At 43.6% G+C, this 141,210-nt stretch overlaps 5 protein-coding genes and 2 long non-coding RNA genes across 12 annotated transcripts; 2 read left to right on the top strand and 5 right to left on the bottom strand.

Moving 5' to 3' along the window:
* Positions 1-3,423: 3,423 nt before the first annotated feature.
* Positions 3,424-6,455, bottom strand: LOC118360616 (growth arrest-specific protein 1-like). Its single transcript, XM_035739871.2, has one exon. It carries the CDS (start codon positions 5,611-5,613, stop codon positions 4,864-4,866), a length of 750 nt encoding a protein of 249 aa, XP_035595764.2. The 5' UTR covers positions 5,614-6,455; the 3' UTR covers positions 3,424-4,863.
* A 1,065-nt stretch (positions 6,456-7,520) lies between these two features.
* Positions 7,521-14,680, bottom strand: LOC118362623 (complexin-3-like). The gene is made up of 3 exons (XM_052484287.1): positions 14,118-14,680; positions 10,005-10,092; positions 7,521-9,731 (listed from the first exon to the last, which is right to left on the bottom strand). Exons 1-3 carry the CDS (start codon positions 14,273-14,275, stop codon positions 9,507-9,509), a joined length of 471 nt encoding a protein of 156 aa, XP_052340247.1. The 5' UTR covers positions 14,276-14,680; the 3' UTR covers positions 7,521-9,506.
* A 20,930-nt stretch (positions 14,681-35,610) lies between these two features.
* On the bottom strand, positions 35,611-74,492 carry LOC118360599 (tyrosine-protein kinase CSK). Of its 3 annotated transcripts, XM_035739857.2 has the most exons (14): positions 74,290-74,492; positions 72,991-73,075; positions 47,296-47,372; positions 44,685-44,798; positions 44,359-44,471; positions 41,762-41,981; positions 39,946-40,039; positions 39,657-39,722; positions 39,452-39,551; positions 38,774-38,864; positions 38,565-38,638; positions 38,142-38,337; positions 37,928-38,014; positions 35,611-37,690 (listed from the first exon to the last, which is right to left on the bottom strand). In XM_035739857.2, exons 3-14 carry the CDS (start codon positions 47,308-47,310, stop codon positions 37,508-37,510), a joined length of 1,353 nt encoding a protein of 450 aa, XP_035595750.1. In that variant the 5' UTR covers positions 47,311-47,372; positions 72,991-73,075; positions 74,290-74,492; the 3' UTR covers positions 35,611-37,507. The 3 variants fall into 3 exon arrangements, with proteins under 3 accessions (XP_035595750.1, XP_035595734.1, XP_035595742.1); XM_035739841.2 differs by lacking the exon at positions 72,991-73,075; XM_035739849.2 differs by lacking the exons at positions 72,991-73,075; positions 74,290-74,492 and adding an exon at positions 73,895-74,087.
* A 510-nt stretch (positions 74,493-75,002) lies between these two features.
* Positions 75,003-95,362, bottom strand: LOC118362619 (enhancer of mRNA-decapping protein 3-like). Its single transcript, XM_035743107.1, has 5 exons — positions 95,215-95,362; positions 94,456-94,630; positions 93,856-94,208; positions 79,654-79,920; positions 75,003-78,435 (listed from the first exon to the last, which is right to left on the bottom strand). The coding sequence occupies exons 2-5, from the start codon at positions 94,617-94,619 to the stop codon at positions 78,101-78,103; spliced, it is 1,119 nt and encodes a 372-aa protein (XP_035599000.1). The 5' UTR covers positions 94,620-94,630; positions 95,215-95,362; the 3' UTR covers positions 75,003-78,100.
* On the top strand, positions 88,529-90,719 carry LOC127913034 (uncharacterized). The gene is made up of 2 exons (XR_008084374.1): positions 88,529-89,625; positions 89,777-90,719. It is a non-coding gene; the product is annotated as an uncharacterized LOC127913034 (long non-coding RNA).
* A 384-nt stretch (positions 95,363-95,746) lies between the features above and the next one.
* LOC118360593 (cytochrome P450 1A1-like) lies at positions 95,747-99,797 on the bottom strand. Its single transcript, XM_035739827.2, has 7 exons — positions 99,663-99,797; positions 98,283-99,153; positions 98,065-98,191; positions 97,860-97,949; positions 97,541-97,664; positions 97,252-97,338; positions 95,747-97,105 (listed from the first exon to the last, which is right to left on the bottom strand). The coding sequence occupies exons 2-7, from the start codon at positions 99,120-99,122 to the stop codon at positions 96,805-96,807; spliced, it is 1,569 nt and encodes a 522-aa protein (XP_035595720.1). The 5' UTR covers positions 99,123-99,153; positions 99,663-99,797; the 3' UTR covers positions 95,747-96,804.
* A 123-nt stretch (positions 99,798-99,920) lies between these two features.
* LOC118360578 (uncharacterized) lies at positions 99,921-112,088 on the top strand. Of its 4 annotated transcripts, none has more exons than XR_008084414.1 (7): positions 99,921-100,001; positions 100,276-100,334; positions 103,769-103,891; positions 107,237-107,294; positions 107,504-107,583; positions 108,823-108,941; positions 109,549-112,088. It is a non-coding gene; the product is annotated as an uncharacterized LOC118360578 (long non-coding RNA). The 4 variants fall into 4 exon arrangements; XR_008084403.1 differs by having other exon boundaries at positions 108,623-108,941; XR_004820891.2 differs by having other exon boundaries at positions 107,504-108,941.
* The last annotated feature ends 29,122 nt before the right edge of the window (positions 112,089-141,210 follow it).

The following is a 141,210-nucleotide window of genomic DNA, read 5'->3' as shown; positions in this document are numbered from 1 at the left end:
GCTCCGAGACAAGATTGTGTCAAGGCACAGATCTGGGGAAGTGTACCGAAAAAAATCTGCAGCTTTGATGATCCCCAAGAACACAGTGGCCTCCATTCTAAAATGGAAGAAGTTTCGAACCACCAAGACTCCTTCCTAGAGCTAGCCACCCTGCCAAACTGAGCAATCGGAGGAGAAGGGCCTTGGTCAGGGAGGTGACCAAGAACCTGATGGTCACTCTGACAGAGCTCTAGAGTTCCTCTGTATAGATGGGAGAACTTTTCAGAAGGACAACCATCTCTGCAGCACTCCACCAATCAGGCCTGAATGGTAGAGTAGCCAGATGGAAGCCACTCCTCAGTAAAAGGCGCATGACAGCCCGCTTGGAGTTTGTCAAAAGGCACCTAAAGACTCTCAGACAATGATAAACAAGATTCTCTGGTCTGATTAAACCAAGATTGAACTCTTTGGCCTGAATGCCAAGTGTCACGTCTGGAGGAAACCTGTCACCATTCCTACAGTGAAGCATGGTGGTGGCAGAATCGTGCTGTGGGCATGTTTTTCAGAGGCAGCGACTGGGAGTCTAGTCAGGATCGAGACAAATATGAACAGAGCAAAGTACAGAGAGATCCTTGATGAAATCCTGCTCCAGAATGAGCGCTTAGGACCTCAGACTGGGGTGAAGGTTCCTTCCAACAGGACAACGTCTCGAAGCACACAGCCAAAACAATGCAGGAGTGGCTTCGGGACAAGTCTCTGAATGTCCTTGTGTGGTCCAGCCAGAGCCCGGACTTGAACCTGATCGAACATTTCTGGAGAGACCTGAAAATAGCTGTGCAGCAACACTCCCCATACAACCTGACAGAGCTTGAGAGGATCTGCAGAGAACAATGGGAGAAACTCCCCAAACACAGAGGTGCCAAGCTTGTAGCGTCAAACCCAAGACTCAAGGCTGTAATCACTGCCGTAAGTGCATCAACAAAGTACTGAATAAATTATCTTAAAACTTATGTAAATGTGATTTTTCCGTTTTCTATTTTTAATAAATTACCAACAATTTAAAAAAAAATGCTTTGTCAATATGAGATATTGTGTGTAGATTGATGAGGAAAAAACTATTTAATCAATTTTAGAATAAGGCTGTAACGTAACAAAATGTGGAAAAAGTAATGTGGTCTGAATACTTTTTCCGAAGGCACTGTACTTGTAGTTCGGGTTGAAATGTAAAACTTGGTCAAATAACATTGTGGTCTGAGTGTAAGGTTTCATGGATGTCTTAGTGAGTCTGTCACTGCCTGTTGGAGGCCTACTGCTGTCTCCTGGCCATATAGTCACCATTTGGTTCCCTCTCCTGAGGACACAGCTGGCCCATTTCCATAACGTAAGGCGAGGAAGCCCTAATGTAGTCCAGAGTAGCTGGGCGTGTAGAGGACTGGCAGGAGCACCAGTAGAGATGGAGGTATACTCTATAAGAGAATGTTGAATATTCAACCACTATGCCTTTTACCCATCTGACCCCCTTACCAACCAACCACAGCCCTGTGGCATTGTGGGTTTAATTGGCCTCCATTTCAGTTCAGCTCCATCATGAGCACTTGTACCCTTTCCCCCTCTCCTGGGTCTCTATCAGCCTCTGTTGGTACTCCTAATGGGACGACGGTGGAGCTGTATTGACATCAGCTGAAGTTATAAAGGGGGGTGTTAATCCGTAAGGAACTAAAGACCCCTCAACTTACCAACCCCCAAACACACACACATCAACCATTCACTGTGGGTAGACTGATATCATGAATAGAACATTGTACAGATGAGAGACAAAACTCTCCCCTAAATCCCTGTGTCACCCCCTCTCCTAGACCTGGGGGCAGGCAGGGGTTTGTTTCAGAGAAACGTTGAATAAAGATAATTTAGAAAATGGGCTCCAGCACACTGCAGCCTCTGTAAATCCTCCCTCTGCCGTCCCCCACTCACCCCAAGGCTCCCCTGCTTCTGTTTGTTTTGATTTTGTTCCCAGAAGCTGAGTGGGGGATTTGAAGGAGGGTGAGTTAGAGTTGGACAACTTTGAGATGCATGGCGATGGTTAGACAGATTGGCTGAGCCAAGTTAGGAGGGTCTCAACTATACAGAATCCCTTTCCCTCCCTTCCGCTTCTAAATGCACTTTTTAACAATCTAAAGTCTGTTGAGAATTACATTCTTTTCTAAACAAAATACTTGCTCGTAAGTAAGCATTTCCCTGTGAAGTCTACACGTTGTATTCTGTGCATGTGACCAATCAAATTTGATTTAGGTGAAGATGGGAAGGGGACGACTTGGTCAGTCTATTGTCAAAGGAACTATGAATTGAACAGATTTCCTGTCATGACTTCAAATTACACATCTTGACTCGTTCAAACTTAGATTACATAACACTTCCATACAGTTTGTTAAGGACCTGTAAATAAATCATTATTACTATGAGCTATTTGTGCCAAAGATTTATATTTACCTACTAACCTACCTAAAATGTTATTAGCAGGATTTAGGAGATTAGTAGACACAGAAACACCCATTGCATTCTCACTGTGTTATAAAAATGATACATTCATTGATGTGCTATATTTCCATAGTTATTTCTCTGAAAAGGTCATTGAAGACCAAGAGAACTGAGAAGCACTGTAAGGCAAAACGACCAAATGCACAATCCTGCATTCTCAAGAGTCTTGACTGACCTTTCAACACTGACGCAGAAAGTGCCATTTACACACAAGTAATTAGGTACAATTTACCTGGTAGTTTCCAAGACAGTGTCAAAGGAAGCAGTAACTTAAACCTGAAATGTCTCAAAGAGCACAGAGTCCTGGCCTTATCTTCCAAATAAGATGTATTGTGCAGCCAGACACTTAACATTCCTGCTTGGGTTTCAGTTACACTGGGCCTGATCCCTAAAGTATTACACAATGCTGGTATTATGAAGGGTACACAGCAGTCACACAGTTACTTTTCAGAAGCCACCGGAGGTATTCAATTAGATGCAATCACCCTGTTCTAAATACGTGTCTAAAATGTTTTTAGAAATTCCAGAGAAGATGGATGATATGAGAAGACAGTAGTGAGAGGTCCTGTTTTGTCTTGTCATGTAAAAGTTGCTATTGCCAGGACTACCAGAAATGCAAGTGTATCATTTCAAAGATCAACGCAGTAGATATTCAAACTGATTCAATGTCTGCTGGTCCTTTAGCTTTGCTTGGCAATGGCACATTTTCAGGCGACACGTGACTTTGGAGCCTGATCCAAAATGACATTTTTCCCTTATTGAACATTCCAGTCTTCTTCTCTAGTTCCAGCAGTTACATTTGCCTATACTTTAGGTCCGATAGTTTTGGTGTGATGTTTTATTTAGTTGGGGGTTGGGAAACATTCCTACTTTTGAATAACATACAGGATGTCAAATAAACAGTTGGACTTTTTGACTCACACTTAATCATTTTATTACATAAATTATTTTCCATATATAACAAGTATACATTATTTCTTTCCACACTGGTTGAGATGACAAATCTACCTGCAGAATTGTTTCAAAAACATTGTTTTTGTACATGTAAACTACTGCCATATTATTCATGAGGTGGTGTATTGACTGCAAAGTCACAATGGACAAATTGGACACTAATTTACAGCATTAATATATGACATATAAATGTAAAAGATAGATTCCTTATTTTTTATATATATATATATAATTTAACATCAACATGACAGTTACATTTCCCTATGGACCAGCATCTACCCAACAAGGTGAAATAAAAAATAAATGACATTGACGATCATGACAAAAACAAAGATTAGTCTAGAAAAACTTCAAGTGACATCTTGTAAAGATAATGACAAGACACGGGAAGGATTAGCTTCATTAAAAAAATAATACAATAACTTCTTAGCTTTTTCCCTTCTTACTAAATATATAGGCTAACTGTCAAGCATGTTTCTGTCCTGGAAAGGAACCCATTACACTTTATATGAAATTAATAATAAATTAAACTAGGCCAATTAACAAGTAGCTTATGTACTGCTGTTCATAGTAATAAACTGGTATTTAATTTTTTTTTCTGAGAAAAAACACTAGTGCCTCTTCTTTTGTCCATATAAGTCTATCATAAGCCCACATTCATCTTGTAGAGGCCAGTCTATAAGGAGAAGGGTGACTTCTTGCTTTCAATAAAGAAAGGGGGTCCCTAAAGGGGGAGAGTGGGGGGACATTTTAAATAAAACTATCAAGAGTGGGGGATGTGTCATGGGGGTAGGGGGCTGCTGGAGAGGCACTTCAGTTAATTTAACTAGGCCTACTTGATTCTAAACCCTTGTCTGTTCACTGGCAGTTCCCCACAAATATTTGAAGTGTGATGGCTGCAACAATGCAGAGGCCCCTAAAATAGAGAGGAAAGCAAACAGAAACTGGACTGGTCCCATGTTTATCTTAAGTCTTAATAAAGCCACACTCCAAGGACCATTGAAACGAAACTAAACAAATAGGCACAAGAGTTTAAAAGGTAGCCCAGAAGTAATGGATGCAATGCCCAATGAGGAGTATTGTTACAATGAAGTCAAGTTTGGTTAATTTCTCCTTAAACAATCACTTTATGGATCTTTACACTACAGAACAGTTTCGACCTAGGATAGGTAGCCTAGGCCTAGTTTGCTAGGCCTATTGAATTGGTGGTCTGAATGTCCTGTCCATCATTGTGTCCCAGATTAAGGCATAACATCAAAATATGAAAAATCCATTAGGCCCATAGGAGAGTACTAGGAGCACATAGTATTCCACTACACCAAACCCACGTGCTCATTAGATTGGACCCATCCCTGTCACCACAACAGGTCACTTTCAAAAGACCACATTCATTTCTCAATAGAATATCCGTGCAAGAGTGATGCATAATAAGGCCATATAGCTCGACAGCTGCGGGGAACTAGATTTTGAGTCAGGAGGACATATCTCCTCTGTTTTTGATTCATAGTCTTCATCCTCATACATATCGTCCATATCTGCCTGGTCTGAAATAACACTGTGGTCTCCAATCTGGCAAAGTTTGCTCATGTTCTCCTTGACTACCTCACAGAACGGCCTTTCCACCCCGTCGCACACACACTGGTTTAGTAGCATGCCATTTGGGATGAATAGCATCTGTTGTATTGTGGACTTGCACCTGGACGAGCATTTCCTGCCATTGAAGAGTTGCCCACAGTAAGACAAGTAGGCTGTCAGGGAGGAGTGGCAGCCGGTGTCCTCCTCACAGCGTTGACGGGCCTCTGTGCATCCTATCCCCCCCGCGTCTCCAGGATACCTCCGGGGGAGGCATGGCTCAATCGCCCGCTTTGCATCCCTACACTCCATGTCCTGACCACAGTCACACCTCTCGAGATAAGGGCCATTGCGGGTGTGATTCAGTCTTATCAACGCGTTGATACAGTGGCTGGGGCATTGCCTCCTGGTGCCTCTGATGTTTCCTTCACAGGCGGCTAGATACTGGCTGTATGCAAGCTCACAGTCTGCCTCCTCATGGCATCGGAGCAGGGCTTGCCAACATATTAACTGGGCATCTAGCGCCAACAGCACCGATGAGAAGAGCGCCAGAGCGCTGCACCAACTGTTCATGCTGGAGAGAGCTCTAGTTCGACGATGCGCACATTTTCCTCCAGTTAGTGCGGGACAGCCAAGTCTTTGATGAATTTAAAACGTAATGTAACTAATAAACCCATTTAGTATGAGGCGTTTATGGTCCAAACATAAATGTGTTTAGTAGGCCTAGCTACAAACCTAAAGATGTCCCTCTGTCTCTCCAATACACGCTTGACAGTTGTGGAATAACAGTCTGTTTTATGAGTGTGAATGAATCCAGTCTGGAACGGATGAGTAAAAATGTTGAAATCCTTTGCATTGATTCAGCTACCCCACAAAGCAACAATATCCTCCGCAAAACTGTCACAGTCGTGTCAGTAAAAAAGGAACAAAAAGTGACCATATGCGCTGTCCAAAGTTCGGACACCTACTATCCACATTTCATGCCCTAGTTTGAAAGCATAACTCTTTTAACTCCTGTTTTCAAAATACGTCCAACTTTCTTGGCTTTAAAAAACGTTCATATTTTCCGTGTTCTGTATTCCATACTATGTTGGTTGAATTCATTAGGACTGCCTCTTCTCACTGTCGCATTTTCTCCCGCTATGTGTCTTTGTCCCCCTCTTGCAGTTACGCTTCACGCTTCGTTAATCTTTTCCCCGCAACACCCCTCCTTTTCCAGAAAAAGAAAGGATAGTTTTCCTTCCCCCTCTCCCATTTACAATCCTGGTCAACGATTGGTCGTCATTGGGGAGTTCGTGGGACTCATTTCTATAGCAACGTAGTTTTTGGCAATCTGCTCGTCATACAGGATAAATAAAATGTTTATAAATTTGATGAAACTCACGACCTGTGTGGTCCCCTTTACAAAACACGTCAACGTTTGGGGAGGTAGTGAGTGTGGGGGAACACAAGCCCCCTAGCAGTCGACAGAAAGCATTCCATTGCTAGAAGCTCACATCTGCACCCACTGCTCCACTTTTAAGTGCAGAAATAACAAATCTGTTCCTTTTTAACGATAACTCGAGGAGGGAAACCTCTATGAAAACCGTCGCACAGTGAGGGTTTCACTTAAAGTTCTACTAATTTTCGCCCTGTTCACTCTCCCTCTCGCTCTTCTTTCTAGTGAGTTTTTAAGCCCTGATTGATAGAACAGAATGGAAGAGAATAGTATTTTCTGGCCCGTTTCACCCCAATTGTGTCAGATTGGCCATGCAGTGGCACAGTGTCTTTCTAGGCTGAAGATTGTTCACGCCCTGCGCCTATCAATAGAGGTGGGTTTCAGCATCAATATATTTTACACCTCTCTCCTTTCACACCGCACTTGAAAACTACCAATAGCTCAGGCTTCTCTGCTATTCAAATGCTAACTAACGTGTTTTGAAAAAAGCGATTGGAAAAACCCGTAGCGACACCCGGGCTGTCTAGAAATGTCACAAAGCAGTTGCTGGCTGGCTTCTCTCTGAAAAACACTGTACACTTTTGCAAAGAGCCTTTGATTCTGCCAGATGGCTGAGCTTATTATCAGACTTCACTGGAAGGTAAAGTTGCCAGTAATAATGGTTATAATAAAAAATAATAACATCATTATAAAGGTTAACTTAAGAACGTGGTTATAACAATGGTTATAAAAACTGTGACATAATCATTAGGCCTATCAGTATTGTAATAATAATAATTTCATGATAATAAACCTTGATCTGATATGGGGCTAATATGGATTTTGGATTCAATTCTGTTTTGTCATTAATTCAACATGAATCAACAAACATTCCTATGAGGTTGTATTTTTGTCTCCACCTAGTGTTCAGGACATTAGGTTTTGGTTTTATAGCCTCAAACGATGGCTACTGTAAATTATATGTTAGAAATCTTCCGTCCTTGAGTTTCTGACCAGATGGTCAGACTGGCTGGATAACAAATGGAGAAACATGAAGCATACATCATAAAAATCTGTTTATTATGGTTTCAACGGTCAGTCAAAAATCAATACGTTTCATACAGCACTGAACAACAAAGATGATGTAAAAGAAGCAAAGAATGGACAGGAAACAGAAACATCATGAACAACACGTCTCTTCCTGAAATATCATCATGAGATCAACCTGAATCACCCCATAGGGTGACTGGAAATGAAAGAAGCTCTTGTTGTTGGCTTTAAAGTACCACTGCAGGTCATACGTCAATACAGAGAGATATGTATAGGTGATCAGGCTCTGTAAGACTTGAGGAAGGATTCATTATATTCACACTTGTTTGTTTTGCTTCATGGAACTGACAAGAAAGCACAAAGTAGCTATCACATAAAACAAGCGACTAAGGCATGTTCACCATCCTTTCTTCTTAATGCTATTACTGTAATGTCACGAAAGGACTGTTCAACTATTACAAGACATGAACCACTGTATTAAATAAATATATATTGTATATTACTAAATAAGGTTGACAAACCCCTCTCCCGCTCTCACCTGCATCTTTACTTAGTGATACAACAACAATTCAGACAAATAACAAGTACTCTATGTTAATTTATGTTCATAGTATTGTGTACTTATTAAACACTATGACCAGCACTCATCCAAAAGATGACATTTTCGAAGACAGCACTTGACATATCATAGCAGCTAAACGACACCAAACCACCGGCACAAAACAGCACTGAGATGGAGAGGTCAGGGGTCAAAATGAGGACAGGTTAAAGGCCAGATTTGAAAGGTTAGATGGGTTGGCATTACATAGGACGAGCTGTCTCTTAACAAGGCCCCAACTAGTTAATGACCATAGACTAGATGGACTACAGAACAGGCTAACTGCAAATACACTTACACTTGCAATAGATATAACAGACACTTGGTTTGTAATATACTGAATGTGGTCCCAAGACAAGAAAGTGTGATTTCGTCTCACACTTAATATGACTAGTTGATATACTTTGTGCCATTGTCTAAATGGTTTTCTGCGAAGGGTCTTTGGCATAAGACTATTACTCTGATTCCTCCACAGTTTAAGACAGTGTTTACAATGATTCCCCCACAGTTTAGACAGTGTTTACTCTGTTTCCCCCACAGCGTAGACAGTGTTTACTCTGATTCCCCCACAGCTTAGACAGTGTTTACAATGATTCCCCCACAGTTTAGACTTTGTTTACTCTGTTTCCCCCACAGCGTGGACAGTGTTTACTCTGTTTCCCCCACAGCTTAGACAGTGTTTACTCTGATTCCCCCACAGCTTAGACAGTGTTTACTCTGATTCCCCACAGTTTAGACAGTGTTTACTCTGTTTCCCCCACAGCGTAGACAGTGTTTACTCTGATTCCCCCACAGCTTAGACAGTGTTTACAATGATTCCCCCACAGTTTAGACTTTGTTTACTCTGTTTCCCCCACAGCGTGGACAGTGTTTACTCTGTTTCCCCCACAGCTTAGACAGTGTTTACTCTGATTCCCCCACAGCTTAGACAGTGTTTACTCTGATTCCCCCACAGCTTAGACAGTGTTTACTCTGTTTCCCCCACAGCGTAGACAGTGTTTACTCTGATTCCCCCACAGCTTAGACAGTGTTTACAATGATTCCCCCACAGTTTAGACTTTGTTTACTCTGTTTCCCCCACAGCGTGGACAGTGTTTACTCTGTTTCCCCCACAGCTTAGACAGTGTTTACTCTGATTCCCCCACAGCTTAGACAGTGTTTACTCTGATTCCCCCACAGCTTAGACAGTGTTTACTCCGATTCCTTGGCCAGAAGCTGCTGCAGTATGTTTGTGTGTGTGAGGCAGTGTTGACTGTATGTGTGTGTATTCAAAGCAACATGACTATCAACGTTTGTACATGATCATAGATCACATGATATCTTACATAGATCCTTTGTTGTACAGATAAAGAGAGTAAGGGAGGGAGAGAGAGAGAGCAGGAATTCAGTCAGCCAGCCAGATCACATGAGATTACACTTCTCAGCAGACTGTTTGAGGTCTTCCAGCGTGGCCTGGGCCTTGTCCTTCAGCTGGTCCATGTCCACATTCTGGATGTTGGTCAGCTGGCCCAGGACAGACGTCTTGGACGCCTCCTCCTTGTTGTCATCAGCGATCATCTTGGCTAGCTCTGTGGGCAGCTCCACGTCATCCCCCGCCTGCTGGATCTGAGTGTCATCCAGCTCATTCTGGGTCGCACACAGTGGAGACACACACACACACACACACACACACACACACACACACACAAGTGGGAGAGGGTGTAGGGAGCGAGGGCAAAGGAAAGGGAGAGGAATTAGATGATTGAGACATAGGGAGAAAATAAAGAGAGTACAAACAGAGCACATTTGGATGGTGTTTTTGCTTCAAGGACACAACCTAGATCTGACCCTGTAATAACTGCAATAACATGTAGTAAGAAAATGCTTGAATTAAATATGCAGAATCAGTAATGGTTGTACCTTTGGCAGTCTGTATTTGTCCCGGAAGTGACTTCTAACTGTTGCCCGCTCAGCTTTCTTCTGGGCAAAACTAGAATCTCGTTCCTGCCTGGGGAAAACCAGAGAGAAAATGGTTAACAGCGGATGAAATAGTGTCGCTGCATGTTATCACACAAACACACATACACACACACAACGTCTGCAAAGGTGGTATAATCTCGAGTCCTTACTCAAGTTGATGCTTCATAACAAATGCCTCCTTCATTCCACCTCCATAATTCGACTGAAGGATTAAGGATTTAACGGCATTAGTGGCGATGTGAGGACAGATGCTATAATGATAATTTAATTCATCCATAAGGCTTTTTGTAATATAAACAAGTCATGGTATTTAGTATGGAACGTTGTTAGATTTGTTTGTAATGCGATGTATCACAAATGCACAAATTCATTGGTTACTATTAACCACATACCTCAGCCATCGCAGTTAGAGTGTTGGGCCAGTAATGAAAAGGTCGCTGCTTCGAATACCTGAGCCGATAAGGTGAAAAATCTGCCGATGTGCCCTTGAGCAAAGCACTTAACCCTAATTTGCTCCAGGACGCCATAGTACTATGGCGACCCTGTAAACAACACATTTCACTGCTTCTATCTGGTGTATGTGACAATATTCAATTTTTATACCACTGTGGATCTCATAGTGAGGGCTAAAACAAAAGAACACAGGGAGCCCTCTGCTGAGCTGCACTCTGACTCAAGAGTCTAGGCCATCAGAAGGTGGACAAGCAGCAGTAACACCTGGGGGTAGAGAAGGAGGGAGGGAGGCAGAGAGAGGGAGAACGACAGAGAGAGAGGCTGTGCTCTTGCAGTGAGACCCAGATGCAGTCTACTGCCGGTCCACTGCTCTACTGGGGAATTATATTCAGACTTCTGGGATATAGAGCGGCATTGACTCACTGACTGACTAGCACTCATCTACTTCTACAACTTAGTGAACCCACAGAAACCTAGGATCACACCCCTCTACAGAACTCTACACCCTCTCAACTCAGAGTCTAGGACAACACCACTCTACAGAACTCTACATCCTTCCAACACAGAGCGTAGAACGACACCACTCTACAGAACTCTACACCCTCCCAACCCAGAACCTAGGACAACACCACTCTACAGAACTATACACCCTCCCAACCCAGAGCCTAGGACGACACCACTCTACACCCTGCCAACCCAGAGCCTAGGACGACACCACTCTCCAGAACTCTAAACCCTCTGAACTCAGAACCTAGGATTACTCCACTCCAGAACACTGACTGACTAGCACACCTCATTTTATAGCTGCCAAACCAGTGAATATACACAACCTTGGATCACCTCACTCTACAGCACACCCAGACACCACAACACCCCATCACCATGTCCTCTGCCCTACACCACCATACAAATATCATCATACTGCAAGTCTTATGTTGAAGTAAATCAGATATTTATACTTCACCACCACGTACAGCAATACTGCAATACTACCCATTTGGTAACTCCAGCAGAGGGCAGACAAGAGACAGTTTGTGTTATCCATGGTAGCCCTCTTAGTATTACTCAAATAATCTTGGTCCCTAATTTTCCAATAATCAGATTAAAACAATCACTGAAAATGTGATATAAACACCTGAATAGGATTTAACTCTTTCAAAAGACAAGACTAGACCTACACCTCGCACCAAACATTCCGAAGTAGACTCCATGAACCAAGGTGATGTCATGTGAACTATGTGATGATGCCAACAGTGTGGTCTGAATTACAGCATGACATCATAATGCATACATACAATACTGTAAACAATGGCATAATACATGTGGATAGCCAATGACAAGGCCATATCCCTATCATTCAGGGGATACAGGGCCAGCCCTGGGCATAAGCAACATAGGTGGTCACCTCTTGTTATGTCAGTCACTGACAGTCACTCAATTAGCCCATGTCAGCTAATATGTTTTTGATTGGTAAATTAGTCAACCTAGCTATCTAAACTTGTAGTAATCATGGCCGAATTACCAACCTGGCACGAAGGGCCTGACCTCCAGGAGGCCCCAATTAATTTTGTTAGACACTCTCATTCAGATATCATATAAATAATTAATGGAAAATGGGGGGACAATTCATGGCAAAATTCATGCCCCCCCCCCAACCAAATCTCGCCTTGGTCCCCCAAAAGGCTAGGGCTAGCCCTGAGGGGATATAAACTGAGTGTACAAAACATCAAGAACACCTTCCTAATATTGAGTTGCACCCTCTTTTGCCCTCAGAACAGCCTCAATGTGTCGGGGCATGGACTCTACAAGGTATCGAAAGCGTTCCACAGGGATGCTTCCCACAGTTGGCTGGGTGTCCTTTTGGTGGTGGACCATTGTTGATACACACGGGAAACTGTTGAATGTGAAAAACCCAGCAGCGTTGCAGTTGACACAAACTGGTGCGCCTGGCACCTACTACCATACCCCGTTCAAAGGCACTTAAATATTTTGTTATTCCCTTTCACCCTCTGAATGGCACACATACACAGTCCATATCTCAGTTGTCTCAATACTTAAACATCCTTCTTTAACCTGTCTCCTCCCCTTCATCTACACTGATTGAAGTAGATTTAACAAGTCACATCAATAAGGGATCATAGCTTTCAGTCTATGTCATGGAAAGAACAGGTGTTCTTAATGTTCTGTTCACTTAGTGTATATTCACAGTGGCATTACTGTTATATTGCCCACTATGAATGAACATGAGCATGTAAACCACCACACAGCAGCACATAAACCAGCGCTTTGTGAGAGCCAATGGTAGAGCACCTGATGGCACTGAGATGACGAGTCTTGTGTGTTCTCCTCTCAAGGGCATCATATAACCAGGGGATGTCATTGTGACTCCTGTGCCTGATAACATGATTATATATGACATGCCACTGCAAACAACCTCATTCCAACAACCCTATTCTCCTTGGATTATACAGAGCACTGACACCAGACTTTGTGCTATGATCTAGTGTATGGCGGTAGCCACATTATAATAGCTCACCTCCCCTGAAACCCAGTGTAATGTATGATGGTATGGGATTGAGGTCAAAGTGGGCTGTGGATTGAGGGGAGTCAGTGGATGCTCCACCATGTCTGACATGTCAACAGTAAACAGGCTGTTTTTCCTGGAGCCTGGAGCCATGTGACCGTAAGCCAGGGTAGTGCTCTGTAGTAAAACACATTTATTTTTAATGAAGTATACTTTTCATATAGATGCAGGTGTGTGTGGAGGCACTGCACATGATCAGACACTTTTTTTTTATTATTATTATTATTTTTTTCCAGATCTATGAGCTTTTGTAGTCATCTGTTTCAAACCTTGAGGACATCTTCTCCTCTCACATAGGGGAGTTTGGAGTAAAGTCAATTAAATGACCAGATATTGTATGATATGGACAGAGGACAGTCTATGGCTATGGGTTTCTTTGTTATACCCAGATAAAAATAAATTTCACGATCAGAGATACTCACATCTGACTCATTTATTCTGTTGAGGTGTCTACTCTTTGTGAACAAAATGAAGATGGAGGCCGAAATCACAGGGACATGCAAGAAATGTGGAACACTATTTGGAGAGCTCATTGAGGATGATATTCAATACATTTTGAGATAATTTGGACATAAAAGTAACTGAATGTATGTTCTAGAATGAATCTAAGGACACGTATCAACCTGAAGCATTAGTATATGCCTATTGGGAAACGACCCGTTTTACAGTATAATTGGGCATTAAACTCACTGTGATTACTGACACATTTTTGTTTCTGGATTAGGCTATTGCAAGAATTCCAATGGAAAACCGTCCTATATAGTCTAATTATTGAAACCTGAAAGAAAACTAATGTATCGAGTGTAGCAGCTGTATGGTGGGCTCGAGAGCACGCCGTGGATCCCACTGATGCGTAAAATAGTGCATGGCGCACTGGACTGGGTCTTGTAAAGGAACGCGCTCGGCAGCGTCATTACATTGGACATTACACAGAATAAACACTGCTTTATAGTACGCAACCCTTTCAAAATATATAGGCTATTCAAATGGATCGATAAACTTGGGTTTGTTCTTACTTTTCCTCCTCTAACTGTTGTTGATATTGTTCAAATTCCTCCTGGGTCATTCCTGCCGCTGCGGCTTCCGATTTCTCTCCTTCGGGCTTTTCCTCAGTCAAACCCCCGGTCAGGTTCTTCACATGCCCTCCCACCATTTGTTTCACCATAAAAGCCATATTTCTCCCTCTTAAGAGTCAGTTAACCGACCGAGTCAGAACGTGGACCTTTGATGCGCTCTTGATGAAAGCTGAGTAAATCAATGGATATCCACCGAAGTGTCTCAAAAATATATGGAAAAAGCAAATACAGTCATCCAAATGTTTTACTCTCGACACTCCGTCGTGCACCGCAGTGAGCGATTGAGAATAGACGCGTTTCAGCACAAGTGCCAATTGACCTCCGTGGTGAGGTTAGCGAGAGAGGACGTGGCTGCACAAATATCTGAGCCAACAAGTTTTACTTTCAACTCTACCAATCGTGTTTTTTTCCTAACCCAACCTCCACTCCCTTTGCCCAATCCCACGGATCGCTGGATTACGAATGCGCTTTCATGATGCAACCTAGCACCACACGTGGGTTCCGGTGATTCGCCTTCTTATTATAACTCACTATTGAGTATGACAGGCACTCCTCACGTTCACAACGGACTCCGGCAGAGACAGACACACGTGACGAGTCAACTACGGTGTCTACTAGTTGTTTTGTATGGTTTTGATGCCAGTGCGTCTTTGGGGTCATTTTGTGCGCTTTTTTGTTGTTGTGAAAATCCAAGTGTTTCCGAATGCACTTTTGTCATAAACTCAGCAAAACTGTGTTTATTTTCAGCAAACTTAACATGTGTACATATTTGTATGAACATAAGAAGATTCAACAATTGAGACATAAACTGAACAAGTTCCACAGACATGTGACTAACAGAAATTGAATAATGTGTCCCTGAACAAAGGGGGGGTTCAAAATCAAAAGTAACAGTCAGTATCTGGTGTGGCCACCAGCTGCATTAAGTATTGCAGTGCATCTCCTCCTCATGGACTACACCATGTTTGCCAGTTCTTGCTGTGAGATGTTACCCCACTCTTCCACTAAGGCACCTGCAGGTTCCCTGACATTTTGGGGGGGAATGGCCCTAGCCCTTACCCTCCGATCCAACAGGTCCCAGACTTGCTCAACGGGATTGAGGTCTGAGCTCTTCACTGGCCATAGCAGAACACTGACATTCCTGTCTTGGAGGAAATCACGCACAGAACAAGCAGTATGGCTGGTGGCATTGTCATGCTGGAGGGTCATGTCAGGATGAGCCTGCAAGAAGGGTACCACATGAGGGAGGAGGATGTCTTCGCTGTAATGCACAGCATTGAGATTGCCTGCAATGACAACAAGCTCAGTCTGATGATGCTGTGACACACCGCCCCAGACCATGACGGACCCTCCACCTCCAAATCTATCCCCCTCCAGAGTACAGGCCTCGGTGTAACGCTCATTCCTTCGGCGATAAACACAAATCCGACCATCACCCCTGGTGAGACAAAATCGTACTTTGTCAGTGAAGTGCACTTTTTTCCATTCCTGTCTGGTCCAGCGACAGTGGGTTTCTGCCTGGTGTAACTCGGGCAGTTGTTGTTGCCATCCTGTACCTGTCCCGCAGGTGTGACATTCGGATGTACCAATCCTGTGCAGGTGTTGTTACACGTGGTGTCACGTTCTGACCTTAGTTCCTTTGTTTTGTCTTTTGGTTTAGTATGGTCAAGGAGTGAGTTGGGTGGGTTGTCTATGTTAGTTTGTCTATGATTTTCTATTTCTGTGTTTGGCCTGGTATGGTTCTCAATTGGCGCGGTAGGGTAGCCTAGTGGTTAGAGTGTTGGACTAGTAACAGAAATGTTGCAAGTTCAAATCCCTGAGCTGACAAGGTACAAATCTGTTGTTCTGCCCCTGAACAGGCAGTTAACCCACTGTTCCTAGGCTGTCATTGAAAATAAGAATTTGTTCTTAACTGACTTGCCTAGTTAAATAAAGGTAAAATAAAAAATCAGAGGCAGCTGTCAATTGTTGTCCCTGATTGAGAACCATATTTAGGTAGCCTGTTTTCCATTGTGTTTTGTGGGTGGTTATTTTCTGTTTAGTGTTGTGTTGCACCTCACAGGACTGTTCATTGGTTGTTTATTGTTTTGTTTTCAGTGTTCATTAAAATATTTAAAATATGGACACTTACCACGCTGCACCTTGGTCCTCCTCTCTATCTCCAGACGACAACCGTTACACGTGGTCTGCCACTGCGAGGACAATCAGCTGTCCGTCCTGTCTCCCTGTAGCGCTGTCTTATGTGTCTCACAGTATGGACATTGCAGTTTATTGCCCTGGCCACATTTGCAGTCCTCATGCCTCTTTGCAGCCTGCCTAAGGCACGTTCACGCAGATGAGCAGGGATCCTGGGCATCTTTCTTTTGGTGTTTTTCAGAGTCAGTAGAAAGGCCACTTTATAGTGTCCTAATTTTTCATAACTGTGACCTTAATTGCCTACCATCTTTCAGCTGTTAGTGTCTTAACAACCATTCCATGGGTGCATGTTCATTAATTGTTTATGGTTCATTGAACAAGCATGGGAAACGGTGTTTAAATCCTTTACAATGAAGATCTGTGAAGTTATTTGGATTTTTACGAATTATCTTTGAAAGACAGGGTCCTGAAAAAGGGACGTTTCTTTTTTTGCTGAGTTTATGAAATAAGGCAATCCTATGTCGAGTTATACATCATTATTTTGTGTCATTTGTCCTGTGTATTTTTATTAAAATATTTATGTGGATGAAGGAATATTATCTGTTTTCCACTGAGCGCACATAAACATGTGTCTCATATGAAGAGGGCACGACAAAATCTATTCCCGCTCAGGAGACTGAAAAGATTTGGCATGGGTCCTCAGATCCTCAAAAGGTTCTACAGCTGCACCATACAGAGCATCCTGACTGGTTGCATCACTGCCTGGTATGGAAACTACAGGCACTACAGAGGGTGGTGCGAACGGCCCAGTACATCACTGGGGCCAAGCTTCCTGCTATCCAGCACCTCTATACAAGGAGGTGTCAGAGGAAGGCCCTCAAAATTGTCAAAGACTCCAGCCACCCTAGTCATAGACTGTTCTCTCTGCTACCGCACGGCAAGCTGTACTGGAGCGCAAAGTCTAGGTCCAAGCCATAAGCTAAACAGCTTCTACCCCCAAGCCATAAGACTACTGAACATCTAATCAAATGGCTACACAGACTATTTGCATTGCCCCCCTACGCCCCCCGACTCTGTCCCGTAACCCCCTGTATATAGCCTCGCTATTGTTATTTTACTGCTGCTTAATTACTTGTTACTTTTATCTCTTATTCTTATCCACATTTTTTTTAAACTGCATTGTTGGTTAGGGGCTCGTAAGTAAGCATTTCACTGTAAGGTCTTCACCACTGTAAGGTCTTCACCACTGTAAGGTCTTCACCACTGTAAGGTCTACACCACTGTAAGGTCTACACCACTGTAAGGTCTTCACCACTGTAAGGTCTTCACCACTGTAAGGTCTACACCACTGTAAGGTCTTCACCACTGTAAGGTCTTCACCACTGTAAGGTCTACACCACTGTAAGGTCTTCACCACTGTAAGGTCTTCACCACTGTAAGGTCTTCACCACTGTAAGGTCTACACCTAAAACGTGATTTGATTTGATATGCAGTGGGGGTGGGCAGTTGTCTGCTGCTCGGGGAAAGAGAGAGCAAAAGAGAGAGAAAGAGAGCGAGAGAGAGAGAGAGAGAGAGAGAGCAGCTCCTGCAGGCATACTGGTGTGTAATTGAATTTGAAAGGAATTTGCACAAACCTCAATAAACAGTTGTCCATGCCCCCCGCCAGGTCATTAACCTATCTCCATACACCACAGTACAGGAAAAGAGAATGGTGTTACAAATTCATGAGGCCAATTAGAGATCAGAATGGGTCCTTTTTCTAGACCTAAATGTGTTTGTAGGCCTCTACTGTAGGGGTCGTCATTAAGACAATATTATTTAAAAATTTGGATACAGATCCTGTCTTTCTCTTTCTCTCGCTTCTTGTCACACCCTGACCTTAGTTATCTTTGTTTTCTTTATTATTTGGTTAGGTCAGGGTGTGACAAGGGTGGTTTGTGTTGTTTTTGTATTGTCTATGGGGTTTTGTATGTTTATGGGGTTTTGTATGTTTATGGGGTTTTTCTAGTCTAGGGGTTTATATGTCTATGGTTGCCTAGATTGGTTCTCAATCAGAGGCAGCTGTTTATCGTTGTCTCTGATTGGTAGCCATATTCCTTGGTTATTTTGTGGGTTGTTATTCTATGTTTAGTTTTGTTTAGTTCTGTTCAGTTCTGTTCAATGTACTCTCTTTAATTAAAGAGTTATGTTAGTTTACCACGCTGCGCCTTGGTCTCCTCTTTATGACAACCGTGACAGAGCAACCCACCATAAACGGACCAAGCAGCATGAAAAGGAGGAGCAGCGTTTGATGGAGCAGACAGCATGGACATGGGACGAAATACTGGATGGTAAAGGATCCTGGACGTGGGAGGAAATACTGGCAGGAAAGGATCGCCTACCATGGAGGCAGGTGGAGATAGCACGGGAGGAACGGCGACGATATGAGGAGCTGGCCAACTCCTCGTGCTTACTGTGGGGAGCATGTTACTGGTCAGGCACAGTGTTATGAGTTGGAGCGCACAGTGTCTCCAGTGCGCTATTCTAGCCCGGTGCGCTCTATTCCAGCTCCTCGCATTGGCTGGGCTAGAATGGGCATCCAGCCAGGAAGGAGTGTGCCGGCTCCTGGTCTCCAGTGTACCTCCTTGGACCAGGATATCCTGCGCCGGCGTACTGTGTCTCCGGTGAGTCTACACAGCCCAGTACGTCCTGAGCCAGCGCCCTGCATTTGCAGGGCAAAAATAAGTATCCAGCCAGGACGGGTTGTAATAGCTCTACACTCCAGACCTCCAGTATGCCTCCACAGTCCAGTATCTTCCTCCTCCCCGCACTCGCCCTGTGTGTGTGTGTGTCACCAGCCGAGGTGTGTCACCAGCCGAGTACCACCAGTGCCGACACCACGCACCTGGCTTCCAGTGCGCCTCCAGGGTCCAGTACGCCCTGTTCCTCCTCCCCGCACCCGCTCTTAGGTGCGTGTCTCCAGCCCGATACCACCAGTTCCGGCACCACGCACCAAGCCTCCAGTGCGCCTCGGCAGTCCAGAACGTCCGGCGACAGTACCCAGTCCAGAGCGTCCGGCGACAGTACCCAGTCCAGAGCGTCCGGCGACAGTTCACAGACCGGAACCTCCAACGACGGGCCACATACCTGAACCTCCAACGATGGGCCACAGTCCGGAACCTCCAACGACGGGCCCCGGTCCGGAACCTCCAACGACGGTCCCTGGTCCGGCGTCTCCAGCGACGGTCCGGGGTCTCCAGCGACGGTCCCCAGTCCGGGGTCTCCAGAGACGGTCCCCAGTCCAGAACATCCGGCGATGATCCACGCAGCGACTGTCCCCAGCCCGGGGCCTACGGCGTGGATCCGCAGTCCAGAGCCTCAGACGATGATCCACGGGTCAGTGATACAAAAGCGGACTCAGAGTAAAGAAGGGGGCGGCGTCCAGAACCTAAGCCGCCATCAAGGTTAGATGCCCACCCAGACCCTCCCATATAGGTTTAGGTTTGCGGCCGGGTGTCTGCACCTTTGGGAGGGGGTACTGTCACGCCATGATCTTAGTTATCTTTGTTTTCTTTATTATTTGGTTATGTCAGGGTGTGACAAGGGTGGTTTGTGTCGTTTTTGTATTGTGTAGGGGTTTATATGTCTATGGTTGCTTAGATTGGTTCTCAATCAGAGGCAGCTGTTTATCGTTGTCTCTGATTGGGAACCATATTTAGGTAGCCATATTCCTTGATTATTTTGTGGGTTGTTATTCTATGTTTAGTTGCCTGTTCTGCACTAGCCATATTGCTTCACGGTTCGTTTTGTTTAGTTCTGTTCAGTGCTCTCTCTTTAAAAGTGATGTTCGCTTACGACGCTGTGCCTTGGTCTCCTCTTTATGACGACCGTGACACTTCTCTCTCTGTCTCTCTGACCCTCCTCTCTCCCTCCTTTCTCTCTTTCTCCACCCTCTCATTGTCTTAAATCCCCAAAATGTGAAATGTATACTCTCCATTGATACAGTATGAGGTGCATCTTCAATCAACAACTGTTGCATCATGATGTGCGCAGCACGCCTGACACCAAGAAGCATGCCCTACTTTTCAATGGATTAGGAGAGACCGATCATGTCTCAATGCACTCTGTCACTGGCTTAACAGACCCACCTGGGTAGTTTCAAATCCCCTGGCTGCCAAACTTCAAAGCCTCCTCTACATAAAGTAAATTGAATTATAACTTTCCAAATAAGTATGATCGAATTGTAATCTGTGTAAAATGTAAGAAGAATTGACACCGTGAGGAGATGTTTCTTATTTAAGCACAAGTGTTCTCCTAGGACCTGTTCTCTGTTCACAGCTCAGGTCTCGTCTTGTCTCACACACTGCTCGTCATGAGTCACCATTCAGCCCTGGATAAGGAGGTTCAATACAGACCCATATTAATATACATTATGTCAATTATACAGACGCACAATATATAGACTGGAGATACCAGTGGGACCAGGGTGTTTGAGGGTCTCCAGGGGCATCCATTCTACTGCAGGCCATGTCACATGAGCGTGCGTGGAGGAGGATACTGATATTGATACAGCATGGTGCTTCAGCTTTTCTACATTCTATATACTCACATAGATTCTACATGTGTCTGGAACTCTATTGGAGGGATGTGACACCATACTTCCACAAGAAATTCCATCGTTGGGTGTTTTGTTGATGGTGGTGAAAAACGCTGTCTCAGGCACCGCTCCAGAATCTCCCATAAGTGTTCAATTTGGTTTAGATCTGGTGACTGAGATGGACATGGCGCATGGTTTGAATCATTTTCATGCTCATCAAATTATTCAGTGACCACTCATGCCATGTGGATGGAGGGATTGTCATTATATTGGGGCATAGCCATGGTACCCAAAATAATGGCCTGCCCAACATTTTTATACATGACTCTAAGCATGACGAGATGTTAATTGCTTAATTAACTCAGGAACCACATCTGCTTTCAATATACTTTGTATCCCTCATTTACTCAAGTGTTTCCATTAGATTGAATGTTCTGTGAAAATGACCAATGGAGCTATATGCAAAGTATAGATGTGACGCATGAGTGCGTTAATGAAAATGTCTCACACAAACCCTTATATAATGAGCACGCATGGACAAGCACTTTATACACAAACCCCAACAGAACTGCGTGGGCCTGTCTGGGTGAGGGCACAGCTGGCCCTGCCTCAGCCTCAGCCTGCCTGGATCAGCCTATTTCTGTGTTTGTGTGTCACAGTGTAGCGTATGGAGCTGTAGCTGAGGGGCTTGGTTGCTGTGACCTCTGAGACATAACCACAGTTCAGTGTGAAGGGGGTAGATGTACTATCCAAGGAACCATCTCCCCTCTGACTTCCCATATTCTGATTAACTGGTACGGTTTAGTTCAGTGAAAATACACACACAGAGTATCCTTATCCTCCAGGTAGGAAATCACCTGCAAACGTGTTGCTCACTAAATGTGACTTGAGCATTTCCAGTGATTAGTGTGAGTGAACATGACAGAGAGCACCATGCTATCCATCTCTCCGGGTTAGTCAGGTGGTGGTGGTGTTTAGGATTACCAAACGATGGGATAGAGACTCCTGTATGTCAGCCATCCCTTCTGATCCTCAACAGATGTCACACCTTTGTTTCCTCAGACGAGGGCTTAAAATCCTCATGTAACTACTGACTGCAGCAGCAGACAATATAATGGTTCAGGGAGCTTTGCTTGCTTGGAGCTCTACATAAATGAGTATATGCAGTCATCAGCTAGTACAGGGCTGTCACTTACTTTGCCTAATGGACCATTTCTATGAAGGCAATTGTCCAGAGGGTCACTCACTTTTCACCTGCGGTGCTTGAACGAAACAATCTGATGCTAGGAATGACCTAATTCCATTGTGTGGAGTGTTGTTTCTCCAACATTAAATCTGAAATAATCCAAGAGGTAAGTTTTGCTTGGTGTTAGTGTTACATCATGGCAGGCTGCACACAGCCCATGGACAGCATGTTTGACACGCCTTAGGTTCATTTTTTAGGTGCTAAACTACATTCTGGGTCACGATGCTAAAACTGGGCCTTCCACTTACATCACTGTCTACCATATAAGCAACACATTATGTTTGGGCTTGGCATGAGTTTGAAGACATTTTAAATGGTAGTGGAGGTCAGGAGGCTTTAACATGAATAGAAAACCATGGGCATCATAATGTAGATTGGATATGAATCTTTATTTGATTTATTTAACCTTCATTTTATCAAGGAGTCATACTGAGACCAATGTCTCATTTACAGATGAGCCCTGAATGACATAAAGTACAGAAAATACACACATCAATATAAATACATAATGCAAGCAGAAAGAAAAACTAGGTCATATATTTTATTTCTTAGAATGCACCTTATATCCTGATGAGCATAAGGTAAGTTATATCATGCAACAAAGACTGGTCCATACCAGTTTCCCATTCACATAAACCTTATACCTTTCACCCTCAACCTCTCTCTGTCCCCTTCTCTCCCATTACCTCACATTCCCACCCTTCCCATCTCTTCAATTCTCTCTCTACCTCTCCATATCTCTCCCTCCCTCCATCCTGTATTTTCCTGATGTAGTCCAGTTGCCTGAAAGGGATAGCAGAGTGCAATAGGGTAGTGCTGACTGTGGTGAAATGGGATGCAATAGCCGGAAGATTCTCTTTCATCTGAATTGCTGTAAACAATCGGCAATGAGAGGGTGAAAAGAGAGAGGAATGGTGAGAGAGGGAGAAGGGAGGAGTGGTGAAATGAGGATGGGGAGGAGAAGAAGTGTAAGAAATAGGGTTAGAGGATAAGGGAAAGGTCAGAGGTGACTGGGGGGCAGGAGCAGGAGTGATGAATGGTGATGGTAATGTATGTATTGGGTTCTGCATGTAGACTATGCATGGTGGTGGAACACACATAATCTTCAAGAGAGGTCATTCACTATGCTGCAATTCTAACTAGAAATATAGTGACATCCTTTGGGCACTTAGGATATGTAAAAAATGAAATAAACAATAAGGTAGTGCTGCAGGCTAGACACTCCTGTTTCCTGTGTGGAGTTGCAGAGTTACTCCTCACCCACCCCTTCCCTCCCCTACCCACCCCTCATCACCCCTTCCCCCTTCCCTCCCCCCTCATCCCTCCTCCTTACCTCCCCATGCCAACATCCCCTTCTGTCTTACGTAAGCGGTAGCCAACATATAGCCCTATCCTCATACTACCCCCGCCCCTCATACACATGCAGGCAGGCCAGATTAAGACTGTCACGAAGACCTTGACAAAGATCCCTGTATGAAGTGACGTATGTTTGAGTCATGGCAGAGCCGTGTGCACTTCTCTCCACATTCAAATCAACAGTGTCCCTGCCTGTTTATATGATGTGAACTGACTTCCTCCCAGCTAAAGTGTCCTTGCATGCCCGTGTTAGGGCCCCTCCACTACACTACACTACCCTACACTACACTACACTGACTGGCCCAATGAGTTCAATAGGAATTTCTAGGATTAAAAGAAAACAAACCTCGGAATCCAAAGGAGGGTGAGATAGAGTCTTTGCCTTGGAGAGCGTTCAGTTCCCAGGCTTGGGAGAACTAGGATTATGTAAGAGGTCGGGCGTTGTCCATCTGGGGGGAGTGGTCCGACTCAGTCTCCATTCTGTTCTCACCATGAGGCTCCACTCTGCTCTGCCACACTGACCCAAGCAGCTTGCCCCAAGCCCTGGCTCCAACCTAATATTAAATGGTATGTGTGGTTGTGTTTTTATTAATGTGTGTGTGTTTGTTTGTCTGCACAATGGTCCGCTGAAGGATTATCTCTCCATTCACTGTTTAAGTCACTCAGAGAGAGATAGAGAGAGAGAGAGAGAGAGAGAGAGAGAGCTCTGAGTGGGCCCTCATGCTTACCCAATACTAGTGGACACATAGAAACAGAGTGCAGTAAAATAGAGCAAGTGTAAATATGGGGCCCTGTGGAGTCTGCCATATAACGAAGTGAGGAGTGAGACAGTAATATGGACAGTGCAGAGGTAGTCACGCCCACAGACATTCACCAGGAGAGTGTTTGAAACACTGTCAGGGAACATTACCAAACACACATGGGTCAACCTCCTCCTAAACACACAAATGAATGCACTTATACACAAACACACACTATGACAAGATGGCACCAAGGCATGGATGCCCTGTTCCAGGCTCCTAAGCAACTTTGCAGTATTTCACAAGCATTTCCCTACACCCGCAATAACATCTGCTAAATATGTGTATGTGACCAAGTAAATGTGATTTGACTTCTGTACAGCTGACTCAAAGTACAGCTGTGGCTATGAGGATAGCCATGGTACAGTAGCATTTCATCCTTGATGACCTGATCTGACTTTCTTTCCCCACACTGTATATACATCATAGTAGTCCTCATAAACCTCACAGAATAAAGTTGTCCTCAGATACCTTATCACACTATACAGTGCATTTAGAAAGTATTCAGACCCCTTCCCCTTTTCCACATTTTGTTACGTTACAGCCTTATTCTAAAATGAATCAAATAAAATACAGAGTTTCTCTGTGGAGATGGGAGAACCTTCCAGAATCTCTGCAGCATTCCACCAATCAGGCCTTTATGGTAGAGTGGGCAGACGGAAGCCACTCCTCAGTAACAGGCACATGACCACTTGGAGTTTGCCAAAAGGCACCTAAAGGACTCTCAAACCATGAGAAACAAGATTCTCTGGTCTGATGAAACCAATACTGAACTCTTTGGCCTGAATGCCAAGCATCACGTCTGGAGGAAACCTGGCACCATCAGTAAGGTGAAGCATGGTGGGAGACTTGTCAGGATCAAGGGAAAGATAAATGGATCAAAGTACAGAGAGATCCTTGATGAAAACTGAGGGGTTCCTGTCCTGAGCTCTGTGTTGTATTGACTTCCTGTGACAGGAGGAAGGATGAGCAACTGCGTTGATCTTAGCCTCGAAGCCTCTCATTCCTATCCTGTCACATCCAGCCTTTCTCTGCCTCCTCAGGTTCCTGGCCCATTGCCCAAAGCCTCCGGTCCCAAATGGAGTAATGGGTCTTCCTACAACACAGGACCAAAGACAGTCACATGCATGCACACACACACACACACACACACACACAATGGAATCACATGGACACACACACACACACACACACACACACCACCTTTCCAGACACACACACACACACACACACACACACACACACCTCCACACACACACACACACACACACACACACACACACAACAACACCCAGTGATAGGCCTTCAAACACTTCTAAACGTCACACTACCCAGTCCACCATCACACGGCTAGGGTCGAGAGACCCAGTCACCAGGTGTCCGGTGTAGCACCCCCGACTATACAGCCTGTCACACACCCAACGGCTCGCTGGGCGGACAAGTCATACACACATCATTGGAGAAAATAGAGCGGTTACACAAGCCATCGCATAGAACATCAGCTTTGGCTTATCCTGACCTGAAACACCACCACTCACTGTATGGGTTGTTATCAGTCAAGTCCAACTTAAAATGGATTTAGGACATGGGACTCAGCTAACCCCAGACCTCCAGAAACCTCCAAGTCAAATGAGAGAATATACACTCCTCGAGCCAGTAGGATTTGTGTGAGGAAGTCAACAGATGAGGGTCTTTTCAACTTTTCAACAAACTTTTTTACTTATTGTGAAACACTCTCCTCTAAGAGATCCAAGAATTCCCCCAGAATTGTCAGCATCCCCGCCTTTCCTGCTGTTCCCGCTCCAACATATAAACACCCACACACCCACACACACCCACACACACCCACACACCCACACACACCCACACACACCCACACACCCACACACACACCCACACACGGCCGTGGAGCTATCAGGGCGGAATTGATTGATGGCCTTCAGAACCAATCTCATCACAGGTCGGTGGAGATGACACCACCTCTCTCTGCTGTAGTTTCTTATGAATGCCACAGGTCTCAGTTTTCAGTCTCCCCAGGGTAGGAAACCAATGCTCCATTCAGTCACAACACCCAGCCCACCCACACACACAACATGCATCACATCAAGGGATGGATCCATCACTGGCTTTCTTCCATCAACAACCCTGAGGCAAGGCTTACTTTATCAACCAATGTCCTTCACCGGGACATTTCTTTGTAAATAAACATCAGCGCTTGGCTGCTTGCTTGTATGCTCTCCTGTCTGGGTATAGGCTTGAGTATTAAGGGTTAAAGCAAACATTATCTGGGGAGCGAGAGAGAGAGTGAGCCACGTGAGTCAAGCACGTCAGCGGCCGCCCGTGTCTGCCTTGGGTCCAGTAAGGTGGTGAGTAATCTGGCCCAGGGTCCCTGCCTCGTCTTGCAGTGAGGTCATTACTGCCAGCTGACCCAGAGAGGTCAGACAAACAGGCAGAGCAAGCCCTGGTAAAAACACAACACTTCCACATCCCTCATCATACACAGCATCTCCAATCACAAACACACCTTTTATTGTCAGCGTTACATGTGGAGAAACACAGTGATGATCATTCACATGATCTCACTTCCATTTGCTGTAATAATCTAATTATGGTTAAAAGGGGAAACCATCTCTCCATAGACTCAGACCCAACATGACAGAAAAAGACAGATAATGGCACCAAACCATTTCACAAAGACCCTGACCATTACAAGCCATTGAGTTGCTTAACTCAAATAGGAGAAGAGGGTGAGGAGGATCCCTGGCAAACCCTCCATAGGGTCTGCTACAGATGCTAGATCTTAATTTGACCAGATCCTTACAGCAGGAAAATAATCCCGCAGCAACAGGAAATGTTCATTATTATGTGGATAATAATTAATGGACATGTGTCATACTGACACATAATGCACGGCGATTGGAACTTCTCTCCTGTTCTCATGGTGTTCATGCAGAACCTGTCTGCTCTGTTCCTCATTAGCTTGTTGTTCTAAGGCTATGTGATTACATGTCTCTTCACATGTGAGTTGCCACAACACATTATCTTCATCAATGTGAATGTACTGGAGGAGCCACGAGTCATTCCTGCCCATGGACAGTAAAGAGGCTGTTACTCACATACGGCCCAGCCTGAGATACACACAGGAGCTGTATTTATGCATTGTGTGTTTGTGTGTATGTGTAGACGCCTCTCTAGACTGGAGGAATGCAGACTGGACCATGCAGTCCACAGCCACAATGTGTCAGAGAGGGTCTGATCCCAGTCTGCCTGGCTTTCACTCCTCATCTCTGTCAGCAGGGTCCAGGGTCTGGACTGCTCTCTCCCCCTGCCTGCCCTGCCACCCAGGATACAGACAGCTCAGCCTTGTGTGGTCCTCCAGGACAGTAAAGGGACAGTAGGGGATGGAGGACAGAAGAACCAGGTTGAGGGAGGGGATCATCAGGCAGAGTCCATGTGTGTGGAACTAGAGGGACATTCAGGTCCTTTGGGTGGTGGATCATTCTTGATACACATGAGAAACTGTTGAGCGTGAAAAACCCAGCAGCGTTGCAGTTCTTGACACACTCAAACTGTTGCGCCTGGCACCTACTACCATACCCCATTCAAAGGCACTTAAGTATTGTCTTGCCCATTCACCCTCTGAATGGCACACATACCCAATCCATGATTCAATTGTCTCATGGCTTAAAAATCGGTATTTAACCTGTCTCCTCCCCTTTTGACACATGTTTATACAGTACACAGTGTTTGGATGGTTGTCTACCACCTGTGGTTACTTTAAATGACTTACAAGCATAAAATGAACCACAGACATTATTCATGATGCCGGTACTGTTTATATTTATGTGCAGGAGCTACACTATACTTTGAGCTAATATTCTTTAAGAGGAACATGAGCTTAATCAGCAGAACATTTTGAGCTCCTGCCCAAGTCAAGAGCTGTGTGTGTACCCTGTGTGTGTGTGTACGCTGTGTGTGTGTACCCTGTGTGTGTACCCTGTGTGCGTGTCAGCTATGGAGTTGAAGTGGTCTGTAGATGTGTGGCAGCACAACATGGAATGTGAGAAAAGCTTGCCTTACAGAAAGAAGCTGCTTGTTCAGGGAGACTGTCAGCAGGCTGATAGCATGGACCCACTAGTCGATGACAGCGGGCTGCATGGGCAACATGATCTAGTCCTCAGTGTTGAGTCAAGCACTGACCCATCTAGATTCACTAGAGCATCAGTTAATTTGCACAGCCTCAGCTACACCTTGTATTCATGTATTAAATCTAGCTCTTGTCTTCTTTATGCCTGTCATGCCATGGAATCTAATGTACTGGTGTTTCAGGTGGCTAACTCGGCGATGATGGAGGATAAAGTGATCCAGGAGAGGGGGTTGGGTAGAGGAGGGGGGTCTATGGTGGTTCCAGGGGCCCCTCACCCTGCTCTGAGAGAGATGTGTGTTGGCACCGTACGCCCCTCCAGCAGGCAGTGGGCGCGGGGCTTGGGGCAGAAGGGTGAAATGTCACAGACAGAATGCAAATCCAGCCTGACAACTGGTGCAGAAAACATGTTCTCTCTGACTCTGAGAACCTTGCAATTTCACAAAGCCGAACGAACGTATCAGCTATGCGGTGCCCCGGGCTCCAATTGGGTTATTTTTAAAAGAGTCCCCAAAAAACTGCCCAGCTAGCATTACATCATCACAGCCCTTTGTTGCTGCTGTTATCCATCTTCTCCAGCTCAGAGCTCCACCTCCCTCTCTACACACCTGTTTCCCAGGAGGAGCTCTACACACATGGGTTAGGGTTAGCTGTAAGTCAGCCATCTGGAGTCTCGTTGTGGTAGAGATGATAAAACAACTACACACTGACTCCTGTTAGTCATCTCCAATACTGTATGCTCAGATCAGATCCAACATATTGAGCATCATAACATGCTGTTTGGTTCAACCTAGTTAAGATGATTCCTTCCTATCCATGATCTGCAATGTCACGAGTCAGTAAGCTATTTCGTTCAGATGTTCATGTGATCCATGATTTGTGGTTCCACATATGAACGAACGGTGAGCCTTGCTCTGCCATGCATATTTGATTCATAGCTCATGGGTTTCTCTCTCAGTACATGATGTCCACTGATGATCGACCTGGCCAGGCCCAGCTCAGTGACGTCACACGGTCACAGGGGCCGAGACATGGTCCTCAGTCCTCTCTGTCATGTACTGCCTGGGGAGTCAGGGATACTGAGAAATGGCTCTGCCCGCCTGCCAGGTCTAGTGGGTCGATGACTAGCTGTCACGGCAAGGTCATGCCTTCTGCAGTGAGACCCGAAAAATATATGGAACACAGTTGTCGGCACAACTGGTCCAAGCACACAAAGACAGTCGTGAAGAGGGCACAACAAAACCTATTCCCCCTCAGGAAACTGATTTTTTTTTGGCATGGGTCCTCAGATCCTCAAAAGGTTCTACAGCTGCACCATCGAGAGCATGGTTGCATCACTGCCTGGTATGGCAACTGCTCGGCCTCAAACCACAAAGCACTACAGAGGGTAGTGCGTACGGCCCAGTACATCACTGGGCCAAGCTTCCTGCCATCCAGGACCTCTATACCAGGCAGTGTCAGAGGAAGGCCCTAAAAATTGTCAAAGACTCCAGCCACCCTAGTCATAGACTGTTCTCTCTGCTACCGCACGGCAAGCGGTACTGGAGCGCAAAGTCTAGGTCCAAGAGGCTTCTAAACAGCTTCTACCCCCAAGCCATAAGACTACTGAACATCTAATCAAATGGCTGCGCCTTCATTGTTTCTTATTTTTCTTTAGGTATTTTTCTTGAAACTATTGTTGGTTAAGTGCTTGTAAGTAAGCATTTCACTGTATGATCTACACCTGTTGTATTCACACGTGACAAATAAAATTAGTTTTGAACTAAGAATCTAACTTTTTTTTATTTAACTAGGCAAGTCAGTTAAAAACAAATTCCCATACTGAAAAGCACAATTACAACAATAACAAAACAACTGAATAGCATTACAGAATATTACTCAGCCCATTAGTCCATAGGCTGTCGTACTACTACCACCACGACCAACTAATAATAACCAAGGCTGTCGTACTACTACCACGACCAACTAATAATAACCAAGGCTGTCGTACTACTACCACCACGACCAACTAATAATAACCAAGGCTGTCGTACTACTACCACGACCAACTAATAATAACCAAGGCTGTCGTACTACTACCACCACGACCAACTAATAATAACCAAGGCTGTCGTACTACCACCACGACCAACTAATAATAACCAAGGCTGTCGTACTACTACCACCACGACCAACTAATAATAACCAAGGCTGTCGTACTACTACTACCACGACCAACTAATAATAACCAAGGCTGTCGTACTACTACCACGACCAACTAATAATAACCAAGGCTGTCGTACTACTACCACGACCAACTAATAATAACCAAGGCTGTCGTACTACTACCACGACCAACTAATAATAACCAAGGCTGTCGTACTACTACCACCACGACCAACTAATAATAACCAAGGCTGTCGTACTACTACCACCACGACCAACTAATAATAACCAAGGCTGTCGTACTACTACCACGACCAACTAATAATAACCAAGGCTGTCGTACTACTACCACGACCAACTAATAATAACCAAGGCTGTCGTACTACTACCACCACGACCAACTAATAATAACCAAGGCTGTCGTACTACTACCACCACGACCAACTAATAATAACCAAGGCTGTCGTACTACTACCACGACCAACTAATAATAACCAAGGCTGTCGTACTACTACCACGACCAACTAATAATAACCAAGGCTGTCGTACTACTACCACGACCAACTAATAATAACCAAGGCTGTCGTACTACCACCACCACGACCAACTAATAATAACCAAGGCTGTCGTACTACCACCACCACGACCAACTAATAATAACCAAGGCTGTCGTACTACTACCACCACGACCAACTAATAATAACCAAGGCTGTCGTACTACTACCACCACGACCAACTAATAATAACCAAGGCTGTCGTACTACTACCACCACGACCAACTAATAATAACCAAGGCTGTCGTACTACTACCACCACGACCAACTAATAATAACCAAGGCTGTCGTACTACTACCACCACGACCAACTAATAATAACCAAGGCTGTCGTACTACTACCACCACGACCAACTAATAATAACCAAGGCTGTCGTACTACTACCACCACGACCAACTAATAATAACCAAGGCTGTCGTACTACTACCACCACGACCAACTAATAATAACCAAGGCTGTCGTACTACTACCACGACCAACTAATAATAACCAAGGCTGTCGTACTACTACCACCACGACCAACTAATAATAACCAAGGCTGTCGTACTACTACCATGACCAACTAATAATAACCAAGGCTGTCGTACTACTACCACCACGACCAACTAATAATAACCAAGGCTGTCGTACTACTACCACCACGACCAACTAATAATAACCAAGGCTGTCGTACTACTACCACCACGACCAACTAATAATAACCAAGGCTGTCGTACTACTACCACGACCAACTAATAATAACCAAGGCTGTCGTACTACTACCACGACCAACTAATAATAACCAAGGCTGTCGTACTACTACCACCACGACCAACTAATAATAACCAAGGCTGTCGTACTACTACCACCACGACCAACTAATAATAACCAAGGCTGTCGTACTACTACCACGACCAACTAATAATAACCAAGGCTGTCGTACTACTACCACCACGACCAACTAATAATAACCAAGGCTGTCGTACTACTACCACCACCAACTAATAATAACCAAGGCTGTCGTACTACTACCACCACGACCAACTAATAATAACCAAGGCTGTCGTACTACTACCACCACGACCAACTAATAATAACCAAGGCTGTCGTACTACTACCACCACGACCAACTAATAATAACCAAGGCTGTCGTACTACTACCACCACGACCAACTAATAATAACCAAGGCTGTCGTACTACTACCACCACGACCAACTAATAATAACCAAGGCTGTCGTACTACTACCACCACGACCAACTAATAATAACCAAGGCTGTCGTACTACTACCACCACGACCAACTAATAATAACCAAGGCTGTCGTACTACTACCACCACGACCAACTAATAATAACCAAGGCTGTCGTACTACTACCACCACGACCAACTAATAATAACCAAGGCTGTCGTACTACTACCACCACGACCAATTAATAATAACCAAGGCTGTCGTACTACTACCACCACGACCAACTAATAATAACCAAGGCTGTCGTACTACTACCACGACCAACTAATAATAACTAAGGCTGTCGTACTACTACCACAACCAACTAATAATAACCAAGGCTGTCGTACTACTACCACGACCAACTAATAATAACTAAGGCTGTCGTACTACTACCACGACCAACTAATAATAACCAAGGCTGCCAAAAGACACCAAGAACTGAGTTATTAAGCCGTTCTATAACAAAGCCAAAAGCTGCCGAGCCAATAGACCACTGGGCATAAACCTCCCAGTCCGCAGACACAAAACAATGCCCCGGCCAGACAGTCAGGACCACAGTGACACCCGTAGCTATCTGAGATGTCTGCACGCATGGCCACAAATAGAAGCTAATTGCTGCTGAGACATCAGCTGAAGCAACAGATTATTTTTAGGGTCTGTTCAGTGGAGTGAGAGATCTGATCCCAGACCAGACGAAGGAAGGGAATTGATGGAGCTTTGTGGAAGGGGATTTGTCAGGGAGCAACAGAGTGGGGAGCACAGTGGGCCCATGTGGACAGCTGAGACAGCCACACATCACAGCGAAATCAGCCTGACATCGGCCTGACTACTCCCTTCAGCACCAATCACCTCACTAAGTTCCTGTTGTCACCGAATTGGGCTGGAATCGGAAAACTCCCCCACATGTCCTGCTGCTGTGCCAGTACAAATTAACCCATTTTGGCATCAGTGTCTTTGTTCTCTGCATATTTCTCCCAGTAAAATAACCTCCTCTTTGCTGTATAAAGCATAGCATTATTATATATCTTATCTAAGGTTCTATTTCTATGTTCTAGAACATGTTCAGTGTCTCCAGTCTTGAGAGTTATGGCAACCATATCAGGTGAAATAATTACGCATTAAAGCCAGAGGTGTGGTATACGGCGAATATACCACGGCTAAGAGCTGTTCTTTTGCACGATGCAACGCAGATTAACTGGACAAAACTCTTAGCCGCGGAGTGTCTGGATACAGCCCTTAGCCGTGGTTTATTGGTGATATACCACAACTCCCTGAGTTGCCTTATTCAATTTATAAACTGGTTACCAATGTAATTAGTCTTTTTTCGTCATGCCGTGGTATACTTAAGTGATAATGCCCGAGAAGCCGGTGTTTGGAGGATATACTGCCACGAGTGTTGTCAGGCCCAAGACAAAGTCGAGTGCCGGCAAACCGTGCCAATATATAATCCAAATAACGGCTTCTCGGGCATTATCACTTAAGTATACCACGGGTGTGTTATTTTGATGAATTTATTCATTCTGAATCTATGGACGCTACCCAGTCGTTCGTTCTAAATGCCATATTGTCTGGCAACGTTCTTATCCCTTGCTAGCTAGCCAACTACGGCTAATTTACAACCACGTCAAACGGTGCAGCCAGAATAACAACAAAGTAGCTGCATTTGCATAAACTATTCTCTAAACTATTCTCTATAAACATTTATTTGGATACATCCATAACAATGAGCTAATGAGGCACGACTTCACCTGGCATAGAACATGTGCTCTCTGTGTCAGGACACTGTTGTTCAGGAGCTAGTCAACAACAGAGCTAAATCAAATCACTCAGGCTGGAAAGACCGCAAACTAGCTGCACTTTGTTTCGTTTGACTTGTTTTCTATTGATATATCCATAAAAATGATACCGATTCATGATTTCGAATGGCTGAGTCGGTCTCATCCCGAGACGTGCATTATTATGCGACAGTTGGAAATCGAATATTGGAACAATGTTGCAAATGTCAGAGACAGACAGCAAGGTTAATACAACTCTCCGCTGTTGAAAACGACATGTTAGTCTAAAAGAAATGGGAGAAAATGTCTAGATGTTTTTGATAGTGGAGATCAAGTTTATAAATTACCTGGCTGGGCTGATAAAACAGTGGATTGCACAGTCATATGGAACAGAGTGAATAGGCATTTTAAAGTCAGATTTAGCCGGTGGTACTTCAAATGGCCCAGAGGCTCAGGCACTTACAATCCACACTAGCCTCTAGCCTGCAAACATCAGAATCCTCCTGGATTTAATAAAAATTGTTGGTGTAATCAGATTAATTCATGGTGGGTTTTTAATTTGTTGCTGTCAAGAAATATCAGGCTTAGGAGATAAATTATGGATATCAGCTGACAACGTAACAAAAGCTGAATAAAACAGGATGCATCCTCTTCCACTCATCTGTGATAGTGAAGAACAGGCACTGAACTGTGTGTGTGTGTGTGTGTGTGTGTGTAGTTGACAGGATTAGGGCATTTAATTGTGAATTTGTGTGACAGTGAGATGAGAATCATACACAAAAGTCCTGGCATGAACTATGACCCTTCCAAGGTAGGATGACATCTCTATAACTCACAAGTAGCCTACATTTGAACACGCAAGAGGGGTGAATACTGTACTCGATACCATCTACTGCATCTTGCCTATGCCGCTCTGTACTCATTCATATATCTTCATGTACATATTCTTTATCCCTTTACACATGTGTATAAGGTAGTAGTTTTGGAATGGTTAGCTAGATTACTCGTTGTTTGCTACTGCATTGTCGGAACTAGAAGCACAAGCATTTCGCTACACTCGCATTAACATCTGCTAACCATGTGTATGTAACAAATACAATTTGATTTGACTAACTATGGGGTTCCCACTATAACAGTAGCAGTATATCACATACAGGCTTTTTAATCAATGTATTGTATTTTACCAGGCAGTTTGATTAAAAACGAAATTCTTATTTACAATGAAGGCCTGACGTAACATATTTATCTCCATCCATCCATGAGTTCTACTGGAGTAGACTACACAGTGCCAGCTGGTGGTGATCCATGGTAGTGGACTGTCAGCGCCATTAAGATTCATAGGAATCTAAAACGAGCCAGCCAGCCCAGACCATGGACAATTGTCCAAGCAACAGGGCTGGCGAGACAGGATGAGGGATGGAAACAGAAAAACACATGTGCGAAGGAGGAAGGCTTTGAGCCACAAAGAAAGAGACAAAAGCTGAAGATATTGAATCATGTTTCTTTCTTTACCAAACAAAAAAAAATACACAGTCACACAGACAAGGCCCTTAAAGCTGTTCCATTTGAGCTCTGCTCAGTTCAGGCTCAGAGTCATTCTGTGTGTGTGCCCTGTTTGCAGCAGAATATCACTGGAGGCGAGTGAAGGAACAGCCACCCCAGGGGAAAGAATGGAGACGAGAATGATATGATGAGAGGAGCTTTAGTCTGTTTGACTGACCATTGGAAATGGAAACAGATCAGCTGACACAGAACACTGCAGCTTCACACCTTGAAGACTCTTTTGGCACGTCAGCTATATCCGTTTTCACACCCTCAAAACACTTCTACATTCTAAAACAGAGCTGTGTGAGAGAATTATTTTCGGCTCAATCTGTGAAGTCACAGGTTCTGACAAGCATTTCGCTACACTCGCAATAACATCTGCTAACCATGTGTATGTGACCAATAAAATGTGATTTGAAGACCACAGGAACAAGCCATAGTTAGAATACCTTATTCACAGTTCAGTCAAATAAGATTCATTGGCCCAAGTGTATGTATGAACCCAGGGGGTATGTAAAGTGTGTGGAATGGCTGTATTTCCTCTGTGTAAATGAATATTTACCACATTGGAATGTGTGTAATAGCATAATGACTAAAGGTTCACTTCATATGGAACAAACACCCAGGGCATCCCCAGTGGCCCACTGCCCTGCTGTTACCTCTATCATCCAGGACATTCACATGACTGAATAGTACCCAGGTGCTTTCAGAGGGGAGCCCCCTCTCCCTGTGATGTCAGTGTGGACTGTTGACATTCTTTCCACACTGTTCAGATGGAATGATTTATTCATAATCATGGTAGCATAATAAACATTGAAAGCACTGACAGTTAAACCCAAGGCCTCTGGCACGGCATGCACACACCCAACCCCAGCACTCTCTACACGAAAACGTTCTTATATCCTTCAGTCTGTCTTTTCTTGGCTTCTTTTGGTTCTTTATCCTTCAATTATATTTTAATATAAAACAAGCCCACATATGATGAATCGACTATGTTGAGAAGTGCCCCTCCCTCCCCTGTCCTGTGTAGAGTAAGAGATAGGCGCTTCCCAGCGGAGGCTCTTTATGTACTGGCCTCTTTTCCTCTGCAATGTTCTCTTTAACAGACATAGAAGAACCTGTTCTGGAGCCAGAGGGAGAGAACTGCACAACCAACCTCCCCCAGAAAAATTATTTAAAAATATTTATTTAAAAAATGAATAAAAACTGAATAGTCCGAGTGGAGGAGTAGGTTCTGGAAGCTGAGGGGGTCTGGAGCTCTGTATACTGAAAGCACTTTGGCACATAGCCAAAGCCCCAAGTAAGGCCCCATACAGGAGAGTGAGACAGACAGCATGCAGCGCCACACTACCAACCAACACAGATACAGGAATGATCAAGGCACAGAGAGACAGACCGAGTGAGATTGAGAGCACCTGACAAACATGTGGAGGAAAAGGCCAGCCTCCCCATTATCACATTTTTTGAGAAGAAAATAAGAAGAGTTTGAGGAGGTGACAACGTCACAGTAAAGAGACTGGGAGAACAGTAGGAGGAAGGGGGTAGAGGGAGGCTGATGGACTGGACAGAGGAGGAAAACAACCAGCTGACAGAAAGCTATATAACACATACAGGACTTCTGTTCCTTTCTTTCAGAAGAGTAGAGGGGGAATGTAACACAGGGGAGGGTTTACTACAGTCCCAGAGGAAAACAGGTACAGCTCAGTTATCAGGTAGGGTGTGGTGTGGTCTACAGGTGAAGCAGGCAGATGAGTTCCGGTCCTGCTTCAGTTAGTTTTCCCCAGCCCGGAAGCTCGCTCCCTCCCTCCGCTCTAGTCTGCTGTGTCTTCCCCCTCTGCCCCTCACATGTAGAGCTCCTTGGCTCTGATATGTGACAGCTTGTCTCTCAGCATGCGGAAGGAGGGCCGCAGCCCCACGTCCAGGGTCCAGCACTGCTTCATGACGTCGTAAACCACCACCGGGCAGCCGTCGGGGGCGTCCATCTTGTAACCCTTCTCCACCCTCGGCACCACCTCCTTCAGGGGCTGAGGAGCAGAGAGGAGGGCGTTATCAACCCAACCACATACTCTACTAGTACGTTCTAACATCCACTGCCTGAACAGTGGCTTCAACCTATCTGCCTGTGCACAAGCTTCACAGCTATTAAATGATACGAAATACATAACTCATATAGATATATCCATTTTTGCCTTGCATTGGAGAAAGCAATACAGATAAGACTGCTGCCCCTTGCTGGAGTCACCTTACAATGTCATACTTACAATTCTGGGGTAAGGCACACGCCCAAAGGAGTAGATCTCCCATAGCAGGATACCATAACTCCACACGTCTGACTTAGTGGAGAACCTCTGTGGAAGGGGCAGAAAGAGAGGCTGAGGTCTACACAAGACACCACAGACAAAGACGGAGCTTAGACGACACTATTTAAACATGCTACCTCCCTCCATCCAATCCTCGCTCTTTTTCCACCTTTACCTTCTCTCGCAGGGCTTCAGGGGAGGTCCATTTGACAGGCAGTTTGGCAGTGTCCTGTGTGGACGAGGCCTCCTTGGTCAGACCAAAGTCGCTGACCTTGGCGATGTTGTCGTCAGACACCAGCACGTTCCGGGCTGCCAGGTCTCTGTGCACAAAGTTATTGGCCTCCAGGTACTCCATGGCTTCACATACGTCACTGCACAGCAGGGGATAACGAGGAGAGGAGGAGTCACCAAATGGAGATGTGAGACACAGAGAGAGAAACAATGGGATCACTCAGCCAAGACAAAACTAATTTCACTGTAGATAAGTGATACCAATAGCTATTTAAAATACTTTGTTTTCTGGCATCCTCTCCAGGGAAATCACATTATAATTGAATAAAGAAATCCAATAATGCAGAACTTCCTGAGGATGACTTACAGTGAGAATTTGAGTAAACAGTCTCCTCCCAGCACGGTCCGTCCTCGAGAACGGAGGTAGTCCACTAGACTGCCCTGTGGTGGGGGGGAAGAGGGGGACGGCTGTCAAGCTGGGAAGCAGGAACAGACCCTATCATAAAGACAGTGGACTCCAGCCCACAGCCTAGATAAGAGTAGTCCCTGGACAAGCAATAGACTAGACTGAAGTACCTTGGCCATGTACTCTGTGACGATGTAGAGACTGCCCCTCTCCTCTACGATCACCCCCAGCAGCTGAACCAGGTTGTTGTGCCTCAGTTGCCTGCAGGGAAGAGGGTTTTAGTGACATAGCTACGCACTAAGGTGTACAGACACAGTCAGAAGGTTTTAGAGAAAGTGGGTAAGACCATAAAACAGAATGGGTTTTTTTGCGAATTTTTTTTACCCCCTTTTTCTCCCCAATTTTGTTGTATCCAATTGTTAGTAGCTACTATCTTGTCTCATTGCTACAACACCCATATGGGCTCGGGAGAGACGAAGGTTGAAAGTCATGCTTCCTCCGATACACAACCCAACCAAGCCACGCTGCTTTTTAACACAGCGGTCATCCAACCCGGAAGCCAGCCGCACCAATGTGTTGGAGGAAACACTGCACCTGGCAACCTTGGTTAGCGCGCACTGTGCCCAGCCCGCCACAGGAGTCGCTGGTGAGACAAGATATCCCTACCGGCCAATCCCTCCCTAACCCGGACGACGCTATGCCAATTGTGCGTCGCCCCACGGACCTCCCGGTCGCGGCTGGTTACGACAGAGCCTGGGCGCGAACCCAGAGTCTCTGGTGGCACAGCTGGCGCTGCAATACAGCGCCCGTAAGCACCCGGGAGGCAAAACAGAATGGTTGAGACTTACGTCATGACGGAGGCCTCGGCGATGAACGCCTGGGCAGTGGCGTCGTGTTTGATGCACTTCACTGCCACCTTGGTCCCTCTGTAGTCCCCCACCATCACATCTGAACAGATACGTAGAGATGTAACATTGGACAACGACACACAGATCTCACACGGGGATGGAAAGAGACATCTTTATCAGCGCTGGTCTCAGTTAGGATCTTTACCTCCAAACTCCCCTTTCCCAATGGTCTGGATGAGCTTGAGTTCCTTTCTGTTCAAGGCCCAGCCACCTGTGGAGCAGCAACAGAGAGAAAGTCAGACTCCGGTTCCAGCAGATCTAATGCAACATCATCCTTCCCCAGACAGAGCAAAGCACAAGGTTAAAGACTTACTGCTGATTAAGCCTAGGTTTCCTGTACTACAGAAGATGAAGACAGACTGAGTCACTGTGTATTCTTACAGACCAAGAGTGACTCAGAGAATGGAAACACAAGGTTAGTAAAGTGTTCTTACTCCTGGAGAATTCATCCTGGGCGGCCACCGTTCCCTCCATCAGCTTTGGCTTGATGAGTCTGGTACAGAGGCCGTCGGCATCTTTAGTGTAGTGCTGAATGGAGATCGGCGAGAGAGAACATGGTGAGTTGGATAGTGTGTGTATTAACAGTAGCTGCATAGCCACACTGAGGAGGTAGAACTGCATTGTCAACCGTATGTCAAAGACCAGACAACAAAGAGCGGGAGTCAAGAAGGCTCTCAGCAGTCTGGGGTGAAAAGGATGCTGGGATTGTAGGGCTAGTGGGGACTCTGCTAGTCAACAGGAGAAGCATGGAAATTGTGTGTTTGGTGGCGAGGTCACTAACCACAACTTCACTTTTGATACACTCACATAATCCTGTCGACACCAACTGGTCTCCATGTGATCATATTAACCAGTCAAACACACCGGCCATCCTTTTTACCTGTGATTAGTTTGTTAAATCAATGGAGAAGCACCCAGTCATAGAGTGTAATCTGACTGCCACTGTCTGTTTTACATGTGAGTAGCATTCACAACCACCAGATGGCAGCATGGTATAGGAACTATTGCCTCTGTACAAGCTACTAAACAAATATATTCATGTCAACACTGTATTTGAGCTTTAAAGACTCATCAAATTAACACATTTCTGAATTGTTGCAGTTATGAAACCAAGGTTATATAACTGATATTTGGACAATACAATACTCAATGTGCCTGAATACACACTTGAATCTCCACACATAAGTACCCACCATCCATAATAACCCAAGTACTTAACATGTGATTGACTAATCCCTTAAATGCAACAGTGTTTGATTTCCATTATGTGGTTAACACCACAAATGTGGGTCTTTTGACAGGGAAGGACAACGTGTGTGTACCAATGTGGAGCCTGTTGTGACAGGCTAGTGAGAGCAAGGGGGAAAAGAACAAGCTAAAAATCACAAGAATGTGAGAGCGGGGGGAGGCGAGAGAGAGCGGGGAGACGAGAGCGAGAAAGCGCAGAAGGAATAAGCAGAGGATTGTGGTGGAGTGATAATAAGATTGAGTGTGCCAGTTAGACAGATGGTCCTCGATGCCAGTGTGCAGATTCCTGCCTAAATCCCAGCAGCGCCTCTGGGAAAGAGATGAGCGTTAATTAAAGTGCGATTGCAAACAATCTCGCTAGAAGCCATCTAGCTAGAAGCCTGATGGAGCGTCTTATCTCTGGGGAAGAGAGACCTTTCCCACCATGACCCCCTTCCTCCCTTAACACACTAACTCAGCCCTACTGCTGTAGTAGAAGCTGTCTAATAGACCACACAGTAGACGGAGGTCTCCCTCCACTAGGACTGGGAAATTACAGGGACCGAACGATATTATGGTACTTCGGTGCCGATTATATTTGTATTGCCATTTGATGTTCCAAACATATTGCTCACTATAGGTCTGCTGCAGAGAGACGAGAGCGCACAAGAAAATGAGTTTTGATCAGTCATGGAAATAAGTGCTGAAAACATGTTGGCTCCCTATTTAAAAAGACAGAACAAGCTATAGGATGAAAAAAATACCAGGTACGGCCGACTAGCGCTTGCTAACGTTAACTTAAATCCATATGTGGAGTCAAAGTATCAATATAATACATTTCCCAAAATAATATTGATCGCTCTCCCATCAATAACCTCCACCCCCTTTGCCTTCTCTAACTATGTGACTAAGCATCCTTGACAAGTACTTGACCACCATACAGGATAGGCAGTGCGAGAGCTGAGGGAGTAGCCTAAACAGTAAGAAATAGGGAGCGTGTGGGACAGGCTGACACCGCCTTACCTCCACCAGCTGCATGAGGTTCTGGAAGAACTCCTCCTCGTCGATGCTGAGCTTGCCGTTGTGGTAGATGATGCGGTAGTGCTCCACCTTGCCGTCACAGCTGACACACAAGGTGTAGTCCCCAGGGTAGTTGGTGCTCTCCCTCGCCAGGAACAGACCCGTCTCTGGGGGGTAGAGGAGGAGCTCTGCCTGCTCCCTCGTTATCTTACCATGGAACCATCTGGAGATGGACACGAGAAGGAGAGGAGAGGGACAGGACACAGAGATAGGGCCTTAGTGGACTACAGAAAATTACCATACCAAGGTCATTAAAAGGGCAAAAAGACCATTTATAAGTAGATGGGAGATCTACTCATTATTATTATTATTATTATTATTGCAAACATGCAATGTTGGCCATGTAACACACATACAAAGCCCTGTATTAAAGAGTTGATAAACAGTCAGTTATAGACAAGTTAAAGGGGACAACAGCAGTAGATCAGCACAATGTAAGGCAGTGGCATTTCTAGGCAGTTGTACTTAGAGCAGTGGAGTGAGTCTGTCTGTCTCTCAAGGAGCCAGTGAGAAAGTGCCTTGATGTAAACAGGAAACGGCCACAAAAACACACAGGCAGGTAGAGTCTGAAACTGACACAGGCTCTGCAATAACAGGAAAATGCAAAGCAGCACAGGGCAGGCTAGACTCAGAGCAGGGCCTACCAGACCCCTCTATCACAGAGGTGAGACCTCACTGAGGAGGCTTTTAGAGAGAGCAGCATAGAGTCTCATCCCCTCAGAACACAGTCTATGAAAACTGCCCCCGGCTGACCACAAGGCAAGCTGCAGGGCACAGGACTTAAAAAGCTCTCTTAGGGAAAACACACACGGTTCCCTTCTTTGTTTTAGCTCAAGCTATTAAACACAGCCTCCATCTCACCTCATGTAGAAGATCTACTGGCTTCTAAAAGCCCTTTCTTGGCTTTTACGTTAGGGTCTACTACAGATAAGAGATTAATGATCCTAACACAGAATCCCCCAGCAGTATGGAAACAGGAGCAGCAGGAGGTCCACAGGGGTCTCTCTGGGGGCTGGTGAGTTAAGGGTAATCAAAGTGTGTAATTGATTTACACACGTCCCTCCCTCTGTTGCCCAGCACCAAGACAGAGACAGAGCAGGGCCTGTGCAAAGCGGCTTAATGCGGAGAGAGGATTGAGTTGATTAGATCAGCGAAGCTGCTTCTCCATGGACAGCAGCCTCCTTAACTCCCATTAATCTGAGAACAGGCGCCAGTAAGCCAGCAGTCAGCCAGACACTGAGTAACCAACAGCCAAAACACAGGAGGAGCACACAGGAGCTACCAGCCAAACATATGACCAACCAGTCAAACACAAGCGGAGCACACAGAAGCAATCAGTCAGACCATTTAATGAGGAAGCAGGGCATGTAATATGTCATTTTTGTTGCAGTTTGTGCTATTCATTAGTCGTACGATGGGAGAAAGGGAAAACAGGCTGCTAGAAGTAAGGGGAAAATAGAGAAAGGAAGGACAGTGCGGAAGGAGGTAGGAGAGACTGCAGTGAGGAGGGAACTGAGGCCTTTTGCCAGTCTTCTTTAGGGTGGTGCCGTATTTCCCTCATTACCAACAGTGTAGAAGATTACCAGCAGGTGGAAGCAGTGAGCTATGAGGTCAAAGAGCAGCATCTCTCAGGGTGTGTAGACCAACATAACCAAGAACACAGCTGACACTGTTGGTTATATAAGCCAACAGGGAGCGTTTTCCCCAAGACATCTGTTACCAATTCGTAAAAACATAATAACCCCCCTCGGACTCTCGCCACTAACCACCGCTCTCTGAGGGGATCCACAGGGCTGATGCATCATTAGCTGTACTTACAGAGAGTTGACTCTCTTACAGCTGAAGGAGAGTATGAGTGCAGTGGACACCACTCAGTCCCTGAACTGGTGCCCTCTACTTCATAAGGACAGTAAACCCACCGACTCCCTCTAGCCAGCTCCCTGTACAGTGGAGTAGCTTTGCCTTTGTCCTTCCTTGTAACACTTGACTGGTCACCCTTCCCCACACTACTTGAGCTTTCCTCTGCTCAGCTGGGCAGTTAAGCTCAGAAGATGGGGATGGTGGGGGAGAGAGTCGTGAGTGAGTGAGTGAGAGAGAGAGAGAGAGAGAGAGAGAGATCCCCATCAGTGTGTTTTGGTCCAACATATTTGAGTGCAGCAACCTCAGCCTTGTCCTGTGTGTGTGTGTGTGTGTGTGTGTGTGTGTGTGAGAACTCAGATTTCCTCCTGGCCTCCAGTTTTATTCCATTTGCATAAGTCTCATTTTTTTTCCTCCCTCTTTTGAAATAGCTGTCCCTTCAAATCGCAGTGCCAGTTCACCCCACCCGCAGTGGCAGGCAGCCACCCAGAGACCAGAGGGGACAGAGAAGCGGCAAAATAATAACAAATCAATTACCAACGTCTCCTATCAGGCCTTTGTAACACTCAAACTCTAATGAACTAAGCCCCATATTCATACCTTTATTATACAGTGAAACATGGGAACTTCACAGGTAAGGGCATATCCTATGTGACAGATCAGCAAGGTACTCGTGTACTTACGGCATAAGACTGAGTTTCCCCCCCGACTTGACCCCTTCCCTTTTCTGGACGTAGTTAGCTGGGATGGTTCCCTCTCTGCCCACTGTGTTCTTCGCTTTGTACCAGTTGGGATCCTGAAATAGCAGCAGAAACACCCTTTAAAACCGAATATGCATCTCTTTGCTTCAGGTCCTGAGCTACAGGCAGTTACCCAAGTCTACATAATTTTAGGTGAAAATTAGAAGAAGAAAAAAAGGTCCAATCCTTAAGGTTAACACCGCTGTAGAACTACACAAGTCCAGCACAACAACGGTTTCACACAGTATAGACAGGTGAGCCGTGCTTACCCTGGTGACTCCGATTATGGTCAACACATCTCCTTTACAGAAAGGCAGGTCCTGTTCATTCGTCGACTGGAAGTTGTACTTGGCTACACACTCTGTGCCAGGCAACCATGGCACCTAGGTCACGAGTGAAGAGGAGAGGCGCTGTTATAAACACTGAGATTGACTACAGTGAAAGGTTACAGATAGTCATAGCTTGGACAAGTGAATTGCATTTACGCCATTGACACTCCAGGGAGAAATATATTGCCATCGCGGGTTACAGTAACACATTACAAGAATATAAAAAGGTCTACTATTCAAAAAGGTAGCTATGCTGGTTTGTCCTATACGCTGTTCAGACCATATAGCATGTGGGCCTATTCTATAGGCATTAACAGGCTCCCACGTCTAACCGGTGGTGTTGTGGCATCAGTGTTTTGAATAACATACAACCATGACCCCTGTGAAGACGTTATCAGTTAGAGGCAATGACAGTACAAAGCAGCAGGTGTGTGCGAGTGTGTGTGTGTGTGTGTGTGTGTGTGTGTGTGTGTGTGTGTGTGTGAGTGAGTGAGTGAGTGAGTCAAGGTGCATCCAAAATGGCACCCTATTCCCTCGAGGCTCTGATCATAAGTAGTGCATTATATAGGGAATAGGGTGGGACGCAGCCACTATCCTCATATAACCTGGTGTATTCCTGAAGCAATGCACTACACACAGCTGTGTGTGTCTGATATCGTTATCAGGACACACATCCCTCGATCATTTTCCGATAGGAGTCAAAGAGAGATGAGTGTCACAGGGGGAGCGATGTGAGAGTTATGTACTGTTGTGTGCCAAAGATAAAAATCATTTGGGTTGATAAGCAAATGTGAAGACTGGGGATGTCAGTCATGCTATGCTGCTGCTGGCAGATGAAAAGCAGAGGCACTAATGTCGGTCAGGAAATATGACATTTCTGAAAGAGGCACGGCACATTAGAATGCGTGTGTAAGTAGGATGCATGCGTTCTTTAGTGATGCATGGGTTGACTCAAACTGCAGCCCCCGTTGTTATATCTGCAGGGCAGGCGCGTTTAGGGTCATGACATTGTGTGGCTGAAGGGTGGGTGGCGGGTTGAATAAAGAGAAAATACCTTTAAAAAAAAAATTGAAAATGTAAAGGTATAATTGTGCAATTTATATCAATAGGCTACATTGAGGTTCTTTAATTATTTTAGGCTATATGTCATTAGCATGTCAGCCTGAGCTTTAGGGCCCAGCTGTACACGTGTCAAATAGCCTACATGCCAATCACAAAATACTTTCGAGAACGGGCAGAGAAACTGAGTTTAATTCAATAAGAATAAATAATATATAATAATAATATATGCCATTTAGCAGACGCTTTTATCCAAAGCGACTTACAGTCATGTGTGCATACATTCTACGTATGGGTGGTCCCGGGAATCGAACCCACTACCCTGGCGTTACAAGCGCCATGCTCTACCAACTGAGCTACAGAAGGACCGCATAAAGCTGTGGAATGGAGAGTAGAAAATAAAGAGAAGGGAAGGCCAGAAAGGTAATGTTTGGGAAAGATTTGGTGAAGTGGTAAGAGGATGATAGCAGTGTTGTGCGATGGATCTGTACAAATTCGACAGTCACAAGATGGGGACATCAAATAGGCCTATGGTACGTCAAGGGAACTGTAGCCTACTGTTCAGGTGGGTTAAATGGACACTGAAATCTGGACACTACTACCTCTCATAGCCTTAATATTAACTCCTGCAGAAGCATTTCTTGCAATAAAACTTATGCAAATGTTGGCAACATTTTTACTCAGGAACAGGAGTGGAGAAATCTGATTTTCTTTCTGCGAATGTGCAGTTAGATCACATCTCTAAAGGGGGTATATTTATTGGAATCATAAAAGCAGATAGTATGTCAAACACAAATTATGCACCAAGCAGAACTAAATCGGATCAGAAACACAATGGGTCGTATTCATAGCTTTCTATTTCCTTACAACCAGTCAAACTGATGTCATTTGGAAACTTTGCACAGACAATCTTCCCAGTTTTTTTTGCTATAGATAGCGAGATCCATCTCAATTTATTTAATTTCCCCCCCCTAACCTGGTACCTAAATGTCTTTTCTCCGCAAAAGAAGCAGGGACGACAGAACTTGACCGATGTCAACTAGATTGAAGCATTCCTTCTATCGATTTATGACAATATGGTGAGTAAGGATTTATTTAGTCTTCTAGGGCAGCGGTTCTCAACTGGTGGGTGGTTATGAGTGATTCGTACGTGTTATAATTTATGAAGAAATACTCCAGTCTAAATGAAAATGGCCAGGTAGAAAGTGTGTAGAAATGAAGACAAACTTATACATTTAAATCACAGATTTGTTTTTCTTCAACCACATCATTTGCAATATAGAGCTATTAGCAGCACTATTTCGTTTGATTGTGTGGTCTCAAACCAGTGAGATTATTAACAGTCATCAAGAACATGTGCAAAATGCTATTGGGCCTCAGTTTTTCATATAGTCCGATGGTTGCGGATGGGTTATTAGAAATTGCAAGCAGGGGTGAACAAACAGTTGACTTGTCCACTACTAGCTCGCGTGTGTAGATGTGTTCCTCTCACCTGGATCCCAGACATGGTAAAGGGGGTGGGGGAGGTGTCCTCAGGCAGGTGTCACTGGTCAGCTGGTACCATCAGAGCTGCAGGATAACAGAAGAGAAGATAGTCAGCCAATCACCACGTATTGTGGTTCCCTCTGACAGACTAACACCAAACTGGAACAGGATGTATGCTCAGCCTGGTAGACAACCACATGTGGTCTGGTCACTAAGCAAAAGAGACCCAGATTTAAAATGTTACTCTGCTTAGTTCTGTTAAACAGCTTCAATCTGCAGTTTACTTTGTCAATTCAACTCAACTCAGTCGCTGTGAATAAGATTCACATGCAGAGGAAAAATAGCCTACTGTTACTACCTTGTTTTTCGACCAAGGTGCATGAACACTGGAACAACCTCATCTACTGCAAAAACACACTTAATGTGCTGTTGTAGACTGTAATAAAAGCCTACGTACTAGAATGAGTGAAATATAGGACAAAAAAATAAATATGACTCCTCTATGCAGATAAGCATTTAAGCGCCAATAATTGTGCCTCTCCACGGTGACCTTCAGAGCAAGGCAAATGCAGGAGAGTTGATCCTCCCAAATGAAATGTTGCCCACTGCTCTGATCTCTAAAGCTAAACCCACCACTATATCTCAGCTCATCTGTGTCAGGTAGGCCTCTGTGCTGCGAGAGCTGAATGATCTACAGTAGTGAGCAGTATGATCTGTTCTGGCTAGATCTAGCCTACAGTAAATGAGCAGTATGACCTGTATTGGCTGGATCTAGGCTACAGTAGTGAGCAGTATGATCCGTTTGGCTAGATCTAGGCTACAGTATGCAGGCAGAACACAGCAGATGCCTGGCCTGAAGGGTCTCTGTGGTCTGTCCCTGAGGATGAGAAAGAGGGGGCAGAGAAAATACTGGAGGCACACAACAAGGCCATACGGTTCATGCTGCATCAGACAAAGGCACACACAGCATGGTAAATTCCCCACATTAGGGCCAGTACAGTAGCTCACAACCTCATCTACCGCGCCTCTCACAACCTCATCTAACACGCGCCTCACAACCTCATCTAACACGCGCCTCACAACCTCATCTAACACGCGCCTCACAACCTCATCTAACACGCGCCTCACAACCTCATCTAACACGCGCCTCACAACCTCATCTAACACGCGCCTCACAACCTCATCTAACACGCGCCTCACAACCTCATCTAACACGCGCCTCACAACCTCATCTAACACGCGCCTCACAACCTCATCTAACACGCGCCTCACAACCTCATCTAACACGCGCCTCACAACCTCATCTAACACGCGCCTCACAACCTCATCTAACACGCGCCTCACAACCTCATCTAACACGCGCCTCACAACCTCATCTAACACGCGCCTCACAACCTCATCTAACACGCGCCTCACAACCTCATCTAACACGCGCCTCACAACCTCATCTAACACGCGCCTCACAACCTCATCTAACACGCGCCTCACAACCTCATCTAACACGCGCCTCACAACCTCATCTAACGCGCCTCACAACCTCATCTAACGCGCCTCACAACCTCATCTAACGCGCCTCACACTTCAGACCGCCCGAGAACAGGAAGTGAGGGGGAAGTGAGAAGTGGAAGTGGCTGACTTGTATTTTCCCCGATGGCTTGGTGTGGGTGGGCAATCAGTGCCTCCCACCTCACTACAGACAGAGAAAATAGAGTCCCTGTGACCAGGGACTCTACTTACAGTCAACCTGTTTTAATAGTGCTGCTGTTTTAGTGTTTTTTAAAATTTATTTCACCTTTATTTAACCAGGTAGGCTAGTTGAGAACAAGTTATCATTTGCAACTGCGACCTGGCCAAGATAAAGCATAGCAATTCGACACATACAGAGTTACACATGGAATAAAAACAGTCAATAATACAGTAGAACAAAAGAAAACAAAAAGTCTATATTCAGTGAGTGAAAATGAGGTAAGTTAAGGAAATAAATAGGCCATGGTGGCGAAGTAATTACAATATAGCAATTAAACACTGGAATGGTAGATCGGCAGAAGATGAATGTGCAGGTAGAGATACTGGGGTGCAAAGGAGCAAAATAAATACCAGTATGGGGATGAGGTAGATAGATAGATGGGCTGTTTAGGCTAAGTACAGGTGCAGTGATCTGTAAATTGCTCTGACAGCTGGTGCTTAAAGCTAGAGAGGGAGATGTGAGTCTCCAGCTTCAGAGATTTTTGCAATTCGTTCCAGTCATGGGCAGCAGAGAACTGGAAGGAAAGACGACCAAAGGAGGAATTGGCTTTGGGGGTGCTGCTACCTGCACGAGTGGGTGCTGCTATGGTGACCAGTGAGCTGAGATAAGGCAGGGCTTTACCTAGCAGAGACTTGTAGATAACCTGTAGCCAGTGGGTTTGGCGACAAGTATGAAGCGAGGGCCAACCAACAAGAGGTCGCAATGGTGGGTAGTGTGGTGGTATTGTCCAGTCTGTCAATGTTGTGGACAGCAGCCCCATCCAGCCAGATACTGATAGTAACACAGTGCTTTCGGAACTCCATAAATGTACTGTAGAATTCTAGTGCTATTAAATTACGCATGTCCAGAAGGCCTGGGTGGGCTGGCTGGCCTCATCCATACAACCACTACAGTGTATCAATGGCCTCACAGCACAGCACTGTTAGTTCTACATCCTGTTCTAAAACAGGAAGTTGGCTAATTGCAGACTGCTGCAGACCTGTATGCAAACTGACAGAGCCAAATATAGCAGCTCTGGTATACCCAGAGGCCACCCACTTTTCTATTTGCCTTAGTGTCAGTCAGTGCAAAGGGAAAGAATCACACCAAAAACCTGTTGTTTTTAATAATAAATACACATCTCTAAATCGAGCCTACTTCCATCGTCCTCTAAAATGGACTGAATATCCTCCTCACTTCAGTGTCAGTCAGCGTATGTGTGTGAAACAGCCATATGCCACCATCCATGGCTCCTGTAGTGCTGGTGAAAGGAGATGATTCTACACAGAGCCGGTGAGGAGATCCAGGCAAGGTTTCTGAACCAAGGTAGGAAGGCGGATTACGTCTGAGAAATGAGCTCAACTCCAGCAGCAGTGTTGACGTACTGAGGTCAAAGACAGAGCTGCTTAGAGCCCACTCAGCAAGTCTAGTTCACTGAGGTGCCTACACACACAGCCATGTGAGTGATGCTCTATACCTCGGAGTGTAATCTCCTCCTTTCCCACTCATCCCATCTATTCTTTTCAGCTCTCGCAGGCTCCCTGATGATATCGCTACCATGGAAATCCACCGAGTGATGTAACACACTATAAAACCATGATAACTACCTCTTCATATCGTAGAATTCTCCTTTCTCTGCTGAGTTCAATGACAGTCATTAGGTGCTCCATTTAGGCTACAGTCACACGAGGTCTACATCAATTCATTCATAGAGCCAAGAAATACTGCTGAGAAAGAGACACCGTACTACAGACAACCATAAACTACATTTTACAAGCACAGCGCTCTGCTGAGGTATCTAGTTGGAAAAACTTTACGCCACTCTCCAGTGAGTGTAAAAAACATCTCTGAAAGGAAAACCATCCACCCAAAACCTCTCAGTACTCCTTTCTAGCCATCTAGTGTTGAATGAACACAGACAGTATCCACAGCAAAATCTATTATTTCTACCATGTCATGCTTGTGTAGTCAACAAGCACTAAGCAAGTAGGTACGGTATATATGTTTGCCAGAAGAGCCTCCCCAGATGGATAGCATTGCATCAGCTTCATGTGAAGTCTTCACGTGAAGATCATTCTGCTTGTGCAGTCAACGTGCTATTGATTGTTTTCCTGTGCTGGCTCAACTCTCCATGGCTGCAGCTGGTCAGAAGTGGACAGTAATTCACACTTTCAAAAACCACACAATCATGATTAGGCCTACAGTATGTAACAACTATGCCAGTGGGAGACAGAAAGAGTGTTGCGTATGTACCACATTGTGAAAACTCTATTCTGAGTAGTATATGCTGTTGAGAAACATTAGCTTACATGACAGGTTGCTCCAGGTAGAAATGGATGGTGCACAGAGTTCACATTTCAGAACTCAACTACTTTACATGACCCGAGTGTCTGGCAGTGGCGGTCGGTGCCGTTCAAGATTAGGGAGGAACATTTGTTTTTACTGAGCATGGCCTTATTTATAGGCCTTATTTATATTAAAGCATATTGGCTGACTGTTCTTCGTATTCCACATCAACATAACGTTTATAGGTTTAGGCTACTAAATGATACTCTAAATGTACCTTCTACCCATCACGAGGTTGCTACAACGTAGCCTACAAATGACAGTTCATAACATAGGTGCACAGGTCAAGAGACAAAATTTGAGTAATCAAGGTGAGACAGTGACACGTTCAATACCGCCTTGAACACTCATTAGTCAAAACAGTTGAAATGAAAACAAAAATCACTTTCCATTGGACAAATTCAGGTAGGTCCCTCCCAGTTTAATTCAGTTTGATTCTATTTAAGAAATGTTTGCAACAGAATTGGCAGAATGAATTCACCCCTGACCTTTTGGTCCTTTAAAAACCTGCTGTATGTTAAATTGTGCGCGATAGCTTGGAAAATGACTCTGGATGACAATGTGTTCCAAAATAATTTAAATCCACTTAGTTTCCTTGCCACAATACTAATGATATCTAAATACTTGTATCATCCCAGCCCTAGTTGTAAACATATTAACGTTATAGTCAACCAAATAGAACTTAACTGTTAGTAATCCCACAGTCAAATCCAAGTGGACAATCACACAGTACAATGTACAACAAGCAGTTACACAGGCAGGCCCCGGTGGCAATAAAACTGAAAGCTTACCTTGGCTTGGAAGGGTTGCCGTGTTGGAAAGCCTTGGCCATCTAGCAAACATAAATAGCATTCCTCTCAGAATCAGGTTGTTGAGTTGATTTAATTAAACTGCAATAGTTGGTAAATCAAAGGTAAACTAAGAAATACATAGCTAGCACTCCCTCTCCCTGCCTCTTCTCCTTAATTTGAAGAAATTAATTTGTTCAAAACTGTTCAACTACTCACCAGAATGTATGCACTACAGTGCTAGATTGCAAGCATAAGCTATAGCTGTACTAGATTCATAACCTGATACTTTGATTGGATGGACAAGATGTTAACTTGACTAGGGTAGGGGGCAGCAGTCGGAATTTTGGATGAAAAGCAGGCCCAAATTAAACTGCCTGCTACTCAGGCCCAGAAGATAGGATATGCATATAATTAGTAGATTTGGATAGAAAACACTACAGTTCTCCAAAACTGTTAAAATAATGTCTGTGCGTATAACAGAACTGATATGGCAGGCGAAAACCCGAGGAAAAGCCAACCCGGAAGTACTATTATTTTGAAAGGCTGATTTTCTATTGAAAGCCTATCCACCATACAAAGACTTAGGACCCAGTTCACGAGCTCTGGCTTTCTCTACATGTGGTCAGTCTTCAGGCATTGTTTCAGGCTTTTACTCTGAAAAATGGAGGGAGATACAGCACACAGCCATGCGCCTGATCGGGAACGCGCCTTGGTTTCTTCTTTCCTATTGACGAAGCTTTTGTCCGGTTGAAATAGATTATTTATGACAAAAACAACCAGAGGATTGATTTTAAACATCGTTTGGCACGTTTCTACTAACTTTTATTGTACTTAAAAAAATAAACTTTATCTGGACTTAGTGCATGCGCCTTAAGCATTCGGATCACTGGACAAAACGCGAAAAAAAACGGGGGAAAAAGGTAGGCATTTGGTTATAAAGAGGGACATTATCAAACAAAAACAAATATTTGTCTAACATGGAAACCTGGGAGTGCCACCAGACGAAGATCAAAGTTAAGTGATTAATTTGAATGCTATTTCTGACTTGCGACACTCTCCTTGGCTGGAAAATGGCTGTGTTACGGATGCCAGTATCCTGTGTGTGTGTGTGTGTGTGTGTGTGTGTGTGTGTGTGTGTGTATCCTGTGTTCTTTTCTCTCCTTCTCCCCTCACAGGTGAAAATCATCACTCCCCAATCAGTCACCAATCCAATCATCAATCAGAAGACACCTCCTCCTGTTTCCTACCCTATCACAGTTCCTTTCCCTTGGTTTAAAAACCCTGTCAGTTGTTTGCTCTAGAGCTCAATCTCTCTGTAAATGCCATATCTGTAGGTCTCCGTTTCACTCTCTTTGTGTAGTAACCTCATAGCACTTTGTCCTCACCTGTGAGTATTGTTTTTGGTTATGGTGTTTGTTTGTTTGCTGGTGGGAAAAGGGGAAACCAAGACAAGTCGCCCATGGGCATACACTACCCGTAGGTAGACTTTGTTAAATACACTAGTTAGAACTGGGCGGACCACCAACTGTATTTTTGGTTAGTTAGTTAGCTGTTGTTAAAGTAGGCTAGTCTAGCTTAGGGGTGTTTTTGAATACTTGTTTCTTTCCTTGGGTCCAGCTCAGCCCCTTTTCCTGCCCCCATTACCGTGTGTTTTCAAATAAACCTAGAGTTTGATGGTAGATTTCAGTTGTCCTGGTTATTTCGTTCACACTTTGTCACCATTATAAATTTGCCTGAGTTATGTTACGGGTCTCATTACCATCCCCCCTGGACTGTCGGGCCAAAACATAAGTGGGGGCTCGTCCGGGATTTGTCATAACTGACACCCAGGCTGTATGGGTTTCTGTGGATAGGTGCAGACCTAACATAAATCGCAAAGTGTGCTTTCTCTGTAAAGCCTTTTTGAAAATCAGACACAGCGGTTGCATTAAGAAGTTTATTTGTATGTTTAACACTTGTATCGTTTATCAATGTTAATGACGATTATTTCTGTAATTTGATGTGGCTCTCTGCACTTTCACCGGATGTTTGTTTGAGACAATGCATTTCTGACCATAACGCACCAATGTAAACTGAGATTTTTGGATATAAATATGAACTTTATTGAACAAAACATACATGTATTGTGTAACATGAAGTCCTGAGTGCCATCCGATGAAATTCAAAGGTTAGTAAGTAATTCTCTCTCCATTTCTGCTTTTTGTGACTCCTCTTTGGCTGGAAAAATGGCTGTATGGTTCTGTGACTAGGTGCTGACCTAACATAATCGCATGGTGTGCTTTCGCAGTAAAGCCTTTTTGAAATCGGACACTGGTTAGAGTTACAAGAAGTTTCTTTAAAATGGTGGATAATACTTGTATGTTTGAGGAATTTTAATTATGGGATCTCTGTTTTGAATTTGGCGCCCTGCAATTTCAATGGCTTTTGCTCGAGGTGGGACGCTAGCAGGTCCCACTTGTACCAGAGAGGTTAATTCATAATGCAAGGGGTCTGATCGCTTGGATGACTTCCTTCAGAAGTCATTACTGTTAAAGTCCATGGAAGGGGATGAGAACCATGAGCCTACTAGTTGTTCAAGTCAGAGGAGGATTGAAAACATCTGTCCTCCAGCTACACCATGGTGCTACCATAGAGGGTGCTGTTGAGGCTACTGTAGAAATTCATTGCAACAGTGTTTTTTAATCAATTATTTGGTGACATGTTGATGTTATGTTAAGGAGTTTCATGGTAGGCTCAGAGGTTACAGGTGTGTGTGCTGGGCCTGTAGCACAGAGTTTGTATTATAGAGTTTACTGGCAGCAAAGAAAGGTACGGGGAGAAATATGGAAATGTGACCTGACTACGCAAATACAGAGCAACAGCTCACACATTCACAGTTCCGTGGAGTGGTCCGATGTTGACGAGACAAGTGCATAACTGTCCACAACAGATGACTCAATAGTTATGTTTTGAATGTGAAATTTTTACACGATTGATTAGCCTAACCACACCAAAATCACAATATAGGTCAACTAAAAAACATTGTCATTGCACAGAGTATGGATATCACAAGTGAGATGTCATTAGTCTCTGCACAGAAGCATTGTGTAAACAATCCTATGGTGAGAAGCACAGTGAGTCCAGTGTTGTGACTGGTGTCCTCACAGCATCTACTTTCTACTAGCCTCAGCCTAACTGAGTGAGGAGAACTGAACATGGACCCTCCCTTGCAGAGTGCACAGTGAAAGTTTGAGGCATTGTGCGCTGTTATGAGTGTTGGCGGTTCTAAAGCAGGGCACTGACAGACAGTATCAGGGTGTTAAACTGCTCCAGTCAGACAAAGCACAGGCCTGGCTGTCACGGTGTTGTCTGCTGCCTCCCTCTTACTGTCCCTAGTAGCAGGAACCAGGAAGTGGGCTCCAATTAGTGTTAGCGCAGTGAGACACGATGTGCCCTGAGATAAAGCAGCCTCGCTCCCAGAGTCTAATAAGCCCTTCTGTTCTTTTCATCTGTGTCTGCCCTAACCCTGTGTCCCACTGCCCCAGTAGCATAGAGAGAACAGACAAACAGCACAACGTGAGCTCATGAGTAACATGGCACAAGCATTTCGCTACACTCGCATTAACATCTGCTAACCATGTGTATGTGATAAATAAAAATTGATTTGACTTCCACGACAGGACCAGGTCAGCACCCCTAGCACAGAGAAGACCGACACAGGTGACTCCGAATATCTGGCAATTTCTCTAGCAAAATGCTGGCAAGCTTCCTCAGGGTAGGTGTTTGCCAACGTCTACATAAAAAGGCACCACAAGGGACACACTATACTTACAACTGGGTTAGTTTCGGTATACAAATAGAATACACAAGCCTTTGTGGGGACACAAAGCTAAAAGTGGAACAAGTGCAACAGCGAGAAGAGAATGATTATATTTGAGTGAAATGATCAGCCTAGATCTGAATTCCCCTGTTCAAGAGTCATGTGGAGCAGCTATGGGAGGAGTAATCCATCTGAGGGAGAGAAAGGAAAATACAGAGGAAGAGATGGTAGAGCAAGCGATGGGCCTTCAGGAAAAGAGACAAAATAGAAAGACAGAGGGAGGTATGTGGGCATCCCTTCGTAGTACTCCCCTCCACCTCATTAAACAGAGCACGTCTGGCTCTGCCATCTGCTGCACGCCACCTTTCCACCGCTCAATTCTCTGTTTTTAGACATGGTCCGTTCTTCACAGTCCCACTGAAACGGCTGGACCCATCTGTTGTTTATCTTGTTCTCCTACTCTTAGTTTCAGGGGGATAGACAGATAAACAACAGGCTGACTACATGTGAGAAGAGAGGTAGAGAGCAGGAGAGAGAGCTCGTGTTCAAACTGCTGAGGTCCTGACCGGACCGCTTCAGTCTTCAGCTCAACTGTCAACCTGACCGGATCTCATCCAGGCCCATCAGTAGTCTAGGCTACGTATTCCAGGCCCATACAAATACTAGACAGTCACCATATTACCCACAGATTGAAGGTTGAGACAGTACAAGAGAGCTGATGCTTTTCTTGTGGCCATCTGAGCGTGAGACCAACTCAGCAAATAGCCTAGGCGTAAGGTACTGTAGTTGTATTAAAGGCCCAGAGCAGCCATTTTTATCTCCATATCAAAATCATTTCTGGGTAACAATTAAATACCATACTGTGATTATTTTTGACCATTGTATTTGAAAACAAACAATTTCTCAAGCAAGATTTTGCTAGAACTGTCAGGAGTATTCTGAGTGGAGAAGGAAAAACAAAACTAGATGTTACTGGCAGAGAGGTTTGGAATGCTTTCTTACTGGTCTATTAGCTACTTTACTGATGTCACCAGGCAGGCCAAAACTCCATCCCATCAAAACCGACAGACATGTAGGCGGTATTTCCAAACAGCTCTTACACTAAAAAGGACATTCACCATTTTAGTATTACTCCAACCTCAGTGTGGAAATATACAGTAGATACAGTTGAATTCGGAAGTTTAGTGGAGTCACTAAAACTCGTTTTTCAACCACTCCAAACATTTCTTGTTAAACTATAGTTTTGGCAAGTTGGTTCAGACATCTACTTTGTGCATAACAAGTCATTTTTTCCAACAATTGTTTACAGACAGATCATTTCACTTATAATTCATTGTCACAATTCCAGTGGTCAGAAGTTTACATACACTAAGTTGACTGGGCCTTTAAACAGCTTGGAAAATTCCAGAAAATGTCACTTTAGAAGCTTCTGATTGACTTAAATGTCAATTAGTCTATTGGAGGTGTACCTGTGGATGTATTTCAAGGCCTAACTTCAAACTCAGTGCCTCTTTGCTTGACATCATGGGAAAATCAAAAGAAATCAGCCAAGACCTCAGAATATATATATATATATATTTTTTAATTGTAGACCTTCACAAGTTTGGTTCATTCTTGGGAGCAATTTCATCTGTACAAACAATAGTACGCAAGTATAAACACCATGGGACCACACAGCAGTCATACCGCTCAGGAATCCCTGACCTCAACCCTATAGAAATTGTGGGCAGAACTGAAAAAGTGTGCGCGAGCAAGGAGGCCTACAAACCTGACTCGGTTACACCAGCTCTGTCAGGAGGAATAGCCAAAATTCACCCAACTTGTGGAAGGTAACCCGAAACGTTTGACCGAAGTTTAACAATTTAAAGGCAATGCTACCAAATACTAATTGAGTGCATGTAAACTTCTGACCCACTGGGAATGTGATGAAAAAAAACTCTACTATTATTCTGACATTTCACATTCTTAAAATAAAGTGGTGATCCAAACTGACCTAAGACAGGGAACTAGGATTAAAATGTCCAGAATTGTGAAACTGAGTTAAAAATGTATTTGGCTACCCGCCCCCCCATCAATAATAAATTCCCCATCCTCTATTCCATTTGTAGAAAAACATGGTGTGGAGTGAGAGTGTCAGAAAGTCTCACAGGAATGACAGGTAGGCAGCAGTATGCACTTGAGTTCAGTACAGTATGTCATGCAGAAGAAATGGAGGGGGTTGATCTGAGTGAATGTGTAGCCTATTTTGACAGCACGTCATAAGGTGAAGGCAGCAAGAAACCCCTTCCCTTCAGAAGCTGCAGACGAGAGAGAACGAGCGAGCGCTACAGTCTATTGTGTTAGCAGCCAGAGCAGCCGCAGAGTCAGAGCAGCCGCAGAGCCAGAGCAGATCTCTTAGCTGTTGTCTCAATCTCAGCACATGCAGGCAATTTGCTAATCTGCATTCCTTTTCATAATTTCATACGCGCGCGTACACATGAGGGGATTCTCTCCACCCACAGACTGTCAGAAATGCTACAAAGAAAATTCTGGGGAAGGTGGGCAGACAGCTGGAGGGGGTGGGGGCTGGAACCCCTAGTTGTCAAGCAGCATGGAGGCCGAGGGGAGGAATGCACGCTAAGGAGAGGAGTGGGTGACGAAGGAGATCCTTGAACAGAGACAAATCGAGACAGGAGCTTGAGCCATGAAAGGGGATTTGAGAGGCTGAGACAGTGTGAAAGCAAGTGAGATAGAAATGACTGCGCTCAGTCCTGACAGCAGGGTACCGGCACTAGCAGCCAAATAGACTGCTGCAGTGTCTTAAACACGCAGAGAAGCAGTCTGCCTGCCTCAGTCAATGTGCCTCATTGCACTGCACAGCTCCCCACTCAGTCTACAGGAGAAGCCAGAGTAATAGGTGACAAAGAGCCTCATCACACACAGCAATGAGAGGGTTTAGCAGAGCAGGGTCCTGGTACAATAACACAAATCACTCAGCTCCAACTGACAGACTGTTGTGTTCCTGGTTCGAGCCCAGGGAGGAGCGAGGAGAGGGACGGAAGCTGTTACACTGGCAATACTAAAGTGCCTATAAGAACATCCAAGGTTAATGAAATACAAAATGGTATAGAGGGAAATGGTCCTATAATAACTACAACCTAAAACCTCTTACCTGGGAATATTGAAGACTTTAAAAAGGAACCACCAGCTTTCATGTTCTGAGCAAGGAACTGAAACGTTAGCTTTCTTACATAGCACATATTGCACTTTTACTTTCTCCAACACTTTGTTTTTGCATCATTTAAACCAAATTGAACATGTTTCATTATTTATTTGAGGCTAAATTGAATTTATTGATGTATTATATGAAGTTAAAATAAGTGTTCATTCAGTATTGTTGTAATTGTCATTATTACACAAAAAATAAAAATCGCTTTTATGGTCCTCCGATAGTCGGTATCAGCTTTTATGGTCCTCCAATAATCGGTATCGGCGTTGAAAAATCATAATCGGTCGACCTCTAGTATAGAGTGCATACATTTTCATACTTTTCAGTACTGGTCCCGTGAGAGTTGTTTCACTCTGGCACTAAACATGAACAATGGAGCCACACCCCGCGGCCATCGGACCCTACTGTACACCAGCCAGCACTGAGAATAATGAATCCCTAAACAGACTTCCATTAGATCCCTCGACAGAGACTCACACAGAGTGGAATTGAATTATCTTCCTCATATATCTTCTTTAAAAAGACAGACTAGGCTCCTGATGAGATAAAAGGAAATTGTGGTAGGCTACAATACATCTAATATAAATCTTTGTGAGACAAAGAATGTCAATAAAGATATTCAACAAATTAAAATCAGAATGAACAAACATGCTTCATTGTAATGAAGACAACGCATTCTTGATAGGGAAATGAAAGTGGTCATATGGTGCAGACATTAGGGTTTAGTGAGTGCAAGACTGCAAGTCCTTGAGCTCCAGGTCAGGACAGTGTGCTGAAGTGTGTTATATCTCCTCTAGTCTCTACATATGGCCTAGATTCACCCAGCCCACATCAAGTCAGATCACACACAACATACTGTCACACAGCCAGAAAGATGCACACAAAGATATACCAGAACAGGCACGCGAGCATCGTATGCGTTGGTATTCAGTTATTTTCTTAATACCGACTTTGTATGAGCAGAGCTGTGAAGAGCTCATCTCAGAAGCAAACCATTCATCATTACTGATATAAAGAATCCTTGTCTCAATAACATAATACCACACGGGGCTGCATGCAGTCTCCTCACACAGATGTGCCAAGACACCAAGCAATGTGTGGACAAGTCTTCATTTGAATGTCAAGCAACCAACATTAACACATTTAACAATATTAGGGGGAAAAAGCAAGCAGATATCTCAATGCTCAAGGGGGTGAAGACAGGTAGGGTTGGAGAAAACTTAAAACATGCCCAAAGGTGGTAAAATGAAAGCCATCTTATCCTACACCCACTGACTGTATTGAAGTGACTTGAGTGGCAGGCAGAATTGATCCCATTAGGAGAAGAGGGATAGGCTACATGAGATTCCCCAGGCTGAGAAATTGAGTGTGTGCTTCACTGAAAGGCCTGTTTTTGTCTGACCTGCATAAAAAGAGGCCATCGGAGAAGGTGTGAAAATCTGAGATCATAAGCCTAGTGAGAGATGCTTAGAGAGGATTTCTGCAAAGTAACCTGCAAAATGTTTGCAGAGGCAGCAGTTGTAGGCAGCCCTGTGGAACAGAGCATAGAGACAAGGCCAACAGGTTGTTTATGACTGTACAATAGAAGATAACCTCATGCACAAACACTGGTCCAGACTTAACATAAATACAGGCCATTTGGCATTTCCATGGCTACAATGGAACCATAGCTAGACTATGAGCTTTGCAATGCATGACAGCTCAAGACAAAGCATTGCACTGCCGTTAAATGAAAAAAATCATACACACATGGTTGGCAGATTTAAAAATGTAACCTTTATCTATGCAAGTGAGTTAAGAACAATTTCTTAGATGTTACTGTGAGTGTAGTGAAATGCTTATGCTTCTAGATCCGACAGTGCAGCAGTAACTAACATGTAATATCAACAATTCCACAACAAAACCTAATACACACAATCTAGTAAAGGAATGGGATAAGAATATATAAATATGGATGAGGTAGTGAGTGCGGCTATGATGCAATTGATAGTGTAGGATGCAGTATACACATATGAGATGTGAGATATTTAAACATTCTTAAAAGTGGTGTTATTAAAGTGACTAGTGTTCCATTTATTAAAAAGTGGCCAAGGATATCAAGTCTGAAAGTAGGCAGCCACCTTTCTGTACTAGAGATGGCTGTTGAACAATCTGATGGTCTTGAGATTGAAAAAGAGCTTTTCTCTGTCCCAGCTTTGATACATCTGTACTAACCTCACCTTCTGGATGATAGCAGGGTGAACAGGCAGTGGCTCGGGTAGTTATTGTCCTTGATGATCTTTCTTGCCTTCCTGTGACGTTGGGTGTTGTAGCTATCCTGGAGGGCAGGTAGTTTGCCCCCGGTGATGCATTGTGCAGACCTCACCACCCTCTGGAGGGCCCTGCGTTTGTGGGTGATGCAGTTGTCATACCAGGCGGTGATACAGCCAGACAGGATACTCTCGATTGTGCACCTGTAAAAGTTAGTGAGGGTTTTCGATGACAAGCCAAATTTGTTAAACCTCAGGAGGCTGAAGAGGCGCTGTTGTGCCTTCTTCACCACACGGGTCTGTGTGGGTGGGCCATTTCAGTTTGTCAGTAATGTGTACACCGAGGGAACTTAAAACTTTCCACCTTTTCCACTACTGTCCCGCCGATGTGTATAGGGGGATGCTCCCTTTGCAGTTTCCTGAAGTCCATGATCATCTCTTTTGTTTTGCTGACACCACACTGCGAGCCCTCACCTCCATGTAGGTTGTCTTGTCGTTGTTGGTAATTAAGACTACCACTGCAGTGTCATCTGCAACCTTGGTGATTGAGTTGGAGGGGTGCATGGCCATGCAGTCGTGGGTAAACAGGGAGTACAGGAGGGGGCTGAGAATGCACGCTTTTGTAGGGCCCCAGTGTTGAGGATCAGCGGAGCGGAGATGTTATTTCTTACCTTCACCACCTTGGGACGGCCCGTTAGGAAGTCCAGGATCCAGTTGCACATGGCGGGGTCAAGACCCAGGATCTCAAGCTTAATGACGAGTTTGGAGGGTACTATGGTGTTGAATGCTGAGCTGTAGTCAATGAACAGCATTCTTACATAGGTATTTCTCATCCAGATGGGATAGGGCAGTGTGATGGCGATTGCATTGTGTGTGGACCTATTGGGGAAGTAAGCAAATTGAAGCGGGTCTAGGGTAAAAATCCAACATAAAAATATTTTTTCCCATACGTCTACAGATGACAGTCACACTTCCTATACAATGTAGGCCATAGGATGGTAGCTAGCTAAGTCCACAGATGCAATGAACAAAAGACTACCAACTTCCTCCAAGCTAGCTAACCACTGCAGCTAACCTCAGCAAAAAAAAGTAACGTCCTCTCACTGTAAACTGCGTTTATTTTCAGCAAACTTAACACCATATCAGTGAGTTCTTGCTGTGAGATGTTACCCCCCTCTTCCACCAAGGTACCTGCTAGTTCCCGGATGTCCCAGACGTGCTCAATGGGATTGAGATCCGGGCTCGTCGCTGGCCATGACAGAACACCGACATTCCTGTCTTGCAGGAAATCAGGGTCATGCTGGAGGGTCATGTCGGGATAAGCCTTCAGGAAGGGTACCACATGAGGGAGGAGGATGTCTTCCCTGTAACACACAGCATTGAGATTGCCTGCAATGACAACAAGCTCAGTCCGATGATGCTGTGACACACCGCCCCAGACCATAATGGACACTACACCTCCAAATTGATCCAGTGCCAGAGTACAACCCTCGGTGTAACGCTCATTCCTTCGACGATAAACACGAATCCGACCATCACCCCTGGTGAGACAAAACCGCGACTCGTCAGTGAAGAGCACTTTTTGCCAGTCTTGTCTGGTCCAGCGATGGTGGGTTTGTGCCCATAGGCAACGCTGTTGCCGGTGATGTCTGGTGAGGACCTGCCTTACAACAGGCCTACAAGCCCTCAATCCAGCCTCTCTCAGCCTATTGCGGACAGTCTGAGCACTGATGGAGGGATTGTGCGTTCCTGGTGTAACTCGGGCAGTTGTTGTTGCCATCCTGTACCTGTCCCCCAGGTGTGATGTTCGGATGTACCGATCCTGTGCAGGTGTTGTTACACGTGGTCTGCCACTGCGAGGACAATCAGCTGTCCGTCCTGTCTTAGGCGTCTCACAGTACAGACATTGCAAGTTATTGCCCTGGCCACATCTGCAGTCACCATGCCTCCTTGCAGCATGCCTAAGGCACATTCACGCAGATGAGCAGGGACCCTGGGTATCTCTTTTGGTGCTTTTCAGAGTCAGTAGAAAGGCATTTTTCATAACTGTGACCTTAATTTCCTATCGTCTGTAAGCTGTGTGTGTCTTAACGACAATTCCATGGATGCATGTTCATTAATTGTTCATGGTTCATTGAACAAGCATGAGAAACGGTGTTTAAACCCCTTACAATGAAGATTTGTTATTTGGATTTTTACGAATTATCTTTGAAAGACATGGTCGCGTCTTTTTTTGTTGAGTTTAGTATTGACGTAATTAAGTCACAATGTATTAGCTCGTGTCCATTAAACAGCTGCCTGTGTTAGCTAGTTAAGGACACTGCACTGATGTGCTAGCTAGCAAATATGCTAACATTAGCTAGCAAAACATTTGGCTGGCACTGCAGTATGGGATTATGGAGAGTGAATTAAATTGTTTCATCATCTTGCTAGGTAGTTATCTAGCTGTGGCCATGTGGCTAGTATCAACAAAGGATTTTTACAACAAAAAAAAGCAACATTAGCGCAGAGCTTGGAATCTAGACCATAAGCACAGATATTCATTGCCAAACAATGCTACTGCAACCTTCTGGTTTGGAATATTTTAAGGCCGAGTGGCTGATGAATTACAAGGTCTTTGCTGTGTGAACATGGTCATGACGTTGGCCTGGGGGGGGGAGGGGGGGTAGGTTTATGACAGTCATAAATACCCCTTCCCCCCTTTTCATCGCTCTTCCCTACTGAGGTTACATTTGCAAAACCATTGGTTAACAGAGATTCTGGGAACATCAGAAGGTGGGGGTGAAATGAACTATATTCTGGTAATCAGACCAATTGATGATAAGACAACAAACTAGTGGAAAGTCTACACATCATAGTTATCGGATTCACATGGAATTTTTGTTCAATTTAAATGTTGGAATATGAAATTATTCATGGGATGAAATGTGATTTTAGCTTCTAAAATGTGAGATTTGGGTTTTATAAGATTGAGCAGAGCCCCATCAGTGGCCCGCCCCTGTGAAGGGACATGGGCTATAAAACTTTTCAAACACGCCCTCTCCCTTCCTATATAAGCCCTAGACAACAATATAACCTCCTGTTCCGAGGACGACGGTCCTATGTCAGAATGGTTCAGATAATAACTACAGAACGAAGCCAACGTCAGTGTTAGCTTTGGTTGCGAATGGTATGAACTTTGAACTCTTATTCACGACAGAAGTGATACCTCCTAGCCGTTGAGTTAGCAACAGCCGCTGAAAATGAGGGTTAGGAAGGAAGAGACAAAGTATCCCGTCTATCACCCAACAACATTACTACAACGTAGAGACATTCTTCAAAGGACACAGGACTCGGTTGGGCAACACGGCCTCCCATCTACCACCAACCTACCGAAGCGCAGCTCAGAGTAAATATTGCATTTTCCTTTTCCAAATGGGCAGTAATTTAGAATGCATAAGATACTCTATTTACAATAGCACAGCTTCTTCCCTTTGTTTTTCAGTCTTCCCGCTCTTTCACTCAAACCCAGCCCCTTTTCTTTTGTGTAACAAGCTGTCATATCTGTTCTGCCCGCTAGGGACGTTTTCCTTTGACGTAATTTGTAATCAAGTTATGATTTAATTGTGTAATTCTGTGATTAGTTAGGCATTTAGTAAATAAATAAACCCAATTTTGTATTGCTGATTCAAATTGTTAGCCAGGTTTCATGCAGATAACCAAGAATTTACAACTTTCAGATGAGACCGAATTATGACGATTAATATTGACTGCTATTGACGTAAAATATTACTAGGTCTTTAAGAGTTTATTCGGAAGATAACAGCTCGAAATATTATTTTGTGGTGACTGACTCGTTAATTACATTTACATGATTAGCTCAGTCAGGTAATATTAATTACGGAGAAATTATTTTATAGAATATCATGTCATGTCACTTAATCCGGCATAGTCGAAGACAACACAAAAAAAGGGATTGACCGCCGACACTCTGTTAAAAGATGCTAAGTACTGTCGGCAGGCAAACGTTTGACAATCCTACAGGTGTGTCTGAGCTTTAACATTTACCCACACTCTACCTAAGTCCCTGCCTCACCCCAATGTGGTTAATGCTGTAAAACAAACCAATCAACATCGACCAGGGTCAGAACACACAGAATGACTGTCTGGCACATTATAACATTTCCCAGAGGCTCAGAGGAGTTGTTTGAGGAGAAACAGGCGACGGGCAGGGGTTTATTTTCCCCAAAGCTGACCCTGATATATTAACGCAAAGGCCTGGAGAGATGCAACAGCTAGGCAGCCTGTCAGCAGAATGCTGTGTGTGTGTGTAAATAGCAGAGCAGCACTGTTCAGACTGGACATCAGCTCTCCACCCCAGCAAGGTGGCCTGTCCAATACCAGACATAAACCACTACAAGAGCAGTGTCTGACAGTCGACTCATTTCCTGAAGCTATTTTTCTTAGACACAGGAAACCAAATTAGCATACTCAAAATTGAAGACGTTCCAGGAATTGCGTTTGAAGTAGTAACAATTACTGCAAATGGTAACTATAGTGTTAATGACACTGCTAGTTGACACACCGTACCCCAGTCAAGGACTGAAGAGAGCTTTGAGAGAATTAAACTAGTGCTGCTTTTCTTAGTAATGGCACCATAGCAGAGTCTGAAAGAGACTGCAGACAAGCACATCACTAAGCATGCTCAGACTACCAGAGCAATGGTCCTCCTTTTGTATTAATCAATAGCTGATGAAAATTCTCCTTGTTTTCCTAGAAAATGTTCTCATGTTTGAGCTCTTGTCTTGGTTCATCCTGATTGGTCAGCTAGCCCTTGGATGAGGGCTGCCTTTGGCCTGATTGGACTGCTGTTGAGTCAAACGTGCTACATCAAGTTCAGAGGTGACTTGTAAGCTGATATGATTTCAGGAAGGATTTTATCAGGACAAATATGCCTATCTGCTTTCAGGAAGTAAACCTAGCCTGTAAACTGCATTATTATCAAAGAGCTCCAAGATAGTGTGAAGTAGACTTTTATAAGCGTCTACTGATCCATTGTTGAGAATGCCACTGTTTTTGATGCTGGTTTTTATTTGAAGTTAGCTTATTCAAGTTGCCCTGAAATCCATAAAACAGCAGATGAAAGTAGGAGGTGGCTTTCCCACTGAGACAGATGTATCATCTAGGACTAATCCCGTGTTCCAAACAAACAGGTCAGTCTGTCAACAAAAGTATAGTTAGGCTACCCCCCACAGCCCCATCAGTTACATAACCACCAACATCATATTCTCTCCCTTTCAGTGAGGGCTCCTAAAATCCAAAGTTACACATCTACCATAGAGCTGCTCCTAGGGAAGTGCGGGGAAAGCAGGGGAAACCCCAGGCTAAAATACAGGACAGGCAAGCAGCATTACATCTCTTCCCTGCAGTGACTTCACAACACTTCCTGCTAGCTTGGTGACCACAGGGACAGAACAACCTCAGCCCTATGTGGACAAGACAATGAGGGTCACTTATTAATACCACAACAGAAATAGAAAGTCTAAAACAGGCAAAGCCCCCCCAGACCAGAGCAATTTGACAAAACTCAATATGGCTGAGGTACAAGCTATGCCTAGCTACTGATAACATTTCTATGATATGCCCGCTCCCAGATCAAATGCCACGATCAGAGTCCATGATGCCAAACAAGGGTCAGCCATCATCCTCATCAGTTTAATAGCCAGTCAGGTTAGTCAGCCACAGCCAGCCCAGTATGTAACAAGTGTCTTAATGTGAGTCCTTCTGCATGGCTCCGTCTGGAGGAGGAAGTGACCTTACGTTCCCATCGGCTCAACATTTATCTTTTGCTCATTAATTCAAATCAGCTCCCAAACAAAACCATTACTGATGCCTTCCAAAGCCCAACATTTGAATAATTAACTGTGGCCACCTGACAGTTCACACAATAAGAGGTCGCAATGGTTCTCTAAAACAGGTTTGTGTCTTAAAACAGGTTGGAAACATAGGAAAGGCATCAAAGGATAGATGGCATTCAGTGACTGAACTTCAATCACCTCTCCTATAAATCTGTCAACTATATTGAGCTGTGGAATGTCTCTCAGTACTGTCTTTAAATCATCACTTCCCGTTGAGAGAGATTACTGAGATAAAAAAAAAAAAGGTTTGGGTTGCAGCAGGTCTCAGATATGGCAGACAGCGCTGCTGTCGGCTTGTCAAGTTAACTACCCTCACCTCTGGGGGCATTCTCACCATGTCACCCTTTCTCGGTGACATACACACACTGCGGTTGACCTGGGAAGGCAACAGTTACTGAAAGTAGTGGTGTGAATGTGATTCTTAGTCAGTAAACTTGTGTCTTAAAACGATAACCACATTCTACCAAAATCTGTGTAGGACCTTTTATAGAAGTAAAGCAGATGTGTGCTTTTACACACCAACGCAAACACTCAATTACACAAATAGGCAGTTATTTTAATCTGGGTTTTGGGTCAGATTTTTGTATTTTTTTTTATTTTTTTATTTCACCTTTATTTAACCAGGTAGGCTAGTTGAGAACAAGTTCTCATTTGCAACTGCGACCTGGCCAAGATAAAGCATAGCAGTGTGAGCAGACAACAGAGTTACACATGGAGTGAACAATTAACAAGTCAATAACACAGTAGAGAAAAAAAAGGGGAGTCTATATACAATGTGTGCAAAAGGCATGAGGAGGTAGGCGAATAATTACAATATTGCAGATTAACACTGGAGTGATAAATGATCAGATGGTCATGTACATGTAGAGATATTAGTGTGCAAAAGAGCAGAAAAGTAAATAAATAAAAACAGTATGGGGATGAGGTAGGTGATGGGTGAGCTATTTACCAATAGACTACGTACAGCTGCAGCGATCGGTTAGCTGCTCAGATAGCTGATGTTTGAAGTTGGTGAGGGAGATAAGTCTCCAGCGATTTTTGCAGTTCGTTCCAGTCACAGGCAGCAGAGTACTGGAACGAAAGGTGGCCAAATGAGGTGTTGGCTTTAGGGATGATCAGTGAGATACACCTGCTGGAGCGCGTGCTACGGATGGGTGTTGCCATCGTGACCAGTGAACTGAGATAAGGCGGAGCTTTACCTAGCATGGACGTAGATGACCTGGAGCCAGTGGGTCTGGCGACAAATATGTAGCGAGGGCCAGCCGACTAGAGCATACAAGTCGCAGTGGTGGGTGGTGTAAGGTGTTTTAGTGACAAAACGGATGGCACTGTGATAGACTGCATCCAGTTTGCTGAGTAGAGTATTGGAAGCCATTTTGTAGATGACATCGCCGAAGTCAAGGATCGGTAGGATAGTCAGTTTTACTAGGGTAAGCTTGGCGGCGTGAGTGAAGGAGGCTTTGTTGCGGAATAGAAAGCCGACTCTTGATTTGATTTGATTTTCGATTGGAGATGTTTGATATGAGTCTGGAAGGAGAGTTTGCAGTCTAGCCAGACACCTAGGTACTTATAGATGTCCACATATTCAAGGTCGGAACCATCCAGGGTGGTGATGCTAGTTGGGCATGCGGGTGCAGGCAGCGATCGGTTGAAAAGCATGCATTTGGTTTTACTAGCGTTTAAGAGCAGTTGGAGGCCACGGAAGGAGTGTTGTATGGCATTGAAGCTCGTTTGGAGGTTAGATAGCACAGTGTCCAATGACGGGCCGAAAGTATATAGAATGGTGTCGTCTGCGTAGAGGTGGATCAGGGAATCGCCCGCAGCAAGAGCATCATTGATATATACAGAGAAAAGAGTCGGCCCGAGAATTGAACCCTGTGGCACCCCCATAGAGACTGCCAGAGGACCGGACAGCATGCCCTCCGATTTGACACACTGAACTCTGTCTGCAAAGTAATTGGTGAACCAGGCAAGGCAGTCATCCGAAAAACCGAGGCTACTGAGTCTGCCGATAAGAATATGGTGATTGACAGAGTCTAAAGCCTTGGCAAGGTCGATGAAGACGGCTGCACAGTACGGTCTTTTATCGGTGGCGGTTATGATGTCGTTTAGTACCTTGAACGTGGCTAAGGTGCACCAGTGACCGGCTCGGAAACCAGATTGCACAGCGGAGAAGGTACGGTGGGATTCGAGATGGTCAGTGACCTGTTTGTTGACTTTCGAAGACCTTAGATAGGCAGGGCAGGATGGATATAGGTCTGTAACAGTTTGGGTCCAGGGTGTCTCCCCCTTTGAAGAGGGGGATGACTGCGGCAGCTTTCCAATCCTTGGGGATCTCAGACGATATGAAAGAGAGGTTGAACAGGCTGGTAATAGGGGTTGCGACAATGGCGGCGGATAGTTTCAGAAATAGAGGGTCCAGATTGTCAAGCCCAGCTGATTTGTACGGGTCCAGGTTTTGCAGCTCTTTCAGAACATCTGCTATCTGGATTTGGGTAAAGGAGAACCTGGAGAGGCTTGGGCGAGGAGCTGCGGGGCGGAGCTGTTGGCAGAGGTTGGAGTAGCCAGGCGGAAGGCATGGCCAGCCGTTGAGAAATGTTTATTGAAGTTTTCGATAATCATGGATTTATCGGTGGTGACAGTGTTACCTAGCCTCAGTGCAGTGGGCAGCTGTGAGGAGGTGCTCTTGTTCTCCATGGACTTTACAGTGTCCCAGAACTTTTTGGAGTTGCAGCTGCAGGATGCAAACTTCTGCCTGAAGAAGCTGGCCTTAGCTTTCCTGACTGACTGCGTGTATTGATTCCTGACTTCCCTGAACAGTTGCATATCACAGGGACTATTCGATGCTATTGCAGTCCGCCACAGGATGTTTTTGTGCTGGACGAGGGCAGTCAGGTCTGGAGTGAACCACGGGCTGTATCTGTTCTTAGTTCTGCATTTTTTGAACGGAGCATGCTTATCTGAAATGGTGAGGAAGTTTCTTTTAAAGAATGACCAGGCATCCTCAACTGACGGGATGAGGTCAATGTCCTTCCAGGATACCCGGGCCAGGTCGATTAGAAAGGCCTGCTCACAGAAGTGTTTTAGGGAGCGTTTGACAGTGATGAATTTGTAAGTCGCTCTGGATAAGAGCGTCTGCTAAATGACTTAAATGTAATGTAAATGTAAATGATGAGGGGTGGTCATTTGACTGCGGCTCCGTGGCGGATACAGGCAATGAGGCAGTGATCGCTGAGATCCTGGTTGAAGACAGTGGAGGTGTATTTGGAGGGCCAGTTGGTCAGGATGACGTCTATGAGGGTGCCCTTGTTTACAGAGTTAGGGTTGTACCTGGTGGGTTCCTTGATGATTTGTGTGAGATTGAGGGCATCTAGCTTAGATTGTAGGACTGCCGGGGTGTTAAGCATATCCCAGTTTAGGTCACCTAACAGAACAAACTCTGGTGTAAAATGTTTCTCAGCAGGGAGTGAGTGTCTCACTGGGTCTCAGTGTGTGTGTGTCAGGCCAGCAGCTGTGCTCTCCTTAGAAGTCTGAAGGTCCCTGTGGCTGTCCAGCAGGCCCAGTAGCAGGAGATCCATGCCCCTCTCAAGGAGCAGGCTGCCTTGCCAGCCGCTGCCCAGATGGAGATGCTAGCCCACTGTGTTTGTGCCTCAGACCACCACCACAATGCCCCCATTCTGCTGGGCGGTACTCAGGGCCGGAGGGGTCTCGCCCTCCCTGTGGACCCCAACACTGCTCCTTCCTTCCACAGCTGCTGAACTGAGAGAAGGAGACATAGGAGCACCAGAGGGAGAAAAGAGAGCAGGGCTAATATGGCTCTCTGCCACCTCTTCACCCATGTTACATAGAGACCACAGTGCCAGGGTTGTTTTAATGACAGAATAATATGAAGCTGAATGGCTACAAGGCCAGGCTCTTTGAAAGCTGCACACTGATTGCAGTGTGTGAAAATAATTATAGTGCATTGTAGTACACTTATGGTGGTGCTACTAAAATGTGTTATGTTAGTATGACATGGTTCTGATTGGATAACTTCAATTGATCCTAGCATGATCCACCACATGCAGAAGTAAGGGGTCAGAGTGCATGTCAACAAACACCATCTAGGCCTAGGCTACTTCTCTCACCAGCTTACAGCTAGATATTCAAGAAACAAAATGTAGCTCAAATGCATGCCCCAGATGTGCCTTGTTGAACGAAACAGCAGGGGGTGTGGGGCAATTTATTATCCTTCCCGGCCCCTAACAACCCGCACAGGCACTGCTCAGACACAAGTAACAACTAACCAACTCATTAATCTCAAAACGACATTGCTCCTCTTGGCCTCACGGGTGGCGCAGTGGTTAAGGGCGCTGTACTGCAGCGCCAGCTGTGCCACCAGAGACTCTGTCGTAACCGGCCACGAACGGGAAGTCCGTGGGGCGACGCACAATTGGCCTAGCGTCGTCCGGGTTAGGGAGGGTTTGGCCGGTAGGGATATCCTTGTCTCATCGCACACCAGCGACTCCTGTGGCGGGCCGGGCGCAGTGCACACTAACCAAGGTTGCCAGGTGCACTGTGTTTCCTCCGACACATTGGTGCAGCTGGCTTCCGGGTTGGATGACCGCTGTGTTAAGAAGCAGTGCGGCTTGGTTGGGTTGTGTATCGGAGGACGCATGACTTTCAGCCTTCGGCTCTCCCGAGCCTGTACGGGAGTTGTAGCGATGAGACAAGATAGCTACTAACAATTGGATACCACGCAATTGGGGAGAAAAAGGGGTAAAAAGAAAAAGATGTCTAATGAGAGAGTGTACGGAAGACAGAGCAGCAGCCATTACCTCCCTTCCTGCTGTGTGCAAGCTGAGCTCTGAGACACTAAATACTTCATCGAGACAAGGGAGAGCATAAATGAGCTTCAGCTGACACCTCTAGTCTTCTTCAGCAGTGGCTAATGCAATCTACCGTCAGTCAATCAATACTGCAGAGTGAGATATTGACAAAGAGCAGATGAAGGTGGTTAGTGTGGTCGATGTATTCCGTACTTGCATGGTCTGCCTCAGTAGGTGGGGTCTGTCCCCATCTCAATATCAAACCAAAGTGCATGAACACTGGAGCAAAGTGAATGACAGACTGGTTGGTTGTTTAGGAACAAAACCCGAGGCAAGCGCAACTATGGAGCAAAACCGACAGGGTTGGCTTAGATTGTAGACAACGTGTATATTTTGTGTCCAATGTTTATAAAATAATTACACAATGAGCAGTTGTCTCAAATGCTTTGCTCCAGTTGTTGGTTAACTAGCTAGAGAATTTCAGCCATATTAGCACCAACATAAAATCAGTTAAAACACCTCAAAACAAAGACATGGGATCAATAAGATGAAATGAGCCACTTACAATTCCCATTTGGTCATTTCTTGTCATTCTTGCAAGCAATCTGGCCATCCATAATCACAACACGCTGACTTCTGCCTCATGGAAGCGTGCACGTCATTTTCATGATGTTATCTATTCTACAACACTGGGTAGCACAAGGGAAGTTTGCAAGCAAACTTTTTAAACAGTGCCTTTCGACAACTGCCTTCATCAGGGTATCAGTAGATGGCCTGCTTGCCTTTACAGATAGAGATGAGGACAGCTTTGTCTTCACTCACTGCATACCAATTCTATAGCCTATCCTTATGCCCTAAGTGCACACTTGTTCACTTACCTTGAGGAGCAGAGAGCACAAGAGCACACTTTGGGATAATTGGGATGCAAACACTCACTCAGCCTCCATGCACCAGGTGGACACCCTACAAGGCAGCAGAAGGCCCAGCTCAGACAACATACAGACTCTCAAACATGCTGCAGTCTGGTTTCCAAATACCTTGGAGGATAATGCATGCCAGGAGCATCTCCTCCCACAATCTTGATAACCGATTTTTCTCTAATGGAAAACCCAAAGCTACAGAAGCTGATCATTTCATCACTTAATAAACCAGATAGGGAAGATGGGGCATTTGTTAGGCAGAGAAGTGATTTTGTTAATTACTCCTCTGCGATGCCCAAATTGTTCATGTGACCACCCATGACCCCTAAAAAGTAACCGAAATACTTCACACTGCATTCATTAGACTTTTGACGCCTGTTTCTTTAAAAATGTAACTGAAAGCACATCATGCCAAGCAAGTACAACGAGATGCTGGTGCTCTGTCACAATATTATACTTTCAATTGCATGTAAGCCTATCTAATGACACAAGAAGATAATCAAAACATCTGGAACTAACCAAATCCTATAGCTTCTGATTATCGCTACGGCTCATGACTTAGACAAGGTTGTAGCGAAGTGTGGCACAACAATGAGTTGAGGCTACATGGTTTCGGACAGACATACCACAGCACGCGATACATTGCAACATTTAGGGACAACAATGTTACAAAACATAGAGGGTTGATTACCACAACATCATCCTAAATGACAACAATTAACACATCTCAAATTGACAGATATTAGTACGGAACACAGAACCATATAGTCATCCACAACAGTGTAACTAGATTGAGCTGTGCACGAACCCAGGTGATTAGTAGTAGGCATGCAGTAACACTGCCTTGCGGACAGTAACATACCCACTTCCTGGCTTGCTTGTCGTTATTGCTGAGCTATCAGCGGCCACAACAACACAGAAAACTCAGACAAACTCCCCGTCAAATAACCCGTTGGTTCCATCAATTGGCTGACCCTTCTCGTCCCGGCACCAGTCAGTCAATGCGACTGATCGAAGGAACGCGGAGGTCGCTAATGTAGCTAGCTAATAGCACCGGTTAAATGGGTGGAGCCATTAAACACAACTTGGAATTATATTAAGCTAATAGATGTAGTTATAACGGCTGTAAGAAACTAATTACAAAAATACAAAACCGCCTAATTTGACATTTTCTTCAAATTATTGGGAAGCTTTTCCGGGCTGAGATGGTATTACAGCACAGCGCTAGAGACACTGCTTGAGTGTACAACAACTCACCGTAAGCTATCGCTTTATGTTGACCAGATGTCTTTACAACTTAAAGCGGCAGGCCATGAAGATGCTGTATGTTATTGGGAGCATCCAGTTTGTCTGAAGTAAAAAGAAGAATATCCCAATTGGACGCTCGCTCTATGCGGAGTTCGCACAGGCCTCGTAAATTAAATGGATGACCTCCCCCTCCTTCCAACCAGCAGCAGTACGCATGCGCTAATTTATTGTCAGCAACACACAAGGGAATTTCAGCTGACTGAAGACGTGTGCGCTGTGAGTACAACCTTGTGGTCAAACCAGTGATGTGGAAGCAAAAATAATATCTCCAACAGAATGCGGCCAAGTTGCAGTTTGCAGGAAAAATCGAGAGAGAAGAATACCTAATGCTATGGTCCTCCACTACTACTATATGTCATTAACTCTCTTTTTTTTTTTTACAATTTGAATTAAATGCTTGATCTTCTCCAAGGCAGTATCAATTCTAATGACTTTTGCCACCTATTGCATTCATGCATTCATCTCAAAGCTGCCAGCACGAAGCATCATTAAAAATGGCTGGGTTTCTCAGAGGCAAACTTTTGACATCGCTCAATCACCCAGGACAGCACATAGGCTACCTTGTAGCTTTCTTAGGTTGTGGCTACATAGAACCAGGTGGACAACCTGTGAAAATACATCCTCAGTACTCCCACCATACAAATGATATGTGAACACAAACGTGCAGAGTAACCACATGTCCATTTAATAAACAAAAACACTGGTACATTTGCTGCAGCTTCATAAAAAGTGTGGCTTGGAGAACCGTAACAATTACTATACACTCCCACACATGATCTTGTAAAATACGTTTTTCCACCCAAAACAACATTGTAGCTGTGGTCTGTGGGTTAGCTATAACACAAATTAAATAAATCAAATGTGCCCTCAAGATTCAATTCCTACAAAAGTAGTGCATGTGGCACATTCTGCCCCCCTGTATTTTCTATATAAAAATGGATGAAGTGGTCTTTTTATTTTATTTTTTACAACAAACAGGTTAACAGCATATGAAATGGAAGTGTTTTGAAAAATTGAGGCCCTTTAAAAAATTGAATATTTTCTATGCAGTGTCACATTTAATGTTTATCAGTCAAGAATTCTCAAGCTTGATCTCAGTATACAGAACAGTGTCAACTTGGACCAGATCTGCACACCATTACAAATACTTGTGGTGTCACATGCTTCATCTGCCTTGCTGAAATTCCTTTATGATAAAGGATAACGTTTATTATTCCAGTTTACACACCAATTCCTTAAAAAATAAACTTAAGTAAACAAAATTGTAAAAAAATATTCAATCTGTACTGACTTGATCAAACAAAAATGGTTTAGTTCCGACATCATGAGATTAGCCACTATCCCATTGCTAGCTACCAAGAGGACACTTCCCAAAAACAATTACTGTGAGTCCTTAAGAATATGACTAACTGGCCGTGTGAAGTCATGACCTGTTTTCTGGCAAATCTTTTGTAACAATATGACCATAAATCACTTGAAAATATATCTGTCTGGGCTGGAGTGTCACAATACAAGACCATCATTTCCCTGGGAAATATTTCTGAAAGTAGCACTTTTAGGTGACATAAAATCTCCTGTAAGACTCCTGTATCTCCTGTAAATCTCCTCACCTTAGCATCCATAACTCTCTGGCATCGCATGCAGGAACAGGCCATCTGATGGCATTCCTCTCAAAGCTGACAACAGCAGCAGCCTCAAGGAGCCCAACAACTAGGCTAAAATAAGTGATTTGGATGCTTTATAAATATACATTTTTTTGTTCTATTCTCACATCATAACATGTTATGTCAATACTGCGGTGCCAACTACAGATACTGCAAGTGAGATGGCATACATTTACAAAAATAGGCTACATACACTTGTAATAAGTGAGAAAGCTCATTGCGCGACATTGTTGAGCAACACAGCATTATTGAGCAACATTACCAGAGATAAACAAAAACAAATGAAAACTCAGAGTCCTACCAGCTAGAACACAATTGGCAACATATGCCATTGATTTACTATATATGCACTATTAACAATAGTCTGATTTAGTCGTTTGGAAATGTAGAGCAGATTCACAGGCAAGATATAGTCATATGAATGTTTGCATATGAATGTTTGCAAAGTTGTAACCCGATCAATTCAGATCAATCCGCATCGACTACCCATGAAAGTAAACATGTGCAAACACACCAATAATTGTATTTAGAATAAAAAAGGGTATAATACAGTTTAAGAAAGCAGTCAGCCTCAATGCCCATGGAGAAACATAGCCAAACCTAAATCTAACCCATTCACAAAAGCTCCCTAAAACACTTGGTCTGCACTCCATACTAAGATGCACCGAGTGTTTGCAAAAATTGCTAATCGTTTGAAAACATAATTCAGACATCCTGGCCAGTACGTGACCAAACAGATCTGCAATCACAGATCTGTTTACACAACCACCGAACGTCTCACACAAATCCAAGTCTGGCTCAAGCTAATTTAAAGATCCGCTGTGGCCCCTCTGGTTAGCTACACATCTAACGCTTGTGTTCAGATTTGAAATGTCATATTGCCAACACAAATGAAATAAACCCAAACCCAAGCCTATCTGAACGTGAATTAAAAATGGTACAATGGCTACTACTAGGAAAACTAACTTACATTTTTTGTTTCTTGACAAATGCTGTAATACTCAGTGTAAACTAAATGGTACTGCTTGGCAAATGACATGTTTACAAAACCTGAAGCAAGAAGACAGTCACGGCAGCAGAGGTAGAGCATGTGTACCTTTCTACTGTGTATAGCTACTTAACAGATACATATGCATACCCTTGTAAACTATTATAAGACTGTATGTGGCCTTATCTGACAGGTGTCAAACAAAGATGAGATTTCATATGAGAAGTGTAAAAGACGGAGAAACTATTTGTTTGTACGATAACACAAATACACTGAAACAAAAGTGTTGAGCACCACTTTACATCTTTCATTGCAGTGTTGTTAAAAATATAGTAGAGATGCAGCTTTAGAAAAGATATGCATTCAAACAAATCCAAAACATTTTCCATATATTCAAAAACAGACCAATTCTTAAACCATTTTCTTAGATAGAGAAAAGAGGACAAACAAATGAGCGTGTTTCGAGTTGATACTAGTGCTAGCTAAATTACACATTTCAATTCAATATCGCTACAATCGATGTTGACCAAAAAGTGCCATTTAAGAAAAACACACCAATTGAATTTAGTGAGAATATGGCATTTCAACCAAAACCTCCAATTCAGATCATAGTGCTTTTCCCAGAGAGGCGAGAGAGATTGAGCTCTGCTGTGGGGCACTGGGTCAGCCAGGTCCTGTGGTCTCCAGTCCACACAATCTACAATAGGAAACAGGAAGTATGTCTCAGGCCCAGGGCTGGTCACATGGTCAGGGTCAGGGGTTATAGATAGAGACTGACTCCTAGTGGTTAGTCAGCTCTCTGTAAACATAACATACTCAGACTGGCTATTAGAGGAGGGCAATACACACACATAGCCCTTATCAGGAAGCCCTCCTCTTGGAGCTTTACCATTCTCCCGTGGCCCACGATATACTCCCAGGGGTCCACCGGGAGCAAAGGAAAAACATATACCAACCAGCAATACAATTAAATGCACATTCTGAAATTACCCCATAACCTTTATTCAGTAACTGTACACATCACCCTCTAAGAAGGCCTTCTATATTTCACTAGAATGACAACACAATCCTGTTCACAACCAGGGCTGATAGGTTGTAGCAGGTCCTGCTATGCAGAGTGTAAAGGAATAACGAATTTGCAGCCGAAGGGCGAATGGTAGTTGATGCCCACTTCTTGGAACACCTGCTTGGGCACCCCGATGTCACACAGGTAGACCCTAGCCTCCCCACCATCTATAGGCAGGGGCAGGCCCAAAGACAGGGTCCACTTGGCCTCCACGGCCTGCTTCTGGCCACTCACTGGAGGGTCAATGCTGAGTACTGGAGCCCTGTTTTGGTTGGCCCAGTCCGCAGCCGCCAGGTACCAGGCCTGATCCCTTAGGAAGCCGTTCTCATGGCAGTCCAGACAGTTGATGACCAGGTCCACCGGGCTGACCGGCAGGTCTGGGAGGAGAGAGAGGGACAGAGATCAGGGTATGAACTGAAAGCTTCTCCAGCAGAGGGCAACATTGTTTCAGTGTACCCCTGTTAAAAGCAGACAAGCAACACAGATTTTACAGTGTCTAGCTAATTTCGCCTTGTGTCTAACTATAATGAACGGAAATATAAATGCAACATGTAAAGTGTTGGTCCCATGTTTCATGAGCTGAAATAAAAGATCCCAGAAATGTTCATTTCGCAAAAGAAAAGCATATTTATCTCACATTTTGGGTACACATGTGTTTACATCCCTGCTAGTGAGCATTTCTCCTTTGCCAAGAAAATCCATCCACCTGACAGGTGTGGCATATCAAGAAGCTGATTAAACAGCATGATCATTACTCAGCTAGACCTTGTGCTGGAGACAAAAGGCCACTCTAAAATGTGCAGTGTTGTCACACAACACAATGCCACAGATGTCAAGTTGAGGGAACGTGCAATTGGCATGCTGACTGCAGGAATGTCCACCAGAGCTGTTAACAGAGAATGTAATGTTAATCTCTCTACCAAAAACTGCCTCAAATGTTTTTTTTTTGAATTTGGTGTGTGGACGAGTGGTTTGCTGACGTCAACGTCGTGAACAGAGTGCCTCATGGTGGCGGTGGGGTTATGATATGGGCAGGTATAAGCTGCGGACAACAAACACTGCATTTTATCGATGGCAATTGGCATGTCCAGAGTTACCGTCACAAGTCCCATTGTCGTGCTATTCATCCGCCTCCATCACCATGTTTCAGCATGTTCCATGTCCCAAGGATCTGTACACACTTCCTGGAATCTGAAAATGTCCCAGTTCTTTCATGGCCTGCACAGTCAGACAGGTCACCCATGTTTGGGATGCTCTGGACCAGTCATGTGAAATCCATAGATTAGGGCCTAATGAATTTATTTCAATTAACTTATTTACTTATATAAACAGTAAAATCTATGAAATTATTGCATGTTGTGTTTATATTTTTTGTTCAGTGTATAACAGAGGGAAGTGTCTACTCTAGATTAGAAAACAATGGACTTTTTATTCAGCTCATGCGAACAAAAAAAACACAAGGAAGTGGATTTACCATCTTCACTATCTACAATTCATTTACCTTTCCATTTACAGTCTCGTCTCATCTAATGATTTCAAAAGCTGATAATATCTGTGAACAGAGAACAAATCTGTTAGTCAGGATAAGTCGGTACCTTTGATGCTGTCCACCTGCTTGCCGCTGGTCTTGCTGTAGAGAGAGAGCTCGTTGGTGATGGACTCCTGCATCTTGACAAAGTTGGGAAGGAAGAGGATGACCTCCACATCGTGGTTGGCCAGGTGCCGTCCACAGCTGATGCCCTGGGCCCCCTGGACATGGGGGCCACACAGCAGGGCCACCGTGGGACGCTGGTGATTATTCTTAGGTGTCAGCCTGGGGACATCCAAGAGACAAATGTGATTTTGTTGTCTTATTTTGATTTCTTATCAATACAAATAGTACAAGCCAATGCCTGGGATATGTGATTACTGGTGGATTAGACAAACTTTATTGTCCTCATTGAGATAATTAATTGTGCAGAATACAATCATGACTGATCTGAACATCATGATCTGCAGTTTCCACACACTGCAAACAAAGGAGCATTATCATCACCTCAGGACTGCATGGGTAATAAACTGGCTCTTGTGCAAGGGTTTCCCTTTCTTATAAAAACACAACTCTTCAACTACAGCATAAACACCAGAGGAAGCCTTTATCTGCAGTCATTGTAATCAAGATCAGTGGAGCATTGTGTCCTATGTCGATCATAAACACCTCACGCTTTCAATAGGCTGCTACACCTTTCCATGCAAAGTATTGGCTGTCATGATTAATTGCTAAAGCTACTGTCTATTCATCATAAATATGGCGTTTGCATTGACTCCTTCACACGCACAAAGAAAAAAGCCTAAAGCGGAGGGGAGATGGAAGATTCACAGCCTGTCAGACATTCTTGACTTAACAGTGAGCATGAATGTTTAGATACACTAGATGACGAACAGGGGGGGGCACTGTTTTGAAGCCACGCTTCCATTTTGGTGCTCCCCCACCATTGTAAAAAATGTTAATAATTTCTTAATGTCTACATTTGTTTTTACAATGTTTATTCTATTATTTTTTTATTATATTTTGTGAGCTAAACAAAACCACACAAAAAATTATATATATATATATATAAACATTTCTGTAAAGTATCATTTTTACAAAGTAATAATGTTATTGTCCCCACTACAAAAAAATATATACTTAAATCTTTACTGTGTAACTGTGTGTACAGATGTTTTTGGAGACCCTTCTGGCAAGAATGCTGTATTCTTTCAAGATTTTAAACCGATTTCCCAGAAACCCCAGTACTCATCGGTAGTCACAGATGGGATGACTTGGCATCAACATCCGCTGTGGCGGTGTTATCAAGCAGGGGAGGCTGCTGAGGAGAGAACGACTCATAATAATGGCCGGGAAAGGAGAAACTGGACTGGCATTTATTATATTTTGTGAGCTAAACAAAACCACACAAAAAATAATATATATATATATATATATATATATGGAAACCATGTGATTGATGTATTGGATACCATTCCACTAATTCTGCTCCAGTCGTTACCATGAGCCCATTCTCCCCAATTAAGATGCCACCAACCTCCTGTCATCTAATGCAAGGTTTCCCAAACGCTCTCCTGAAAAAAGGCCCCCTAAAAGCTTTTTATACACCGTCTATAATCCTAATTTTTATATTAGAATAAAAAATATTCTCATTGTTTCAGCCAGAAAGACAGCTAATGTTAGCAATGCCAAGGTAGCTAGCAGGTTGAGAATAGTTACTGTGAATTTCCCTGCCTGGTACAATGTTAAATAGCAATCTGATGATAGCTAGCAAGTTAACTTACAAAAAGCACTGTAAAATGTTTTTGACTTCAAAGACCTGCATTCATGTAAAATAATCTTGGCTTTGTATGCATTCATTCCAATGCCCTTCGGACTCCTATACTAGCGAGCTAATAACATTATTGGGATGGCCCCTTGATTCTCAAGAGCTATTGCTACATATGAAGATGTTGGGCAGTGATTGCAGAAGTGTGATACTTGACCCTTCTGCATGAAAATCAATATTGGTTATTCATAAAAAACACAATGTCGTGAACATTACCATACAATCCTAATACTGTTGTGTATATGTTTTCTTTCTGTAGGATTCCAGTTTTGAAGAGCCGCAGCCTGTCCAGGGGGCACAGGCAGGGCTGCAGAAAGAACTTGAAAAGATCTGCCCGACTGCAAGAAGAGAGGCTGGCTGAGATGAAGGTTAGTAAAAACCTTTCACCTGTGGTACTGTTCACCTGTTTCATGCTTCCAGTCTAACTGGAATTATTTTTGATATCATGGAGTACCGGAGAGCTATCCTAGGATCTCCAGACATCCCACAACGCGGACAATCTCACTGGTGCAACTGCCTGAATTGCAGGGAGACTCCTGCACCGTACAACAAAACTGCTGCCATTTAACAACTGCACTATTTCAGTTATTTATTACCAAGTATGTTTACATAATAGTTGAACACGTTCCATGACAACACTACTTTATTCTTCATTTGGATCCCAATTAAGAAAAATACTCAATTTGGTGACATTTTTAGAAGTCATTTTTTAATTTTGTCCTTGGTCTGGGTGACATCAGTTCAGTACTTTATCAGAAGGTTTTCATGACACAGTGCCTTTGTTATTTCAAGAAGTTGAAAGATACAAGGTAGTATTTTTGTTCATTTCCTTAATTAAACTTTAATTGACCTGATCTGTGTAATCAGACCGACTTGTTTTGTACTGTATTTACACCACTGTTGTCCAGCCATCTTTCTGGATATCTACCCACCTGTGGGTCTGCTAATTTGAAGTGAAAACCGACAAGAGCATAGATATCCAGGAAAACAGAACAGTTAAGCAAATAATTATAAAACCAAGTTTGTTGCCCACAGAAACATCACTTATTTATATGATTTATATATGTTTGGTTGTAGTCCCAACTCTTTGAACAACATTTCTGAGTACTCCGTAGGTTTTCACACTTCCCGGGAACGACCAAGTCTGACTAACGGATAGCTCAGGTCCTTCCCCGCTCAAAGCTGTGATAACTGCATCCTGTGTTGCAGGTCAACGTCTCCTCAAAGTTGTAGCAGGTCATCCGTTGTTGGTGGTGGCACTTCAGGGAGTCTTGGCTCATCTGATCTCATTATCATTCCCCTTAGTCTCCACAATTGAGAACCCAGTGTTCTCAACACTGCTCCCTGAAGTTCAAGGATGTAGGTGTAGTCCTGTGCCATTTTCAATGCGTAGACACTCCACCTTCAAGACTTATTGTAGTCTCCTTTAGCTGAAAGACAGAATAATATTTGGTGAGTATTTTGTCTTATAGATTTTCATTACCATCAGTTATTATTTTTATTTTTTATTTCACCTTTATTTAACCAGGTATGTAAGTTGAGAACTTGTTCTCATTTACAATTGCGACCTGGCCAAGATAAAGCAAAGCAGTTTGACACAAACAACGACACAGAGTTACACATGGAGTAAAACAAACATACAGTCAATAATACAGTATAAACAAGTCTATATACGATGTGAACAAATGAGGTGAGATAAGGGAGGTAAAGGCAAAAAAAGGCCATGGTGGCAAAGTAAATACAATATAGCAAGTAAAACAATGGAATGGTAGATTTGCAGTGGAAGAATGTGCAAAGTAGAAATAAAAATAATGGGGTGCAAAGGAGCAAAATTAATTAATTAATTAATTAAATACAGTAGGGAAAGAGGTAGTTGTTTGGGCTAAATTATAGGTGGGCTATGTACAGGTGCAGTAATCTGTGAGCTGCTCTGACAGTTGGTGCTTAAAGCTAGTGAGGGAGATAAGTGTTTCCAGTTTCAGAGATTTTTGTAGTTCGTTCCAGTCATTGGCAGCAGAGAACTGGAAGGAGAGGCGGCCAAAGAAAGAATTGGTTTTGGGGGTGACTAGAGAGATATACCTGCTGGAGCATGTGCTACAGGTGGGAGATGCTATGGTGACCAGCGAGCTGAGATAAGGGGGGACTTTACCTAGCAGGGTCTTGTAGATGACATGGAGCAAGTGGGTTTGGCGACGAGTATGAAGCCAACGAGAGCGTACAGGTCGCAATGGGGCTTTGGTGACAAAAACGGATTGCACTGTGATAGACTGCATCCAATTTGTTGAGAAGGGTATTCGAGGCTATTTTGTAAATGACATCGCCGAAGTCGAGGATTGGTAGGATGGTCAGTTTTACAAGGGTATGTTTGGCAGCATGAGTGAAGGATGCTTTGTTGCGAAATAGGAAGCCAATTCTAGATTTAACTTTGGATTGGAGATGTTTGATATGGGTCTGGAAGGAGAGTTTACAGTCTAACCAGACACCTAAGTATTTGTAGTTGTCCACGTATTCTAAGTTAGAGCCGTCCAGAGTAGTGATGTTGGACAGGCGGGCAGGTGCAGGTAGCGATCGGTTGAAGAGCATGCATTTAGTTTTACTTGTATTTAAGAGCAATTGGAGGCCACGGAAGGAGAGTTGTATGGCATTGAAGCTTGCTTGGAGGGTTGTTAACAGTGTCCAAAGAAGGGCCAGAAGTATACAGAATGGTGTTGTCTGCGTAGAGGTGGATCAGAGACTCACCAGCAGCAAGAGCGACATCATTGATGTATACAGAGAAGAGAGTCGGTCCAAGAATTGAACCCTGTGGCACCCCCATAGAGACTGCCAGAGGTCCGGACAGCAGACCCTCCGATTTGACACACTGAACTCTTATCAGAGAAGTAGTTGGTGAACCAGGTTAGGCAATCATTTGAGAAACCAAGGCTGTCGAGTCTGCCGATGAGGATGTGGTGATTGACAGAGTCGAAAGCCTTGGCCAGATCAATGAATACGGCTGCACAGTAATGTTTCTTATCGATGGCGGTTAAGATATCGTTTAGGACATTGAGCGTGGCTGAGGTGCACCCATGACCAGCTCTGAAACCAGAATTGCATAGCAGAGAAGGTATGGTGAGATTCGAAATGGTTGGTAATCTGTTTGTTGACTTGGCTTTCAAAGACCTTAGAAAGGCATGGTAGGATAGATATAAGTCTGTAGCAGTTTGGGTCAAGAGTGTCCCCCCCCTTTGAAGAGGGGGATGACCGCAGCTGCTTTCCAATCTTTGGGAATCTCAAACGACACGTGTGCAGAACTGTAGAGTGCAAAAAAATTCTAGATCACCTTTACTCCGCATACAATGGCCTCCCTTAGGCAAATCAGACCATAACTCCATTCTCCTGCTTCCTGCTTAAAAGATATGCATTCATGTTTGTAAGAACGCAGATCTGTTTTGCAAGCCCTGCCACATCCAAGGAGCGTCAGAGCCGGTGTCGCAGGATTCGATCTTAGTCCTGTATCGACAATTTTCCTGTTTGATGATTCGCCAGAGGGCGTAGAGGGATTTGTTATAAACTTCCGGGTTAGTGTACAACTCCTGGAAAGCGGCAGCTCTAGCCTTTAGCTCAGTGCGGATGCGGATGTTGCCTGTAATCCATGGCTTCTAGCTGGGATATGTACGTACAGTCACTGTGGGGACGACATCATCAATGCACTTAATGAAGCCGGTGACTGATGTGGTAAACTCCTCAATGCCATCGGATGAGTCCCGTAACCTATTCCAGTCTGTTCTAACGAAACAGCCCTGAAGCTTAGCATCCGCTTCATCGGTGCACTTTTGTATTGAGCATGTCACTGGTACTTCGTGTTTGAGTTTTTGCTTGTAAGCAGGAATCAGGAGGGGAGAGTTATGGTCAGATTTGCCAAATGGAAGGTGAGGAAGAGCTTTATATGTGTCTCGGTGTCTGGAGTAAAAGTGATCTAGAGTTTTTCACCTCTAGTTGCACGTGACTGGTAGAAATGAGGTAAGACGGCAACTCCTGATTGGTTTCACACCTTCCCCCAGCCCTATAATAATCACACCTTATTCAACAAATTGCATTCTAAACTAAGGACCATGATTATTGGTGTCAGGTGTGTCAGCTGGGATTTGGGGCAAAAGTGTGTCACCAATCAAGCCCCAGAGTTCTAGAGTTGCCCATCCCTGACCTAGACAGACATCAAATAAAACATTCCCCATCAATTCCAATTTGGAATACAATTTTACCATTTGACAACTATGAAAGAATTGCCTTTGATAACCATCAGTCTTAGATATTCAGAGTAAATACATTAAATGGGAGAAGTAGGCTATTAGACAGAATGAGGACTTAATGTTTCCAGTCATTTCATGTAATGTCATGTTACAGTCGTACACTCAATGCATGTATATATTTTGGGCTGTCTGTTTACATCTCAGCCAGACAGCTCCAACGTGGAATAACATAGTAACATCTCTATGCAGTAGGATAATGTTGGGCTAGAATGTCATCAATAATGAAAGTAAATCCGGTGCAGCTTAGCTAGATAGATGCATAGCATTAAAAGATGCTACTTATTGTTCTTAGCTAGCTAGGGGAAACAACATGATGGAACAGCCAAATGGTCAAAAATATTTAGCTAAAGTCTGTGCTTACCGATCTGATTCTGCTTCAATACTCAACGATGATGGGGCTGGAAACAGGCTTGCTTGGTGTTGATGGCAATTTATTCCTTTCATGACTGAAAAATAATATTTCAGGTTTAAAGATATTTTCAAGAGCTTTGACGTCAAGCAATGAAGTCCAGTTCAGATACAACAGCCAACAGGAGACAAAACTAGCTAGTTTTAGAATGTTGTGTTGTACAACAGCTGACTAAAGACAGGGCATTCAGATCAAGAAGAAGAGACGTGAAGTTGACACCGTTTCGTCAATGAATCTTGGAAAATCCAGCTGATGAAATGACAGGTTCTAAAACTAGACCCTTCCGATAAAAAAAAAAAACGTTACATTGTGTCTCATTTTGTGTATCTGAAATTAACTTTATGATCATGGCTACTCTGTGCCAGCAAAGTAGTGTGTGAAATAGCTAGCTAGCTAATATTTGTATGAACATACCAAGATTCAACAACTGAAACATAAACTGAACAAGTTCCACAGCCGTATGACTAACAGAAATTAAATAATGTGTCCCTGAACAAAAAAAAGGGGGCAAAATCAAAAGTAACAGTCAGTATCTGGTGTGGTCACCAGCTGCATTAAGTACTGCAGTGCATCTCCTCTTCATAGACTACATTACATTTACATTTAAGTCATTTAGCAGACGCTCTTATCCAGAGCGACTTACAAATAGACTACACCAGATTTGCCAGTTCTTGCTGTGAGATGTTAGCCCACTCTTCCACCAAGGCACCTGCATGTTCCCGGACATTTCTGGGGGGAATGGCCCTAGCCCTGACCCCCCGATCCAACAGGTCCCAGACTTGCTCAATGGGATTGAGAATGCAATGACAATGATGCTGTGACACACCACCCCAGACCATGACGGACCCTCCACCTCCAAATCGATCCCGCTCCAGAGTACAGGCCATTGTAACGCTCATTCCTTTGACGATAAACGTGAATCCGACCATCACCCCTGGTGAGACAAAACCGAAGAGCACTTTTTGCCAGTCCTGTATGGTCCAGCGATGGTGGGTTTGTGCCCATAGGCGACGTTGCCGGTGATATCTGGTGAGGACCTGCCTTACAATAGGCTAGTAGTTTTCTACCAACACACAATCCTCAACACACAACGTTTAGATACATGCATGGCGCACTAACAAATCAAAAAGAACCAACTGGAAAAAAAATAACTGGAAAAACCGGGTGTTCAACCCTAACCGTGATGAGGTCTCACGCTAACCTAGAGAGAGAGAGAGAGAGAGGCACAGCCGCACGCAAGTGTCACACTGACAGCTAGGTACTTTAGGCTCTCACGCAAGATACACACCAAGACTCTCAGTCAAGTCACGTACACACTACTGTTGTCACAATGGCATTGTCACCCGATCACACCGACTGATCTGAGACCTGCTACTATATCAATGTATTTTCGACAATGGAGGGGAGTGAGGGACTGCTTAAATTTTTTTTTTTTTTAATCTGTTCATATGTGTGCATTGGCTTTTCAACATAGGCAAACATTTTACAATGAGACCACACAGAGTACAATTACCTACAGGTCTATTGTAAATCTCAGTGAATCAGATGCCTGAATGCACTGGGCAATGCTCCAAGTCAAGCAGAGAATAATGAACACCAAGTTAGTACTAGTGTCTGATTGAATTGATGTGAAAATGTGGAGAGGTGTAAGAATCTTAGGTTCAAGGAGAGCTGAGATATTTGAACAAAACATGAACTTGAGCCATGTGAAAAATAATTGACTGAAACTACACGGTGAACTACATTTCAAACAATGATTAAACATGACCCATACTAAAGTTACACATGTTACAAGCAAATGTTGGCCAATACTCGTACAGAAAAATGAATCACAATGACACCAGTGAGATAAATACACAGGCGCAAAACTGAAGTGAATGACAGTGTGCTGTGACAGCGTGTGAGACTTGTCAACATGTTGTGTGGAGGGAAATGTCTTCACATGCAAGGACAGAAGGAAAACCATGTCAGTCAGCCGCAACAACTCCCTCTGTGTGTGTGTGTGTGTGTGTGTGTGTGTGTGTGTGTGTGTGTGTGTGTGTGTGTGTGTGTGTGTGTGTGTGTGTGTGTCAGTCCAATCAAGAACAGGAAGGAAGAGCTTTACTGTACACTTAATGGTATGTACCAGGGGCACAGGAAAAACAGATAGCATGTATAGGAACATGTTTATATGGATGTAATTTTTTTAAAGCTATTTTTTCCCCCAATTACCCTCTTAATTTATCAAGGTCTGTTAGGATCCAAAATAATCCACTCGATTTGCAGAGGACTATGCATAATTCATTTAATTCCTACATTCCCATTCTAAATCTCCCATAAATACTGTCAGATAATTACAAATCATTTGTACAGCCCATGTTCTTGAATAAGTAGTCCGTAACCCCACCTCCCTTTCTTTCTATGGCCCCTAGGCATGGCATTGATGTGAAAGGGTCAGCCCAGCCCCTGCCACTCAGAACTTCAGGCTCATGCAATTTGTGCATTAGCTCCCTTGGCTGTTGGCCCAGGAATCTGGAGATTAAAATAAAAATCCAAAGGTAAACAGTGCTTCCACAATTGATATGGCTGGCCTCTTCCAAGCGCACTGCCACTGGAACAACATGGCTTCCTGTGGGGGGGTCCTGCGCTGAGCAGGAGAGAGGGAGGGTGAGGAGACTAAGAACAGAAGGGCACGTAAGCCAGGCCTTGCATAACCTCTTTAGGAGCAGACACAGCGAGGGGGGAATGTTTATTGATCTTAGTCACACACGTATTGTAAAGAGGAACTTTGGTACAAGCCTTTTGCACGCTATGGGAATCTGGGGAAGTCACAGCATTGCAAACAGTGCCTGGCTGCTTCCACGCACAGGCTTGTTAACAGTAACCTAGTGAAACCATAGACTAGAGGAAAGGACACCGGTTCACCAGACAGACAGAAATAAACTAGACTGATTAAGCAGATAACTATTAAGTAGCTATTTTAAAATGGTCACTGTTTTATGTAACAATGGAGCCGGAGAAGAAGGCTGACGTTTTACGCGTCCCCAACCGATTGTGTTTTTTTGTTCGTTTATAACTTATTTTTAAACTTATTTTGTACATAATGTTGCCGCTACAGTCTCTTGTGACCGAAAAGAATTTCTGGACATCAGGACTGCGATTACTCACCAGAATCCTTTTTTCCCTTTAAGGAGTCTGAGGAGCCCGACGCGAATGATTTTCTGCTTTCTCGGGAACAAGCCCAGATACCCGTGATTTGTGTGAAGAGGTGGCTGAGACAAAGTGGCCAGAGGGCGGGCTGCCTCCTGAGAATTCGTAGGCGATCGAATAAACCCCCACTTCCTTCCATTCTGTTAGCAAACATGCAATCTTTGTAGAATAAAATCGAAGAACAAAGCGGAAGATTAAACTACCAACGGGACATTTAAAACTGTAATATCTTATGCTCAACGGAGTCGTGGCTGAACGACGATACATTCAACATACAGCTGGCTGGTTATAAACTCTACCGGCAGGACAAAACAGCGTCATCTGGTAAGACAAGGAGCGGCGGACTATGTATTTTTGTAAATAACAGCTGGTGCACGATATCTAAGTCTCGAGCTATTGCTCACCTGAGGTAGAGTATCTCATGATAATCTGTAGACTACACTATCTACCTAGAGAGTTTATCTGTATTTTTCAGGGCCTTTGGGGAGGAGGTCAGAGACCTGGCCGTGTGGTGCCAAGACAAAAGGAGATGATTGTGGACTAAAGGAAAAAGAGGACCGAGCATGCCCCCATTCTCATCGACGGGGCTGCAGTGGAGCAGGTTGAGAGCTTCAAGTTCCTTGGCGTCCACATCCCCAACAAACATACATGGTCCAAGCACACCAAGACAGTCGTAAAGAGGGCACGACAAAACCTATTCCCCTCAAGCGACTAAAAAGATTTGGCATGGGTCCTCAGATCCTCAAAAGATTCTACAGCGGCACCATCGAGAGCATCCTGATGGGTCGCATCACTGCCTGGTATGGCAACTGCTCGGCATCCGACCGCAAGGTATTACAGAGGGTAGCGTGAACGACCTAGTACATCACTGGGGCCAAGCTTCCTGCCACCCCAAACCTCTACACCAGGCGGTGTCAAAGGAAGGCACTAAAAAGACTCCAGCCACCCTAGTCATAAACTATTCTCTCTGCTACCGCACGGCAAGCGGTACCGGAGAGCCAAGTCTAGGTCTAAGAGGCTTCTCAACAGCTTCTACCCCCAAGCCATAAGACTCCTAAACATCTAACCAAATGGCAACCCAGATTATTTGCATTGCCCCCCTCCCCGACACACACACCGTTGCTACTCTCTGTTATCATCTATGCATAGTCACTTTAATAACCCTACCTACATGTACATATTACCTCAACTAAACGGTGCCCCCGCGCATTGACTCTGTACCGGTATATGTACTCTGTATATGGTCTCGCTATTGTTATTTTACTGCTGCTCTTTAATTACTTGTTACTTTATTTCTTATCCATATTTTTTTAAACTGCATTGTTGGTTAAGGGCTCGTAAGTAATCATTTCACTGTAAGGTCTACCTACACCTGTTGTTTTCGGCGCATGTGACTAATAAAATTTGATTTGATTATGGTTGTGGTTATTTTACCTGGCAGAAATGACAGAAAAGTATTATCATAGTACATCGAGGTGAATCATTTACAAAAACATTTGTGCCCAAAACACTGCAGGGATTTCTGTGTCTGATAAACAGAAATAACAGAGCAGGGACCAAACAAAAGAAACAAAGGCTCTAAATGTATGAATGTGCCGGTCAGGTAAAACAGTGTAACCTTTCCCACAGAGCCTTGGTGTCTCTCAGAAAAGACAAGTGCATAAATGTTACTATAATCAAAAAGAGAAAAAATGCCAGGTGAAGCAATGTGTTGGCTCGGCTTCAATGACTGCTGACAAACTGTGCAGATCCCAGAGATTAGGGAGTGGATTTACATGTGACACTGATACTTGTAGTTTCACATTTCCTCCTGTCACTGAATAAGGAAAAAGATCAACAATGAGAACTTTCTGCTCTATAATCACAGTCAGATAGCGGGAAACACGTTCATGGCTGTGCTTAAACTGTCTTATGTAAACATGTCATAATTGAGAAATAGCCTCGTTCCCAATGTGATAATGTGTTGAGTGTACTTTCTAAATGGGATTAACTGTTACAGTTGGCACCAAATTCAATGAGTAAACACATGAAGTGGCTAAATATAGTGCAGGTCAAATGTATTAGCCTACATCTAGCACACATAAGCAACAGAGGCAGAGATAAAAATGTATGTAGTCATTGAGTGTGATGGTTAAATAAAAAGGTTAAATAAATGGTGTAAGAGTCTGGTGCAATATATAGTGCATTCAAAAAGTATTCAGACCCCTTGACTTTTTCCACATTTTGTTACATTACTAGGACTGTGGCGGTCACGAAATTTAATCAGCCGGTGATTGTGAAACAAATAACTGGTCGGTCTCACGGTAATTGACCGTTAACTAACAAACACATGTAGCATCTCCTGGCTTCCGCACATAGCCTACAAGACACTGCTGCAGACCTTTGGAACATCTATATTAGAAAAAGTCTAATAAATCCATGTAATATAGCCTACACCGTCACAATAAATCCATGTAATATAGCCTACACCGTCACAATAAATCCATGTAATATAGCCTACACCTTCACAATAAATCCATGTAATATAGCCTACACCTTCACAATAAATCCATGTAATATAGCCTACACCTTCACAATAAATCCATGTAATATAGCCTACACCTTCACAATAAATCCATGTAATATAGCCTACACCTTCACAATAAATCCATGTAATATAGCCTACACCTTCACAATAAATCCATGTAATATAGCCTACACCGTCACAATAAATCCATGTAATATAGCCTACACCTTCACAATAAATCCATGTAATATAGCCTACACCTTCACAATAAATCTATTATTTATTTTAAACAGGTCTAAAGAAACATGATATGAAGAAAAAGTAGTCTATTTCAGAAGAACAGAAACGCAAACTCTTGAGTTGTCCTTATGTTAGGCCCTGATCTGGATATGCCAAATAGCTGTTGTCTACACTAGCTCATTTAGCAACAAGATTTGCTTAGAATTCTGTGCCATTATTTTATAATATGAAGAATACATTTGAACATAGCTGAATAAAATATAAATATTTTCTTTTAAATTATTTGAGGGAGTGCGCACATGCGGCTATTCTGTGTTGAGCGGTTAACAAAGAAATAGCTACTCCTATATGCTTAATTTAGAGTTACTAATGTAACTTTAGTTGTTCTACAAACGTTGGGCTATATGTTTTGATTTTTAATACATTGTAAGGCTGCACGATGCAACTAATGATGACTTGAAAAAAAGTTGCTTGAAAGGCATGAGTTCTCCTTTGTTTTTTTGCAGGCTGTACACTTCATTTGTCTCTCATTCACAATTTGACAAGCACTTGACAGCGCCCCAAATTTCACGGCGGCATCCCCTTTGTGGCTGTAATGCACCCTAAAACAATCCATGCCTTTTGCGGCCAGTGGCCGTTGTGCCCTTCTCCCATCACGTGAACGTCTATTTCATACATAAATATACCATTTACAGAAGTATTCAGACCCTTTACTCAGTACGTTTCTGAAGCACCTTTGGCAGCGATTACAGCCTCAAGTCTTCTTAAGTATGACGCTACAAGCTTGGCACACCTGTATTTGGGGAGTTTCTTCCATTATTCTCTTCAGATCCTCTCAAGCTCTGTCAGGTTGGATGGGGAGTGTTGCTACACAGCTATTTTAAGGTCTCTCCAGAGATGTTTGATAGGCTCTGGCTGAGCCACTCAAGGACATTCAGAGACTTGTCCCAAAGCCACTCCAGCGTTGTCTTGGCTGTGTGGCTTAGGGTCGTTGTCATGTTGGAAGGTGAACCTTCACCCCAGTCTGAGGTCCTGAGTACTCTGGAGCAGGTTTTCTTCAAGGATCTCTCTGTACTTTACTCTGTTCATCTTTGCCTCCCAGTCCCTGCCACTGAAAAACATCCCCACAGCATGATGCTGCCACCACCATGCTTCACTGTGAGATGGTGCCAGGTTTCCTCTAGACGTGACGCTTGGCATTCGGGCCAGAGTTCAGTCTTGGTTTCTTCAGGCCAGAGAGTCTTGTTTCTTATGGTCTGAGAATCCTTTAGGTGCCTTTTGGCAAACTCCAAGCGGGCTGTCATGTGCCTTTTACTGAGGAGTGGCTTCCGTCTGGCCACTCTACCATAATGGCCTGCTTGGTGGAGTGCTGATTGATGGAGTGTCCTTCCTCACAGAGGAACTCTGGAGCTCTATCAGAGTGACCATTGGGTTCTTGGTTACCTCCCCGCCAAAGCCCTTCTCCCCCGATTGCTCAGTTTAGGGGGGGGTCTATGGAAACAGGATGCACCAAAGCTCAATTTTGAGTCTCATAGCAAAGGGTCTGAATACTTAAATAAGGTATTTCTGATATTTAATACATTTGCAAACATTTCTAAAAACCTGTTTTTGCTTTGCCATTATGTGGTATTGTGTGTAGATTTTTTTTAATATCCATTTTATAATGCTGTAACGTAACAAAATGTGGAAAAAGTCAAGGGGTCTGAATACTTTCCAATTGCACTGTACATAAGAAGAGAGGCTGTGGCCATTGTAGAATACACTGAAAAAGCCTGTGGCCTATTCAAATGCACTCAGTCAGACAGCACTCTTTGTGGCTTCTGGAGAACTGCTGATAGAAGGTGGTGTTCCACCACCAGTGTATAAAAAGTCCCCCAGCCCAATTGTTGTTACCTGAGGGGATGTTGCGTCAGGGCCTTGCAACCAGTTTGAAAAATAAAACTCCCAAACTAGTCCTCTCATCTCACCTTTGCGTAAATTGGTAATAGGAGCGGTGGTGCAATGGGTGTTGTTGGCAAGGTAACCACCTCTGCTATTCTGACCACTCTGCCCTGAAGATATGACGCCTGAATCAGACAAGATCCCTTGTCCAGCACTGGCTCTGCTGACACCACTTTGTGTTTGGATATCCAGGAACTTGAGCTCTTTGATGTCCATAGCACTGCACAGAATGTAAACATTGACATGTTAACAGCAGATTGCTTAAAACAAATAAGTCAGCCCCTATTTCTTTGTGAAATAAGTAGATCAATGCACAGAATGTAACTAGTATGTTTGTAGCCTGAGTCTCAGATCTGTTTGTGCTGTCTTGCCAAATGCCAACTCCTATGTCATTGTCACCGCAAATGATTTCCTGAAATCTGTGACGCAAGCTAATCTTTCTGTACTTCACCATGTGAAAGCCTTACCTGAAGGTGACCTCAGGGACAGTGCACCTGACCCCATTGTGGAAAGGTTGTCTGAGAGAGATGGTCTGACTAGTCTGGTCCACAGATGACACTTCTCCCTGGTACATGCCCAGGGTTGGTCCACAGTTTACTGACACCAGACTTCCCAGCCAGTCTGCAGCCATTCTCTCTGGATCTAGGCATTATTGGAAGACATACAACAACTTCACAAATACATTATAGCTTTCTGACCAATAAGACATTAATGGTGGAACACAGTCTAAGGACATGGTTACAGGTCTAAAATATGAGTTCCATACCAGTTACATTAGCTATACAATGGGCTAACAGCAGGGGGTAACCATCGACTTTTGTAGATTACTCCTAACGTTAGCTATCTAACGTAAACTGGCTACTCACTCATCACTTACCTACTCTGGCAATTACATCGTTAGCTAGCTAGCTAGGTAGGAAACAAACTAGCAATGTAGCTGTCAAATACCCTAGTTAGCTATCACTGTGTTAAATCGGTATCTAGCTACCTAACCAAATAACGTAATTGGCTAGCTGTTCCATTCGAGAAGATGGCTAGCTAACGCTACCTAGCTAACTAACTAAATAGGTAGCTACTGCCAAATTGCTGTGAACGGTAACGTTAACTAAATAACGTTAGCGTAGCTAAATCAGAGATCATGGCTAACGTCTATTATTAATATAGCCATCCTCTCCACCATTTTGTTATTCATTAAACGCTGTCAGGTAAAATTGAAAAGAGTATACCTTGTTTTTGTGTATGATGAGTTTTTTTGTGATGAATTTGCTAGTTTGCTAACAAAACTTTCTGAACTCGAAGAATCAGTGTTGTTTCCTGTTCACAACGTCACTTCCCTAGCTTTCCCCACCAGCGTTCATTGATTGTTTATGCGGGAGGGGGGCACCAATGAGGGAACATGTTGCTGCAAAGGTGTATTAAGGTAAATGCAATTATTATAAACAATTAAGGCATTATTTATAATGCCAAAAAAGGTTGTTTTAAATCATTGCACCAATGGCAAGTTTATAGCTTATTTACTCATAAAACGTGCTCAGTTTGTGTGCTGATTGTTTTTATAGTAGAAGTCCAAGTCTTGTACACAGGTAAGTGATGATATCCAACCCTATCTTATCTAGTAGTGTCACAGATTTACTCTTTGGTCAGCCAAATACCGACGTCCTCTCCTAATGGTTGGCCTGTGTATATTAGCTTGTGAATTGTTGCATGGGTTGCCAATGAGATAGGCCAACACACTCAAGAAAAAAGAGCACAAGTTAATTGATTTTCTTTCATTTTCAGCTTTTATTTCAGTAGCCACCTAGATAGCTATCAACAACACAATGCAAAGTGTGTACAGTTTGGGCTTTAGTTTACAAGAGTCCTTCGTTACATTATAAAATGTTGACATTTATAACACAGTCAATAATACATACGTATTTTAGTATCCTGATAAAGTCATACAAAGCCACCATAATAAGTCACCACAATATATACACATTTTAGGCACATTTCAAAAAAGGACTTTCCAAAATACATCTAGGCTTAAATATGTACACAAACAATCAATCACATGTTGGTGGCATACAAACATAGCTTCAGTGTGTTGTGTCCACGTTTTACTGATTTATTCAGTGGAATAAAAAATATCTAGCTTAGAAATGGGAGGATACATCCATTCAACTGCCTGTGATCTATGACCACCTGAACAATAACTCAAAAGTACGAGAACAGGCACTTTATCATGTAGGTTGTAACATTTTTGCCACAAAAAAATATGTAGCAAAAAATTCTACCCAAACATGGAACTAAAAACAATGCTGTTTAACACCCCACCATGGGTTTATGTGTATGTTTTATAGATTCATCCTCTTTAAAGCGATCTGATACAGTATATGAGCTGTGATCAAAGCAAGAGGAGAAGTAAAACACAATGATGTAGACAAAAAGGCAGCTAAACAGCTATAGTCTCTCCTGATATCTCCTGAAGAAACACCTGACAAACTCTAGTAGGGCCTGTAGTATGCTGGTCATAGAAACCAATCACCTCTATGAGTTTGTGAAGGTCCTTTATCCAATTCAACACTTGTTTGGAATCCATCTACAAACCGTGTTTCAGATTATAATTTTATCGATTTCAAATTGTCTACAATTTGACTCAGTTTTCCCTCACTGTTAATTCTCCTATGAATCAAGAGAGGTGTCAAGCCCAGTCTTTCCTAGAGAGAAAATGTACCCTCTGGCTTTTATATCTGATCTCAGCTCATGCCATCAAGTATGTAGGGCTAACTATAAATCAGTTATAGTGATGTTGAGAATCATAAATGTGACCATGGCCCTCACTCCTCCTGCCCCCATGGCCGCAGGCTAGCCTTCAGCTGACAGCGCTTGTGCTTCATGGTGAGGCCGTACTCTGGGGTCATGTCCAGCGGGTGCCCAGGTTTCTCCTGGAAGCACAGCCTTTGGAGCAGGATAGCCAAGAAGAGGTAGACCTCGTTGCGTCCGATGGCCTCACCGATGCAGCGGCGCTTGCCCATGCCAAATACGAGCACCTTCTCCCCCTCCAGCTTGTTGAGTTCTGTGCCATCAGCACTCAGGAAACGGTCAGGGTTGAATAAAGAAGGCTCCTTCCACAGCTCCCTGAAGAGCACAAAGGTAACATTTTACATTAGGTTATTGTTATACCTGTGTAGTAACACTGTAATTACTGCAGTAACAACACTGTTGTTGCACAGTAGTTGCATAGTAATGAAGTTGAGAAGTTTTAGTTTGAAAATCTTACTCACGGGTCATGGTTGACCTGCCACTGGTTGATGAAGACACAGGTGTCCTTGGGAATGAAGTAGCCATTGAGCGATGTATCCTTGACTGTGCTGAAAAAAATATTGACAATACCAGAGTCAGACCATGCCATATGTGTCTATAATGTGTAACTGATATTGTAAATGTCTGTTTGGCTAACATTGCAAATGTGTGTTTGGCTGATATTGTAAATGTCTGTTTGGCTGATATTGTAAATGTCAGTTTGGCTGATATTGTACATTTGTGTTTTGAGCAGGTGCAAGTGCAACTCACCAGTGTGGGATGGTGAACGGCAGGAAGGAAGAGTGCCGGAAGATCTCCAGGATGAAGGCTTCCAGCAGAGGTAAGTTGATTTTGTCTGAGAGACGGGGAGTGCGAATCATTCCCACCTTTTCCTCTGTTGGGAGGACAATAGAGAACATTGGTTATCAAAAAAGAATGGGATGCGTAGTGACAGGTCAGTAAGCCACAATATTTTGAATCATGACTCCATATAATTACATATAGAACTGATTTATAGGATCTCTCTGTGAATGACTCATTTCATTTAGGGAACAGAACTATCTGTTAAAACTAGCAAGTTTCAACTTACTCAGTTCCTGATGCAGTCTTTCCTGGATCTCTGGGTAAGCCACAAGGTACACAACAGCCCATGACAAAGCTGTGCTGATGGTGTCAAAACCTTGAGAGGGAGACAGAAGCCGCATTGCATAATTAAAACATCTTACAAATGTAAAAAAAAGTCAATGATATGGAGTGACTCAGCATAACTGTTGCGTTATTTTAACTCAACTCACCTGCCCCAAACAGATCATTGACAATGCCCACAATCTTCTCATCGGACACCTGGACGTTGGCGTTCTCATCTAGTTTCCTGTCCTCACAGTGGTCAATGAGGGAGTCAGTGATGTCACGGATGTTGTCCTGAAAACAGAACAATGGACAATAAGTTTCACAGACAACAAACAGCAATAGATCAAACATTTTTTGAAACATGATGCAATGTATTATTTACCTTGTCATAGCTGTCATAGTGCTCACTGACAATCTTCTGCACAAAGGTGTTGAAACGGTCATTGATATCCATAAACTTCTTCATGGTGCGGTTTGGTAGGTAACGAAGGATGGGAATGAAGTCTGCAGGGTTGCCGCTGCCCACCACCTGCCCAAACTCATCACTCATGTTCACCAAGCCCAACAGCTCCTGGTCATCATGGCTGTAGCGCCGGCCGAAGCACATTCCACAGATGACGTTGGCCACCGATACAACAATATGGCGGAAGGGGTCAAAGCTGCCACTGACATCCATGACGGAAGTCAGCTGTTTTACCAGGTACTCTCCCTCCTTGCAGACGTGCTCCTCCAGGGCACAGGAGTACTCTGGGGTCGATCCCTCCAGGGTGGCGAAAGAGCGGAGGGCGCTCATAGCTAGCTTGCGGCGGGCGCGCCACACCCCAGCCTTGTCGGTGCTAAAGGCCAAGCTCTTGCCGTCGTTGATGAATTTGAAGCTGTATAGATCGGGCCTCCCGGCGAAGTCTTCCCCTTGCTTGATAAGAGCCTGGCGGACTGTCTCATTGCCACTAAGAACAACCACAGGCCGCATCCCTATTTGGATCTGGAAGACTGATCCGTAGCGCTCGCTCATGGCAGTCAGGCTGAGGTGAGGGTTATTGTGCACCTCCAGCACATTCCCGATGATGGGCAGGGGCTTTGGTCCGGGGAGCCGTTTCAGTCCCTCTGGGATCTTTGTGTGCATGGACTTCATGATCATGTACACCAGGCATAGTGTTACCATGGCCACCAGCCCCTCAGACACAGAGACTGAGCCGATAATGGGTAGTATCATGAGAACCATTTGTATGTTTTATTTGTGGCTTGTGCACAATCTGTAAAGAGAGGTAGACGTTTTAGTGATTAATAGTGAGCGAGAAAAATACTCCAGCTGAGTAATAAACATTGCTCGAAAACATTGTTCGAAAATTGCATGAATTTTACGCATGGTGCACTCACACCTTTCACGCTTTTGCAAACCTCCTTACTCTACCAGTCTCGTACCATTAAACATAGGCTACATAAAAGGCTGTATAGTGTAAAAAAATGAAGATCTTAACTGTTATATTGCCTACACGTACGTACATTTTTTTCGAATAGATTATACGAAAAAGAAGACTCAAGAATAAACGGTACAAGATAACAGTATATAATGCGTGTTGGAGCTTGCTATATTGAAAAAAAAATGGAAAAAAAACTGTACTAATATTATGTGCAAACGAATTAATAAATGTTATTTCGACACTTCATTCACAACAAAAAGACACCTGCTATTCCAACATATGTTTCCTTGTTCCTTATTAAATGTAAATATATTACATGCAGAATTAGTCATTTTTATTACCTTCCGTTATGAGCAAAATGAGCCGACTTGCAGGGAGATCGAAGAAGTTTGCAGGTGATGTTATATTTATACAAAGCTTTTTCTCTTGCTATAAGATAACTCCGTTTCTCTGTACTTAAAAGTAAGAATGGGAACTTCTTTTATAGAGCGCTTCTCAGCTCCATTGGCTGATGTCTGAGTGACGTACCCTCTCTCGCTCTCTCTTGGCTTGCCAGCAGCAGCGGCTGCCTCTGAAGGAGAGGTGTAATAAAATATCAAGCGGAAACATCAATGAGTAGTGTATATAGTGTATATAGTGTATGTAAGCTTGCCTTTATAATAAAAAGAAACGTCTAAGGAGTAAGATATTTTTTTTCTAAGAGTGCATGCTTTCACTGATATATCATTGATGGGCCCTATTGAAAAAATATATACATACAATTTCATATAGTTTGTTATAAAAATATTTTAGAATGTCTAACCGTAGAGAAATATAATAGACTGCATATTTAATTCTCAAACAAGTCATTCTCAGTAGGCTATTCGACGTTCTTTTTTTACATTTGGAATTTTTTTACATTTTTAGATATGATTTTAGGTTCATATCAGAATGATTGGATGAGTCTCTTTTCAGGTGTTCATTAGCCTGTTGGAGGGAGTTATAAAACAGACTATACAGAAGAAGCCAGTTGGGTAAGAGGAATACATTGATTTGTGGAATGATCACCGATTATTTTTGCAATTGAAGTAGAGCATGTTAAATGTGTTATTGTGTAATAACAATACAATAATACAATCAGACTAACTTTTAATCATAATATATCATCATAATCATAAGCACAGCCATGTAGATGTAGACCTATAATCACTATCATACCTATTCATCATACTACACATTTTACTTATAATGTTATAGATGTGGTAATTATATTTGTATTTTTTGTTTTATTTATTTGTTTAGGCCTAAATATTTATATGTATTTTATTATTAATGTATTACCATTAATGTTATGGTGTTGGGCTTAATATTGCAGGCTATGGTAGGCAGTAGGCTAATAAGCCATATTGAAAAAAGGCAATTCACCCACTCCTTATCATGTTATGAACTATTTATCTTAAAATTATATGGAACATATTCATGAAAACAGTTATATAAAGCACATTGTATAAGGATGACAGTATTTTAGGGCCTGATCCAAATATTTATTCTCAATGATCTATTGAACATGAACTCATCCACAACTAATTTAAGGACACAAGGTTAATCACTTTGGGCCCACAATATTTTCAAAAGTAAATTTACCATCAGTGTCTAGTCTGTTTCCAGTGGTATTCATTTTTATATTTTATTATTAGCAAACATTATTAGCAAACATCAACATTTCTTCTTTGAATACTTGTTCCATAAATTAATTAACAGGAAACTGTTACGCATTGGTTATTAAGTCATAAACCCTTTGGCAATCTTTCCTTTAGGCCTACTCATTGCAACAGATTTCGATAGCGTGCAAAGGTGTAGCCTATCCCAAGCGGGAGAACTTACAGCCCCGAAGTACTTTTAATCAAGAGATTCATCTTTGACAGTTTGATAAATCTCACTCAACCTGTCAACAGTATAACTAACGGTGGTGCATATAAGGACAATGGGAAGACGTGTGCGTCTTATTAACTTATAGGAAACAAATGTAGCCAACCTATCAAGTGTGTCATGGAGGATAAAACATTCGATTGAGATAAGAGACTATATTGTCTTGTCTGCTTGTGTTTGAAGTGTTTGACTTCGGATCCCTGTTGTGTTAATCAATATCCCAATTGGAACTTACTCAAATGTAAGTTATATGTATTAATTTTTTTTTTAAATTTTTACATTTTTTATTTTACCAGGCAAGTCAGTTAAGAACATGTATTAGAACCATGTATTACGCTACTTTCATCACCCCACTGGGAACCCATTGATAGCCTATCATCTAGAATTTGATTTTACCTTTATTTAACTAGGCAAGTCAGTTAAGAACAAATTCTTATTTTCAATGACGGCCTGGGAACAGTGGGTTAACTGCCTAGGGCAGAACGACAGATTTGTACCTTGTCAGCTTGGGGGTTTGAACTCGCTACGCTGCCGCCCCAAGACCAAGAATAGAGTCTTCTAGACCTCAGCATCTACAACACACCATTCTGAGCGGGGTCTGTTTTGAAACAAGTCGTGATAAAAACTGTCAAATGCCATCGCGTGCGTGTACCTGTTAGCAGTCAAGTTAAAGATTGGCCAAGTTGCGTGGGAGCGTTTTGGCCAAGCCCTCGCCTCCCCCAGTAGTAGTGTAGTGTAGTGTAGTGTAGTGTAGTGTAGTGTAGTGTAGTGTAGTGTAGTGTAGTGTAGTGTTCGGCTTCTTTTCTTAATTAAAGAACATGTACGCTCACCACGCTGCACCTTGGTCCGCTCCTTTCAACAGCCATGACAGTTATACAGTCGGTTTGGGGTTAACTGTAGGACTGTTTCATTCACAATGGGTTAACTTTATTGTTAAATTTAAATAATTAGCATAATTCAACTTGAAGACGTCTCAAGACATTTAAGTGCAGATTTCAGTGTATGAATGTGTGGCTATTAGAGAGCCTCATCATTCGTTTTCTAATTAGTTAAACATTTGGATGATCATTCCTGGAATCCTGGATTACAACTAGTAGGCAACCCAAAATGTGCAGGCTTTTGAGGAAAGTGTAGTGTAACTCCAAAGCCAAGATAAGACGCCAACGTGTAATTTAAATTCTGAAAAACAATAGACTAAATTTTCCATTGTGAGGCATATGAACATTGAGAGACGCTCTAAATCGCTTCTTTAAAAAAAAATCCGAGATAGGCCTACACACCGTATAATTGCCGAACTCAAAATGATGGATAATGCCAGTCGCTGGGTTTTCGCCCACTCACCGCCCGTGCACCCCAGCGCAGCGTCCCTGCTCCTGCAGTTCGCGTGAGAAAGCGGAGCTCCGGTATGGAGGGGTGGGCTTGCTCTTCCGGACAATCCTAAATCTGCTTGGTCAGTCAATTGAAGGCAGCAGCCCCTGGAAAGACAAGTGTCTTAAACGCTGCAGAACAAAGATCGAAGGACGTGATACTTTTTCTTGGTCACGGAGGTGCACATATTCGCGCGCTACAGCTTCTGTAAATGCGAGGATCTTGGCCTTTGGAGTCATGCGATCTACCACTCAGGCTTCACGCAGGTATGGCTGAAGTCAACTGCTTAAATCCACCAAATACCAATTGACCTGCATAACCTTCGCGTATGAACTTGGAAAACATTTTATGCCATTTCAAAGAGCTGTTTAAAAACAAAGTTCTCCAAATTAGACAGTTCACTGCTACAGCATGACACAGTCAAAGTCTGATTTATTAAGCATACACATTAAGTATATAATCACACTAAGCATTTACGTACAGCTTTGTGGGGAGAGAGTGAGACGATAGCGTGAGAGGCCATGGGACGGACATTATTCCATACAAGTCCATCATCAGGTTCACACCCGTTTGAAATAGGCTTCCCTGTTCATATGGCTTACACGCCACTCTCTGCTCATCATTAGTGACTTGCTCAATGACCTCCAACAATTTGCATGACTTCTTATTGCAACGCAGGTTCGGTTATCTAACAATCACCGTTGCAAATACATAGAATTCAATTCAAATTGTATTGGTCACATACACATATTTACGTTATTGCGGTTGTAGCGAAATGCTTGTGTTCCTTGCTCCATCAGTGCAGTAGTATCTAACAATTCACAACAATACACACATAAAAGTAAAATAATGTAATTAAGAAATATATAAAATATTACATCAAGCAATGTCGGAGTGGCATTGACTAAAATCCAGTAGAATATAATACAGTATATCCTGTACATATATGAGTAAAGCAGTATGTAAACATTATTAAAGTGACTAGTGTTCTATTATTAAAGTGGCCAGTGATTCCAAGTCTATGTACATAGGGAAGCCATTGAGGACAATAACGTGACAAATATCAATAAGAAATGTTAGAGTAGTCTGTTATTTATTCATGTTAGGGTCACACACATACATCCAGGATGTCCATTTACAGAGCTCACATCATAACTAAAACACTGTTTAGCCCACAGCAAATTGAAATTCCCTTGAAGAATCTCCCTTTCTGAGTAATGACTGTAAAGGCAGCTGAAGTCTTCAGTTCTTTGGCACGCAACAACCAAACACCTGTCACACACCTTCAAACCAGGTATGTGTGTGTGAGTGTGAGGGAATTTTTCGTGAGTGGGTTTGCATGTGTGTGAGGGCGTGTTGTTGTTTGTGAATGTTATGGAGGAGGTCAACTAACCCCTGTACACAGACTGGTAGTTAGAGCAATTAACCACTCAGGTGACAGGTCAGATTGGTGCACTCATCTCTCAGTCTTTTATTCTAGTCTGTAAACACTAGACAGAACAGTCTGTGCTACCAGAGGTTTGGAAGTGTCTTCTTTGAACGCTCAGCAAAATAAAACATGCATGAACAGAGACAGGAGGGGAGAGAGAGACAATATCACCATTGTTCATACACGCAATGCCAAAGCACACAACACTTATTTATTAACATGTTATTACTGTTTATACTATGTTATTACTGTGTTTTATTACCATGTTATTACTGTATTACCACTTTTGTTATTACCAATTCTATGGAGTAACGTAAACCCTTAGGGCAGTACTTGTTACCCTGAAAAGGCTAATGACACCTCCTACTATGCAGATGTTTTAGGGATGATCATCTGAGAGGGTTTGCCTCCGTCTTTTCTTTTGACTTGAAGACGGCCCAAACTTTAAGAAGGAAGAAAGTGTAGTTATTTTTAAGTGCGGGGAGCGATGCATCGATCAGTGGGAAATCAGCTGTGTGGCTGAGTTGGTATAGCACGGCACTTGTCACTCTGGATAAACAAGGACAACCATCTCAGTAACAGGTGCAGGAAGTACAAATACTAACAGATTGGATTAGTTTATAAAATTTATGTTATTTAACTTTGTGTAGCATAAGATTAATCAACCAATCAATATGCATGCCAAAATACATTGAAACAAACAATTCTGAAAATCAACTTGCAATAGAGCATGCTGGGAAATATGATAATGATGGGTGTGTTTGAATGTTTTACTCCACACAGATAAAAATGACAATCACACTCAACTCTGTTTATTAATACCAACACAGGGTTATTTGACACTACTGCGTGTTGAATGTAATCAACACTAGACATTTTACACTGAAAAATCAACACTAGGTAAAACTGGCCAACTTTCTGTGTACCATACTATATATACTCCCTTCTATTCTCCTACTTTCTGCTCAATAAATTCACAGAAAATACTCATTTGAAAAACAAAAATCATGGCAAAGATATCAACTATGTCAGTACTGTATATGTAAAATGATTAAGTGAATACCAGATACAGTACATGCATAAACCTTCCCATATACAGTTAAAACGATTCTCACAGCTATCTTTTAAAACTTAGCTGATTACTCAAACTCCTGATGTTGAAGATTAAAAACTGGTTTACATTACTCCAAACATTATTGCTCAGGCACAATTTAAAATAATGAAAAATACAATAAAATAGCTGATACAGATTCAGAAGATACATATGTAGAACACTTCTTGCCTTCCAAAGAATCATCAAAGAACCCTTTCTTCCAAAATCGTCTCTTATGATGAAAAATGTTCGAGGTTTGAACCCTTGTCTTCCAAAAAGGGTTCATTCAGATGTAAAAGGTTCTTGGTAGAACCCTATCCATCTACAAAGAACCCATTTGGAACCTTTTTTTCTACGAATGTAGGCCATGACACTACTCATGAATGTATGACTGTGACCTCATCCAAACCCCCTCTGGCTTGAGTAAGTCAACACGCAATCACTTACACTATACACGAACTGCAATTGAGCAACATTCTGCCTCGCTCGCGCCCGCGGCCGGCTCGAAGTGCACAAACAGGCATACTGGGGTTCGGAACAGGGAGAGGAGGGGGCCGGTCCCCATATTGTATCGCCTTCCCCTCACGGATTGGAGTGAATACCACATTAGTAACTGAGCTAACAGTCCTGGTCTATCTCTGTCCTTATGCAAGCCAAAGTTCAAAGTACTCACCGGGAAAAACAATAGTTGCGTGCGGAAATCTCTCGGTCAGCTTTTTTACGCTGACTCAAACTGTGGGAGGGAAAAAAATAAAGATAACATATCATAAAGAAAGGAAAATATTAAACGCGTGTACAAAGACAGACATACAACAACACAGTGAAATAATATATATATGCTTGACACGCAACACGAGACATGAAACAAATTAACCTCGTCTGCCCCCCTCCAACTCTCAGCGGGCTTTGCAGGCTACGAAGCGGATTGACAGCACATTTACGGGTTAATCATTGTGCCACAGACCCAGCACTGCGTGCAGACTGTGTTTTCTCTGGCTGTGCCAAGGGTCGCGAGGTTGCGTACAGAGAGAGCAGGGGAGGCATCAGCCAATCTCGCGGGTCACCCCTTTTATCAAAACAGTCACCGACCGTTTTTTGGGAAGCACGCTACTGTTGTGTAAATAGAACAGTTTGCAGAGATTGGCCAGACTCAAATGTGGATTTCCTCTATAGAAACCAGTGCATTATAATGCATATTTCAATCAGTGTTTGGCCATAAAAGAAACGGACATTAAATATTCAATATCGTAAGATATTGAAATAGGCCTACAGAAAGATCTCCCTACATTCTTCAATTGTGTTTATTGTATAAATAGCAAATAAAAAGGGATATTTATAAGCAAATAGATTAACTAATGTTAGAAGCACAAATGCTCAATATGCCTAATATTTGTAGTATTAGGCCTACACTTTAAGTGTTAATATCTGTCATGGTCTGTGCCATGTGCAGATTTACTCTCACAGAAAATGTACTAAATTACCTAGAATAATTTCAACATTCTTGCTTTGCCAAAAGAGTGATACTACAGAGACAGGATGGTCAAAACAATCTCTTCTGAGTTGTTTCATCTTGTGTGCATTCTGTTAGTCCGTGGGACAGTGTGTGGAAGAGAGAGTGTGGTGTTGTGGCCAGGCATCTATCTGCACCATGCAGTGTTTTTCTTTGACTTTTTCTAAGAAGACTTATCCCCAGTGCCCTGTTGAGTAATGGACTGAACCCGGTTCAAGCATAACAATACCTTTCACCCTACTGAGACAGGATGTCTGACACCACTGGCTACTGAGTGGGTGGATGTGTGCGAGCAGCCTACACACTCACACATGTGTGTTATCACTACTATGACTGTTTGGGGGTTTGACTCGCAATGTTGTTGTAGATTCATCTCTGCACCCACAACCAAATAAGTCACGAGAGACTAGGTCTAGCTCTACTTGTCAAAGGGATCAATCAGTAATGATGTGTGCTATGGAACATGTCCTATAGCAAGAGTCAGCGGTAGCAAAGTAAGTCCATCATCAAGGCCATCATCACACAGTCAGTCTTCTGAGTCATTGCATGTGGTTTAATAGTATTGTGTATTGTGTCAGAACCCCTGACATCCGTTATACTGTGGTAGGTGCTGCAGCTTTCCTCTACGGTTCCTCGAACACCAGCTCTGAGGATGTGGCCCCAAGGTGAGCAGCTATAGATTGCAGTAATGTTAGATATATGAGGAGTCCTGACAATAGTCCTGACTGTTATCATCAGCAATATGAGTTTATTGTTTTGCTGATTATTTTCTCACCTCACACAAGCATTTTGTGATAGTTTTTTACTGCTTTCCGGTTTAAATTCAACACTCATTTTGCCCCTCACTCACACCTCTCGGTTTCATATGTTTCAGATCCAAAGTTTTCTCATAACCGCTGGGGTTTGTGGTCCTTCGCCCGACTTACTCCGTTTAACTTTTTGTGAACAAACAAGGTATAACAGCACGCAATATGTTTCTAGCTTCAGCTTTAGAATTCATTGAACTTAAATGTACCATTGTAACCCATGTAATTGTGACACCCACACATCATGACATCACATTTTATTTTCCACATTTAGCCTTTGTAGGAGGTGCAATGTGGGAGATGTGTGTGTGAGGATGAAAGAGGGAAATGAACTGAAAAGGTCAATATCTTCTTTACGTGAGGAGGCCTGGTCTCTCAGGCACTACCCACCATATGTAGTGCTGAAAGTCATTGTGTGCCAAGGCTTTATCTTTTAATCAGTTGTGTTCACCACCAGTTAATCATTTGTACATGCCAAGACTCAGACACATTGGATTCATTACACGCAGAGGGAAAATAGAAGCTTGATGACCTGATAGGTGCTAATGCTGTGTGTGATTACTACAAAACTACACAGGTCTGGACAATCATGTGGTTTACTTGGGAAGGGTGTTCTTTGACAATATTCCTGATCTCAACTGATCACGTGCATGTTGGGTTGACACTATTTCTTTCTGTGTATGCTCAGAATTCGTTTTTTAAAAATTAATTGTGTGGGAGAAAAAAAGATTGGGAGAGAGACAGAGAGACAGAGAGAGAGATAAAGACAGAGAGAGTGTGTGAGAGAGAGTGATGTTGACTGCAGTGTAGTCGCTGTCCTGCCTGTGCTGTATGAAGGAGAAGCTATAATCCGGTGGCCTGTGAGCCTCTACCGCCCCACACAGCAGGACATTGTGACAAGGAACCACCAAGGAGACACAGCACCGCAGGTCACGACCTCTGAGGGCTCCATGCCACAAGGACAATGGTACACATGGCAATGGAGCAATACCCAGCCTTTACTGAGTGTTTGTGTGTGTGTGTTCCTGTGTGTGTTTATGTATGGTACTTGATGTAGGTATGTGTATGCGTGTGAGAGGGAGGGAGTGACAGTCAGAAAGTGATAAACATATAGACTCTCCCTGTTTTGGTGTGCTTGTGTATGCCCATGGGTGTTACCTGTCCTGAATAAACAACCATCCCCGCAGGGCCCTGGTGTTCCCCATCCACCCACCCCACCTCAGCTCAGCTCTCTGACTCAGGGGCTACAAGGCAAGCATCCCAAACAGAAAAACAACCTCCACCTCCTCCTCCAGTAGCTTATACAGTAACATATACGGGGAGGCAACGTTATGTTTGTCTGTCTAACTAACTGCTTGGCACCATCCCCTCACTTTACCCCCTGCAGGCCTCCTGCTCCTGAGAGGAGATGAATACACTCAATCAAACCAGTGCTCTCTGTCCTGGCCGTGTATTAACCCGCTGAAGAATGGCAGCAAATCAGTAGTTTGATTATGTAAAGTAAAAGTAAGTATCGTTGTTATGTTTAGTTAGTTAATGACTGACTGAGGGATGGGCCGTGTGGAGGAACATGGTAGGTTCAGGGCGGAGCGTACCCCTTTATAATGGTTACAGGGCAGAGCGTACCCCTTTATAATGGTTACAGGGCAGAGCATACCCCTTTATAATGGTTACAGGGCAGAGCGTACCCCTTTATAATGGTTACAGGGCAGAGCGTACTCCTTTATAATGGTTACAGGGCAGAGTATACCCCCTTTAACTACACTGTAGTATAGATATGTGATTAGGTATCTATTGTGATGGAGTAGAAAGACCCTGGACTCTCAGTTCTCAGATGGTGCCTTCCAGTGTCCCATCAAACTGGGCTACAAATCAATCTGCCAACAGCCCTATTACTTTGTCTGTCAGGTGTGAACAGTTTATTCCCATTTGATTCTCAGCCAGCTCCCAACCGCCACCTACCAATTAAAAGCAGCTGTAATTATAACACTTGCAAAAAAAAAATGCCCATGTGCTACTGTTCAGCCTCAGCTTGCCTGGGGATATTGTGACATTTGTTTTTGCTTTCTTCTCTCTCTTCCCACCCTCTCTCCCTTTACCCCCCTCTCTCCAGCCACAGGAGGTGCATGCATGGTACATAGGCACGTAGTAGTGTTAAATCCTGCTTAAATCCTGCATGCAGGACAAGATGGTACAGGAGATACGGGCAGGAAATATCAGAGTGGCATGCACAGACATACCCCTCTGTTCTCAGTGTTCTCTGCTTGTTTTCGCTTTCATCAGATTTTATGAGGTTTGCCAGATTGGAGTAAAAAGCTGATTTGGCTGTTTTTTGTGGTATTGATGAAGGTATTTGTTTGGGGAATGGGGATACATTTACATGATGGGAAATTAATTAATTGATACATGTGGGGAAACAGAAGACCTGTTTGGTTTAAATTCCCCTGGTGCAACTGCATGGTATTTGCAACTATAATGAGTCTGGACTATGATCAATTAACCATATTAATGCAGTTAAACAGGTTAATGTAAAATAATGAATTATGTTGCCTTACACATATGGCACTTCCAAGGACGTTTCATGATGATTATTACGGTCGTGTCAATCATGTTATATACTTAGGCTATTGTAACACACCATATGCCAGCATTGTAGGCCTACTGCCTCTGCCCAGAGGCCTACTTTCATGGCAACGGCTGTTGCTAACTTTGCCACGTATGAGTGCTGGTTAGAGCCTGTTGCAGATTTCACTCTCTTCCGCTGTGTTGGTGGCAGCATTGGGATCACATCCAGCTCTCATCTAGTTATGTTATGTGGGAAGCATTCTGTTTTTCAACATTGTGTTGGGTGTAATTACATTGATATATCTTGTGAACAATGAATAAGCAGCAATGGGTGTGACAGAGAAGTAGTCACTACAGGTGTGATCAAACCTTACATCAAAATTGCCTGAAGCGGAAAGGAAAATGCTATGTCCTGACCAGTTATTCAGGAGAAAATCCTCTGTGACTGTCTAATTTACCAGTGTGGACCCAAAACAAACACATTCTACACATTTACAAAGGAGCTGTTTAAAGTGTTGTTACAACCATGGTGTTCTGTTGTTACTGAAGCATATACATCTAATAACCTGACAATGATCCACATCATATGGGGAGACAAATAATGTAAGTGTGTTGTCCTTTTAGGATGCAAATCAATAATATGAATCACTGTTGGTCCATCCTGTTCTGATCTAATGAGATGGATGTAGGATTTTCAAGGCTTAGAATCGAGACCTTTTCCAGTCATGAAGAAAAAAGCTAGGCACCTCTTGGTTCTCATTGGTGAAGACTGAAGTCAAGTTAGGACAGTGGTGGAAAAAGTACCCATTTGTCATACTTGAGTAAAAGTAAAGATACCTTAATAGAAAATGACTCAAGTAAAAGTGAAAGTCACCCAGTAAAATACTACTTGAGTAAAAGTCTAAAAGTATTTGGTTTTAAATATACCTAAGTATCAAAAGTAAATGCAATTGCTAAAATATACTTGAGTAAAAGTATAAATGATTTCAAATTCCTTATATTAATGTAACGTCTGCTTCCAATTCACACTCAAACACGTAGATCCCCTGAACACAGCTCACTCTCCAGATCCCAATCACCTGAATTCTGATCACCTGTTCACACACCTGTATGTCATTATCACACACTATTTAGTTCAGTTCTTTGCACCCCATCATTGTGAGGTATTGTCATGTTCTGACCTTTATTTCCTTTGTTTTGTCATTATTTAGTATGGTCAGGGCGTGAGTTGGGTGGGCAGTCTATGTTTGTTTTTCTATGATTTGGGTATTTCTATGTTTCGGCCTAGTATGGTTCTCAATCAGAGGCAGGTGTCATTAGTTGGCTCTGATTGAGAATCATACTTAGGTAGCCTGGGTTTCACTGTGTGTTTGTGGGTGATTGTTCCTGTCTCTGTGTTTCGCACCAGATAGGGCTGTTTTTGGTTTTCCACATTTATTGTTTTGTAGTGTTCATGTTTATCTGTTTTTATTAAACATGAATCAATATAACCACACTGCGTTTTGGTCCTCCTCTACTTCACCACAGGGAAACCCTTACAGGTATTGTTTGTTTTGTGACACACTTCTATTCAGAGATCTGTTTTTCCCATAATTTAATCCTCCCGTGTATGATAGTGAGGCAGGCAAAAACTAACAATGCCTTTTGCCTATTCCCTGCTTGTACTTCAGCCCATCGGATTACCTGTTATGTATTTCCTGATCACCCGGACGATGTTACTAGCCTTTTCCCTGCCTGTACTGTTGCCTTTTTGGACCTCCTGCCTGCCCCTGGACCCAGCTACCTGTCTCCTCCTGTGGTCCATTACAAATGAACACCTACTGCACCCTGTGCTTGAAACCACCTCTGTCTCCCATCGTGTTCATTACAATTAAGCTAACCAGACGGCACAATTTTTTTATCTCCTGTCTTGCTAAGCATTCAAAATGTAAGGAGTGTCAGAGAAAATATATGGAGTAAAAAGTACATCATTTTCTTTAGGAATGTAGTAAAGTCAAAAATATAAATAGGAAAGTACAGATACCCCAAAAAAAACAACTTAAGTAGCACTTTAAAGTATTTTTACTTAACTGAGATATGCGTTTTGTCAGACTCTCTCATACCACTTTGCCCAACATGTTATACACCAGAGGATGTAAATATACCCTTTTTAAAGTGATAACTTGTACCATTATTATAGGGCTGTGAAACCCATAGCCGAATGGCTTCAGACTGACCATTTCTCACTGGAAATTGCTGCTGACATTGAACATACAGTGGGGCAAAAAAGTATTTAGTCAGCCACCAATTGTGAAAGTTCTCCCACTTAAAAAGATGAGAAAGGCCTGTCATTTTTATCATAGGTACACTTCGACTATGAAAAATGAGAAAAAAAATCCAGAAAATCACATTGTAGGATTTTTTTAAATGAATTTATTTGCAAATTATGGTGGAAAATAAGTATTTGGTCACCTACAAACAAGCAAGAGTTCTGGCTCTCACAGACCTGTAACTTCTTCTTTAAGAGGCTCCTCTGTCCTCCACTCGTTACCTGTATTAATAGCACCTGTTTGAACTTGTTATCAGTATAAAATACACCTGTCCACAACCTCAAACAGTCACACTCCAAACTCCACTATGGCCAAGACCAAAGAGCTGTCAAAGGACACCAGAAACAAAATTGTAGACCTGCACCAGGCTGGGAAGACTGAATCTGCAATAGATAAGCAGCTTGGTTTGAAGAAATCAACTGTGGGAGCAATTATTAGGAAATGGAAGACATACAAGACCACTGATATTCTTCCTCGATCTGGGGCTCCACGCACGATTTCACCCCGTGGGGTCAAAATGATCACAAGAACGGTGAGCAAAAATCCCAGAACCACACGAGGGGACCTAGTGAATGACCTGCAGAGAGCTGGGACCAAAGTAACAAAGCCTACCATCAGCAAGGGCATTGAAGATGAAACGTGGCTGGGTCTTTCAGCATGACAATGATCCCAAACACACCGCCCGGGCAACAAAGGAGTGGCTTTGTAAGAAGCATGTCAAGGTCCTGGAGTGGCCTAGCCAGTCTCCAGATCTCAACTCCATAGAAAATCTTTGGAGGGAGTTGAAAGTCTGTGTTGCCCAGCAACAGCCCCCAAAACATCACTGCTCTAGAGGAGATCTGCATGGAGGAATGGGACAAAATACCAGCAACAGTGTGTCAAATCCTTGTGAAGACTTACAGAAAACGTTTGACCTCTGTCATTGCCAACAAAGGGTATATAACAAAGTATTGAGATAAACTTTTGTTATTGACCAAATACTTATTTTCCACCATTTGCAAATAAATTAATTAAAAATCCTACAATGTGATTTTTTGGATTTTTTTTTCTCATTTTGTCTGTCATAGTTGAAGTGTACCTATGATGAAAATTACTGTCCTCTCTCATCTTTTTAAGTGGGAGAACTTGCACAATTGGTGGCTGACTAAATACTTTTTTGCCCCACTGTAGCTTAGGGTCAGGATATTTAATTAATTTCAGACTCTCCTATTGTCACGACTCCTAACGAAGGTGGCTCCCCTTCCTGTTTGGGTGGCGCTCGGCGGACATTGTCACCGGCCTACTAGCTGCCACTGATCCTTTTTTCCCCCCTTGTCTGTTTATTATTTACACCTGTGTTTAATTAGGTTTATTGGTGGGGCTTTATTATCCAGCCGGCCCGCCTACTGGGTGTGCGGGATTATTCTCTGTGTACATCTGTGCACGACTGTAGGTCTCGGTTGTCCGTGTATGTGTGTATTTTCTGGACTGTTTAGTTCCCCGTGTTTTGGGGCATTTGTTTGGGTTGGCATCGGTTTCACCTGTGTGGTGAATTAAAAGTATCGCTACCCTGAATTCTCTGTTTCCTGCGCCTGACTTCTTCCTCCACTACACCCCGGGCATTACATCTATGCCACTATTCCTAACATCTCATAGGCTGTAAATAAATAATTTTTAAGGTGATATAACTTGTATCATTATTACAGTCCCTTAAAAAACAAACATGTTTGGTGTTCACCAAAGGCATGTGGGAGACTGCCCAAACATATGGAAGAAAGTCCTCTGGTCAGATGAGACTAAAATTGAGCCTTTGGCCATCAAGGAAAATTATAGTTCTGGCCGAAACCCAACACTTCTCATCACCCCTAGAACACCATCTCCTCAGAGAAGCATGGTGGTGGCAGCATCATGCTGTGGGAATGTTTTTCATCGGCAGGGAATGGGAAACTAGTCAGAATTGAAGGAATGATGGGTGGCACTAAATACAGGGAAATTCTTGAGGGGAAACATGCTTCAGTCTTCTAAAGATTGGAGATTGGGACAGAGGTTCACCTTCCAGCAGGACAATGACCCTAAGCATACTGCTAAAGCAACAGTAATGATTTAAGGGGAAACATTTAAATGTCTTGGAATGGCCTAGTCAAAGCCCAGACCTCAGTCCAATTGAGAATATGTGGTATGACTTAAAGATTGCTCTACACCAGCATAACCTATCCAACTTGAAGGAGCTGGAACAGTTTTGCCTTGAAGAATGGGCAAAAATCCCAGTGGCCAGATGTGCCAAGCTTATAGAGACATACCCCGAGAGACTTGCAGCTGTAATTGCTGAAAAAGGTGGCTCTACAAAGTATTGACTTTTTTGGGGGGGGTGGGGGGAGGGGTGAATAGTTATGCACAATCAAGTTCTGTTTTTGTCGTATTTCTTGTTTGTTTCACAATAAAACATATCTTCAAAGTGGTAGGTATTTTGTGTAAATCAAATTATACAACCCCCCTCAAAAAATATATTTTAATTCCAGGTTGTTATGCAACAAAATAGGAAAAATGCCAAGGGAGGTGAGTACTTTCGCAAGCCACTGTATAGGGCTGTGAAACCCATAGCCGAATGGCTTCAGACTGACCATTTCTCACTGGAAATTGCTGCTGACATTGAACAGCCCTGTCCATTTATTTATAGTAGTGTGTTGATTAATTATTGCTTTCTTCAGGGGAAATACAGAATATTTATATAATTAAAAATATACCAAAAGCTAAATCAAGCAGAGACTATTTAGTCATGTTAATCATTACTGAAACATGCAAACATTTAACCATTTAAAGATAATGAATACAGGCTGAATCCCACTCAGCTGTGTTTGGGAGTCCCATAGGGTGCCGCACAATTGGGCCAGCATCGTCCAGGTTTTGCCGGGGTAGGCCGTCATTGCAAATTAGAATTTGTTCTTAACTGACTTGCCTAGTTAAATAAAGGTTAAATTAAAATAAAAACATGACAACTATCTACAAATATGTTATTAAAAATAATTCATACAAAAGTCTAGAGTTTGCTATAACATCAGTACAAAGTGAGTGTGTGTGTGTATATACAGTGGGGAGAACAAGTATTTGATACACTGCCGATAATTGCAGGTTTCCCTACTTACAAAGCATGTAGAGGTCTGTAATTTTTATCATAGGTACACTTCAACTGTGAGAGACGGAATCTAAAACAAAAATCCAGAAAATCACATTGTATGATTTTTAAGTAATTCATTTGCATTTGATTGCATGACATAAGTATTTGATACATCAGAAAAGCAGAACTTAATATTTGGTACAGAAACCTTTGTTTGCAATTACAGAGACCATACATTTCCTGTAGTTCTTGACCAGGTTTGCACACACTGCAGCAGGGATTTTGGCCCACTCCTCAATACAGACCTTCTCCAGATCCTACAGGTTTCGGGGCTGTCGCTGGGCAATACGGACTTTCAGCTCCCTCCAAAGATTTTCTGTTGGGTTCAGGTCTGGAGACTGGCTAGGCACTCCAGGACCTTGAGATGCTTCTTATGGAGCCACTCCTTAGTTGCCCTGGCTGTGTGTTTCGGGTCGTTGTCATGCTGGAAGACCCAGCCACGACCCATCTTCAATGCTCTTACTGAGGGAAGGAGGTTGTTGGCCAAGTTCTCGCGATACATGGCCCCATCCATCCTCCCCTCAATACGGTGCAGTCGTCCTGTCCCCTTTGCAGAAAAGCATCCCAAAAGAATGGTGTTTCCACCACAATGCTTCACGGTTGGGATGGTGTTCTTGGGGTTGTACTCATCCTTCCTCTTCCTCCAAACACGGCGAGTGTAGTTTAGACCAAAAAGCTCTATTTTTGTCTCATCAGACCACATGACCTTCTCCCATTCCTCCTCTGGATCATCCAGATGGTCATTGGCAAACTTCAGACGGGCCTGGACATGCGCTGGCTTGAGCAGGGGGACCTTGCGTGCGCTACAGAATTTTAATCCATGATGGCGTAGTGTGTTACTAATGGTTTTCTTTGAGACTGTGGTCCCAGCTCTCTTCTGGTCATTGACCAGGTCCTGCAGTGTAGTTCTGGGCTGATCCCTCACCTTCCTCATGATCATTGATGCCCCACGAGGTGAGATCTTGCATGGAGCCCCAGACCGAGCGTGATTGACCGTCATCTTAAACTTCTTCCATTTTCTAATAATTGCACCAACAGTTGTTGCCTTCTCACTAAGCTAATTGCCTATTGTCCTGTAGCCAATCCCAGCCTTGTGCAGGTCTACAATTTTATCCCTGATGTCCTTACACAGCTCTCTGGTTTTGGCCATTGTGGCTACACGGCTTGAAATGATTCAACTCTGAGACTATTGATCCCCACAGATTAAGAGCAAGTCTTGGATACTAATTACTTGTCTGCAGCTGGAAATTATGTAAACCTGTGATGCGAATACCGACAACCGCCTAAACATCTATTCTGTTAGAACTTTTCTGAATGGTACTCTGAAGTATTCTTTCTAACCATGAAACACTTTGATCTTCAGGGAAACAAAAAGAGAGAGACACTCGGATGAACTCTCCAGCAGACGGACCGGATTCCAATAGAGAAGACAACAATGACATACACCGTAAATATGTACTTCAATTATTCTCGAATGAGCGAACATTCATGTGCGAAGGATTAGCATTTCAATGTATATAATTATAGACTGTGTAATGAATCCATTTAGTCTTTCCCACTCTTTCTCAGTCCACACCCCTTTCCCTTTGCCCACCAAGCCGCCATATTGGTGTAGCCCACTAGGGAATATTCCCTATCATTGTTAGTAACCAATATCTACTGTTTGTTTATGCATTTCTGTGATTATTTAGTTAGTTAGTAAATAAATGATCAGGCCAATTGGTATATGGATGATTTATAGTAAAGGCTGGGTTCGTGCAGATAACCAATAATTTACGACGTTTAGATGAGACTGACGTGAGGTAAAGAATAATTCATTAATACAAGACTAATTGATCAGATATTAAAATATCTGTAGAGTTATATTCTGAAAATTCTAACTTTGTAATCTGAAGATTTTCCGTGTTGCCAACTTCCTAGTTAATTACATTTACATGATTAGTTTAATCACGTAATGATAATAATAACAACAGAGAATTCATTTGAGAGAATAAGTCTTCACCTTTAATGATGCCAAAGGCACGACAACATTTTGTATACATTTGCACAAATCAATTTGAGATTGTGTTGAACTGGGAAGAAGTAGAGTGGTGGAGGGAGAGGAGGGTGGAGGGAAAGAAAAGAGTGATGAGAGGAGAGTAGTAGGAGGAGAGGAGAGGGATGGAAGAGTGATGAAGGAGAGGGGTGGAAGGAGAGGAGGGTGGTGAAGGGATGGAAGAGCGGTGGAAGGAGAGGGGTGGAAGGATAGGAGGGTGGTGAAGGGATGGAAGAGCGGTGGAAGGAGAGGGGTGGAAGGAGAGAGGAGAGTGGTGGAAGGAGGGAGGAGAGTGGTGGAAGGAGAGAGGAGAGTGGTGGAAGGAGAGAGGAGAGTGGTGGAAGGAGAGAGGAGAGTGGTGGAAGGAGAGAGGAGAGTGGTGGAAGGAGAGAGGAGAGCGGTGGAAGGAGAGGGGTGGAAGGAGAGGAGGGTGGTGAAGGGATGGAAGAGCGGTGGAAGGAGAGGGGTGGAAGGAGAGAGGAGAGTGGTGGAAGGAGAGAGGAGAGTGGTGGAAGGAGAGGGGTGGAGAATAGTAAGGGGAGAGGAGAGGGATGGAAGAGTGAGAGTGGTGGAAGGAGGTAGGAGTGTGATGTAGGAGAGGGGTGGAGGGTGTGAAGAGTGGTGGGGGAGAGGAGAGGGATGGAAGGAGAGGAGAGTGGCGGAGGGAGAGGAGAGTGGCTGAGGGAGAGGAGAGTGGCGGAGGGAGAGGAGAGTGGCGGAGGGAGAGGAGAGTGGCTGAGGGAGAGGAGAGTGGCGGAGGGAGAGGAGAGTGGCGGAGGGAGAGGAGAGTGGCTGAGGGTGAGGAGAGTGGCTGAGGGAGAGGAGAGTGGCGGAGGGAGAGGAGAGTGGCTGAGGGAGAGGAGAGTGGCTGAGGGAGAGGAGAGTGGCGGAGGGAGAGGAGAGTGGCGGAGGGAGAGGAGAGGAGAGGAGAGTGGCGGAGGGAGAGGAGAGTGGCGGAGGGAGAGGAGAGTGGCTGAGGGTGAGGAGAGTGGCTGAGGGAGAGGAGAGTGGCTGAGGGAGAGGAGCTGAGGGAGAGGAGAGTGGCTGAGGGAGAGGAGAGTGGCGGAGGGAGAGGAGAGTGGCGGAGGGAGATGAGAGGAGAGTGGTGAAAGGAGAGGAGACAGGAGGAGAAAAGATAAGATGAAACACATGCATGGGTGGGGAGCTGACAATCCCCATCTCTCCCCTTGTTAACTTCATGTGGACCAGCTTGTTTAGTGTATACATGGAGGGAGAAAGAGAGAGAGAAAGAGAGCAGTGAGTAAATGGACAGGTATGCTACATTACATGATGATTCCTCTAGCATGAGTAATAGCCAGGACAATGACTAACACTGCCATTGAACAGTCCACAAAATAATGCTTAGCTGTGACTAATGCTAAGCTGTGGTATACGGTAGTCCATAAAAGAGATGGAAGTGAGTTGAATTATAGTGATTATGATGATAATAATCAAGCGATTCCGATGTGATACAGGACTTGTGGATTTCCAGGTTAGAAGGAGGGATACAAGAGGTGAACAGTATTTCAGCCTTCAGTACACCCCCTTCTTGTTATTTGTCTCTACTTTGGATATTACAATATCAGGTGTAAGAGTAATGGGCGATTCCAAAAATATTTTTGGTATCTCAGATTGTTTTGGCATAGTCAATTTATTGGGAGAACGGATGTTAAACATGCTTTCTGCATTTGTATCACAAACATATTTTTTGAAAATCATAATGAAATTGGCAATTTTAGGCCCTCTAAGCTCAAGATATTGTCTGTATCATGTACAGTTCACAGATCATAGGGTCTTACAGGAGGCATGTATAGGTCTAAAAAGGGCCTGAAATGGCAACTTTCATTATGATTTTCTAAAAATGGTTTGTGATACATATGTAAAAAGCATTTCAAACATCCTTCTTCCCAAATAAGTTATGTGAGAATTGCCAGGGCAATCTGAGAAGAACCAAACATATTTTCTGCTACTGGTGACGCTACTGGTGTGCACACTGTAGACAAGATCCCACAAAGCACAATGAGGAAAAGGCTGCCTAAGTATGATCCCCAATCAGAGACAACGATAAACAGCTGTCTCTGATTGGGAACCATAACCATTAATCACCTAGATGACCCACCCTATAACTATCACTACCCAACCAACAGGGCATGGTCAGGGCATGACACCATCGGTCTATTGCCATCGGTCTATTGCCATAGTCTATAACATTTCAGCATCTCTGCTTAACGAGCAGCTCTGAATAATATACTGTATATATTTTAGAAAGTTGATATTTATTGCCCATGCTCGCCCATTTATAATTGGCATAGTGGATGGCACCTTGATGTTTGACTGGACCTACATTATGGCTGGTTGTTTCATGGCATCTTAACAGATTTTCTGGCTGTGTTTGCAGGTGCTTGTGACACCCCCATTCACCTGAGTCCCAGGTGTGCGTGTGATCCACCGCACAAAGTTATGTAACCTAGCTATGTGTACTGAGAGAGGAAGACTCAGTGAAAATACTTGGGAATGTCGCAGCAGCACTCGCAGACTTTAATTACATCCTCTAGTGTCTTTGTCACTGGGCCTTTGGGCAGGTTTGTGTTCTCACTATTATTATTCAGGGTGGAGTGGTTGAGTTTCTTCTTTATTAGTGTACTGTATCTTCTTAGTCTCCCTACTCCTCCTTCCCTCCTTCCCCTCCCCTTTCACAGGAGGTTGGTAGTACCTTAATTGAGGAGGATGCGCACGTGGTAATGGCTGGAGCAGAATGGGTGGAAAGGTATCAACAACAGCAAACACATGGTTTCCATGTGTTTGCTGCCATTCCATTCACGCCGTTCCAGCTATTATTATGAGCCCTTCTCCCCTCAGCAGCCTCCACTGACCTCTATCAATCGTTATGTCAACCCCTCTATGAAAAATCCAAATGCCACAGATCACACCGACATCTTGAAACAGAACGTTTCTCTGTTGCAAAACCATTAAACATTTGGCAGCTCTTCAGTTTGATGAGCGTGTTTATTGACTTTTTTTTGTCAGTAGGGAAGTGAAGTTCGCAGATCAAAATGGTGAGGAAATGTCCCAATGTCCCCAGGGGGTTTAGTTATATCAAAGAGAGACTAGATGAAATGCCACCAGAGGCTGTTCTCCTGCCAACATTTCCATGATGGATAATAAATCAAAATGCCTTTCAACTGTCTCTTAATAATTTTTATATGCTTTGCTATCCTCCCTGGGCCCGATCCCCACCTCACAGAGCTCTGTACCTCCGGTCTCCATGCACCTGCTGATAGACGTCCCAATCCAAACACACAGAAAGGAAAACAGATTTACCAACGAGCTTCAATATAGGACCGAATATACACACTGTTGTTGGAGGCCCTGTGACAGTATGACTGCATACAATCAAAGGCAGTACCTAAACAGGGGGATATGGTTGAGACGCTGTAGACCCTGGGCGGTCCCGCTCTCTCTCTATCTGGCCTACTCCTGTCCTGTCAAAGCCAGACATTTGTTTGGTGGGAGTCATTAATAACCCCACTGCTCTCCTATAAACCTGTTGGTTAACAGGCCCTAATTGTATTGTTGGTCAGATCGGCATAGCAAGCCCTTGCAACTTGTGAGCATGTCATTAGCTAATACAAGCCTCCCTGGCTGGAATGGTGGCATACCAGGCAGGGGCACAACAGGCTTCTGGTGTGACACAGTCTGCAGTGTGTGACAAAGTCTCTGGGTGACACAGTCTGCAGGGTGTGACAGAGTCTCTGGGTGACACAGTCTGCAGGGTGTGACAGAGTCTCTGGGTGACACAGTCTGCAGTGTGTGACAGAGTCTCTGGGTGACACAGTCTGCAGTGTGTGACAGAGTCTCTGGGTGACACAGTCTGCAGTGTGTGACAGAGTCTCTGGGTGACACAGTCTGCAGTGTGTGACAGAGTCTCTGGGTGACACAGTCTGCAGGGTGTGACAGAGTCTCTGGGTGACACAGTCTGCAGTGTGTGACAGAGTCTCTGGGTGACACAGTCTGCAGGGTGTGACAGAGTCTCTGGGTGACACAGTCTGCAGTGTGTGACAGAGTCTCTGGGTGACACAGTCTGCAGGGTGTGACAGAGTCTCTGGGTGACACAGTCTGCAGTGTGTGACAGAGTCTCTGGGTGACACAGTCTGCAGGGTGTGACAGAGTCTCTGGGTGACACAGTCTGCAGGGTGTGACAGAGTCTCTGGGTGACACAGTCTGCAGGGTGTGACAGAGTCTCTGGGTGACACAGTCTGCAGTGTGTGACAGAGTCTCTGGGTGACACAGTCTGCAGTGTGTGACAGAGTCTCTGGGTGACACAGTCTGCAGTGTGTGACAGAGTCTCTGGGTGACACAGTCTGGAGATTCTTTAAAGTAGCCACCCTTTGCCTTGATGACAGCTTTGCACACTCTTGGTATTCTCTCAACCAGCCTCATGAGGTAGTCACCTGGAATGTATTTCAATTAACAGGTGTGCCTTGTTAAAAGTTAATTTGTGGAATTTCTTGCCTTACAGTTTTTTTTACAATCGCTAGGACCCATTTCTCAATACTTACGTCACTTTTTCAAAACTCTTCACACAGTGAGCACAACAGCAGTCTATGTGGGCTAAACTGTGGATAATTTTTCATTGCTTTGGCACAAAATGCATTCAATGACTACATCTTTCAAATTTCATGAATTATTTTCTTAGTCAGACACAACCGCCACCAAAAATCTATGTACCTACAGGCCAATTTGCACATGTTTATAAACTATTTTCAAAACTGTATACAACACAAAATTGAATACATACATGAATACATACATTGCTACATTTCTACAGTAATACCGTAATGAAATATATTCCAAATCTAAAAAATTAAATACTATCAAAACAATTGGACCAGCCACATCTGATTCCCATTGTAGCTGAACACCTACACTGGTGTTAGTCTTTCAATTACATTACCATCTATACAAAAGGGGACATCTTTGGGAATAATGCTATACTGTAATGTAAACATGGACCCAGCCAGAGATAGAGAAGTGCCTGACAGAGGAAGAAGAGTGGCTGGGAGAGGGAGAGGGAGAGGAAGATCAAGAGCTATAGTCTCAGATGAGATTAGGGCTATTATAATTGATAATGTAAACCATGGTCTATCAATGAGAGAGGCTGGTCTGAGAGTGCAGCCAAATCTGCAATTTTCAACAGTGGTGTCAATTGTGAGAAATATCCAACAAAACAACAGGTAAGATGTGCATTCTGCAAGGGCATCTGACTGAACTGCACATTACAGAAGTCAATTGAGCAAAGCCTCCAAACCCACTTGTGTGTAATTGTTTTTGTTTTTCTGCTTAGGACCCAACGGTTACCTCCCAAAGGCGGGAGAGGTAGGATTTTCACTGCTGTGCAGGAAACTGCAATCGTTGATATGGTCATCAGAAACGATGGCATAAAACTGAGATTCGGGACAGAGTGTTGGCAGACAACATTACATTTGGTAATATTCACAATGTAAGCATAACTATTTCTAGAGTCCTGAAATAACATCAAGTCAGGATGAAGCAGTTGTACACTGTCCCCTTTGAGAGGAACTCTGAACGAGTTAAACAACACAGGAACCAATACTGTATGTCCAGGCAAGATGACCATAAAATACAGAACTGGTTTTGAACAGAACCAAACAGGGCAGAGGCATGTTTTAAGTATAATGTAAACTACTGTAATAGCCTAACTCTTATGTTGCCTTGTGGATTTATTTTAGAGAGTCATGGAGATTGAAGCCAGGAAAACACCCCACATATTCATCTTTGTGGATGAGGCTGGTTTCAACTTGGCCAAAACACGGCGGCGAGGAAGCAATGTGATTGGGAAAAGAGCCACAGTGGATGTCCCGGGCCAGAGGGGTGACAACATCCCAATGTGTGCAGCAATATTCTCTGATGGATTGCTGTTACACAATCCGCTAATTGGGCCATACAACACCGAGCGTCTCCTTTCATTCCTGGATGACCTCTATGAAAGGGTTGTGTCAGGTGAGGAAAGGGTTGCAGTGAGGCGAAATCGGCCAACGTTTGAAATTGTATGGGAGAACGTGGCCTTTCACCAGTCCCATGCAGTCACAGTGGTTTGCAGCCCATCCCAGGATGGTGTCACTTTTCCTCCCACCTTACTCTCTACTCCTCAACCCCATAGAGGAATTATTTTCCTCATGGAGGTGGAAGGTTTATGACCACCATCTACATGTTCAAATTGCCAGGGATGGACCAGGCATGCCAAATGATAATTTCCTTGGTGTATTGCCCAAAATCACATAAGATGTGATGTGGATGAGAACCTGTGGCCAAATGCAGAAGACAGGGTTGACTAGTATTGCTACTGTATCTGTATCGGTAGATGGTGAAAATACAAATTATTGTATTTTGGAATCACTCAATGCCAAAAAATTACATAAAACATATTGAAGCATATTGCATCATGTCTGATTCATTCCTGTAACAAATACTGCGGTGAATTCTAAACAGTAGAGAGGTGTCATTCTTGTTTTGAAAAGGCATTTTACAAAAGAAAACATTGTGTAATGCTACCTGTTGTTAGTGTTTTTTAGGTCATTGTTTTATGAGTGACAAGGTGTGCTTGTTGGGTGACAACCTTTGCTGGTGTTATGGAAGAAAGAGTTGATTTGAGACATGTATGAAGTGTTTTGGTAGCTTTAGTGCATTTTGGATGTGAAATGAACTGCCGTGCCAAGCTGAAAGTTGGTTAGGAGAACTGTGCGATGAGTTTTGAAAAAGTATTTTGTCCTAGCGATTGTAAAAAAAACTGTAATACGTTTAAGCCAATCAGTTGTGTTGTGTCAAGGTAGGGTTGGTATACAGAAGATAGCCCTATTTGGTAAAAGACCAAGTGCATATTATGTCAAGAACAGCTCAAATAAGCAAAGAGAAACAACAGTCCATCATTACTTTAAGACATGAAGGTCAGTCAATCCAGAACACTTCAAGAACGGAAAGTTTCTTCAATGGCAGTCGCAAACACCATCAAGCGCTATGATGAAACTGGCTCTCATGAGGACTGACACATGAAAGGAAGACCCAGAGTTCTCGATGGTGCAGCTGTATAATTTCTTGAGGATCGGAGGACCCATGCCAAATCTTTTCAGTCTACTGAGTGGGAATAGGTGTTGTCGTGCCCTCTTCATGACTGTCTTGGTGTGTTTGGACCATGATAGTTGGTTGGTGATGTGGACACCAATAGCGTCTGCAGTGTCTGCTGTGTGATAGAGCTTTCCTTTCTCAATTATATCACCGGATCAAGAGCCTGGACACACAATGAAGTTGACTAACCTCCTTTAGAGGCATCAACTCACATCAACTCTGCACTACACTCTCAAACAGCCCTTCTCTCCACTTCTGTCTGATTGGTTGGATAAAGATTGGTTCGATAGGGGTTCTCAGGCATGTCACCACTACCTGTCATTCTCCTGACTGTGGATTGACCCAAAAATATCTTCCATTTTATATGACAGGTGCTGGAATTGTGTGAGTTCTATTGACAGTACGGGAGAGTGGGGTATGTTGAGCCATTTTCTACATTTAGCATCACTCTATCGAAGGAAATATTGTATTCTTTGGATGCTTTTACACAGGTAGCCCAATTATGATCTTTTCCACATTAGATCTTTTCTCATCTTTTTCAAAGCTTATCTGATTGGGAAAAATACAAATTGGTGAAAAAAATATCAGAATTGGCCTGCCTGTGTAAACGTAGCTATACTACCAAAGATATCTACATACACTGAACAAAAATATAAACACAACATGCAACAATTTCAAAGATTTAACTGAGTTACAGTTCATATAAGGAAATCAGTCAATTGAAATAAATTCATTAGGCCATCACTTTTTTTTAAAAGGTAGGAGCGTGGATCAGCAACCAGTCAATATCTGGTGGGACCAACATTTCCCTCATGCTGCGAGACACATCTCCTTCGCATAGAGTTGATCAGGCTGTTGATTGTGACCTGTGGAATGTTGTCCCACTCCTCTTCAATGGCTGTGCGAAGTTGCTGGATATTGGTGGGAACAGGAGCACGCTGTCATACGCATTGATCCAGAGCATCTGAAACATGCTCAATGGGTGACATGTCTGGTGAGTATGCAGGCCATGGAAGAACTGGGACATTTTCAGTTTTCAGGAATTGTGTACAGATCCTAGCGACATGGGGTCATGCATTATCATGCTGAAACATGAGGTGATGGCGGCGGATGAATGGGACAACAATGGGCCTCTGGACCTCATCACGGTATCTCTGTGCATTCAAATTGCCACCGATAAAATTAAATTGTGATCGTTGTCCATAGTTTATGTCTACCCATACGATAACCCCACAGTCACCATGGGGCACTCTGTTCATAACATTGACATCAGCAAACCGCTCACACACACAAGGCTGTACACATTGTCTTCCCGGTACAGTTGAAACCGGGATTCATCCGTGAAGAGCACACTTGTCCAGTGTGCCAGTGGACATCAAAGGTGAGCATTTGCCCACTGAAGTCGGTTACGACGCCAAACTGCAGTCTGGTCAAGACCCATGAGAGGACGCAGATGAGCAACCCTGAGACGGTTCTCAAATTCTTTGGTTGTACAAACTCATATTTTCATCAGCTGTCCGGGTGGCTGGTCTCTGAATTTGTATTTATTTGTTTTATTTCACCTTCATTTAACCAGGTAGGCCAGTTTAGAACAAGTTCTCATTTACAACTGCGACCTGGCCAAGATAAAGCAAAGCAGTGCGAGACAAAAAACACAGAGTTACACATGGGATAAACAAACGTACAGTCAATAACACAATAGAAAAATATATATACAGCGTGTGCAAATTTAGTAGGATGAGGGAGGTAAGGCAATAAATAGGCCATAGTGGCGAAAAAATTACAATTTAGCACTGGAGTTATAGATGTACAGAATATGAATGTGCAAGTAGATATACTGGGGTGCAAAGGCGCAAAAAAAATAAAAAATATGGGGATGAGGTAGTTGGGTGGGCTATGTACAGATGGTCTGTGTACAGGGGCAATGATTGGTAAGCTACTCTGACACTTGACGCTTAAAGTTAGTGAGGGAGATATAAGATTCCAGCTTCAGTGATTTTTGCAATTTGTTCCAGTCATTGGCAGTAGAGAACTGGAAGGAAAGGCGGCCAAAGGGGGAGTTGGCTTTGGGGATGACCAGTGAAATATACCTGCTGGAGCGCGTGCTACGGGTGGGTGCTGCTATAGTGACCAGTGAGCTGAGATAAGGCCGGGCTTTACCTAGCAAAGACTTATTGTTGACCTGGAGCCAGTGGGTTTGGAATATGAAGTGAGGGCCAGCAAACAAGAGCATACAGGTCGCAGTGATGGGTAGTATATGGGGCTTTGGTGACAAAACGGATAACACTGTGATAGATTACATCCAGTTTGCTGAGTAGAGTGTTGGAGGCTATTTTGTAAATAACATCGCCGAAGTTGAGAATCGGTAGGACAGTCAGTTTTACGAGGGTATGTTTGGCAGCATGAGTGAAGGATGCTTTGTTGTGAAATAGGAAGCCGATTTTAGATTTAATTTTGGATTGGAGATGCTTAATGTGAGTCTGGAATGAGAGTTTACAGTCTAACCAGACATCTAGGTACTTGTAGTTGTCCACATATTCTAAGTCAGAACCGTCCAGAGTAGTGATGCTAGACGGGCAGCGATCGTTTGAAGAGCATGCATTTAGTTTTACTTGCATTTAAGAGCAGTTGGAGGCCACGGAAGGAGTGTTGTATGACATTGAAGCTCGTCTGGAGATTTGTTAACACAGTGTCCAAAAGCGGGCCAGAAGTATACCGAATGGTGTCGTCTGCGTAGAGGTGGATCAGAGAATCACCAGCAGCAAGAGCGGCATCATTGATATATACAGAGAAAAGAGTTGGCCCGAGAATGTAACCCTGTGGCACCCCCATAGAGACTGCCAGAGGTCCGGACAACAGGCCCTCCGATTTGACACACTGAACTCTATCTGAGAAGTAGTTGGTGAACCAAGTGAGGCAGTCATTTGAGAAACCAAGGCTTTTGAGTCTGCCGATAAGAATGCAGTGATTGACAGAGTTGAAAGCCTTGGCCAGGTCAATGAAGACGGCTGCACAGTATTGTCTCTTATCGATGGCGGTTATGATATCGTTTAGGACCTTGAGCGTGGCTGAGGTGCACCCATGACCAGCTCAGAAACCTGATTCCGTAGGGGAGAAGGTACGGTGGGATTCTAAATGTTTGGTGATCTGTTTGTTAACTTGGCTTTCAAAGACTTTAGAAAGGCAGGGAAGGATAGATATAAGTCTGTAACAGTCTGGGTCTAGAGTGTCTCCACCTTTGAAGAGGGGGATGACCGCGGCAGTTTTCCAATCTTTAGGGATCTCAGACGATATGAAAGAGAGGTTGAACAGGCTAGTAATAGGGGTTGCAACAATGGAGGCGGCTCATTTTAGAAAGAGAGGGTCCAGATTGTTTAGCCCAGCTGATTTGTAGGGGTCCAGATTTTGCAGGTCTTTCAGAACATCAGCTATCTGGATTTGGGTGAAGGAGAAATGGGGAGGCTTGGGCAAGTTACTGTGGGGGGTGCAGAGCTGGCGACTGGGGTAGGGGTAGCCAGGTGGAAAGCATGGCCAGCCGTAGAAAAATATTTATTGAAATTCTCGACTATCATAGATTTATCGGTGGTGACAGTGTTTCCTAGCCTCAGTGCAATGGGCAGGTGGGAGGAGGTGCTCTTATTCTCCATGGACTTTACAGTGTCTCAGAACTTTTTAGAGTTTGTGCTACAAGATGCAAATTTCTGTTTGAAAAAACTAGCCTTTGCTTTCCAAACTGCCTGTGTATATTGGTTCCTAACTTCCCTGAAAAGTTGCATATCGTGGGTGCTATTCGATGCTAATGCAGTACGCCACAGGATGTTTTTGTGCTGGTCAAGGGCAATCAAGTCTGGAGTGAACCAAGGACTATATCTGTTCTTAATTCTGCATTTTTTGAATGGGGCATGCTTATTTATGATGGTGAGGAAAGCACTTTTAAAGAATAACCAGGCATCCTCTACTGACGGAATGAGGTCAATATCCTTCCAGGACTGTGAATTAATTGCCCCCCATTTAGCTTCAGAGTTTGTACTGTTAGGTGACCTAAACTGGGATATTCTTAACACCCCGGTCGTCCTACAATCTAAGTAGATGCCCTCAATCTAACACAAATTATCACGGAACCTACCAGGTACAACCCTAAATCCATAAACACAGGCACCCTCATAGATATCATCCTGACCAACCTGCCCTCTAAATACACCTCTGCTGTCTTCAACCAGGATCTCAGCGATCACTGCCTCATTGCCTGCGTCCGTAATGGGTCCGCGGTCAAACGACCACCACCCCTCATCACTGTCAAATGTTCCCTAAAACACTTCAGGTCGATTAGAAAAGCCTGCTCAATGAAATGTTTTAGGGAGCGTTTGACAGTGATTAGGGGTGATCGTTTTACTGTGGACCCATTATAGACGCAGGCAATGAGGCAGTGATCTGATGCAGGCTTTTACAGTTACAGAAGTCAACAAATGATAGCGTTTGGGGAATAGGAGTGGAACTGGGGGCTACAGGGCCTGGGTTAACCTCTACATCACCAGAGGAACAGAGGAGGAGTAGGATAAGGGTATGGCTAAAGACTATAAGAACTGGTTGTCTAGTGCGTTGGGGACAGAGAATAAAAGGAGCAGATTTCTGGAAATGGTAGAGAATAAATTCAAGGCATAATGTACAGACAAGGGTATGGTAGGATGTGAGTACAGTGGAGTTAAACCTAGGCGTTGAGTGACAATGAGAGAGGTTTCGTCTCTGCAGGCACTAGTTAAGCCAGATGAGGTCTCAGCATGTGTGTGGGGTGGGATAAACGAGCTATCTAAGGCATTTTGAGCTGGACTGAGGGCTCTACAGTGAAATAAAACAATTAGAACTAGCCAAGACAGCAGTAGACAAGGCATATTGACATTAGAGAGAGGCATAAAGCAATCACAGGTGTTGATCAAAGATCTAAGACAACAATGGGTAAATGGCGATGAAGGGGCAGAGTGGGTCCGTTAGATACATACAGGACTTGAGTTCGCGGCTGGGGCCGACGGGTAAACAAGATGAAGTACCGTGTTATTGAAACAGTCCGTGTAGCCGAGTGATCATAGGGTCAAAAAAGCAGCAATAGTTGAGTCAGGGTGCCGTTCGGTAGTCACTACTACGCTAGGTGAGCAGGGGACATAGCGTTCAGAAAAGCTAGCGGGCCAGGGCTAGTAGATGGTTCTTCGGCGACATTTTAACAGAATAGCCTTATGAGACCACATCTGGCGATCACGTCGGCAGTCCAGTCGTAATGGATCGGTGGGGCACTGTGTCGACAATAAAGGGTCCAGGCCAATTGGCAAAGGAGGTATTGTAGCCCTAAAATTAGCTGGCATATGGGCCTAGCTCCAGGCTAGCTGGTGCTTGCTCAGGGATAACAGTGGCCACTCGTTTGCAGCTAGCTAGCTGCGATGATACAGTGTAATGATCCAGAGCAGCAGGAATCCGGTGATATGGTAGAGAGAAGCAGTCCGATATGCTCTGGGTTGATATCACGCTGTGCAGACTGGCAGGTGTTGTCCAAGCTAAGGCTGGCTGATGAGAAAAAGGTGAAGACCGCTAGCCGTGGCTAACAAAGACTAGTAGCTAGTTAGCTGGCTAGCTCCTGATGGAGGTTCCAGTTATAAGGAATAAAAATAGCAGATCCGTACCACATTGGGTGAGGCGGGTTGCAGGATAGTATGTTTAGTTCGTAGATAGAAAGTAAGATTAAGATACAGTGTCTTGCGAAAGTATTCGGCCCCCTTGAACTTTGCGACCTTTTGCCACATTTCAGGCTTCAAACATAAAGATATAAAACTGTATTTCTTTGTGAAGAATCAACAACAAGTGGGACACAATCATGAAGTGGAACAACATTTATTGGATATTTCAAACTTTTTTAACAAATCAAAAACTGAAGAATTGGGCGTGCAAAATTATTCAGCCCCCTTAAATTAATACTTTGTAGCGCCACCTTTTGCTGCGATTACAGCTGTAAGTCGCTTGGGGTATGTCTCTATCAGTTTTGCACATCGAGAGACTGAAATGTTTTCCCATTCCTCCTTGCAAAACAGCTCGAGCTCAGTGAGGTTGGATGGAGAGCATTTGTGAACAGCAGTTTTCAGTTCTTTCCACAGATTCTCGATTGGATTCAGGTCTGACTTGGCCATTCTAACACCTGGATATGTTTATTTTTGAACCATTCCATTGTAGATTTTGCTTTATGTTTTGGATCATTGTCTTGTTGGAAGACAAATCTCCGTCCCAGTCTCAGGTCTTTTGCAGACTCCATCAGGTTTTCTTCCAGAATGGTCCTGTATTTGGCTCCATCCATCTTCCCATCAATTTTAACCATCTTCCCTGTCCCTGCTGAAGAAAAGCAGGCCCAAACCATGATGCTGCCACCACCATGTTTGACAGTGGGGATGATGTGTTCAGGGTGATGAGCTGTGTTGCTTTTATGCCAAACATAACGTTTTGCATTGTTGACAAAAAGTTACATTTTGGTTTCATCTGACCAGAGCACCTTCTTCCACATGTTTGGTGTGTCTCCCAGGTGGCTTGTGGCAAACTTTAAACTACACTTTTTATGGATATCTTTAAGAAATGGCTTTCTTCTTGCCACTCTTCCATAAAGGCCAGATTTGTGCAATATTTGACTGATTGTTGTCCTGTGGACAGTCTCCCACCTCAGCTGTAGATCTTTGCAGTTCATCCAGAGTGATCATGGGCCTCTTGGCTACATCTCTGATCAGTTTTCTCCTTGTATGAGCTGAATGTTTAGAGGGACGGCCAGGTCTTGGTAGATTTGCTGTGGTCTGATACTCCTTCCATTTCAATATTATCGCTTGCACAGTGCTCCTTGGGATGTTTAAAGCTTGGGAAATCTTTTTGTATCCAAATCCGGCTTTAAACTTCTTCACAACAGTATCTCGAACCTGCCTGGTGTGTTCCTTGTTCTTCATGATGCTCTCTGCGCTTTTAACGGACCTCTGAGACTATCACAGTGCAGGTGCATTTATACGGAGACTTGATTACACACAGGTGGATTGTATTTATCATCATTAGTCATTTAGGTCAACATTGGATCATTTAGAGATCCTCACTGAACGTCTGGAGAGAGTTTGCTGCACTGAAAGTAAAGAGGCTGAATAATTTTGCACGCCCAATTTTTCAGTTTTTGATTTGTTAAAAAAGTTTGAAATATCCAATAAATGTCGTTCCACTTCATGATTGTGTCCCACTTGTTGTTGATTCTTCACAAAAAAATACAGTTTTATATCTTTATGTTTGAAGCCTGAAATGTGGCAAAAGGTCGCAAAGTTCAAGGGGGCCGAATACTTTCGCAAGGCACTGTATATATGAAAAATACTGTCTATTTACATGGGATAAGACACGGGATAAGACAAAGACAAATACACATGTCCTACTGCTACGCCATCTTGGATCCCACAGGTGAAGAAGGCGGATGTGGAGATCCTGGGCTGGCATGGTTACAGGTGGTCTGCGGTTGTGAGGCCGGGTGGATGTACTGCCAAATTCTCGAAAACAATTTTGGAGTCGGCTTATGGTAGATACATTAACATTACTTTCTCTGGCAACAGTGGACATTCCTGCAGTCAGCATGCCAATTTCACACTCCCTCTAAACTTCAGACATCTGTGGCATTGTATTATGTGACAAAACTGCACATTTTAGAGTGGCCTTTTATTGTCCCCGGCACAAGGTGCACCTGTGTAATGATCATGCTGTTTAGTCAGCTTCTTGATATGCCACACCTATCAGGTGGATGGATTATCTTGGCAAATGAGAAATGCTAACAGGGATTTAACAAATTTGTGCACAACATTTTAGAGAAATAAGCTTTTTGTGCATATGGAAAATTACTGGGAGATCTCATGAAACATGGGAGGAACACTTTACACGTTGCGTTTATATTTTTGTTCAGTGTATATCTGTGTTAGGAAGGCCAGCGGTTGACATGTGTTTTGACTGCCTGAGTTTATCTGCTAGCTGGCCTGGGCTGCTGTGCTGTTTGAACAGGGCAACTGAACAGAGAGACACTCAAAATGCCTGCCGCTCAGCCCTCGGCCATAATTCAATTACACTGAGCGGGGCCCGGCAGTGGGAGCCAAGGGGATAATACACATATCCAGCTCCACTTACACACCCCTGGTCTGCACGACTCATTATGAACCAGTCTGCTGGAGCATGAAAACACACAAACACACAGACGCACGAGCACTCGCACAAACACACACAGAGAACAGGGGCAACTGGGAATGGCACCAGTTGCATTATAAAACGTATTCAGTATAATTTTTTTATTTATTTGTTATTTCACCTTTATTTAACCAGGTAGGCTAGTTGAGAACAAGTTCTCATTTGCAACTGCGACCTGGCCAAGATAAAGCATAGCAGTGTGAACAGACAACACAGAGTTACACATGGAGTAAACAATTAGCAAGTCAATAACACAGTAGAAAAAAATGGGCAGTCTATATACAATGTGTGCAAAAGGCATGAGGAGGTAGGCGAATAATACAATTTTGCAGATTAACACTGGAGTGATAAATAATCAGATGGGCATGTACAGGTAGAGATATTGGTGTGCAAAAGAGCAGAAAAGTAAATAAATAAAAACAGTATAAAAACAGTATGGGAATGAGGTAGGTGAAAAAGGGTGAGCTATTTACCTATAGACTATGTACAGCTGCAGCGATCGGTTAGCTGCTCGGATAGCTGATGTTTGAAGTTGGAGAGGGAGATAAAGTCTCCAACTTCAGCGATTTTGCAATTCGTTCCAGTCACAGGCAGCAGAGTACTGGAACGAAAGGCGGCCAAATGAGGTGTTGGCTTTAGGGATGATCAGTGAGATACACCTGCTGGAGCGCGTGCTACGGATGGGTGTTGCCATCGTGACCAGTGAACTGAGATAAGGCGGAGCTTTACCTAGCATGGACTTGTAGATGACCTGGAGCCAGTGGGTCTGGCGACGAATATGTAGTGAGGGCCAGCCGACTAGAGCATACAAGTCGCAGTGGTGGGTGGTATAAGGTGCTTTAGTGACAAAACGGATGGCACTGTGATAGACTGCATCCAGTTTGCTGAGTAGAGTGTTGGAAGCCATTTTGTAGATGACATCGCCGAAGTCGAGGATCGGTAGGATAGTCAGTTTTACTAGGGTAAGCTTGGCAGCGTGAGTGAAGGAGGCTTTGTTGCGGAATAGAAAGCCGACTCTGGATTTGATTTTTGATTGGAGATGTTTGATGTGAGTCTGGAAGGAGAGTTTGCAGTCTAGCCAGACACCTAGGTACTTATAGATGTCCACATATTCAAGGTTGGAACCATCCAGGGTGGTGATGCTAGTCGGGCATGCGGGTGCAGGCAGCGATCGGTTGAAAAGCATGCATTTGGTTTTACTCGCGTTTAAGAGCAGTTGGAGGCCACGGAAGGAGTGCTGTATGGCATTGAAGCTCGTTTGAGGTTGGATAGCACAGTGTCCAATGACGGGCCGAAAGTATATAGAATGGTGTCGTCTGCGTAGAGGTGGATCAGGGAATCGCCCGCAGCAAGAGCAACATCATTGATATATACAGAGAAAAGAGTCGGCCCGAGAATTGAACCCTGTGGCACCCCATAGAGACTGCCAGAGGACCGGACAGCATGCCCTCTGATTTGACACACTGAACTCTGTCTGCAAAGTAATTGGTGAACCAGGCAAGGCAGTCATCCGAAAACCGAGGCTGTTGAGTCTGCCGATAAGAATTTGGTGATTGACAGAGTCGAAAGCCTTGGCGAGGTCGATGAAGACGGCTGCACAGTACTGTCTTTTATCGATGGCGGTTATGATATCATTTAGTACCTTGAGTGTGGCTGAGGTGCACCCGTGACCGGCTGGAAACCAGATTGCACAGCGGAGAAGGTACGGTGGGATTCGAGATGGTCAGTGACCTGTTTGTTGACTTGGCTTTCAAGACCTTAGATAGGCAGGGCAGGATGGATATAGGTCTATAGCAGTTTGGGTCCAGGGTGTCTCCCCCTTTGAAGAGGGGGATGACTGCGGCAGCTTTCAATCCTTGGGGATCTCAGACGATATGAAAGAGAGGTTGAACAGGCTGGTAATAGGGGTTGCGACAATGGCGGCAGATAGTTTCAGAAATAGCGGGTTCAGATTGTCAAGCCCAGCTGATTTGTACGGGTCCAGGTTTTGCAGCTCTTTCAGAACATCTGCTATCTGGATTTGGGTAAAGGAGAACCTGGAGAGGCTTGGGTGAGGAACTACGGGGGGGCGGAGCTGTTGGCCGAGGTTGGAGTAGCCAGGCGGAAGGCATGGCCAGCCGTTGAGAAGTGCTTATTGAAGTTTTCGATAATCATGGATTTATCGGTGGAGACCGTGTTTCCTAGCCTCAGTGCAGTGGGCAGCTGGGAGGAGGTGCTCTTGTTCTCCATGGACTTCACAGTGTCCCAGAACTTTTTGGAGTTGGAGCTACAGGATGCAAACTTCTGCCTGAAGAAGCTGGCCTTAGCTTTCCTGACTGACTGCGTGTATTGGTTCCTGACTTCCCTGAACAGTTGCATATCACGGGGGCTATTCGATGCTATTGCAGTCCGCCACAGGATGTTTTTGTGCTGGTCGAGGGCAGTCAGGTCTGGAGTGAACCAATAATGAGGGGCCCTGTGACGGTATGACTGCATCAAGAGCCTGGAAACTCCATGAACTTGGCTAATTTCATTTAGTGGCATAGATAGTGGTTCTCAGGCATGTCACCACTGCATGTCATTCACCTGACTGTGGCTTGGCCCAAAAATAACAACAATTTTATACGACAGGTACTGGAATTGTGTGATCTCTATAAACAATATGGGAGAGTGGGGTAAGTTGAGTCATTACATTCAGCATCACTCTGTCAATAGAAATATAGTATTATTTGGCTGCTTATACACAGACAGCCCAATTCTGATATTTTTTCCACTAATTGGTCTTTTGACCAATCACATTAAATATTTTTCAGAGCTTGTCTGATTGGTCATAAATGAAAAAATATCAGAATTGCCTTGCCTGTGTAAATGCAGCAATACTAACAAAGATATCTACATATATTTCAGGATGTTGTGTATCCCTGGAAGTAATCAGAATTAATGTAAACATTCAAATTTTGAAAATATAACTTGTCCAAAAAAGTTGTCTCTTTGCATAAAGCGGGACAGAGTAAGTTAAGACACCTACAAATTTCTGTACTAAATGAAATATTACTGCTACCTTTTTAAAACCATGGTTAAACACTTTTAACATATCCCAGTGATAATGCCTTGCATTATGACTGGGAAGAAAACACTTCAATTTAGTCAACCTGCCATTGGCTCAACCATTAACTCAACTTACCCCAAGTCAAAGTTTTGTACTTTATTTGCCCATTCAGCTACAATGATGCACTTTCATGCTAGTTTTAGGTCCTCATATAGAAGCTGATAGAGAGCCTTACGGATGCATAGAACAATATTAAATGATCTACTTTGGTTGAAATACAAGCACTGTGAAACCTCTAACACAATAAATTAGTTTGACTTGGTGACAATCTGTTTTTTGGACCTAACTTTCTTACCACTTATTTGCATGTGGTTTCTCCATGAAATGATGACCTCTCCCTAAATATTTGGTCAAACGTTTCCTAGAAACAAGGGTGGGTCGACTTCCCTCTTTGGCTCAACATCCCCTCTCTCCCCTACATGTTACAACTTGTGTTTGCTATATTGGATGTCAGGACAGTCAGGGGATACTCATCAAAGTGCTTATTTATATTAGACTACAGTACCACTATTTAACCCATGGAAGTTGTCCTCTTATTTAGCCTACGCAGGAAAACACTTGACTCAGTAGACAGAGCCATTGTGCAGATGGATGATTTTAAAGCTTAGTGTGAGAACACAATCAATTTCTAACTTGGCAAAAGTCAAATTAGTGCATTTATGTAAAGGAGGAAGTGTAGAGGCCTAGGCTACTGCAGATCAGCAACAGCTGTGTAACATAATATGAAATGGACAACTTGTGTGATGTTGACCTTTTGTTTGTGTAGGCTATTTGTTTGATATGTCAAGGCTAATTCTTTCACTAATAATGTGTGTTTGTTTTTCAAAATTAGACGTAACCGGTCTACTTCATGACAGTGTTTGTGTTACATAACCTGGGCTAGGATATTCATGAAAAATGAATTTATTCAAAAATATATCACAAGTAGGCCCATGTCTGTGCTTCAGAATCTAGGCCAGAGGCATATGGACCACAGCAGCATATGTTTAACATGGTGACTGCACAAAGAGCAACAACAGCGCAGTGAAGGACAGCCAATTATTGCCTGTCACAATCAATAGGTTGTTTGCGGGCCAATGAGAAGGTGGGTAGAAAAAAGAAAGTTGTAAAAATGCCGCCGCCAAAGGCCAGGTTGAGAGGTCGTAGGGAATGAAAAGATAAAGCAGTTGTCCTCACGCAAGCCAAGCAATTTCGGAACCAGAGGCAACACACTTTTCCTAAAAACTGAGATGCCCCAGACCTGTCCTGCCGGTTCCTGGTTCTTGGCTGCAAATGTGCATGCGAACAGCTTGTAAATGACAGAGGAAGCCGAGGTGTAGAGAAGAAGGGCCCGGGGCTAGGGGAGTTTACACAACGCCTTAACATTTATCCGCCCTCTCTGATTTTTCTATCCGACCTAACATAACGATGGCAATAAAGCGCAACCTTCCTGAGAAAATATTCAAAGGTTCTTGGCCCTGATTCCTTTTTCACATAGCCTACACCCTTGACAGATTAGATATATTCTGTTGCTGTTATTGTGCTTTTGACAAGAGTAACTGGCGTGCAGAATTAAAGATTGGATTGCAAATGCATAATTTAGCATACATTGTATGTAATGCATATAGGCCTACAATCATGTTTTTGTCACCCTATAATAATTATTCTTATCCCTATAATAATTATTTCTGATGAATTCTGATTACCTCTGCTGTCAATTTGTAAGGCCTGCTGCATGGGTATAGACATAGGCCCACAATGTCCTCAGTTTGGGGTCATACAGCAGTTTATTTAATGAAGTAATAAGTAGCCTACTGTGTTATAAAAAGGCTTCATGAACCAACTTCAACATATGTCTCCATCCAACACAATCTAATTATCATGAAACATTGTCCTTATTCAAACTTTAAATTTTACTTCCTGTATCATTGTCAAGTCAACTGTTGTGTAGCCATTCACAGACAGCGAATGATGACAGATGACCAAGGTGACATAGACTTACATGTTGTGTGTACAGGTATAACAGACCCACTCATTCACTAAACCTGTACAGGTAGGTCTCAGGCTTACAGTCCCTTCAATAGAGTGACAGTAGTACTATTGGAAGGGGTGTGGCAAGAGGAGGAGGAGGAGGGATTCAGCTTCAGAGAGCGAGCTGTGCTGTTTTCAGCCGGAGGCATGTATCTCAGATTTAAGAATGAGTTAGCGTGTCAAGATAGCGTGTCTCGCTACAGACCACGCCTGCACCTGTCAGGTGTTCAGTGGCATGCCTATGTTTCGTGCGGGAACTGTTGTGTGTACTGTGTGTGCGTGAGAGAGAGCATGTCTGTCTGTGTGTGCTTGTGTGTACTCTTTCTCTCATTTGCTGCACGCAGCTGCATACCCAAGCAGTTATGGACACCTGTGATTTACTTACAGATGTAGGATCTTAAGTTGATCACATTGTTGCAGGAGAACTTTCAATTAATGTAGGAAATATAAAACTTGTAGTGAATTTGAGGTTCAAAAAGGCATCTGAAGTTTGTAATTTCTACGAAAAATGTACCAACCTCTAAAAAAATGTACATGAATTATAATCCACATAATAATTCACATTTCCTGCTGTAGCAAACTAGCTCAAATTAAGATCCAACATCTGTAATGCCTCCAATGGCTGTTGACGGAGTTATGCAGCACCTCAGTGGCTGAGCTGAGCTGAGGAGCTCTCTTCTTCCTCTATACCTCCACACACAGGTTGGGGCTGGTTATGTAAACAACACAGAGAGGAAGAGCAGGTTTAGTGTTTAGTATCATCTCAGAGCATCTCTCTCCCCTACCTAGCTGAGACACACAGGGGAAGTGTTGATACACAAGGCAGACAGACCAAGACTAAAATCATTATAACAGCCTTTGACTTTGGACATTTCTCTTCCTCATCTCTAACCACTCATTAGCAAGGGGTAGATCTGTGGACAGATGAAAGATGGCCGGTAGTTATATTTGCTCTCTGCCGCTACGGCTTTCATTCACATTGGAAACAACACAATACTCAGGGCCAGGGTTTTGTACTGACCACATGAACCAACCTGGTCTCGGAGCATTTAATATTATTCTGTACGTAAATCCGAGACACTCCATTTAGTATGATATGTTACATTTTGCATGGTATGTATTCATTTGTGAATGGCCATCATCCATTTGTAGGATATGTTATGAATTACGTTGTTGTGGCTAATGTTAGCTAGGTGGCTAATGTTAATGTCAGCTAGCTGGCTAATGTTAGCTAGGCTAGGGGGTTAAGGTTTAGGGTTAAGGTTAGGGGAAGGGTTAGCTAACGTGCTAAGTAGTTGAAAAGTAGCTAAAAAGTAATAAGTAGTTAAAGTTTCTAATTAGCTCAAATGCTAAAACTGTCAGTGATGAGATTCGAAGACGCAACCTTTGGGTTCCTAGATGTTCACGTAATAAGCCTACCCATCCACCCTGACCAACCACCCTCCTTTTGTTTTTACCTCCTTTCGGTTTTACATTAACCATACAAAATGTAACTTATCATACTAATTTGAGTGTTCCGGATTTATGTTAACTATGGTGGCATGAACTGAACAGGGAAACTCTGGACTCTGAGTTGAGTTGAACTGGGCTGCTTAGTGTTATGACCACTGACAACCTGCTGACATAAAAGCAGCTGGCATGCATTCAGCTAGCCCTTCTCCCTAGCTGAATACAGTTACTTTACCCATGGAGCACATCAAACAATGTCAGAAATCCAGACCTTTCAGGTAGCCAGCTCCACCTGCCAAGATATAAAAATCCCTTGGATGATGTCAATGCAGAAATGACAGATGACAACAAGATAACAGGCATATTTGAGTTTCTCTTTTGAGGAATGAACAGAGAGGATATTAGCTATGCTATTGGAATGCCAGGTGCCGTGTCTATTCCTGACTACAAGGCCACTGTGGGAATATAATTAAATATAACACTTTCATAGACCTCTATCTATCTGGGTATGTCCAAACCTGCATCAGTGACCTAACTGCCTGGCCTGATGTCAGAAGCCCTCTGCCTAGGCATGTGTTACGTGCCTTTGGTCACACATGCGCACACACACACACACACACACACACACACACACACACACACACACACACACACACACACACACACGTGTGTCTGGATGGGCATGGCGTGTCAGGGAGAGAATAGCTCTCCTATCTGAGGCTACCTGGAGAGCATTTCTGGAACAGCTTTATCTGCTACATCTTGGTGCTCAACTGCAGCTGCCAATGTATAGCTGAGTTAGGGTGACAACAACCTCGCCCAGTAGTGCAACAATGGTGGAGGTGCCGCTTTGAAATAAAACTTTCAACATATAATAAATAGAAATGTTATTATTCTAAATACTTGGAATATACTATTTTTCTAAAAGTCATTGACATATGAGTGGTAGATGAAATGTATAGGGAGGAAAAGATCATTGTATAGTTAGAATACTGCAGACCTAAGGAGAGAGAGAGGTAAGTACAGATTGCGGTACATCTTTCCTTTCCCGTCAGTATAATGACATTGTGCACAGTAGAGAGAACTTCTAAAGCCTAGACATAATGTTCATTAAACATATCCTGTATATGGCAGCGGTAGGGTAGATAAGGGTTAGTACGGTATGCACTGCACATCTGAAGTGCACTTTGTTGACCCATTATAAACTCAGTTGAACTCCTCACTGCTGTCATCTACAGGCCAAAAGGGGGAAATACATTACAATTGCATGACAAGCAGTGAAGGAAATGAGATAATCTCTCACTCCCTCTCTCTTTTCTCTCTGACATAGTTCTTAAATTGTTTCATGTTGTTTTTCCTGATCTTTGTTGCCGAGCGACGTCTTTACTGTGAGCCATGGCTGCACGGCAGGGGGCGGAGCTGGTAGATGAGAGGCTTGGAGGCTTGTCACGCACACGCGCATCCTCACGCGCGCACACACGCCTTTCCACCATGCACCCACGCACACACATAGCCTTCCACCTGTTCTATCACCACCAGAGAGCTGACAAGTGTACAACGTGTCTAAATCAAAGAGACCAAAAAGGAGTTGGTGTTCTTCACCACAGAACAAACATGATGAGCAGGGGATTTTCCCAGGCTGAACAGAACATACTTTTAACTCATCCATGTGGACTCTCATCAGAGGCTAAGTTAGGAAACGAGTTGAGACTTAACACAGGGGGTCTGTAATTACCCATCCAGCTGTCTTTGCAAAAGCATTTGAACCCTGACCTCTGGTACTTACACCACTCATAATT

This window comes from Oncorhynchus keta, chromosome 2, assembly GCF_023373465.1.
Source record: "Oncorhynchus keta strain PuntledgeMale-10-30-2019 chromosome 2, Oket_V2, whole genome shotgun sequence".
NCBI classification, from domain to species: domain Eukaryota; kingdom Metazoa; phylum Chordata; class Actinopteri; order Salmoniformes; family Salmonidae; genus Oncorhynchus; species Oncorhynchus keta.
Note: the sequence above shows the minus strand (reverse complement) of the source record. Positions and strands in the feature narration are given on the sequence as shown.

Bases quoted from the DNA above. Each gene is read 5' to 3' on its own strand.
- LOC118360616 (XM_035739871.2), bottom strand. From the start codon at position 5,613: ATGAACAGTTGGTGCAGCGCTCTGGCGCTCTTCTCATCGGTGCTGTTG.
- LOC118362623 (XM_052484287.1), bottom strand. From the start codon at position 14,275: ATGGCTTTTATGGTGAAACAAATGGTGGGAGGGCATGTGAAGAACCTG. The intron at 10,093-14,117 runs GTAAGAACAAAC...GGTTTTCCCCAG, and splicing joins CAACAGTTAGAGGAGGAAAA to GCAGGAACGAGATTCTAGTT. The intron at 9,732-10,004 runs GTACAACCATTA...TGTGCGACCCAG, and splicing joins ACAAATACAGACTGCCAAAG to AATGAGCTGGATGACACTCA.
- LOC118360599 (XM_035739857.2), bottom strand. The intron at 44,472-44,684 runs GTAAGCACGGCT...CTGCTATTTCAG, and splicing joins CCATAATCGGAGTCACCAGG to GATCCCAACTGGTACAAAGC. The intron at 40,040-41,761 runs GTAAGGCGGTGT...ATCTCCATTCAG, and splicing joins ACCTCATGCAGCTGGTGGAG to CACTACACTAAAGATGCCGA.
- LOC118362619 (XM_035743107.1), bottom strand. From the start codon at position 94,619: ATGGCTGCAGACTGGCTGGGAAGTCTGGTGTCAGTAAACTGTGGACCA. The intron at 79,921-93,855 runs GTGCTGTCTGAC...TGTATTGATAAG, and splicing joins TTCTCCAGAAGCCACAAAGA to AAATCAAAATAAGACAACAA. The intron at 78,436-79,653 runs GTACCGACTTAT...CTCTCCTCCCAG, and splicing joins GCAGGTGGACAGCATCAAAG to ACCTGCCGGTCAGCCCGGTG.
- LOC118360593 (XM_035739827.2), bottom strand. From the start codon at position 99,122: ATGGTTCTCATGATACTACCCATTATCGGCTCAGTCTCTGTGTCTGAG. The intron at 98,192-98,282 runs GTAAATAATACA...TTCTGTTTTCAG, and splicing joins ACTATGACAGCTATGACAAG to GACAACATCCGTGACATCAC. The intron at 97,950-98,064 runs GTGAGTTGAGTT...CTCCCTCTCAAG, and splicing joins CAATGATCTGTTTGGGGCAG to GTTTTGACACCATCAGCACA.